General features: G+C 39.5%; 8 protein-coding genes across 10 annotated transcripts; 4 read left to right on the top strand and 4 right to left on the bottom strand.

Annotated features, from left to right (window-relative positions):
• Positions 1–29,967: 29,967 nt before the first annotated feature.
• Positions 29,968–36,131, top strand: nr4a1 (nuclear receptor subfamily 4, group A, member 1). Its single transcript, XM_050065835.1, has 7 exons — positions 29,968–30,100; positions 31,757–32,537; positions 32,641–32,770; positions 32,863–33,026; positions 33,136–33,338; positions 33,443–33,621; positions 34,946–36,131. The coding sequence occupies exons 2-7, from the start codon at positions 31,767–31,769 to the stop codon at positions 35,200–35,202; spliced, it is 1,704 nt and encodes a 567-aa protein (XP_049921792.1). The 5' UTR covers positions 29,968–30,100; positions 31,757–31,766; the 3' UTR covers positions 35,203–36,131.
• Positions 36,132–46,602: 10,471 nt separating this feature from the next.
• On the bottom strand, positions 46,603–49,970 carry zgc:56699 (uncharacterized protein LOC405758 homolog). Of its 2 annotated transcripts, none has more exons than XM_050065017.1 (7): positions 49,827–49,970; positions 48,692–48,807; positions 48,481–48,584; positions 48,230–48,356; positions 48,053–48,136; positions 47,273–47,330; positions 46,603–47,173 (listed from the first exon to the last, which is right to left on the bottom strand). In XM_050065017.1, the coding sequence occupies exons 2-7, from the start codon at positions 48,774–48,776 to the stop codon at positions 47,092–47,094; spliced, it is 540 nt and encodes a 179-aa protein (XP_049920974.1). In that variant the 5' UTR covers positions 48,777–48,807; positions 49,827–49,970; the 3' UTR covers positions 46,603–47,091. The 2 variants fall into 2 exon arrangements, with proteins under 2 accessions (XP_049920974.1, XP_049920975.1); XM_050065018.1 differs by having other exon boundaries at positions 46,603–47,170.
• Positions 49,971–50,944: 974 nt separating this feature from the next.
• On the top strand, positions 50,945–60,831 carry letmd1 (LETM1 domain containing 1). Its single transcript, XM_050064884.1, has 9 exons — positions 50,945–51,086; positions 51,445–51,587; positions 53,230–53,345; positions 54,603–54,685; positions 54,889–55,075; positions 56,755–56,856; positions 56,958–57,110; positions 57,187–57,283; positions 59,180–60,831. The coding sequence occupies exons 1-9, from the start codon at positions 50,971–50,973 to the stop codon at positions 59,254–59,256; spliced, it is 1,074 nt and encodes a 357-aa protein (XP_049920841.1). The 5' UTR covers positions 50,945–50,970; the 3' UTR covers positions 59,257–60,831.
• cd63 (CD63 molecule) lies at positions 60,629–72,216 on the bottom strand. Its single transcript, XM_050064885.1, has 8 exons — positions 72,063–72,216; positions 71,172–71,256; positions 64,659–64,847; positions 64,475–64,549; positions 64,285–64,383; positions 63,939–64,082; positions 62,258–62,341; positions 60,629–61,039 (listed from the first exon to the last, which is right to left on the bottom strand). The coding sequence occupies exons 2-8, from the start codon at positions 71,235–71,237 to the stop codon at positions 60,974–60,976; spliced, it is 723 nt and encodes a 240-aa protein (XP_049920842.1). The 5' UTR covers positions 71,238–71,256; positions 72,063–72,216; the 3' UTR covers positions 60,629–60,973.
• Positions 72,217–79,452: 7,236 nt separating this feature from the next.
• On the top strand, positions 79,453–88,418 carry nemp1 (nuclear envelope integral membrane protein 1). The gene is made up of 9 exons (XM_050065904.1): positions 79,453–79,593; positions 82,097–82,218; positions 82,525–82,741; positions 82,831–82,903; positions 82,992–83,085; positions 83,187–83,301; positions 84,373–84,598; positions 84,962–85,138; positions 87,578–88,418. Exons 1-9 carry the CDS (start codon positions 79,482–79,484, stop codon positions 87,732–87,734), a joined length of 1,293 nt encoding a protein of 430 aa, XP_049921861.1. The 5' UTR covers positions 79,453–79,481; the 3' UTR covers positions 87,735–88,418.
• A 3,667-nt stretch (positions 88,419–92,085) lies between these two features.
• Positions 92,086–101,614, bottom strand: ormdl2 (ORMDL sphingolipid biosynthesis regulator 2). Its single transcript, XM_050065846.1, has 4 exons — positions 101,482–101,614; positions 98,888–99,061; positions 96,605–96,756; positions 92,086–92,789 (listed from the first exon to the last, which is right to left on the bottom strand). Exons 2-4 carry the CDS (start codon positions 99,059–99,061, stop codon positions 92,654–92,656), a joined length of 462 nt encoding a protein of 153 aa, XP_049921803.1. The 5' UTR covers positions 101,482–101,614; the 3' UTR covers positions 92,086–92,653.
• A 7,125-nt stretch (positions 101,615–108,739) lies between these two features.
• On the bottom strand, positions 108,740–110,223 carry LOC126403102 (uncharacterized). Its single transcript, XM_050065559.1, has 4 exons — positions 110,006–110,223; positions 109,518–109,619; positions 109,201–109,374; positions 108,740–109,089 (listed from the first exon to the last, which is right to left on the bottom strand). Exons 1-4 carry the CDS (start codon positions 110,156–110,158, stop codon positions 108,916–108,918), a joined length of 603 nt encoding a protein of 200 aa, XP_049921516.1. The 5' UTR covers positions 110,159–110,223; the 3' UTR covers positions 108,740–108,915.
• Positions 110,224–114,441: 4,218 nt separating this feature from the next.
• pan2 (poly(A) specific ribonuclease subunit PAN2) lies at positions 114,442–134,080 on the top strand. Of its 2 annotated transcripts, none has more exons than XM_050065466.1 (26): positions 114,442–114,525; positions 114,984–115,289; positions 115,399–115,568; positions 115,714–115,834; positions 115,972–116,049; positions 116,136–116,406; positions 116,669–117,014; positions 120,138–120,234; positions 120,471–120,590; positions 120,680–120,799; positions 120,922–121,050; positions 121,604–121,803; positions 122,491–122,639; positions 122,792–122,898; positions 123,040–123,138; positions 123,256–123,344; positions 124,781–124,925; positions 125,045–125,182; positions 125,330–125,389; positions 126,226–126,316; positions 126,400–126,557; positions 126,895–127,038; positions 131,440–131,619; positions 131,766–131,859; positions 132,035–132,238; positions 133,720–134,080. In XM_050065466.1, exons 2-26 carry the CDS (start codon positions 115,002–115,004, stop codon positions 133,752–133,754), a joined length of 3,633 nt encoding a protein of 1,210 aa, XP_049921423.1. In that variant the 5' UTR covers positions 114,442–114,525; positions 114,984–115,001; the 3' UTR covers positions 133,755–134,080. The 2 variants fall into 2 exon arrangements, with proteins under 2 accessions (XP_049921423.1, XP_049921424.1); XM_050065467.1 differs by having other exon boundaries at positions 132,035–132,226; positions 133,720–134,079.
• Positions 134,081–141,077: the final 6,997 nt, after the last annotated feature.

Genomic DNA, 141,077 nt, shown 5'->3' with positions numbered 1-141,077 from the left:
GTGGCCATGTGTTAGAGCCGAGCCCTCTGACTGTTGTGGGCACATTAAGGAGAAGCAGGAGGGGGGTGACAGAAGGGATTGTTATGCAAGCTCGCCGGTGCTTGAAACATGGGTTTAGAGCGAATAGGTTGACTGCATAACAAGGGGATAATTATTCAAGATGATGGTACACTAAAAACAACGTGTGAAAGGGCCATTTAACTGAGACAGAGGGCCTAAACAAGGAGGGTGCTCGGCAATTAACCCAGTGGGTGGTTAGTACAGGGGTCGGATAGTAAATATACTTAAAATGGTGGGGAAGCAGCACAAGAGGCATAATCTGACCTCCAGTCTGCAGTTCACACTCAGACCACTGCAAAACAAATTCACCACTTAGTCTTGAAATCAACAGTGGCGTTTTAGCAGTGGGGTGACATCCCAACATTGGCAGCAGTAGAATTACTTTTTACCTTCTTCAGTGTTACCGTCTCTACATCAACAATGTATAGCAATTCTTATTTTGTTTAAAAAGGCCAGATTACAGCTTTTGTCAGATGAAACCTCCGACTCAAACACAGAAAACTAAAAATGCATGCCCCAAAAATACAATACTGGTGTCTGAAAAGAAAATACAACAGCAAAGAAACCTTTTTCAACACAGTGCATCATTAAAATCAAAGCTGCAACTATTACATGGAAACACAATTCTCTGAACGAACTTATTGTGGTCGTATTTAAAGATATTGAACACTGTGCAAAAAATTGTCAATAAGCAGCGTCACTACAAATGCATCTGTGTCAGACTTATATTTTGAAACAATATTTGTGAAACCACGTTGCTAAGGCACTGCCAAAACCTCACATTTGTAAATAGTTGCTCAGGCAGCGTGTAACTTACCCCGCTTCCTCAGTTACTTCTGCTTTCGTTTGGTGTTGTGATGCCAGCATTACTACACTGGAGTGGAAATGTACATGCCAGTGAGAAGCAGACTGACTGAATGTGGAAAAACTGAGGCATCTTGTTGAAATTGCACTTATTTTTAATCTTTCATAAGACATCTCAGGCTGTTTGTGACCCGTTATGTAAATGCACAACCATTTTTACACTAAACGAGGGAAGAAAATGGATGTGTTGTTATTTATAGGTTGCCGTGCAATGGTTTTGCTAGTCAGGCCCACTTGAGATCAAATTGCTCTGTATGTGGCCCATTAACTCAAATGAGTTTGATATTCAAAAACATCAGGAAACAATGAACAAAAAGCCCCAAACACAATATCTTATGGTCAAATCATCAAATATCTCATCCAGAAACCCCAAATACTGAGTTTACAAAAATGTGAAACCAAAAAAAATTGCCTTTGCTTGATTCATTTTCTAAAGGCATTCTGTTTTTGGGTTGTCCATCTCTACATCTGTACTTCCATACATCCTATTCTTGTGAATAATGTCTCAAAAATACTTTGAGGGGAATTTCTTCAGATTTGGCACAAACGTTGATATGGACTCAAAGATGAACTGACTACATTTTAATGGTCAAAAGTCAAGGTCACTGTGACCTTGTGTCTGTCTTATTTTCATGAACACAATATGTCAAGAGGGCCTTCAGGGAGTTTCCTCAAATTTGGCACAAACACCCACAAAGACTTAACTGTTAAGAATATGGTGGTCAAAGGTCACTGTGACCTCACAAAATGTGTTTGGCCATAACTCAAGAATTCATACACACTATGACAACATCTCTCACAAATGTCTAACAGGATAAGATTATGAAGTGATGACATTTTCAAAAGGTCACCTTCCCTGTGACATCATAAAGTTCTGCCTTTACTCAGCGTCATATCTCAGGAACAGAAGGGGAGACGTTTGGTCAGATACTGAATTGGTGAAACTAATCTTGAAACTGTGCTGACTGTATAGATCTTCTGTGCTGCCGGGGTGAGGATGAGTGTGAAGCATCCATGTTTTCACAGACATGGATGTAAACTGTCCGAGCAACTTGACTGGTTTGCAGAGGCATACAACTGCAAGGCAGTAATTTTAATTTAGCTACTGATTGCAGTTCAAGCGAAGATAAACAAAACGTTTTTTAATGCGTTGAATAAAAAGACAATATCTGGATTTTCCACGGTGTATGTAAACTGTCCACTGTGATTCTGACAATGTTACAGGGGTGTAGTACAGAGGCCAAGTCCCTCCTCTTCTGGTGTTCACAATAGACCTTGTTTAGGAAAAAAAGTATGGTAGTCAATGGCGAGAGATAAATAATATTTTGATCTTGTTTTAATTGTATAATTAGTTACATGTTTTGCAAGACAAGAAAGTTGTAGTTTGTCATAGTACCATTTAGTTAAGTGTAAAACCACTTAGTGAACTACAACTCTCGTCTCGCACAATATACGTCACCTACTTACGTCACCTACAACTTAACTATGTTCATTCATTCATTCATTTTGTCCGTAAACGTATATCCTGTTGGGGGTAGTGGGGGGCTGGGGCCTGTCCCAGTGACATTAGGTGTCTTTGGACTGTGGGAGGAATCCAGAGAACCTGGAAAAAAACCCACACTGACATGGGGAGAATATGCAAACTCATCACAGAGGGGCTCCCCCATCCCGGTGTTCGAAACCCCCCACCCTGTATTAGAACCGGGAGCCCTCTTACTGTGAGGCACCAGCGCTAACCACTGTACCACCGCGCCGCCCTCGACTATGTTCCACTCACAAATGTAACGTTATCTTACCAAGTGTGTTTTATCCAGTGACTCCTGCTCTTTTTATCAGCGGGAAAGCAAAAGGACGAGCAAGACCTGTTTCTCATGTGAGTATGTCCCACTATGAAACACTCAGGCATCTTAGTTTCAGCACTAGAGAAACCTGTGACGTCACTTATGCGAGTTGTGTCTTCCTATGTACCTATTTTCACAGTCATACACTTTAACAGTTTAACTCTGTTGACTTGCAAAATTATCTTTAAAATTGACAAATGCAGTGTGGTAATCCATGCCACAGTTCAAACAGTATCCAAACAGTATCCAAACAGTATCCAAACAGTATCCAAACAGTATCCAAAAAATATTTATCCCTTGCTGTTGACAACTATTTTTTTTTCTTACAAATGAGGTCCCATGGAGGTCCACTGGAAGAGAAGGGAACTCACCTCTCTGTTCTAGATTGGTGGATTACTTTCTGTATAATATTAAAGGACACATATCAAGATCAGGGGGAACGAGGGAAAAAAAGAACTGTCTGACTTTGCAACAAGAAATGTCACTTTACAAAGACACTCTGGTGTAGAGGCCCCTTGACTTCTCCGCCCCCTGGAGCTGTGCCTGGTAGCTCCATGTGGCAATCCATCCACGCTTCATTGCAACTGCATTTCTCACTCATTTTGATCACTGAACTCACCTTCTTGAGACACAGTTAATAAAAAACTGTACCTACTGGTCCGTTCCCTCTTACCGCCTGTCAGTGATGTGAAATGAGCAGCTTTGAGAAGAGGAAGCAGAAGAGCCTGTAGGACTTAGTTGAGACTCTGTGGTGAAACAGCTCAGACCAGCGTGCTCTTTCTCAAGCATGGCGTGCGTCACAGTTACTGACGGGCTGTTAGTGCCTCTGGTCAAATGAATGGATCAGTGCAGATGTTCTTTGGTTGGTTAGAAATAAGGAAGAGGTTTGGTGCTTGTGCTCAACACTTGCAGCATTTTTAAACGCGTGCACTGAAAAGACACCACACAAAACCCACAAATGTTATTCTCATGCAAGAAACAAACCTGTTTGAAGCAGAAATATCAATCACAAAGTTTTGGTGTCATATAACGTGGGTGGCACTTCGTAGTCTGTTGTGTTTGAGAGAAGCTTGAGTCGGCTGTCAAGGCACAGGATGTGGCTGAGAAATGTGCCGGAAATCCACCATATAGATAAGAGACTGCGACGGTTAAAAAAAGACAGCATCATATGCATGTGATTATTTCCATGCCTGTCTGTCACTGTGTGTTTAACAAAGAGACGGAACAGGTAACGTGGCAAAATAAGAACGGGATAAGAACACCAGACGGGACACCTGCCTCGAGAGACGACAGGTGTGGATTTAAGAAGAGTTCAGGGTCAAAAGTCACAAATAAAATCTACCCTAAAAAAGTCCATAAAAGAGTCGGTTAAGCACCAACAAGAGGAAACAAAACTGCCCAGCATGACTTGGATGATTCAGCTTTCACCCACAACAACTACAGTGCCTTTTTTTAATAAATGCAAATTGAAGAACGCTCTTCATAATCTGCATCTGAGATAACGTTCCTGCATTTGGTTTCCCAGCAGCAGCAGTAAGATGATACCTTAAAGGTTATATTGTCTCTTTGTGGCTCTAACAGCCTCTTTCCTGAAGCGGCTGCTCATAATTTCCACACAGCAGCTTGTTAATGGACAGCTCATTTATACAGTCAGAGCCTCTTATTTAAGAGCTGGACAGATGTGTGTTTTATTAGCCCCCCTCGATACAGTCCATAAAAAGTTTTCCAGTAGCTGCACGATCCAGAAACACATTTCAACATATAGTAAGATTCATCACGTTGTATAAATAACAGCTTACATATGAATTAATATATTTAAAGCCCTGAAAACATTTGTTCTCAATCAGCTTCTCGTTATGACTGAGGGAGTCCAACATGAACACACAATCCTCTCCCAGTGTTTTGGATTATTTTACACGAAATACGTATTTATTGTGATTTTTTTTTCAGTGTTATTTTTGCTGGTTTGAAAGGGAAGATCGTCAAATGGAAAAAAGGTGATGTACTTATATATTTCCATGCACGAATCAGAGTTTAGCAGCATTTGAATCAAAATATCTGATGGCAGTCATGTGGTTTGTCTGCACATATTGATGCCATCAGTGAAATCTGATCAGACACCCACACAGTCCTGATGAAGCAGATTAGCTGAGCGTTTGAGTTTAACCATAAGGATGTTTTTCTTTCAAACTTAAACTTTAATTGTTTCTTATGAAGTCGAGCAGTATTATACAGAAATACAAGTTTTCAGGGGCTTTGACATGCATCAATTTACAAAATAAAACCATATGTTATAGTAAGTTATTGGATCAGTTGGCCTTTATTGTTGGAAAAAGTGTATGTTTTTGCATCACATGGCAGCAGAGGAGCATAAAATCTACCACAAAAGGCATTTTTCACAGCAGACAGTTCAACTTTTCACATTAGGAGAAGCGCAGGTGTCACCAATAACACTAACGATGGCTCTGCTCTCCTTAAGTGTTCCAGTGAGAGTAACCATGAGCCAGCATGCACAGCACCAGGACCCTGAAATCAAAGCAGCTAAATGATCCTCCGCAGTCATTCATTCATTATTCAGAGCTGTGCTTTTCCTATTTTGACATGTCAAAACGTCTCCTGTGGAAAAGATGATGATAAATGAAACATTTCTGAGAGGAGCTCATTCAGCAAAGGTTGGACCAGACTGCACTGAAAATTAATTGCAGTGTGCTGGACTCCTGTACTGGAAACTAGAGGTAGAGTTACATCATTAAATATAAGCCTCTGATTTTTTCTTCTTCGAGGTCTAGTTAAAAAATAAACTTAACTTTGGACCAGTTGAAGGTGCTGAATATGACATCCAGAACAGTAATACAGCTGGAAACCACTCTTTATTCCGTGTATCTTCATACAACAGTTTGTATGATATCTAATGAATTAACACCCCTAAAGGTGGTTGGGCATGTCCCTTTATGTACCTAATGTAAAGCTCCATGGTTAGTTTTAGGAAAGTAAAGTTATGTAGGTTAGGGTTAGAAAAAGAATCATGGTTGGATGTCATCACATTATGTACTTAACGTAAGTTACGCAGGTGAGTTGAAGGAAAAGTTAAGCATTGTCACATTGATTACTTAACATTAAGTTAAGTACTTAATGTAAAGTTAAGGGGTTAGGTTTAGGAAAGTAAAGTTAAATAGGTGAGGTTAAGGAAAGTTAAGTTATGTAGCTTAGGTTTAGGAAAAGAATTACGGTTGGGCGTTGTCACGTTTTGCACTTAACGTAAAGTTACATACTTAACATAAAGGTACAATAGTTGGGTTAAAGTAAAGTTATGCAGGTCAGGTTTAGGAAAAGAATCATAGCTGGGTGCCGTCACATTATGTTGGCTTATAATGTAAAGTTACACTGATTAGGTTTAGAAAAGTTAAGTTATGTAGGTTAGGTTAAGAAAAGTTGAGCGTTGTCACACTTTGTACCTAACCTAAGTATGTGATTTTACGTTAAGTGCGTAACGTAACAACGCCAAACTGTGATTCTTTTCCCAAACCTAACCTACATAACTTTACATTAAGATGGCGTACGTAATGTAACGACACCCAATCTATGTAATTTTACTCTCCTAAACCTAATCTACAGAACTTTACTTTAACCCAATTTATGTAACCTTTTTTAAGTATGTAACCTCACATTAAGTACATAACACGATAAGGCCCAATCATAATTTTTTTCCCTAAACATTACCTACATAACTTAACTTTCCTCAGTCTGTGTTACTTTGCTTTCCTAAACCTAACCTCGTAACTTTACGTTAAGTACTTAACAAAGTTACGCAAGTTGGGTTAAAGTAAAATTACATAGGTTAGGTTGAGGAAAAGAATCATGGTTTACGTATTTAATGCAAAGTGGTGTACTTAACGTAATGTGACAATGTGACAATGTTTCTTGAAATAATTTAAAGTTTACTTGGTTTCACATGGGACACGAAGTTGTGCATCTGTCCGACCCATCCTGCCTCCTTATGGGCAATTTAGCTCTTTATACTACTTCCTTCTTTACTCCTTAGCTCATTCATCCTGTGATCACAGCCTTTATGATTACGTGAGTTATATACAAATTACTGACACAACATTATGTGGGTTACAAACAAATTACTGGCTCATGATTACATGGGTTATATATGAATTCTGGTACATTATGTTCCGTAGGTATACATTCAAACAGTGCCTAAGAAAAGCCTGATTTGTTGACGACCTGAAGAGAGAATGAAGTCACGCTTCCTGTGTTTGTTGTAATCCAAACTTCTCTGTTCTTTGTCAAGGTAGCCAGTCTGGCTACACGTGAGTTTTCGTGCTTGTCCCTGTGTTTATCCCACTGGCTAGCTAATCACTGCTGCTCTGGTTACCGCTGATACCACAGTGGCGGAATGGCGTTGTCATGGAAGCGGAACAACCACCTTCTGGTTTCCACCAAAATTCTGTCAAAATATGCAAGTGGCTGCTAGATTGTCTTCACTAACAAGCTAAAAAACCCCACAAAAAACAACTGTAATCTATTGAGTGGCTGGTAAATTTCAGAATCCACCAGCCACACTGGCTGTGGGACAAAAAAGTTCATTTCCAACCCTGCTGTCATCACTGATGCAGTTGTTTGCACTGTTTGTGCTGTTAGCCCAGTAGGCTAAGTTGCCAGCTACCTCCATGTTGACAGCTGTGTGCAGACAATGTCGGCTCATACTCTAAATTACAGTCACACTCTGAATGTCCCGTACAGCTCATCAACGGGACACTCCACCGATTTTACTCATGATCAGTTTACTTGTCATGATGAGTCAGCTTGTAAAAACAGTTGTATGTTGTCCTTTGTGACTCTGAAAGGTGCTTTTTAAATTCTGGGAAAATAACCCAGATGATGTTGTCACAGTTATCTCAAATATGAGACATGTCAAAACTCCAGCAACACTTGTGGTATAAAGAACAACTCACTTGTGTTGTACAGTGACTGTGATGAAGGTGTCACTGTGAAGTAGCTCTTTGTGTCAGAAATCCCCTCTGCTTCATATTTTTAACAGATAGCTGACGTTAAATACTTGAAGGTGGAGGTTGAAAGACACGTTAGGGTCTAACGACAGATGTTGCACAGTGACTTGCATTATAAATTGTAGGATGGCGTTTTGTACTAAAAGTCAGGATATCTTGGGCTTTGCTGCATTAATCTGTTGTAATCTGTCTTTTGTGTGTGTCCCAACCTGGTGAAAGTTGAACACTAAATGGCTGCTATCTCTCTTTAAAGGATTAAGAGGGGAAAGCAATTAAAATTGGGTTTTACTGAATAGATCTTTCATTGTAAAGCACATCTGTTTTTAATTGTTTTGGGGCAAAGGGAAGTTGCTGCAGGATCTGGTAGATTTCAGTCTTGCATATCAGCCGTCATCTTCGTTAACGAAGTTAGTGTAGGACACGAAGGTGAAACAGTTTGCAAAGGCAACACTAACTGAGAAATAAATGTGTTCAGTTACTGTAGCAGCACATCATATCTCTTCATGTGGCCATCTCAAAGTAAGACCTTAAATGACTTCTCCCACCCACCCAACCTCCCACACACACCCACATATATATGTATATCCTGTTTGAGCGAGTGACAGGTGTGAATGTCTGTGTCATTGAATATGCTTTTATTTCCCGTTGCTGCTCATATGTCACATAGTCATGACCATTTAGCTTTACTTCCAACACAGGAAACACAGCAGCTGCATGTGGCTGATCTCAGTGTAAATTTAGGGGTGACTGAATGAATGAATCATTTGTATATTAGTAGGTAGTCATAGGCTTAGTCTTAATACAATACACATGTGACTGTGTTTGGCTTAAATGCTGCATCTGTCTGTCTTTTTTGTCCTGCTTACAAAAGCACCAGCGATACATCAGATGTGGAACAAATCTGGGAGGTTAGATTTGGATTAAACCTAATCATTTGCAGGTTATTTTCTTTGATTTTGGACATCTGAGGCAATTTTCCCCAGGATGTGAAACATGTACGCCCTACACAGTGAGTGAAGTGTGGGTGTACAGATGGTATACGATAGGCCTCAGATTGAATGTTCAGATATTAAATGGGTTCCTCTTTTTCATGATGGTTTTATGATGTTTGAGAACACAAAGTCAGATAAGGAACCACCTGCCAGTCACTTCCACTCTACAACCCAACCATTCACCCACACAGAGAGAAAACAATACTGTAAGTGTTAGATAGCTTATACTTTAAACAACTCTGAGACCAGGGGACTTCAATGTTTTTAAGCGAATGACCCCTTTAGCTGAAACAGTGATGGAGCAGGGACCCTCTACTACATATATTGTATTAAACTGCATCGCACTGGGTGGATGGTCATGTAGAGGGCCACATGGCTTCAGGGCGCAGTCTTGACCTGTAGGATTTGCTTAGGATAGGGATGAAAAATATATCACATTCATGTTGATACAGTCTGTATTTTCAGATAAATATTAATTTTTGAAAAGAAAAAAAATCCAAAACATTAGGGGTCCCAGACCCTCAGTTGAAGACCCAGGTTTCAGACTCAAATGGGGCAGTGATCAGATGTCAGACTAACATTATTACTACCTGTATACATCAGCCGTTTTTGTTAATGATAAATCAATGGTATATTTGTAACTTTTCTTAAATTCCAGACCAGAATTATTCAGACTTTCACAAAATGTATTCGTCATTATCATAATTAAACGATCAAAGAGGCAAATCTCTGCTGCTTATACTTAGGCTACTTAAGATAAACTACGTAATAATATCGTGGACCACTTTCTCTTTCAACTCTCTTTCTGTCACCTTTAAGGGGAGTTCCCTGTACTCATAAGGGGTTTTTTTTGGTAATTATTTTAAATCCTATTACAGTTTTTCTTTTACTTTATTTCTTTTAGTCTGTGTGATTCTATTATATTTATTGCACTGACACATGAATTTCCCTCGGGATTAATAAGTAGTAGTAGTAGTCTTTATTTGTCCCCGTAGGGAAATTGGGTTGCAGCAGGTCACACAAGGCATTTCAGAAATATATAAATAAATAACAATACATCAAATGGTGACCAAACCTTCATCACACATAGAGCACAGTAGTCACATCTCATGTACAGATATAGGAGGAGAAATAGTTTTTAAGCTTTATAAAATAACAGTAATTAATAAAGTAACAGTAACCTGCCCACACACCGACCTACTAACCCAATAATCCCCCTTTCTACCTACCTAATTTTAAATTAGAAATTTTTGAGTAGCTAGTGTTGTAATTTAACCAATTAATGGTAGCTAGCTAATTACCTTAACACTGACTAGCAACTGTCAATTGGCTAAATGATAGCTAGCTAGAGCTAATTACCTAAATACTAACTAGCTACTGCTAATTTACTAAATCATAGCTTGCTTGAGCTAATTACCTAAACACTAACTAGCTACTGCTAATTTACTAAATCATAGCTAGTTAGAGCGAATTACCTAAACACTAACTAGCTACTGCTAATTGGCTAATTGCTAGCTAGTAGAGATAATTACCTAAACACTAACTAGCTACAACTAACTGGCTTAATTCTAACTAGCTAGCATTAAGCCAGTTAGTAGTAGCTAATTACCTAAACACTAACTAGCTACTACTAACTGGCTTAATGCTAGCTAGTTAGAGTTAGTGTTGCCAGATCTCGCGAGACAAATAAGCAACCAGACCTGTGAAAACAAGCCCAAAACAAGCGACTTTTTCTACAGAGCCCCCCTAGGTTCCAGGGAGAGAAAAATAAATAAACTGTGTGCACGGTTTTACAATCCATGGGGATGGATTTTAAACTGTGGGTACAGATTGTCAATATACATCCATGTGGACAGTTAAGTAAACTGTGCGCAGTTTTGCAAAACTGTACCCACAGTACACAGCTTATTAATTTTTCTCCCCCCCGAGCTTCAGAACAATGACCACAAGAGGGAGTTAAACCACCTTTTAACATTATTTAAAGGGCCACTGTGTAAAATGGGTTGAAAACCATTGAAAACAGTGACATCAGTGGTCAAATTCTAGATTGCAGTGCTCACTCGCTCACCCCTCCCGTAGGGTAAATGACGGTGGCCTCATAGGAACAAAAAGCCTTGCACCGACACGAGTTTTTCAGGAGTAGGTCTATCTAGCGACGAGGTGAATGTTTATTTAGAAATCTACATGTTATGATATTGTAATGAATTACTCACGAGCAGGAGACCTGAGTAGTGTTCGGGAAAAAGGCCAGTTTATTTGAGCACTCCAAAAACTCCGGTAACACTCCAGGGGGTCCCAAACTCTGACTCTTCTAGCGTAACAGACACACTCCATACACACATACTCGTTTACAATACCTAGTGGGTACCTCTTATCTGTCGCTCTGCCCCCTCCCCTCTCTGCTCCACCAATCTCCAGCCCGCACACTGACTGACAGCGTAGCCTGTAAACAGAGCTCAGCTGTTTATTTAGCCTAGCAATATCTCCGGACTATAGTAGCTGCAATGGATGACTTTGAACGTGATTTTGAAGAGTTTCTTGTAGCGGACACAGATCCAGAGCCATACCTGTTTGAGCCGGAGCATACAGATGAGGAACTCCATGTGTTTGATGCTGAGCGGGCGAGAAGAGAGGCTGAATCCTCCGCTCCCATTTTGCTGCACAGAATGGGATTCGGTGCTACTATCGTTGGGGAGATATATCATCAGGAGGAAAAGCACCGCAGAGAGTGCATCACAAGGAGTGAAGTTGCGTCTTCTTTTCCTCACAGATGACGGTTCGGGTTCATTCTCTCCTGTTGCGTGGTAAGTGTGGTCCATTCGCAAACTTTATAACTAAAAAAACCTTTCACTACTCTCTATCGATGAACTACTAACACTCTCTGCTGTTTCCTCCTCCTTCTTCCTTCCTTCCGCTGTCTTCGTTGGTTTATTTATACACGCGAAACGCGTTCTCTGGCTGGCTGGATTTTCCGCTCGGTCTGCCGTATATACATGGCGGCGCAAGATGGCGACCTCTCTAAAGCAAGGCCCTTGCTATATGTATATATATATAAAAGCATAATTATAAGGCTACGAAAACCAAATGAATTTTATTTTATAGTGATTATACACTTATATAAACATATTAATGGGTAGAATATTCAGATTCAGATTCAGATTTTACAATAAACCATGCCAAATATTACACACTGGCCCTTTAACATTAGAAAACAGATGGGATATCAAATATAGACTGATGTACCAAGTACATTATATACACAGTAAACCTCTGATAATTAAAATTTGCACACACAAATAAATATCATCCTGAATTCACAAATTTTTTATTTATTATTGCTTTTTATGCACTCATCTTCTGATGTTTTCCTAACCAGAAAAAAAAACAGATTGCCCTGCTCTGCCTCTGATTGGCTAGTACTCGTTGCCATCAGGGTCAGAGCCAATTAGAAGCAGGATGGTGGGAAAAAACTCTGCTGTCTCCTGTGTGTATGGGGAAAGGGGAGGGACAGAGGGAACAGGCAAGACAAACTATGTTTAAATGGCATATTGAAAATATCTGCTTGACAACTTATTATGGAGCTGGGAACAAGCCCAAATAAGCAACTACACTTTAGAAACAAGCCCAAAAAAAACGCGACCCGCGACTACCAATATTTGTAAGCGACTTTACAGAAAAACAAGCCCAAAGTCGCTTATAATAAGCGGACTTGGCAATACTGGTTAGAGTTAATTACCTTAACACTAAGTAGCTAATGCTAATTGGCTTAATGCTAGCTAGCTAGTGCTAATAAGCTAAATACTTGTGCTAATCCAAACGCTAGCATGCATCTCAATTATGGCAGCAACAGTAATGTTAGCTAGATAGCTAATGTTAGCTAATTAGCTAAAAAGTAGGCGAATTTGATTATAGCAGACACCCTTATACATGATTCCGATAATTGTTAGAAAATTGTCAACGTAATGTAAGACAATCAATTCTGTAATATCAATTTCTGGGGTAAAGTCTATTGATAATATGTTATATGTAAAATACTACTACTAAAAGAGTGCGGAGGCCGAAGCAGAAGTTAGCATTGCCCTGGTTTCCTTGTCAAAAAGCCTATGGGATTTTTCAATTGGATTTTAATTGCAGAATATAGGTTCTGTGGCAAACAAACGTTCATAATACTTAGACTACACGTTTTGCTCAGCAAGAAAATCTTCACAGATGAACACCATTTTTATGAAAAAAAAAAATGCATTTAAAAGCTAATGTTAGGCTATAAACGAGAAACATCAAAGCTTCAAAATAAACAAGTATGGTATTTACTGATGAATTTTATGTCATAGAACAAAATGTTAAAGTCTTGTGAGCTTATATGAACCACGGACCTTATTTCAGGCATCTAACAAGAAAACCCATTCAAGGGGTGCCGGTGGCTTAGTGGCAGAGCAGGTGCCCCATGTACAAGGCTGTTGCCGTAGCGGCCCGGGTTCGACTCCAGCCTGTGGGCCTTTGCTGCATGTCACTCCCTCTCTCTCTCCCCCCTTCACACTTGTCTGTCCTATAAATTAAAGGCAAAAAAGCCCCAAAAAATATCTTAAAAAAAAAAGAAAAGAAAACCCATTCAAAAAAAAGCGTTAACTTCACAAGCCGATGTAACTGGGATTCATGAAATGCTAACTAATTTATGGGTTTAGGACTCATGACTGGCCACTCTATAATAAACGAGAGGACATGTGGTCCACAGTAAGTAAATGCCTGACAGAAATAAATTATAAGGATTGAAGATTCCTATTAATTTCCATAGGAAATGTATAAAATGCTTTTTGGTCATTTTTGACCCACTTATGGAGAGCTTAGGTTATAGTAGACAATAAAAAAATATGTAAAAAAACAAAAAAAAGGAGGTAAAAACAAAGAAATACTCTAGATTATGGAAGAAAGAAAGATGAATGAGGGAATTCAAAACATTTTAAAGGGGTAGCTCGAATATGAAATGCTGAAAAGTTTTGTAATTAAAATGTTGCCAAAAAATTCAGGGCAGTTGTTTTTGACCCACCCATGCATCCAAGGGTTAAATGCTGAAATGCTGTTATATAAAACCTCTGACAGCTGTGAGTGTGAGGGAGAAAGTCCTCAAATACAATGGCAGGAAGTGTCATGGGGTTGTATCTTTACACACCGTGTGGCCTCCATTTGAAATCATTTCCCAGAAATTTTAACAGCTAAATATTTTTAAAGAGCCATCACTGTCTTCACTGAAATAAAGCCCCAAAGCTTTAGATGTGTCGTATCTAGAGCAACATGTGGACTGGTAGGCATCCACACGTGGGTAAGAAGAAAGAGAATGGCGACAGTTGCTCCTTCCTGTCTCCAAAGACAGGAAGTGGTGGGGATCACCCTGTTCTGATTGTCTTTTTTTCCTTTCCAGAGGATGCTGAACAAACACAACCACCACGTCCACACTGACTGAATATTACAGCCAACAAGAGAGCACAGCATATTGTCCTCATCTCCCACCACGCAGAGCAAATGAAACCAGCATGCCCGCCTGAAAAGCTCAGGCTGCAGAGCATGAGTGTCTGGACTTCAGGAATGCTGTAAGCTGTGGTGTTTGTCCAAGTCAAGAGGAGAGAGGATGTTGACTCACCGGGGTATTTTCAAGAGCTGGCTCCAGGAAAACAGAGAGGATGGAGCCCAGAGATACTGTACCATGTTCCAAGCAAACTGAAAGTCCCTGTTCTTAGGAAGATGACATTACGCTTTTGTTTGATGACCCACGGAAAGTCTCAAACAGCCCCTCATCCATCATTAAAACCACCTGAATCTGACACAGGGTGTGGTCTATCCATGAAGCTCAATATTATTCATATAGTGTGTGGGTACTCTGTATACAGACAGTTGCTGTTAATTTGATGCAGTTGAAAATATTCACACTTTTTGCCCACACACACTCCACCTCAAAGTCCTTCACTCTCAGTCCAAGAAGGTAGAACTGACTCATCTGCGGTGACAATGAGCCACACACACTCTTCATATTGAAATGAAAATGTTTTGAGTAGGATGGCGATATGCGAATGACGACCATGAAAGGAGACACTCGGCAACTTGTGATATCACGTTGTTAAAACTACCCCAACTGATCAACACTTCTTTTCAAAAACGTAATGGGAGAGGAGGAAGTTTGCGCGTCTGTCTAGTCACTCTGTGGTTTGTTGGCTGCTTGTTCCTCTTCTTTTTGTCTCTATTTGGTTTTACATCACATGATTACTAGAGTACATCTCACAGCATGCTTCTTGTTTTTCCAATCATTTTAGAGCAAAGGTCGTTTCAGTGTTACATTCCAAAAAATCTCTTTTGTGTTAAATCTTTAACACCTATAGACCTGTGATTTTCACAACTCCCCGTTTCATCATTTGGTCTCTTCAGTTTGGTGTGAGAGCAGTTTGTTGGGCTGGATTCAGCACCAAAATAGACACTGACTGTACTCTGCATGCTGATGAGACTGGGGAATTCATTGTGATTTGAAAAGAGACCAAACATAAGCACATTGGGGCAAAGCTATTATCCATTTCCAGCTGAATGGCAGCTGTGGTTGTAACAGCTGACATTTCTCTTCCACCCTCTACAAGTTTCTTCAATCCCTTTCTAATACTGACAAGCCAGGCTTTGTATTGTTTGGGGATTTCAGTTGCATCAGTGCAATCAACCCCGGTGCACACACACAAACTCTTTATAAAGTCCCCCTGCTTACTCTTAAACAACCGGCTCCTGACCTTGAACAGGTCCAGGAAACTTTGAGACAATAACACCGCTATTTCATCCATGGACTGTATCTGGAAAAACAAGAGGAAACTCATTGAAGAAAAAAGTTGAGGATGAAAAGGGGCCAAAGTCAGCCAAGAGCCAATATGTGTGAGTCACTGATGGCGACTGTCCCGGGCCTGGAGACGAATCAAAACAAAAGCACCAGCAGCCCACAAGGGCGGCCGCGCATGCCTGTGAGGAGATAGGGAGTTCCTGGAGGTGTTCAGCGCTGCCTCCAGCATTTCTGGCTTGGCCAAGTGTTTTGCGGCCTCATGTAATCCTTCCTGACTGTTTTTCTGGGAAAACATTCCCAACCCTTGTCCACACCTCTGCCCAGAGACAGCAGCGATGACCGCAAGTACGACGACATTTCCTAAAAACCACGAGACATGAAACTCTGGATAAAAGCATTGGTGTTTCCTGTGACCTCACTGTTCGCTTTAACAATCAGAGTAACAGTTTTTTGAAGAGGTGGATGTAACTAAGTGTTTTTACTCAAGTACTGTACTGTATTTCAACTAGGAATATTGTTCTTTCTACTCCATTACATTTATTTAACAGCTTATTACCAGTTACTTCTCAGATTTTACATGAATAAGCTTATTAAACACATTTTGGTAAATGAAACCAATAATTTCCGATGACTTGTGACCCCATTCAAGAAAGCAGTCTATACTTGTATCTGCTATGTCAGATGTCTATGAGTTAAGCAGATCCACCACAAAGACATTTCCCCTTTAAAATGCACAGATGGTTCCATTTAAATCACTGTTTAAGACCCAAAGAAGTAAAATTATCCAGTATTTCATAAAAAAGCTGATTTATCTTGTCACACTTTGGAAGGAGCTGGATAAAACTTAACTTCCTAGCTGTATAAAAAGTAGTTAAAACTAGCTACAGGCTACATTTATGAGCCAGTTAGCTTAGCTTAGCTTAGCTTAGCGAAAGAACTGGAAGCAGGGAAGCAGCTGTAGAGGTTTTTATTGGATGCTAATAGTTATAACCAACAGAAGACAATCTACAAATGTGTACTATGACCAACAATTATTTCACTATCCACAAACATGTGTTTTTTTTATTTGTATTGTGTAATGTTGTTGTATGATTTGCAAATACACCTTACTCTGTAAACACATATTTTAATTTCACATAAAAAATGTTATAGGTTGCACAAATGTAAACATTTTCACCACAATCCATGAAAAGTCATATTTAAGCATTAGCTTAAGGTTAGCATATGTGTTGTGACAATAGAGTGCTCCAGGGATGACGTTTTTCTGTAAGCCAACATGGAAGTTAGCATCGCACTGGTTACCTTGTCAAAAAGCCTGTGAGATTTTATTATCAGATTTTGGAGTATTGCAGAAAATAAGCTCTGTAGTTCACAAATGAACACCACTTTTATGATTTCTGAAGTGTAAATGTTAACGCCAGAAGTAAAAAGCTAACGTTAGGCTATAAACGGACAACACTACGGTTGCATGACTTAACGTTGCCCTCTCATCAAGGCTGTTAAGCCGTTTTCAGCGTGATGACGTTCTGTATTCTCATTTAGCTGCTTATTAGCAACCCCCTTTTTAAAGTAACATAAAAGCTTCAGAATTCACGAGTGGGGTATTTACTGATGTATTTTATTTCGTAAACTTGTGTGAACCACAGACCTTATTTCAGATAAATAACCAAAAACCCAATCAAAAAACTTGTTGGTTTCATGACGAGGGAACAAGGAGTGCAAAAATGCTAACTCATGTCCGGGTTTTAGGACTCACTCTGTTTCTTGGCTCTGAGCAGTTGCCAGGGGGAACTGCCCATTGGTTCGACATCCCATTGTTCCGACCATATTAAACTCATTGTTCCGAAGTCCGTTCCGAAATCATCATGATGCCCTGTGGTTAAGGTCTGGTTAGGTTTAGGCACAAAAACCACTTGGTTAGGGTCAGGAAAAGATCATGATGTGGGTTAAAATGAAAAAGAAAGTGACAAACACATAAGCCGTGAGCCTGCTCCGCCTCAAGCCGGTCGCGGCGCACCATACACCTGTTGCGAGCCGTTCAGCACCGCGGACAGTCGGACTAATGGGATGTCGAACCAATGGGCTGTCGAACCATTGCCAGGCAACCAGAGGAGACAAGAAGGAAGTTAGCTAACTGACTGTCTGACCAGGAAATATTCAGCACACAACCCCTGTAAAAATGCGAAATGTTGTTTTTAAGCTTCAGTTTTTGTGCGGTTTAAACAAATGAGGCAGAGCCAGGCTAGCTATTCCCCTGTGTTTCTGCTAATAAGATAGGCTAACCGGCTGCTGGCTGACTGCTACATATCTAAGGATGTAAGTAGTAGTGTTTTCTCATATGATCAACTGTAGCTCAACAATCCTCAACTGAAACAACATACTGTGTCCTGAGACTATCAATGCCTCTGCCCCAGTGACACAGACCCAGTGCCGGTGTTTGGCCCAGTGTGTGGCCCAGTGTCCGTGGGCAGTTGCTGAGGGAGGAATGTGAGAGTGGGAAGACTCAAAAAGGGGGGACATTCTTGTGACCTACAAACGGACGACAGAAAAGATTTTGTCCTCTCGAGTTGAAGACAAGCATGAAGACAGAGCTCATTATTCAAACTCTGCTGTGATGAAATGTCTCTGATGACAGGCCAGCCGGGCCTTGCGTCATTTTCACTTTGTGTAATCTTGATGGAAAGTTATTGTTCAACACTGACAGCTACTGTAGCGAGTCTGTCATGAGTTTGTGGAGTTTAAGTTCCATGTCGGTCTATTGATTCTCTCACATTAGTGTCTGTATGGTGTTAACCTCCAATATTTGATAGATGAAGTAATAACAAATCCAAATTTACCCTACAACATCATTGACATCTTACATTATTCAAAGTAACTAATCATTTTAGGGATCTGAGTTGCGGAATGAATACCATATTTTAACATAATCTTCTCACATAAAGTCTAAATTCCGGTTCAAAGCTCATCTTGTACATTGCAGCCATTTCTCACTACTTAGTTTTTAGGCCTATTAGCAGCAACTGGAATATATGTGTTTGTTTTCCTACCTTTGTAAATAGCTAAACTGATTAATTAACCAGTTGTAGTGTTGCTTAATACATTGCTAAAGTTGCTGATGATCTACAGCGATTGATTTTCCAGCCAAAATCAACTGACTGTCACAATGTTTCCTTATAAGACAAGACAGAGTATTTACTGGTAAGTGCAGTGAATGTAAAATTTACAGTGATGAGATTACTCAGTCATGTCAGGATGCTGCCCTCCAGTGGTAAACCAGCTCACAAACAGTGGTTCATATACAGTGTCAGTGGTGTTCAAGTTATTGAGGATGTGCTGTACAAGGGTTAGTGTGCAATAAAGAATATGCATTTAAATAGGAGTAAAAGTAAAGTCTCATATCCAGATATATATATTTAGACAATCAAATAACTGCTGATTTAAATGAAGTAAATGGTCCAATTTTGCCAATTTCAGTCCCATTTTCCCACTGTACATTACCTGAACAATACTAAGCCTTGCGCTTTGTTTGGAGCATTAGTTTTACATTCATGTTTTTTCTTCCACAGGGGTAATTGCGACTTGTCATGGTAGGAAAAGCACAGGTGTTACTAATGACACCAACAACGGCCTCGTTATGTCCCAGTGTGACAGTGAGCCACATTACCAGGACCCTGACACTGAGGCAGCTAAATGGGATTCAGTCCAGTCATTTACACCTGTGCTTCTTTCTACTTTGACATGTTCAACTGTCTTTATAAAAAGGGCTACTTGTCTCATTGTGTCATCTCCACAACCAGTATTAAAACCAAGATTTTACCCATGTCATTTTAAATAAAAGTAAAATGATTGTAAAGCAGTGAAAATATCAACACCTACCTAAAACTGGCTAGAATTTGTTAGTGACTTTTCATAAATGTCCAAATCCTATGGAAAGAAATTAAATGAAGGAATTGATGCTCTGATTTTTTTTTGTCCCTAACATACGGATATGTCAGACAGACACAAAAAAATTTATTGGTTCTTAACTTGTTTGACCTCTGTAAGAGCTTCATTAAAAAAAAGGTCTTTATATATTTGTATTTCAGTATAAACCTGTCAGCTGTACAGACAGGGGTTTATTGTGGTCAGTGATGGAAAGCAGTTAAGTACTGTGCTTATGTACACTTTTGAGGTACTTATACTTTGTGTGAGTATTTTTTATTTCATGCTACTTTGAGTTTCCACTCTTTAGAGATGTCACCTCAGTGTGCCTCAGTCCTGTTTCTCCTATTCCAACTCTTTGTCCCTCCACTTCCACAGTCCCCCTGCATTTCTGCCGTCCATCCACCAGATATCCTCAGACTCACCTGAGTCTCTCATCTACCTGTTCACCTGTTTCCACTCTACCTCATCAGCCATCACCATTCTCATTCACCTGCTCACCTGTTTCCACTCTTCCTCATCAGCCCTGCCTGATATAACCAGCTATTTTCCACTCCTTCCTTGCCTGAACCTGAACTGATCCTCGACTGCTGTTTTGTTGCCTGTGCCTGCCCTGCTCACCTGTTGTTCCCCTCTTAGATATGACAACACATGAGTACAAATCTGAGAATCAGAAGGTTTACTTTTCTTCTTTCCTCTCTAATTGCTCATCCCATGACCTCTCAGATTTATCTGTTGTTGTGACCCTATGGAGAGGGCCTGACTCTCCGAACCAAAAGACTAAATTAACTGACATTATATAAACTATTTAACTAGCTCCAATTCAACCACCCACAGTTCAGCTGTTACTGTCACTAATACATCAGTATTAAAGGTCTGGTGTGTAGGATCTGGTGGTGCAAAAACATAGCTGAGAGACCAAACTGCAGGGAGTTTGTCTTTTTAGAGAAACAAGACTTCAAAGCGATAGATGTTTTGTGTTTGGATTACTGGGATGTTCGAGAAATGGGCTTTCGGTCCAATGGGACATTTTTTGGACGAACGGGTCTCAGAATTTTGGGCCATTGGATCAATGGCACCTGAAAAGTAAAGCACCACAATTCATACATAACCTATGTAATCATGAGCCAGTAATTCCTGTGTAACCCAGGTAATCAGGAAGGTTGCAATCATGTGACAAATGCACTGATGGGAGTGAAGAAGGAAGTAGTTTAAAAAGTGAAAGCCAGTGTATGAGGCAACAGGCAGGACTTTCCCTAGGAGTCTGGTTTTAGTGTAAAACCAAGTGAACTTTGAGTTATTTTAAGGTACATAGTCACCCTGTTTCTTTTCCTAAACCTAACCTATGTAACTTTACTTGCCTTAAACTAACCTACGTAATTTTAAGTTAAATATGTAACTTTACATTAAGCATGTAACATCATTCCTGGAGTGCTAATTCCTCAGATATGACATGGCTCTCTATGGTCTTGCATGCTTCCACTTCTTCTGATTGGGATTTCTTGTTGAATCAGCAGCTCTATTTTTGCAACAAGTCTGCAGTCAAGACCAGAAACAAACTATGTTAACCTTCTGAGTTACACTTGAATGTCATGTTACTGTGTTGGACCACAAGATGGAGCACAGACAACATGTGAAACATCGTCCCAGTTGTGCAAACGTCAGCAGAAGTTGAGAACTCTAACGTGACAACAGACATAAAGGATAATGTGTCACTTGCTGCTGTACTAAAGTGCCTGATGATAAATTGTCTCACAGTTTACAGTCATGTTACTTTTCACAGCTAATTAAAAACACAGTATCTCTGATTATATGCAACAATGAGTGAGACAAAAGGACAGTAAAGGCTTTAGGGAGGACACGTGGAGGAAGATCATATTTTATGTGATAGTATATAGGCTATGAGATCTCTTTACTGTGTGATGTCTGATCTTTTTATTTGAGACTGGAAAGTGGAACCTGATAAGGACACTGGCCACTTAAGCCTCACGGAGAAATGTGAGAGCGACAGAAAAGTGTCTCACATGTTTGGTCAAAAAAAGAGGAAGAGTCACAAGTAAGGCGAGTCATGTTTTCGTCACGGGCACAGCAGCTTCTCCAAATATGTGAATTTCATGGTCTGTACATTCAGATTTTTTGCAATATATTCCATACTGTTGTATTGAAGGAGGCATGTGGATTATCCCTGACAATTCTTCAAAATGCTCTTACATTTCACATGTCTGTTTTACAAATGAAACATAATAGAACAACGTGGTTATGATGCAGTTGGCCAGAGTATAGCTCTAATGTGTTTACTGAAGTGTCAAAACCTCCCTGTGTTAGAGGCATTCACAAAAATGTCTCATCCTACTTATTCTTGTATTCAGATCAGACCAGATCAAAGGATTAAAGATATAATAGATATAATTGTCTCCATTGTAGAAATACAAACCAAAGACATGTTTAATAAAAAACATGAAACATCAACCACTTTGGTTCTTAGACTGAAATGTATTGTCCCCAGATGATTCTACTTACCTAAGTGATACCCTGACTTTTCCTCTAGTACCACCATATGGTTCCCATTTTTAGGTTTTAGTGAAATGTCTCAATAACTATTGGATGAACTGCCTTAAAATCAGTTCAGATAATCATGATCCCCAGATGATATATCCCTAAAGACTTTGGTAACACCCTGAATTTTTCTTTAGCACCTCTGAAGATGTCTATTTGGGCTTCAAGCGAAATGGCTCTACGTCTATTAAGTGGACTGCCATTAAATGCAGAAAAAACATTCATTGTGTCCAGATGATGATCTGACTTTGGTGATACCCTTACTTTTCATTTAGCGCCAATATAAGGTTCACATTTTTTTGTTTTGATTTAATGTCTTAATAACTGTTGGATAAATTGCCTTGAAATTTCACACAGACATTTATTGTCCCCAGAAGATGGACCCTACTTACTTTGGTGATACCCTGACGTTTCCTCTAGCACAATGATAAGCGTGATATTTGTGAGCCTGAGTGAAATATCTCAACAGTTGGATGGATTGTCACGAAATTTGGTACAGAAATTTATTGTATTATGATCCCTGAACTTTTTGTCCAACACTTTGGTTTATGACAAAATAAAACAAATAAGCAATGGCATTTCCATCAGCTTCAGCTCGACTTTGTGTCCAGTTCCTATTATCTGTGAGTGTGACGAACATTTAACCTACAACCCAGTGGACAAAATAATCCGCTAATACCCACCAACATCTGGTTATGTATGAAATGGGCCCAGATCAGCTCCGATCGGCAGTAATGGAAATACAACACCCAGGTGGATGTGCTAATTTTAGCCTGGTTTGCCAGCGCAATGCAGTGGCAAACTGCCACAAAATACCATCCGTCTCCGTCTAAGCAGTGCTCGAACATCATTCCAAATTCAGTTGGCAATGGGTTTGAAATGAAGACAGAATAGAGCGACCCAGAAATTAGTTAGCATTTTATGACATCCAGTTTCCTCGTCTCAAAGTCAGTGGGTTTTTTAAATAGGTTTTTGGTTAAGTACTGGAAATAAGGTCAATGGTTAACACGAGGTTAAGAGACTCAAGCGTTTTTGTTCTACGATGTAAATACATCAGTAAATACCCCACTGATGAATTTTAAAGCTTTTATGTTTCTTAAAAATGGTGGTTGCAAACAAGTGGCTTAATGAGGCAACAGGACATCATCACATCACATCAAGACAGCTTTACAGCTTCTTTGTGGTAGTGATGTTAAGTCATGTGATCATAGATTATAGCCTAATGTTAGCTTTTTACCTCTGGTGATTGCATTAGGGCTTCAAAACTCAAAGTGGTGTTTATTTGTGAAGAATATCTTGTTAAACAAAACATGTAAGTATCGTAAACATTTGTTTGCCATGAGCTTATTTTCTGCAATAATCCAAAATCTAATGGAAAAATCCCATCAGCTTTTTGATGAGGGAACAAGGGCAAAGTTAGCTTCAGTGTTGGCCTACAGGAAAACGTAATTCCTGTATCACTCTATAAGTAAGAGATATTTAAGTAACCATTGTAACATTATTACTTGCCTCAGTGATGCTTTCAACTGTTTACTTATCTGCTTTCTGGCTCATCCATGAAGTCAAACGTGACACACCAGGAAAACAAAAACAAAAAACAAAAAACCCAGAAAGGCATGCTCATCCACTGCAGAGCCTTGCTCATGGTTCTGATGTACTGGCAATGGGAAATAAGTCCATTGCCTATTTTTAGCGGGTTTTCCCTTGTTAAAAGAAATCTGCATACACATGCTGTCTTTGGTGGAAAAAGGGTATAAACATCAACATGTTAGTCATTTTGAGCATGTTAGCATGCTGATGTTAGCATTCAGCTAATCACTGCATCTAAGCACAGCCTCACAGATAAGCCTGAGTGACTTAAGACTGTCAAGCCATATGTCATTGACATTAATCCATACTGCTTGTTAATTTACACTTACTGAGCAGAAAATCAGTAACCTTAATGTCAACCTTGGAAAAACAGCCTTTTAAACACTACTTTGTGAAATTTGTCACTTTTAACTACTGTCATTCTTTAACTGTTGATCAAAATGTTTTTAATTCAACCTTATAATAATGTTTGAGGCTATAGTTTGTCACATTCTTGTATTATCCCATTGAAATGCCATTGTAATCTAAAAGAAGTGGGCAACATATTAGAAATACCTTCAACCCTAACCCTTCAAAACACACCATAGAGTCGAGCATGGTAGTCTTCAGTAAAACTGAACTTTTTAAGCATTTATAACAGGCCTGTTGCACTACATTACATCATACAGGTGTTTCTATATTTCAGAACGCTCTGTGTATAAGAATAAATAAATTTAACATCAAGTGCAGATATAAATAAAACATCCAAGGAAATACATACAGATTCACACACGTACAGAACATGTCTTCATATCATGTTGCAAAGCTCCGAACAATCCACACCCTGCACACCCTATAAAACCATCAATGCGACTGCTTAGCATGAAGACGCCAGTGGGCACAAAGGCATGTTTGAACCCGATCACCTCCTACTGGTGTGCCCGATATTCTGCCCACCAGGAGATGCTGATATTTTGGGTGCAGAATGTGAGCTGCATCAGACTGATCGAGGTGAAGTCTGGCTGAAGATATAATTGCATTAAACCACGTGTTCATGTAGACAAGCGGCTGTGTCTTGCACATACTTTGCATACTGGCTTATCTACTACGTGTGTTAGCCTACTGGCAATTTCCAGTAGGAGGCACACCAGAAAGCTCAAATCTGACACAACTTCCAACTTCACATGATAAAAATGTGACGCTTTAGGAGATTAGTGTACTGTTTATTCATAGATTATGGCAGAAAAAGCAACAGCAGTGCCATCATAGATGTATCTAAGGCCTGTCACTATGGATCTGTACTGGAAACCCCTATTTGTTGCGAACCTGTCCCCTGACCAGTGGGTCATCAATCATGTCATCACCATACTGCTCCTACACTATCCCCACCTTTCATGTGCGTATTGCATCTTGCAGACGAGTAGCTGAGGAGGTGGTCAACCAACGCTCAAAATGGACGCAGGATACATGAAGCAGCCGTCATGCACATGCGAAGGCGTAGTTAAAAGCAAGTATATCTCCGACCTAAAGAGACAGGTGTGACTTTACTAATGTCACATTCACACGGGGTGTTTTCAGACAGTGTAAAGCTGAGATACATGTGAGAGGAAAGCAGAGTGATGGACTTGTTAGGTTACCCACAGGTTTGTTTTTATCCTTTTTTGTATCTAAGATAAATGTTGTCATGTTTCAAACGATTGCACTGATAGATTGCTTTACATCAGATATATCTTCACATTTAATGTCATGTTCATGTGGTGACACATAAACAATTTGACAATCGAAATAGAACAGGAGATATGACACGTCCCCCGGAGAGTGTTCATACTCTGACTTCCTGTGTACAACTAGTAAGTAATGAATGACGCTGCTTAACAGTAGAGGAACTAACCTTAAAAGGGAACAACACCTATTTTCAAAAGTTGTACATGTCATTCCTATGATCTAATACAGTCTAAAAATATTAGCTGACATGAACAACTCTTTCAAATCTAAAAGTCAAAGTCAGAGTGCTAGAACTCATCAAGTATAAAGTGCTGCTCCATAAAAAATGAATTAGAAAGATGTCCTAGATGACACTGAGGGCACCCAGGGGAATATTCTGAGTATGTGGGTACATTTTCTGTTTCAAAACTGAGAACACTACAACAGAGTGAAACTCATTTACGTATAAAAGAAGAAAAATATTCTGTGGGTTCAAAGACTCAGGCTCCCATTCGTTGTCTGGCTTTATACCCCATGACATCACAAGTGAGGCTTACTTCTGGTTTCTGTCTTTAAGAGTAGAGTGTAGAGTAGAGTGGCTCATGTTCACAAGTAGTGGTTGAACTTTTCTAGATCATGAACGTAACATATAAGAATTCTAAATTTGGGTGGTGTCCCCCTTTAATCTCTGTTAACTTCACAATCAGTGAGTGAAGTCAGAAATGTGCACAAGCAGTGGAATCCTCTTAAGTCTGAAAAAAAGATGCAAAGCACAGCTGATAGCATCATCTCTGCCTCATTTACATCCGTATGCAAACTACCAGGGCGCTAACACACAACTGACTCTAACAGCTGAAACTTTTTTTCCGACTGCAGCAGTTGGAGCTTGAGTCCGTCTATCTGATGAAAACACGTTGTTATCAGTGGCAATACAACGCTGATCTCCCTCATGGGTCCCCCCACAGTTCCCCTGGTTACGTGAATGAGATGTTTAGCAGGTGGAATCTCACCAGAAACAAACACAGACCTGTTGTCAGGGTGCAATAAGTTTAGATTGAAGAACTAGAGGATTTCTCCACAATGACAAACATCTTCTCAACTCAAAAATAGCACTCTGAAGGAGCAACAGGTGGTGGGTGGTGCTGTGGCTACACACGTGTTAATACATAACAAGTACAGTGTGTGCGTGTGCATGTGTCTGAGAACAGTTGCGCCTTTACAGACGCACAGATACACTGTAAAATCTATATTACAATTGAACAACAACGGTTATTGTACTGACAACTGTGTCCTTCCGGCAAATAACTTGAACTTGTTCTCTTTCAGATGAATCTGCGCCCAGAGGATGTTGTTGATGTCACAAAATGTGCCCTGTGTCCGGTAACCCAGATCAGATAAGCACTGAAATCAGTTTCTGTGCAGCAGGGAGGCCCAGTCAGTGCTGGCATGACATCACAGATGCCCAGTCATTCATAAAGGGGGAAAAAAACTTCAATGGGAGGGTTATTATTTTCCACTGCAGTCTGCAACCGGAGGCGCTCAAGCCAAAAATGTGTACCATCCAAGAATTTTGTCTGGAAGCCGATGGCAGCCACATAACTCTTGATCTTCTTGCAAGAATGACCTTGAACAGACAGCGAGAGCGAGGATCACTGTGGTGCTCTCTTTATTAAAATATTCAGCATTTTTGTCATCATTATTTCAACTTTATGTGTGTGTGTGTGTGTGTGTGTGTGTGGCCTGCTTCCTCTGTTATTGCACCAGACTGTGAACAGCTTTTTCTATTATGAATGACATTGAGGGGGCAGTAATCATTATTGAGTCTCTGTGGGTTCGAATGGTTTGAGAAAAAAACAACTTCAGGTGCAGAGAGACGTGAATGTCTGGGATCTGCAGAGACTCTGAGTGCAAATAATTGTTGGTTTCTCACACTACTTTAGGAACATATAGGAATAATAGGCACACTATACAACGCTGCAATACACAGCAAATATTACCCTTAAAATGACCTTGAATTAGCACATACGACAGACTCAAATGATCTAATGTTACCAGCTTTAGGAAGATTATTACTATCATGATGAGTACAGTAATTGGATTGGATTGCATTATGTTGTACAGGTGGTATTGTGTCCTCACGGCTGTACGTAGCTGGATTAAATAAACCTGTTGGGCCCCTTTTAATCCTCTTGTTCTTCCCACTCTCTGTGTAATGTGAACAGTACCCAAGGATACTACCTGCTGTGTGGTAATTTGATTAAACATGATTTAATTCAGGAAAATAGGATACAAAAGCACAAGAGTGACTTATATTTTGACAAAAGACCCTCTTTAAGACAGGCCTCCACGATTGAACCCACCTTTAAGGGACAGATCACCCCCCAAAAAAGGAGATATCCACTGTAGTGATGTCTGCCCACTCTCCAATATAATGGAACTAGATGGTGCTTGAAAAACTCAACAGCAATGTGTCTTTCGAGAAACCATGACCCAGTTACTGAAGATAATCCACAGACCTTGTTGTGAGCAGTTTCATGTAGGAACTATTTTCTCTTCATCAGACTGCACCTGCCAACTGTATCACCAACACGTTCTCACTCCGGTTAGTCATGGACTTTCCACATCCAGGTACGATGCGCAAGGTACCCTGTGTGCGTTGGTTGTTGATGTTCTGAGACGCAGTGTCAAGATACACTTCTGTTTTCAGAGGAACTTAAATGTTTATATACAGTCTCTTTCAAAATAAACGCACTACGTCAGTACAACACTGCAAACTGACATTTTTCTTTCCTTCAACAACAAACGCACGTGGTTAGGTTTAGGAAAAAAGAACAGGGTTTGGCTTTAGAATCTTACAGGACGCGAGCACCACTCTCCCGGTGAAAATCGGTATTTGATGCTTTTTTGTTAGCTTTCGTCCTTGCCCCGCTGCGTTTCCCCCTGATGCTGCCTAGCACCATTAATCTATAACTGCAACCAGCCCTGTATCATGCCAACATTCAAGGACGGCTTTTTTCGTCAGTGTCTGAGGATGCAAGTCACAGCCCAAGCACCTGATTTTGACGACTTTGGAGTGAGACTGGGTTGGTATCACTGCGCAGAGGAAAGCGTGCATCTACTGCTAGCTCACCAGTGCATAATCAGTGGGCTGTATTCTGGAGAAGTAAAGCCAGAAGCTAGAAATTTTCTATGGCGTATGCACCAGGTGAGCATTTTCACTGGACTGAATAGGCGCCATCTTGGGGTATCGAGTTCTCACTATACATCTTTAATGGGGATAGTAGTGTTTCTCTCACTTGCCCTGCCTGTGAGTTCCCACTCAGGTCACTGACTTTACATTCTGATGACATCACAGATTTTTAAAATCACTTTTCTCAGCTGAAGGAAAGTTTTACAAATATGGATCAAAAATTCATAATAGAAAGAGTCTTCATTGATCTTGTTTGCAGTTTTACAGTTTTACAAATGCTCTTTTACGTGGGGAAAAATGCTTTTTGGGCTGCAGGAGATTAGCGAGTGGCTACTGGGAAAAAACTGAAAGCAAGGCTGACCTGCTTTCCCAGCACCACTGACCTAGTTACATTACAGCCCAGCTGAGGAGGTCACCTTTAATGTTTACATCTCGCACTGTCACGAGCATGAGCCTCTCGCCCATGAGTAGGTGCTTTCTTCTGTGCTGTGATATGGTTGGCTGTTTTAGTTCGGTAGACAGAAAATTGCGCCTGCACAAAACTGCATGTAACAAGGTCTGTGGAATATCTTGAGTAACTGGGTCATGATTTCTGCAAAGAGACATTGCTGTTGACTTTTTCAAATGTATGTTTTTGGTGCTTTGAGCACCACAAGCTGAGTGTCATCTAGTTCCATTATATTAGAGAGAAGGCAGACATCTCTACAGCAGACATCTCCAACACTCAGCACCTCACACTGAAACAATATAGACAGATAAATGACACTGCATGTGGGAGATATGTATTTTTGATTTTGGGGTTGTACCTTTAATGATGCAGATTTTTAATTGAATCAGCACAAACAGTTCACACATAGTTAACCTGGAGCTGGACTTTTAAAGCCCTGGGATAGTTAACTACTTTACTCATCTCTGACTCTGAAGCAGGTGCAGGTATTTCTGTTATCAGTGATCCACACCAGATAAGATTTTTTAAGTGACGTTTTTAGCCTCATTTATCTGCACTTTTACCATAACCCAACAGGTATTAAAATAGTTTTCCGACTATAAATAGAAAAAAGTCACAGATAGTGTGACTTCCTGTTTATAGATAATAAAGTCATTCTCCAGTTTGTCAGCAGAACTCACTGTATTATACAACAAAGACGCTCATGTGCAAGCTGTCGATGTGTCAGCATCTTTCTGCTGAAAACAAAAAGTTATATTAATCTTACATGAGTTTTATTTAGCTGTGTATGTGTGTGAGCGTGTGTGTGTGTGTGTGTGTGTGTGTGAGTCGGGAGGACAATGCTGCGGTTCTTCGCCATATGCGCGTCAACGGAATCCCAGAGTGCGTCATTAAACGTCTATTCTCTCGAACGCGCGCTGTGATTGGCCACACGCTGGAAATCTCCCCGCCCACCGGCCAGCCTTGTATGGAAACCTTTCTCTGGCGTCATGGGTACAATAACGCGGATCCTATAAAAGTGTTGCGGAGACCTGTGCGCGGACGGACTCGCTCCTCAGCTAGGAGACACTGAAGATGACAGACTGTTGTTTGTGGAGTACAGACAGTTCAAAACACGTGTAGACGGGCCTAACAGGTAAGAAACGTTTATGATTTATTAAAAATACAGTGAACTTAGATGCGGAAATGTGCTGATCAGAGAGCAAAGTGAAGCTGTGTTTACAGGTGTTGAGCTCCAGCATGTGTCAGTATATATGCATAAAGAGAGAAAAAGGCTTTTGCTGTAGAAAAAAAGACACTTTGCACAAATATATTTGTTCATTATTATGCACAAAAACATATTGTATGTGAAATCTTTTTGGCAATAAACCTCATAGTAATTAGATTTATCTTTATTGCCATTGCACAGTCTTAGTACTGAGGCAACGAAATGAAGTGTAGCATCCAGACAGAAATGCAAAAAGCAGTGAAGTGCAGATTAATATACAGAATTAACAGTAATATATAGAATAAACAGTTAGAGGCAGATTTAAATGTGTTACGGTACATACAGTGCAGCATATGCAAAGAAACATTATATTTTGCCATCTATTTGTCTTCTGTCCCAAAATAGAGCTTAATTTATACGTGTATTTGATACATGTATGTAACATGTGCCTCATGTGTTGGCACTGAGCTTGAAATTCAACCCCACTTACTTTACTTTCCAGGCATGAGCAGCTGACCATATTTACAACATAGTAATATATGATACAGAGATTTATGACTTTTGCTATGCTGAGCAGCAGAGCACTTTCTAAGTTTTCTTGTTAAACGGAGGATGCTAATTCATCTGTATGCAGTTTGTCTTGAATGATGCCCAGCTGAATCAGGGCCCCTTCTCCCTCAGGGGACTCCCAAAGTCTTTGGTTCACTGTGTGGTCATTGGTTTATGGTAACGCAAGTTAGGTTAAAATAAAATTTAATGTTACTTTTAAAGTTATTAAATAGCATATGACCACTGCACACTGTGCACAGAGAGGGACAAAACAAGGGCCCAGTTACTCATGTCTGCCCCAACCATCTCTCGCAGCTTAGCTGACTACAGCCTGAAGGTTAAAAATTAAAAGTTAAAGTGTTAAAGGTCCAGTGTGTAAGATTTAGGGGGATTGAGTGGTATCTAGCGGTGAGGATCGCAGATTTAAATCAGCAGAAACTTAGCCGAATTATCCACAGAGGTCTCCTCCTGTTCACAACAAACGACCCGGTGATCTAAACCGGTCAAATCATTGAATAAAGCAGTTTCTTGTTACAGATTGGTGTTTCTCCAATGTTGTTTGGCACATCGCAGACGGGCCGCATTCCCAGCACCTGCTAATGTGTGCTCAGCTATTTTCTCTGGCAACTTAATTTCTGCTCAACTTATTTCTGGTGCTGACATTCAAAAGGTTTTTAGCAGGAGCCAAATTATCCGCAGAGGTCTCTTCCTCTACAAAACAAATGAAACTGTTGATTCAAACCGGTAAAAAATGCCAAATAAAGCAGTTTCAGATTTTTAAAAAATCTGTGTTTTTCCAACACTGCTTGTCATAGAGGGGCTGGGAACTATGGTGGCTGAACCCTATCTAGAGCCAGTGTTTGGTTTGTTCGTTGACTGTAGATACATGGTGGTGCAACATGGTGATCTCTGTAGATGAGGACCTGCTCCCTATCCCAATATATCCCCCTAAATCCTACACACTGAACTTTTAAAGTTGAAAATCTGAAAACCCAGCTTGTTTGGCTCTAACATCTTTGATTACGTCTTTTTCAGTCTTGTAGCCATGACTTGCATACACCCCCAGCATGGCTCTCAGCCCTATGAGAACAGCCTTGGCAGCGCAGAGCTTCAGAGCACAGACTTTATCTCCAAGCTGGCTGCCGATATGAGCAGCCCACGGGACCACCTCTCTGCTCCATCCCTGCCAAGCATCAGCTCCCTGGTGGACACGCACGTGGGCGACTTTGACGCATATTCGTGTCAATTCACTGCTGCCCCTGCCCACGTCACTCCATCGTCAGGCCCAGAGACTCCCTTCAAACTGGATGACCTCCAGGTGTACGGCTGCTACCCTGGAGCGTTCACGCTGAGCTACCCAGATGAGGCTGTGTCCCCTGTTGGATCAGATTATTTTGGCAGCCCAGCATCGACCTCGTCTCCTTCAACCCCCCGGTTCCAGACACAATATGCATCCAACTGGGATTCAGCCTTCGGGCCATACTCACCCAATCCAGGATACTGGGTAGCAGAGGACATGTCAGTGCCACAGGAGCCGTCTTTCTTCACTTTTGGTTCTGTGGAGGATATGTCTCATTTGGGTCAACCACACTTACGAGAGCAGGATCCTTTCACTTTGACCCACCCACACCCGTCTGCGCTGACCTTGATGGAGCAAGCGTGTATACTCGACGGCACCGACCAGCTGGATGGGAGCTTATCACCCAAATTAAAAAGTCCCAGTGGGAATGAGGGGTGCTGTGCTGTATGTGGGGACAACGCCTCCTGTCAGCACTACGGGGTTCGCACCTGTGAGGGATGTAAAGGGTTTTTCAAGGTAAAAAAATCTGATCTGTTTGTGCAGCCAATTAAACAGAAAAATGTGGCATCTGACTGATGGTTTTGTGCCGGTATTTGTAACTCTTCCTTTTATTTCACAGCGCACGGTGCAAAAAAATTCCAAGTATGTCTGCCTCGCCAACAAAGACTGTCCTGTGGACAAGAGGAGGCGGAATCGATGCCAGTTCTGCCGTTTCCAGAAGTGTCTGGCTGTGGGCATGGTGAGGGAAGGTGAGTTCAGTACAAACCCAGATGAATGGTGCAGAATCAGGATGGTGACGCTGAGCTGATAGTTACAGATGACTGTCATTATTTTTGTCCAGTTGTGAGAACAGACAGCCTGAAAGGACGAAGAGGTCGCCTGCCTTCGAAGCCTAAAGTGACCCAGGATGTGACAACCGGTGTGTCTCCAGTGAGCATGATCGCTTCACTAGTGAGGGCCCACATCGACTCAAACCCTGGTGTTGGGAAACTGGATTACTCCAAGGTAAAAAAAAAAAACCCAAAAAATCTGTCATTTTCCTTTTGGAATATCGGATAATCTGATATCTGACTTACAGTAGGCATCTGTTTAAACTTCTTCTTTGTAATTTCAGTACGATGAGACAGAAATCAATCTGAACCAGAAAGAGGACGCCAGTGACATCAAACAGTTCTATGACCTGCTCACATCATCCATGGAAGTCGTCCAGAAGTGGGCGAAGAGCATCCCAGGTTTCTCTGAGTTCTGCTCAGAAGACCAGGAGCTGCTGCTGGAATCTGCGTTTGTTGAACTCTTCATCTTGCGTCTCGCATATCGGTGAGTGCAGCAAAAATTTCATTATGTTTATTGTACAGCTTACGTGTAATTTTCCTGATGCCTTGAATAAAATAAACAAACAATTTTTTTTTGTTCTTTTACAGTTCCAATCCCGATATGGACAAGCTCATCTTCTGCAACGGGGCCGTGCTCCACAAAACACAGTGCGTTCGAGGCTTTGGTGACTGGATTGACTCCATCTTGGAGTTTTCTCACAGCCTCCATCGCATGAAGCTGGACGTGTCTTCCTTCTCTTGTCTCACAGCCCTGGTCATAATCACTGGTAAGAGTCGCAGTCATCCTTTAGAGGAACAATGTGTAAGATTTAGGGGGGGTTTAGTGACATCTAGTAGTGAGGACTGCAGATTGCAACCAGCTGAAACCTCTCCTCTTTAGTATTTCCTCCATGTTTATTGATCAGGAGGTTTTTATCGGAGGCTGAATTAACCGCAGAGGTCTCTTCCTCTCCAAAACAAACAAACCAGGTATTTAAAACCTGCAAAAGCACTGAATAAAGCAGTTTCACATGACTCACTCCTTCATCTGACTCCTTCATCATGGAGGCGCTGCTCACTAAGTAGCTGACACGAAAACATAAAAATGCGAATGGCCCTATCTAGACAGTGTTTGGTTTGTCCATTCTGGGCTTCTGTAGAAACACGGCGTTGTGGCAGGTTGATCTCTTGGACGAGAACCAGCTCCCTGTAGATATAAAAAGCTCATTCTAAGGTAACAAAAACACAAAGATATTATATTATATGCCCTTTCCGTCAATAAATCCTAAATCCTACACACCTTTAACACCATTAAACACATCATCAGAGATATAAGCTTTAACCCAGTCTTTTTTCCCAGCTGAGTTATTTTTACCCAGTGAGGAGGACAGTTTGCAGGAGGAGGTCTCATTGGTGTGAACAATACAATGCAGTTACACAACACAGGATTGACACAACAGGTGTCTGACAGAATGTAAAACGACCTCATGTCCAGTATAGCGCAGAGCACATGTATATCACAGCAGACTAAACATAACCACAATGCAGATTTACATTTAAACCCAAGGAATTGTTCCAATGTAGAAGCATTAGCACTACTTGCAGTGGGTGCATTGACGTAGATTTGGGAGGGTAGCAGGGGACACGTCCCCTCAGTTTTTAGAACATGTGCGTTGTTTCCCTCATTAAGAATATAGACATAACAGAGGACTTTTATTTGGATGTATAAAGACATGTCCACCATACACTGATGCAGGAAAGGCACAAATTGGTGCATAGAAATTCACCAGAAAGCAGGAAATTAAAGGTTTGATGCTCAAATCCCCTGTTTCACATGCACCCCCCCACTGTTGAAACAAAACCTACACTCTTGAGAGTGTGTCCACTTTAGCAGTGTAGTATTACGCTTAATCTAGTTCATGTTGTATTAAGGTTTTCCGAATTCAACCTGGAGTTGTGGCAAAGAGGAAATTATTGGATTAAAACAAGATGAATCCACAGATCTGTCATTTATGGTTTCAGAGTTTGCAGCATTTTTAGTGTGTTTTATTTGGGTGTCAAAATACTGAAGCATCACTCTGACTTTAACATGTATCTTGTTCTGTCCTGCAGACCGACATGGCCTCAAGGAGTCAAAACGCGTGGAGGACTTGCAGAACCAGCTCATCACTTGCCTTAAAGATCACATCTCTGGTTGCGGCTCCAGCTCGTTGCAGCCCAATTATCTGTCCAGACTTCTCGGGAAGCTGCCTGAGCTCAGGACTCTGTGCACTCAAGGCCTACAGCGTATCTTTTACCTAAAATTAGAAGATCTTGTTCCACCGCCACCGATTGTGGAGAAAATCTTCATGGATACGCTTCCATTTTGAGTGTGAGATGGGAGATCTGTGATGTGTAAAATGTGGAGTTGATGTGAGAGCCAAAGAAAACAGACTGACTCATACTTCGGGTAGTGTCAAGTGAAGAAGCAACGAAGAAGAATGTGAAGGGATCATGCAGCTCCAGAGGAAAAGGGCTACGTCTGAATTATAAAGTGAAGTGAATACTCTTCTTAGTTTGTTTTTCCAGGAAATTGTGTACTCTGCAGATGGGCCAGCTCATGGACCAAAAGCTGACTGTTTACATTCAACAAGGTGCCATGAAAGGAAACATTTCTAACGGAGGGAGGTTGATTGCACAAACAATATCTGCGCCATCATTTCAAGGATGTAATGAGCACAATAATTTTGCTTTTTTGTAACAATGTTTTGACTGTAAATTGCACAAAAATATAAGACGAAGCATTATTGTGATACCTTCAGCTCAAGTGTTAAAAATGGTCATTATATTTCTGTTTAGATAAAATCTTTCAGGTGCTCTGTGATGTTCTCAGACAAGCAAATTATTTCACAGAACCACTCAAATACACTTTACAGACCCCGAACTTTCAGTTTGGTGGGTCCACACACACAAATATCTGAAGCATGAGTCCCTCGGTTTGCTTTGTGTCTAATCCCACCATATGTATTTGGTGATAATAAAGTAGGTCAAACCTACAGAATTATTCAGTGGTATCATTCATGTATCATGAATAGACATTGAGCTGAGCAGCTAATATACTGTGTATCACCCAGTACAGTCTTATACACTGGTCTTTTATGTAGATTATTTTGAATCTGTGTTAAACCTGCTGGTGTTGTTGCCACGTGAACTGTATTCTGCAGTCTGGGGGAAATGTAATTTTGTTTGGGTTATTTTTACATACTAAGAAGTTATATTTTACTGCAGCTAAACATGAAATAAAATTTACAACTGCATATTCCAACTGCTTTTGTCGTCTTTAATCAAGATATCTGGAGAAGTATGTTGAAACCTGCAGAGAAGGTTGAGTTATTATTGTATAAAAATCCCTACTTGTCATTACTGTGGACATTATAAAACTGAATTAACAATATTTCTACAGTTTATTCTTCCATTGTATATATCCATTGTGTGTCCTGCTGTGCCAGCACTCTGTACGCCTGAGTCAAGTGTAACTTCTTCTTTTGGCAACAGATCAAAACATACTCCTGAAAAATGTACCCCCGTCCACCTCCCTCCCAGTTATGTGCTGGTCTCTTTTTAGAAACCAGTGGAATTCCCAGTCCGGTCTCAAGTGACTCGGACTACTTCATCATTGTATAGTGCCACACTCTCTCTCGTGTGTGTGTGTGTGCTTGTGTGTGTGTGTGCTTGTGTGTGTGTGTGTGTGTGTGTGTGTGCTTGTGTGTCTGTGGCACACCTTGTATTTCTTAAAGAAAATGTTGCTACAGAGTCAGGGCAATAAAAGATTATTTTTAGTTGGTTAGTAATAGATTACTCAGATGCACCTGTTAGAAGCACGAGGGCGTTCATGATCCACTATAATGATCCAAAATAAGCAAAGTCAGCAGGAGTGCCGAGGCTCGGGATCATGGGTGAAAAGAAAGAAAGATAACAAAGGTTAACCTCATGGTGGCGCTAGAGGAAAGGTCAGAGGATCATCAGAGTCTTTAAGCTTCATCCTCTTGAGGCCATAAATGTATGTAAAAAATTTTAATGGCAATCCATCTAATGGTTGAAGAGATATTTCAGGCTCGACCAAAGAGCTAGGCTAATAAATAGGGTAAAGTATTACATCACCTTACTGCCAGTGTATAAGTACTGGGGTATACGGCGGCTGATAAGTATCAAGAAATTGCAGTGCAGTGCATAAATGTAAAGTAAGCATTTGATGACATTAAAAAAAATAAGTTTATTTTTCAACTGTCAAATGTCCCAGGCAGTGCATATCTTGGTTGCAATTCTTTAATAACCAAATTAATGGATTTAGTTAATGTTATATGTGTTATATGTGCTTAAATTCCCCAAAATATCCCCAGAAAAAAAAAATATATATATTGTATGCAAGTTAATGTGAAAGGAGCTGTAAAGGTAGCGCTGATTCACCTCATACATTTTAACCTGTTCTTATTCCCCCCAATTAAATTGCTGGCCCCCTTGGAGGCCGTTATAACTGTCTTTCAGAGAACATAGCGCATTCATTTTTAAAGGTAGTGGCATTTGGTAGGGATGGACGATAACATCGGCACGGCATCATTTAAAATGAACTATCAGAATTAGCCAACGTGCTTTTCCTTATTTTACGCAATTAATCAAGGTTACATACACTGAGAAGCATTCTGTCTCATGTCTCCATCTGCTGGTGGGCCATCATGATAAAAGTATGCATGCATAATATGATGTTAATGCCACTACAGAAGAGAAAAAAAGCATATATATCGATATTGGTATCGGTTATCTGCCAAACAAGTTGTTTTATATTGGCATACTGAATATCGGCAAAAATCCAATATTGTGCATCCCGAATATTTTGTGAAACTAGACGGCCTAAGACATCCAGTGGTATCAATGCTGCAGACATAGCATGTCAGGAAAAGGGCTAAATATTGTTTCAGATTGAGGTTACATCTTGGCAAGGGGCCAACTGGTGTGGCCACTTTCAAAGTGTTCCTTGAACTCTTACGTCAAGATATCTGAATGAAAATGGGTTCTATGGATACCCCTGAGTCTCCCCTAAACTTGAGAAGGCTTGTTCCCAGTAAATGGTTCCTTACTGTCAATGTACTCCTTCAAACTAAAGCTGTATATTTGTCATTTTAAGGAAAAGGTGAACAAACCTACTTGAAGAACAATGAATCACCTAACACGTATAGATTTGCTATGGAACTCAAAATCTTAACCAGTAAGTGGTCATATTAACAGTAAAAAAACAAGGTATATCAGTGTTTCCTTAACTCTCATATTAACATAATTTTCAACTAGCCTATATACGAGAACAGCATAAAAGAATTCCTTAAATTCAGTTATAGTTTTGGTGTGCCATCCCAAGATGTTCATTGGCCCCATCTAACCACCCTATGAAAAGTTTCTGGGCACGTCACTGTTTATAAATAGTTCATATGTTTGTTTATATGTCGCACACTGAAAATATTTTTGACCCTGTTCTGATTTCACACTGTGTTATTATGAGGTGGTACCAGTATGGATGATATGCATTCAGTGCATTGTGTTTATACTTCTCTGGTGTTCAACTTCATACATGTCATTCTCTCCGACAGCACAGTGGGCCATCAGGAGTCAGTTAGTGCGCGTCCGTCTTTAGCTGTAGTCACATTGTAACGTACACTGTGCTGTGGGCCTACATTACATGTGTGGGTCCATCAGTATGCTTCAGTGTCACCAAGATAAATTCCCGTAGATTTATTGCACTTGGTCCGATGTCATATCAAACACTGAGAATAGACTTTGCTATTGGATTTAGAGGTAACTTACAGCTAAATTATCTGAAGCAGCAGCCAGCTGGTCTCATGCTTCTCTTGAGTTACAGATTCAGAAATTTGTCTGGTGTTGTAACGTAACTCAATATACAAGTTGGAGGACTTGATAACATTTCAAATGAAGGAGTTATGCAACAAGAGCAGTTGGATAAAGCCAACATCACTCTGATTACAGAACATACTGTATGGAGGTGATGGTACCCTGATAAGGATAAGATGGGTAGAGCAGCTCTCTTATGATCATGCCTCAGTGGAAACTGGGGAAAGCGAGAGCAACTTGGATGCAGCTTGTCTGTGTGGAGTTTGAAATGCCAGTGATAATAGAGGATCACAAGCTTCAGACAGAGTTACAGGATTAGAGGGCAGCTACAGAGACTAAACTGCCGACCGCACATTGTGCAGGTCTCTTATGTCTGTGAGAATATGAGAATGTCACATTTATAAAGGAAGATCAGCCGAGAGGCTTCGGTTTCACTGCGTGCCCGAGACTTGTTTGCAGAGTATCCAGCAACCAGCATGAGCGTGATGAGTCTTATAAGGGTCACATCTCAATGAGAACAGAAAAGCTATATTAAGTCTATATGAACCGTGATCTTAAAGAGAGTGAACTATCCGTAAAAGCAGCACTTATCTAAATTCACACTGAAATATAATTTCAGGTTAAAGGTCCAGGGTGTGGGATTTAGTCGACACATTCTTACTCCGACCTCGTCACACATCGACGCATAGTCATGGACTTTCCACGTCAACCTGGATGCGTTAGTTGTTGACGTTCTAGGACACAATAGCTGTGTTCGAAACCGTCCACTCACTCACTCACTCACTCACTCACTATTCCCTATTTGGTGTTTACTATATAGTGCACTACATGGGGAACGACTGAACGAGATTTCGGACACTAACTGAAATTTTCTGAATGTCGTTGCGTCAGTAGCTGCACCGCATACTCCTGTGACACCAGTGGACGCGCCAAGCAACATGTAAACAAACCGGGCGCTTTGAGGATGATCAAACTGTATGGTGGTTGTACTTTTTGTCAATAAATTGTTGAAATGTCAATGGTGTGGACGTTTGGTTTTGTCAGCTACGGTTGTGTGTCTGCATCGTGAGCTGCAATAGCCCACGATAGTGCACGAGCTACAAGCTACCTGGCTCGTGTGAGCTAAGTGGCTATTGTTAGCTCGTGAGCTAACGTTACCGGCTAGCATCCTATTCGTTTCTTTTCTCTTTGCGGTTCTTCTTCTTCTTCTCCTCTGGCAAAAGACGACCGCATTGCATTGTGGTATGCGGGAGTAAAATGTAGGGTACATCGTTTGTTCACTCACATTTGCTGTGCATTGTGGGTATTTTATAGTCCACTATGTAGTGAATGAAATTAACCGCGGAGAATTCGAACAACACTACAAAATGGCGAACACAATAGTGCACTATATCCGTGATAGGGAGCGATTTCGAACACAGCTAATGTCAAATTCAGCTTGTTTCATGCATTGTGTTTCCAAATTCACTTCGGTTTTCAAAGGAAATGTGTAGTTTGCATATAGTCCTTTTTGAAATTAAGTTACTACGAGGGTACAACACCGCAAATTGATATTTTTTTCCCTTCAACAACGAATGCATGTAGTTAGGTTGAGAAAGAAATAACAGGGTTTGGCTTGACATTCATATGGGAAGCGAACACAGGCCTCCCAGGTGAAAGTTGCCAAACTCCCACCCACCCTTCTTTTCGCCCCCTTAGCTTATGTTGTTGTCCTGGCCGTGTTTCACCCCGACACCGCCAGGCACCATTACACAGTTTTGGTAACCGGCCCAGTATCAAACTGATGTAAAATGACTGCTTTTTCTTTGGTGTCTGACACCAGAAGTCACCACCCAAGTGCCGGTATTTGACAACTTTGGAATGAGACTGGGTTGATTCACTGGCATCTGTTGGTGAGGTTGCAGAACTGAAACTTCTCCAGTGCAAGCATTTGGTTTGTCAATTTTGGGCTCCTGTAGAAACAACTTGGTGGATGGACCATGTATCCAGTTCTCTTCATACATCAATGGAAAAGACTCGCTCTGTATGTAGATATAAACAGCTCATTCTAAGTCAACAAAAACACAGTGATTCTTAGATTCAGGTGATTATAAACTAATGATGAATAGCCTAATCCACTTCTGCCAAATGATGCCCCTAAATCGTACACACTGGACATTAAAAAGGCAAAGGTGTCCAGAATGATGTCGGTTTAGTAAACATTTAATCTAATTACATTTCTAGGAGAAGTAAACAAGCACAAGTCACTACAGTAATACTTTAAAACCAAACTGAAACACATTTTTAATTGATCTATTACTCATTAGAATTATCTTGTTTAATTGTGATGTTAATCTGGTATTTTCAGTATATTTATTGTATCTGTTTTAACAAGACTAAGAGTCATGCTAGCAGCTCTTTGTGGCTGTACTTAGCCTGCTTGTAAGCACAGCAACGCTTGGAGCTAAATGCTAACATCAAGATGCTAACGTACTTAGAATGACAATGCTAACAAACTTAACTAAAAAGTTAAACATGCTTAAAATTATACCAGCTAGAAAGTAAACATTGTCAGCATTGTCATTTTAAGCATGATAGCATGTTGATATTAGCATTTAACTCAACGCTGTGCTTTCAGGTAAGCTAAGTGTAGCCACACAGGGCTGCTAGCATGGCTTCAGACTCTTGTTAAAATAGATAACAATAACAACCAAAATACCACACAAACATCAGAACAATGTTAATTTAGTATTTTAACAATGTTCACTGTTTTAGTTTGGCGTGTTAGCATGCTAACGTGCCAGTAACATTAGCATGCCAATTAGCATTAAACACCTGAAGCTGATGTCATTACTTTGGCAAGAATTTGGTCATAAACCAAAGTATATTTTGACCTGCTGATGGAGCTAGATGAGACCTAGAAACTTTTAATCACCAAAGTGATTAAAATTCTTCCTGAAGGGGGCATGAATGGCTGAACTGAATTTAGTTCCATCCATCCAATAGTTATGGAGTCACTTAAAATCACAAATGATAACCTCATGGCGACACGGGAAAAAGTCAGGAGATCACCAAAGTCAGTGGGATTCATCCTCTGAGGAGGTCATGAATGTTTTCCCAATTTTTATAGCAATCCATCCAGTAGTTGTTGAGAGGTTTCACTCTGGACCAACCCTGACACATACACTTAGAACCAGTAAAGACAAAATACATTGAAATACTGAAATAGAAGAGGGGATTAAGTCTCGATGGTGACTGACAGTATGCAGTTTGTGTCTGCTCCAGCAGACTTACAGCACTTCTCCCTCCGACAGTGTCTTGTGCTGAACACTCAGTCTGGAACAGGATGTACTGAGGCTATTTAGTTTCATTTTATGCTGCTGGTTGGAAGCCGTGCAGATATGGATTCAGTATTAGATTTCTAGCCAAAAAGGAGAAAAGGGTTTTAATCAATGATGATTTATTACTGATCAATAGCCACAGCAACATTAATCTAAATGAAGACAGTTTGGTCTCACATCTTGAAAGGAAATACAGTCTATTACACTGGACAAAGACCAAATACATTTTTGTTATAGATTAGAGTGACATTTAATTAAGTTTATATGTATGACATAGACATTGCCAGCAGTGAGTGTCTAAAATGTTTAAAATCGTATATATGTATGTGTTTTTATGTTGCCTTGTGTTTGTTTGATACCATGTCTTAAAGACCTTTTGTTGTAAATCAAAAAAGCATCTCCCAAAATAGATTCTCAGAAGGAAATATCAGCAATAAACACCCACAGTAGAATTTGGAGAACATCTGAGCAGCTATTTATATATCTGGCTCAGGGCCATTTTTCTAAAACTTGTGTTGCAGATCGTCATCAGTTCTGCTGGTTTCTCGTAGATGCGGCCCACAATGAATTATGGGTTCTGCTGAGCACCACTTAACGTCACCAACTGTGGTTCAAGGGGGACACAACATGACATTTAAACCTCATCGGTGACAAGGTCAAGAGTTCAAAACTAGCACGAGCTTCTCCGTGTCACTCAGCATATAGGTAGTAAGAGATATAAGGTACACCTTCAAGGAGGCAGCACGCGAGGGTCATGCGTGGCCTCCTGAGATCCAGCAATTCACAGATGACACTGTGGCCATTGTTTCAAACACCATCAGTGTAGTCCATTTGAGTCCTGATGCACCATGTAAAGCACATCCTGGGCTTTCTAGTGATGTAACACACATGGGGGTGTGGCCAACACAACACATCTTCTGTCTTTGCAATAAACACATTTTATAACAGTTATTTATAAAGATAGTTTCTGTTCTCTATTCAAATGTTAATTTATTTATGATAGCCTTATATTATTGTAGCAAGCTGGTGTTTTTGCTGATAAGAGAGCAGCAGAAAGATAATATCTGAATCAATAAGTGTTCTTTAATTAACCATAGCACACCTACTTGCTCAATTTTCTGATATCTACACAGGTGGGAGGTCACAAACTGTGTGTGCAACTTAACTTAACTTATGTCTTTTATTACAACATTAACCGTAACCCATTACAACCATTGTGAAATGCATGAGCATTAATCACTGCATGATATGTAACGTGAGTGATTTAGTACACATTTAAACACAGTGTCCTTTGGCTAATGGCTCTAAACACATTGTCTCACAGCATGCTGAGAAACTTTACGCATTTAGCCCCCAACACACCACATTATAGTGGGTAACACATTTTAACACGTCCTGTGTCGTTGACTTGCTTCTTCTCATTGTCATCCATTTTCTATACGTCAGAAAACAGAGCATGGAGAAGGCAAAGAAGATTATTGGGGAAGAGTGAGACATAGATTATTTGTCTTGTAAACACACACATACATGCACACACACTATGTATAACCAGTTAAAAACATGCACAGTACCTTAAGTATTACATTTCTTAAAAGTGAATTTAACTTTGTGGAAAAGATTAAGCGGATATTCACAACAAGAGACATGTTATGAAAAATAAAAAACATTATGTTGGATCTTTCTTACATCCAAATCACTTTACATAACTTACTTACTACAACCACCACTACTTCCTAATAAACAACTTAATTAAAACCTTTGTTCTTGCGTGTCTCAGGAGGGTAGACCAGAGGTCCTGCACGTATTCTGCTCTGAGTAGTCGTATCTCATCCTTACAGATGGTGACAAGGCAGCACAGAGGCCCGTCTGAACACTTCTAATAATAGCCCCAACTAAAATAGACAGTCATCACATGAAATCAATAATGCCACTTAGATATGACAGAGTGCTCTGGCTGGCCGGCCTCCTTATCCCGACACCCGTCACACTTAGGTCACTCCTGCAGCTTCCACCTGGAGACACTAATGTCAACTTCCCACTGCTGGAATGTAACTTATCACATTTAGTCAAGTACTGTACTTAAGCACAAATTTGAGGTACTTGTACGACACGTTCTACATATGCTAAGGTACATTTCAGAGGGAAATATTATTACCTCATTACAGTTATCTGACAGCTTTAGTTACTTATAGAAGAACTTATAGAATTTGATATCATGAATTAAACTAGATTTAGTTTAATTTGAAAAAATGAGAACTGACAGAAAATTTCAGTTGTTTTAATCATTTCAGTCATTTTTCATGCAAACACATGTCACCGCTCCAGCTTCACAATTATGAAGATTTGCTGCGTTTCCATTTTTAAATTTATTTTTTAATAATTTTGAGGCGTGGAATGTTGGTTAAACAAAATTTGAAGCTGTCACTTTGGTCTTTGGGTAATTGTGATGGCATTTCTCACTATTTTTTGGAGTTTTCACAAACCAAACAATCAATTAATTAACAGAGAAAACAATCAGCTGATTAATCCATAATGAAAATAATCATTAGTCGCTGTCCGACACAAAATAGTTCAAAATAAGCTCAACCTCATTTAGACTACAACAATAAAATCCTGCTTTTACATTAATGCATGAGTATTAATATTAATTATATAATATACAACAGTATAACAGCCACAGGAGACTGTTTTCTGCATAGTGAGCACTTTTAGTTCTGATACTACATTTTACCGTGTACTATTAGTACTTAGGTAAAAGATCTGGATACTTTCTTTACCACCGCACCTTCCTAATGTCTTACTTCAAGTATGAAGAGTGCTTTTATTATAAATATTTGATACCCATAGGAGCTACTTGAATCAAAAGCTTGTGTTGTGCTTGTGTTGATGAGTGCTGCCACCCAGTGGTCATGAAGTGACATTAGTATGTTTAAACAGTTACATAAAGTGCTGCAGACTAACTGACTACAGTCTATTATAATTTATTATAAAGAAATATATATGTACACTAAACCAGATATTAAGATATCCAGTGTTGGATAGTAGTGAACTACATGTATTTAAACTAGTAGTTGCTTGCTGGTAGTTCAACTACACCTATTTGCACTGTGATTCACGTTGATAATTCCTTTTTTGACATTTTTTCTGTACTTTACTATTGATACTAAAACCAATTGCCATAAAAGAGGATGAATGTTTTTTTTTATTCTACCATTGCTTTTCTACTGTAATTGAACCCCCTTTGAATATTTGGCTTAAATTTTGAATCTTAAGTGGTAAAACCAAACTTAAATATATTTGGTGTCAGTTTGTCATAAAGACTGATTATAACCATTTGTAAACAAAGGTTCAGAGAAGCTGTTGCATGCTATTTTAGAAGTTACCTGGCTTACTCAAGAATCCTGCTTGGTGCAGCTTTGTCAGTCAAATGACCTGCTTGGTCAACTGCAAAACTATACAATATGCACTGTATTATTATGCACTTTTTGCATACTTCTTGTTCTATTTCCTTATATTTCTTTATGTCTATGTAGTAAAAGAGCAATTGCTGGCAAGTAGACTGAAAAAACTGTCTTCTCTGATTTGAGGTATAGTGACAAATTCAGGCCAAACCAAGTGTAATTTTCAAGAAGGAAAGGTCAACATGGGCTCAAATTGAAGCTTATCAACTTGGGAAGTTTTCTATGTATAAGTGAAGCAGTGATAGTAAACACAAAGTGATGAAAAATAATAATTTTTGATGAGAATTTGTCAGTCACTTTTGTTTTTTGGGGGATGTGTGTGATATTTTGCCAGAAATATGTCCCAAAGGGGAGAGATGGGGCTGCTCGTTATAAACTCTTGATGGTCCAAGGTAAAGGCCAACAGGAAACAATGACAAAAGGTAGCAGACAACATCATGAGGGCGGGACCTGGCCTACATGCAGTGCCCTAATTTCTGTCTGAGGATGAATAAAGTATGCTCAATCAGAGACTCTAGTTTCTGAAGCCAGGTGTCTAACCGATGGACATTTCATACAAAACCAAAGCTGACATTCCTGCGCTTTCCCATGATGAACGTAGGAGTATTTTCATTTTTTGGGTTATATGACCTGTCACCAAGTGGGCACTATTTGCAATAAACCCAGTTGAGTGGCTTTTTTAAATTGGCATTTGACTTTAAATATTTGGTTGTATTTTGTGTCACATGAATATTATCAATTTGATTTTTTCCCCAGGTAGTTGGAGCTACTTTTTTTAAGACCTTCAGTTGATCAAAATACAGTATATTCCTCACTATGGTAGCTTTACTGTAGTTCAACTTCTTTCACTGCTAAATAATTAGTATCTTGGAAAGCCATGCTTTCAAAGTAGCTTCCAACTTTATTTTTTATTGTGTGCATATGTAGCATCTGTACCAGTTTTTTTTTAATGTGTTTTCTGTTTTCTGATTTCTTTATCCTTTATATTTTGTAATATTGTCAATGAGGCTCAAGGGAAAACATAGTCCCATCCTAAATTACTGCAAAACTGCGATTGTTTTCAAGCTGTGCACATTACATTACTTACCGTTTTCATAACTAACCACAGAAATTATTTGAAACGAACAACTTTAATAAAATGAGGACACAATATTCAACCTGTGCCATTTGTCATTGTAACCGCAGGTAATCCAAGGCAATACAGAAGAAAAACAAACTGGAGGCACTCATGCGTATATGCCACTCAACAGGAAATTTTCCACGCAAGACATTTTTTACTTGTCTTAATAGGAAAAGCACATTAATGAAATTAATGATGGCTGAATTCCACTCCTTTCACTCCTACTGGAACACGTCAACATGTCTGCTGTGACAAAGGTCTACTGTCACCATACTCTGAATTTAGGGTACTTGCCACATCAGATGACTAAAAATAAGATTGCTGCAACTGGATCCAAAATATGAATAAAATTTAGAAATAGTTGTGCAAATTAAAAACTTCAAGTGGCAAAGAACAAATTTAAAACAAAACATCCATGCAAACACACATACAATGAGCCTAAATCACACTATGTTGGCATGCATAAGAATTCTTTATAGCTTATATTTCCATGGACCATGGGAAGCTGTTGGGGGTTCTAAAACTTGGACCAAGGTTGTTGGTGGGCCTCGTCTCCATCCTGCTGAGAGAACAAGATAAAACAAGAGTTAATTAAAGAGCAAAGAAAAAATGCACCAAGAGAGCCAAGAGCTGAAGCCGACTGGGTGGAGCAGAATACTACCTTTGAGTCAGGGCTGTGTTTACACCCCACACAAACGGAGCAGCAGCATCATCAGCCTCTGCAAGAGAAAACGCTTTGTCACCTTTACAGACAAATTCAGTGTGTTCAAAGAAAGAACATTGTGAACATAAAGCTTTAGATCAGTGGTTCTCTCTTCAGGAGCCTAAAAAAATTTCATGTACCCTCCACCCCACAACTATCGATCGATCAATAATTAAAAACCAGGAAAGCAACTACTGAAAAAAGATGCATGTTGACTTTTAGTAAAATAAAAGTCAGCGTGATTCCAGCAAACTTGTTTATGTTCCGTACATAAATCATATTCACTCAACTGTGTTTCACTGCATATTTTTCCCCGGTCATCCTTGCCCCACCTGCAGTGGCTCTATGCTCCTCCAGGGGTCCCACCCCACAGTTTGAGAACCACTGCTTTAGTTAGTGTGCATTAAATATTAAATTAGCAAGCGCTGGTTGTTTATGAAAAAGAAAGACATTTTGTGAAACACACTTGTGGTGCTGAGAGTAAACCGATCTATTTGTGAATTGGCCGGTGTGGCTGCAGGTTGTTGTTCCAACCAAGCAGGAGCACATGTGAAACAACAAATCAACTGTGTGAAGTCAGTTCAGTTGATTGAGTGAGTCGAATCAGCTTGGTTGCAACAAAAACCTGCCGCCACACCAGCCTTGACACAGATCAGATTGAGACCTCTGGCTTAGCATAAAGACTGCAAACAGCTTGAACTGTAAAAGTGTACAAACAGATGTGGTTATCAATAATACCTTTGTCCCAGTCTTCGGTCGTATCCGGGTTTACCCAGGTACTGACCGGGACCTGCAATTTACAGTATCCATTTGTGCTTCCATCTGTAAACAGAGCATAATTCAACTCAGAAACACTGTCACCACATGTTGACTCTGCAGGGCAAATTCACAGACAGCGTCAAGTGATAATCTCACCATCTTCAGTGTCCAGAGATATTCTGTCCTCACAGGTTTCAGTGTGGTATGTCAGCTCGTGCTTGGGGACCAGGTGGCGAGCATTAAAAGGGCAGGTTCTTAGCTCACTGGCCAGTTTCGGATGATTCTACATTAGCAAGAGAGAGAAAACAAAAATCAGTTCAACTATACATGATACACGTGTTCCTGCACTCTACAATTATTTTCTACACCTGCTGGTGTTTGTTGCTATGAACAAGAACTCGACTCACCTTCCTGCACTTAAGAAGATGGTAGGGGAAGCGGCAGGCCCGGATCTGGTGGTTCTTGTCAAAAGGACACTGCAAAAGTTTGTCTGGGTCACAGTTTCTTTCATCTATCAAATCAGAGAGGAACAAATTAATACATTTCATTTATCAATATTTACTAAAACAGCAGACAACATAAAGCAGTGAAAATGTGGATGAATATTTTGAGTATTACCCGTTTCCTCTGCCAGCTGTGCTCTCCCCTCCGAAGCAGTCCTGCATGGACCGCTTGTGGTTCCAAATCTAATGGAGGTTGCCATCTCTTTGTGGGATTTCCTGAGGTCACACCAACTGGGGAGATCACAGAGGCAATGCAAGTTAACATGAAGTGCTAAAAGACAATGAGGACAACATTTAGAAGCAAATACTGACAAGGTTGCTAGAAGCACATGCAGCATTCAAACGCTGCAGAACCATGGCAACCAATCAGATCATTAGTGTGCAGGATTCTCTGGAACAGGTGTGCTGAAATAGCTGTCACCTGAAAGTGCTTTGAATATTAAACCAAAAACACCTGAGCACACCTGGCTTTAGACTTCAATGCAAAAAAATAAATACATAAATAAAAATCAGGATCATTGGGTCTACTTAGTAGCAGGTATGGGCTACTTACTTCTACAGGGTTTTTTTAAATGGTGGCTTTAGAGGGAGGTTTAAGAAATTAGATAAAGATCTACTGGTATGAGTGTTTTGTGCTTTCTGGCCTGAGAGTGAAGTATTAGTCGCCAGGAGGAAGATGACGCCATCTTAAGTTAGCAGCCATGTATTCGTATCTTCAGGCCAAATACGCCTTGTGGAGAAAGCGTCGACGCCACTGGCTTTGATTTAAATTAGCACTATGTTACTTTTACTCTTAAACAGGGTCCACCACATCACAGGTTTGCAGTAAAGGTTAGTGGTTAAGCAGTCAGCCATTTGGTGCTGCTAACTTTAAACTTCACTTGAATAGTTTTAAGACCAATAATTGAGTTTAAAACGCAGGATAAAGTTAAAGACTGTTAACGTGTAGCAAAAGGCAGCTTATCTAGAAACAAACCCTGAGCTTTAATCAAATCATCGTCAAACATTTTGGCATTTAAACTGGGCGTGCAGAAAGTTGGCTCGTCGCCAAGTTTGCTAGCAAAAAGTTACGATGTTCCCTATTGAAACAAGTCACTCTTATCACGTGAACTGAGATTTACCAGGGAGAAAAAACTTCTTTATATAAGCTAAAACACTACGGTTATTATTTATGAAGTTGTCAGCAAGCGTTTTAGTTACAGTCTGTTAAAAAAATATGGGGTTTACACCCCCCCCCCAAAAAAAATCACCTTTTATGATCCTTTGTTTCTTGGCTTCTTTCCACCAGCGGCTAACGCGAGACTAATCGATAGCTTCGTGGCTCCGCCCCGAATTTACTTAAGCAAACATCGCGAGGTCACATGACTTCCGGTTCGAGCAAAACAAGCGTCCATTTGAAAAAAAAAAAAAAAAAACATCTATGGAACTAACTGAAGCTTTATTCCAGTTAACCTGAAAGTCATTACTTTACTAATATCTGAAGATGTGAAATAAATCAGAGAGTATATTTTGTATGTAACGAAGAACTCAGTAATTCAAGAGTCTTGAATAATTTACTCAAGTAAAAGTAGCAATATTAATTACAAGTAAAATTTAATTTTGTACACAGCAGACTTTTTTTTAAAATGTATTTTATTTAGCACAATGGAAATATACAGACCGAGTCAAGGAATAGATGTACAAAAACAAGATTAGAGTTTAGATTAGAGTTTAGTAGCAATGGTGGAAATGATGTTATACGACACAATCAAATACAAAAAAGAGAGAGTGGGCTCTTGCATGTGATTCAGACTGCCACCTTGGAAATACTGTATACCTGTTTTCAAAGATAAATGATAAAAAAAAAAGATTATTAGTAATTTTGAAATGGTGCTGTTTGCTGTATATGTCCTTGAAATGTTTTTATTTATCTTAAACATGTTTTTTTCTGTACAAGCTATAACATCTATTGATATACTTTAAAAACTAATCAATTACATTATCAATTTCTTACTGTTTTCTTATATTTTTGTCAGATATGCAATGATGATTGCTGGGTAATATGTATGGTGATGTTATCCAATGACAAGTCTCTACTTGTGTCAAGAGAATACATGCATGACAGTGTGCACTAGGGGCTGTCGTATCGTCTTTATGCCCCTATGCTGCTGGCATTAACAGTATCTGAAATATTTGCATTCAGGTTGTCCATAAAATAATATATCATTGTAAGTAAATTATGGTATATTATCAATTTTTAGAGACCGCCAGTTGTGAAGTTCAGGCCAAAACACATCTGTATGGACATTCAAAGTAAAAATAGGTGGTCGCACAGCAGACATTACGGTATTAGTGAACGGCTTTTGTCTATGAGCGTCATTACGGTAACTGACGCGGAACTCCACCGCATCAAACATGGCGCTGTCCTGCCCCAGGTTGTGCAGCGGTTTGTCTTTGACCCGACTGTGTGGTTTCAGGACGAACAGAATAACATATGGACTTTACTCTCCGTATGTGTCCTCACAGTCCAGGTATGTTTTAAAATCTTTGGGTTCATTCGTCCGCCATTTGTGGCTTTGTTTTTATAGCATCTCACTTGAGCCGTTGCTAACTTGCTCGCCGCAGTCCAGAATATTCTCAACCGTTTCTAACTGATAAGAAACATTTAATCAGATGTGTCATGATGTGAAGACAGCTTTACACTTTATTATTTAATTATGGTAGTTTGTAACGTCACAGGTACACGTCTGACATAAAAGTACCTGAGATTTTTGTCTTTAATACACCCAAACACCTGACCATGGAGGTGTGGAGATGATTTCCGGTTTGTAATTCATTTTAATGCCTGATGTTTTAGTTGGATATAATTTACCTATGTCTACTCTGCAGGTTACCGCTGTGCAGACACTACTCATCGTCCAAAGTCAGACGAGGTATTGGTCGATATATCCAAAGGCTAAATACCAAATATGAAGTTTTCCTCAAAAGGCGGTTTCCTCGCTTTTACCAGCTTTATCACACATTTGTGGAAGGTAAGATCAGAATCAGAATCAGAAATACTTTATTGATCCCCGAGGGGAAATTATTTATGTTACAGGTGCTCCTTGCAAGAGAGGAAAGATACGTGAAAATATAAGAAATTTAAACAATAGTATTAACAAATATATAGTTAAATAAACAGGAATTATTAACAAACATAAACGTAAAGAAATATATATATATATACATATATATATTGTAAACTGAACAAGATTATTTACACAAACAGAATATATACAGTCAGGGTGAATGGGGTTATTGCACAAGTTAAATTAAATTATTGCAGTGTGTGGAAAAAGTCTCAGGGCCACTCAGAGGGAGGAGTTGTACAGTTTGATGGCCACAGGCAGGAATGATTTCCTGTGGCGCTCAGTGGTACATCTTGGTGGTATGAGTCTCCCACTGAAAGTACTTGATCAACTGTTAATTCACCTCTGACATCTTCAATACTGTATTACTAACTTTATATACTGTAGATGCTTTTTGCAGGTGTTAAAGCTGTTCACAACAGTAACCAAAGGTCAAAAGGAGTCAGTGTATCAGTGGAGGAATGGATGTCAGGCTGTAGAAACATGAGCACAACGTCAAATTTGAAATTCACACTCTTGTACATTGGAGTTTTATTTCTATCTTTCTATTTCTACAACTCTTATATAGGTGTAACATTGCACCATATGTTTCTTCCTTGTTTTGTTTGCATTTCAGGTGTGGTCTGAGTGTTGCATCACCATTCATTCTCTGTCTGTCTAATACTTCACTGTATACAGATAGAATGACAGTTACACCTCTCATATCTTATAGAGATTCAGACTCCTAGTATCATAGACAAAATCAGTTATCATGGTCTTTATACTGTATACTTTATACTGCTATACTGTAACACTTCACTTCATAATTACACAGGACAAGGTGGCTGTAGCTCAGGAGGTGGTTGGTGGTTTGCTTCCTGCCTCTTCTGTGTACATGTCACATGTGTCCTTGAGCAAGACACTGAACCTGATTTGCTGCTGATAGCCAGGTCAGCACCATGCATGGCAGCTACATCGCAATCAGTTTAGTATAGTCCATTTCTATCTATAGTTATATTATGCCTCTGTGCAGGCAACAGCTGTGGCTGACATTATGTTTGCAGGTTGTCCATATTTCTGTACGTCCGTCCCATCCTTGTGAACAAGATATCTCAAGGCAGTCTCAGGGGAATTTCTTCAAGTTCGGCACACATGTCCACTTGGACTCAACAATGAACTGATTGGTGTTTGGTGTTCATAGGTGAAAGGTCAAGGCCAGTGTGACCTTGTCTGTCTTATTCTTGTGAACACGATATCTCAAAAATGCCTTGAGGGAATTTTTTTTATTTTGGCACAGAGGTTGACTTGAACTCCAGGATGAAGTCAATACCTTCATGACCTATGACCACCAAACACTAATCAGATCATCGATGAATCTCAGGGCACATTTGTGCCGAATTTGAAGAAGTTCCCTTGAAGTGATTTTGGTGGTCAATGGTCAAAGTCAATTTGACCTGGCATCTGTCTCTTTCTCATGAACAATATAATATAAGAGAAACTTGACAAGTGCGTGAGGCAGTAATTCTAGTTGTCATAAACATAACATTTTATCATTAAATCATTCCAGGATTCAAGCTACTGTTCCGAGATGCCAATGAGGTGCGGAGGATAAAAACAAAGATGTTCTCTGACGGAGTGCAGGTCAAGGATTTGCCCTACAGGGAGATGGAGAAGCTCAGGCAGGTGGGTGTCCTCCACCACCATTAGTCACATTTTTTTTTTGTCTTTCTTGTAAAAACAACTTAGTTTCCAAGGATTTGCTTCAGTGTGCTCATGAAAATACAACAACCAATCACAGCATTACAGTCCAGACACACAAGCAGAGATAAAAACACATGATACATAAACCTTATGAAACATTACATACATCAGTAGATGTTTAAGAGAGGCTGTCAACAGTCCAAGAGGAAAATCTGATGCAAAATCAGGTACTTTAAATCTCAGTTTTAGTATTTTGCTTTTCTGAAGTGCTGGTGCAGAACTGGAGCCATTTAGTAATTGGATGGTGCTGCAGTACATGCTGTTGAGGAAACAGGATGTCTTGGTATTGATGGCCCTGAGGGGAGAGTTACTAAAAGGGGATTGGCAGGGTGTGTAGAGTCCATTGGGGTGAACTTGCAGCTCATGATTTTTAAGGAGGATGAAACAACACTGTTTGCCTACTTCCTCTGCTAAACTGTGGAGTTGTCATACCACACAGATACAGAAACGTTAGAATTCTTTCTATCGCAGCTCTCTAAAACTGCAATGTCCCCTTGCTGGACACCCCATACTGTTTGAGCTGGTGTAGGCAAAATAGTCTAATTTAGAATACAATATATTGTCAATTTTAAAACCAGATATTGAGTCAAAGAATTGTGATATAAGACTCAGCGAGATGTTAAGGTGGCTAGAAATGCTTTAGATTATTGATCACGTTTGTTCACATTTTTCAAAAAAGGTGAGACTGTAACTTTAGAAGATATGTGCAGAAATGTTTTACTGTATTAGGAATACATTTTTGTAATGAAGGAGGACTGTGGCTTTTGACTAATCTTTTATGGAATTGCATGAAGAAGGGATCACTTTACGCTTCATGTACCAACAATTCTTTCAGTGTACTGTACGTACAGTGTGCAAAAGTGAGTACGACAATAAAGGAATACTTCACATACAAAATGACCCGTGCCTTTTATCTAAAACCGTACTATTTAAAACTGAACTGAAAGTGAAAGTTATCGATGCTCTCTTCAAGGCCAGACTCCAGTACTAAGGGTTTTTAGTGAAAACGCATGATTGGAAGATCAGATGTCTGAGGTTAAGCAGCAGATTTCACAGTAGGAAAGAATCTAAGGATTGTATGAGCAGTGTTTTCATTAAATACTTTGCCTTTAGTTGTTTAATTTCAGCTCTGTAGTGTTATGTTAGAGCTGTTTTACTAACTTTTCATTTGTGTTGCAGTTTCGCAGAGACATGATCAAAGCCGTTCCACTGGTGATGATATCCATCCCTCCCTTTGCCAACTACCTGGTTTTTGTCTTGATGTGAGTTGCTTTGAAAAATCATTTCCGCTGGCATCTTTTGATTCTTATTCAGCGAAGCACTCTGAAATGATTGATAGTAATATTCATTTATATCCCTCTTAATATTACTACAGTGCCTTGGATCTTCCTTCCTGTCTCGTCCCTGTTGATTCATATTTCACCATTCCTCCATGTTTCCCTCCTCTCTGTGCTATCACCGCCAGGTACTTTTTCCCCCGCCAGGTCCTAGTCCCTTATTTCTGGACTCCAAAGCAGCAGGTGGAGTTTCAGAGATTGTACCATTCCTACAGGGCGCAGCACCACTGGCCGGTGCTCAAAGGGCTCGAGAACACGAGCCAAAAGGTCAAAGACGGCCAGCTACAGGGTCGCCTGAAGGACCTGTGTGCTAAAGTAAGTGAAAACATCAGAAATGTCTTGTGATAGGAATACTGTGTTATGATGAGAATATGTGACATGGTGCAGAATAGATCATATGATATGCATAATTAGAAAGCATAAATGAATGCATTCCCTTTTCATAAGGTGACCAAAATTAATAAATATTATTAATTACCTGACAGACACCAAGGGTCTCATTTATTAACTCTGTTTTGTGATTAAACCATGCATATACTCTTTACAAGTAATTTCAAGCATTCAAAACCCCACTTACCTAAAAGCACGTTAGTATCATTGGCAAAATGTACTTAAAGTATCAAAAGTTAAAGAGCTCGTTCTGCAGAAAAATGCCCCATTGACTGATATATTAATATATATGTTACATTATTAGATTGTCATTTTTAGCATTTTACTGTTGTGGGACAGTTTCAGCTACTTTATATACAGATGTTAGGTGACTTAATTTAATGGTTCCCAACCATGTGATTGGCCTCTCCCAAGGGCCAGATGATATATCTGAGGGGTTGTGAGATGATCGATGGAAGGACAAAGAAAATTAACAAAGTTTTATTCTTTGGACTTTTTCTAATATTTGCTTTTTTGTGTTATATTGAACATTTAACTCCAACAACACACGCACACCATCATCTGCTGAGCAACCTTTAACTCTCAACATTTAAATGCAATATACTATATTTTTAAGAGCAGTACACAGGTTTCAAGTGCAAAATCCATCCTTTTTATTCAGTTCAGTTTAGGACTAGATGTTACAATTCCTGATGCACATACTTGAGACTACAAGTGGGTGAAATAGTGCCGTCTGGGGGTCAGAGTGGGAGGCAAAGGGTTAGATGGATAGAAAGGTAGGAAAGAGCAAAGGTAGATAGAAAAGTAAGAAGTAGTTTCATATTTATTGAATGAGTGGTTGTTGTCTGTCTTTGGTTTGTCTTATTACTTGCATTAATTGAATTGACCAGGAGTAGCACTCCTAATTTTGTTGTACTTGTTCAATGAAAATAAAGGCTTTCCATTCTTTTCTATTCTATATTTTTTCCTTTGGCCCTTAAACAGCTTTTCAAACTGCCTGTAAAGTTTAGAAGAGAAATTTCTCTTAGTTGTGAATGCAAACAACTCATAGATTTGAAATGTGACAGGGGACCAGAACCAGACATGAATTATGTTTTATAAACTCATCATCATCATAATTTTTTAATGTTAAATCTTTATCTGAAAAGTAATTAATAGCTATAGCTGCCCGTAAACTGTAGTGTAGTACTGTACAATATTTGTTTTTGAAATGTAGTGTAGTAGAAATGCACAATTAAAGAGCAAATAATTTTAAATTGAATTTGAGTAAAATCTTTGAGTAAGTGTACTTAGTTACTTTTCACCACTGTAACATGGTCGACATATCTGAACTGACTGATTGATCCAAGTGCAGTTTAATAATATTGTTAACTAGAAAGATTTTAAATTATATTTCACAAAAATACACAATATATCTCAAATTATTGAAGACTAAATGGCCAAATATCCTTTGTTAGGTAATCAGATTTTGTCCCTCATTTAAAGTAACTAACTCTGAAACACACATATTTCTCCATGATTGCACATATAAGTAAAACAGCAGATTAAAACTAAATCCATTATTGCATGAAAGAGGGATAAACTGAGTTTTTGTGCATTTTCAGGTACAAAGTGGATCAAACCCCAAAGTGTCTGAAATCCTCGCTGTTCGCAATCTGTTCTCTGGACCTCCTCTGGGTATAAAGAGGATGAGTGTGAATCAGATGGTCAGTTGTCCGCTCACTCATTCATTTTACATGAAACACAAAATTCTTGGTGAACCTGAACACCACTAGAATATCTCTCCTCTGTCTTCACGGCCAATCAGAGAAACATCAGCCCGCTGCTCTTTCTGACGCCGCGCCTTCCGGGTTTCCTGGTTGGCCGGCGGCTGAACAGCCACGCCCTGGAGCTGCTCCAGCTGGACCGGGCCCTCAGCAGGCTGGGCCCTCACCAGCTGAGTGAGTCAGAGCTCAGACAGGTCAGTGACACTTCATACTCACCGGCCAAAAATAATTTACAGCATGAACACTTACATCGTTCTTTTCTTTTTTCAGGCTTGTTACATCAGGGGGCTCTATTCTCACAGTCTGGGCATCAACCAGTGCCGTGAGTGGTTGTCCCAGTGGCTTCAGGTGTCCTCCTCACTCAAAGGTATTAACATTTGGATGTGTGGTATTTTGCAATCTCAACCTAATCCTGTTGACATTTCTGTTTCAATAAAGAAGGAATAGTTCAAAATGATTTACTGTCTGCCGAGAGTAAGATGAGAAGTTAACACTGTCATGTGCGTACTGTAAATATAAAGTTACAGCCAGCAGCTTTTCTTAGCACAAAGAAACAGGAAAACAGCTGGCCTGGTTCTACCTAATGGTAATAAAGTCAGCCTGCCTGCACCTCTAAGGCCCCTTTGTCACTGGACAAAAAAAAACACTAACACCCACGAATATGTTTTTTCATTTATTTTTTTTTAAAATTTAATTGGAAAGGGAATAATCGGTATTCATTCCTGGGACAAATGACTTTGCAGTGTCATGGTTAATAATCGGCTCATGCTCCATTAGGCAGCGATGAAAATACTATATCTGGTTAGGTGCATTCATTTTTGCCCATTTTCTGACCTGATGCAACGACTTAAATAAAAAACCATCCGTCTCCGTACAAGCAGCGCTCAAACATAGTTAAAAATCAGTCTGCACTGAGTTTAAAAGAGAGACTGAATAAGTAACAGATATTAAAAAAGAAGTAACCACTGTAACATTTTAACTAGCCTCCATGCTACTTTCTGTTGTTTACTAAGGCTGTTTTCCGGTGTGTCTGAATGTCAAAGGTGACACCAAGAAAATGTAACAGGAAGGCATATTCATCTCCTGCAGAGTCGTGTAAAAGGTTTTGGGGTCTCATTTATAAAATAATGCATAGGATCCATACTAAAAATGTACGTACAAACAAAAGCCAAAAATGGTCAGAGGCCAAAAATATATTTGACAGTTTCTACAATCAGGCTTCCACCTAACCATCTGCATCACCAATTTCCCTCTCCAATATGTTCGCAAGCATGGGTCAAAGTTTTTCCCATCAAGTCTGTTTTTATAAATCACAAATTTTGCTTGGGAAGTGGCGTACGCCTCTTTCAGGCCTTGATTTGTGCGTACGCTATGTTTATAAATGAGACCCTTGGTCTGCTGGTAGTGGGAAAGGACTCTATTGCGTTTTTTTAGCGCGTCTTCCTGTGTTTAAATCCTGCATATATGCACATATTTAAGCGGAAAAAGGTTATAAAACTTACTAATTACCACATCATGTCTCGTGTTTCAAATACAATTTGCTGTTTTAAGAGGATTTTTGTGTAGCTGTTTTCCCCTATTTCCAGTCTTTATGCTAGCTTTAACTCTATATTGCAAATGAGTATGCCACCAATTTAGCTTTGTACTTCTACCAAGTTGTCAGACTCACGGTTTGAAAAAAAAGAGGGTCTGAATCGATGCTGCGGAACCAGAGATATCGTCTTATTTATTCCATGCATTCTTTTTTCCTTGTCAGTACCTGGTGCCTGCATTACCCACAATGCAGCTGTACTCTTCAAACCCATCCAATGCTGACTTAAAATAGTACTTCACCCCCCAAATATTATTTATATATTAAGTTCTCATCCTGTTTTTTTGAATTTGTAAAGACTTTGTTGCCTCTAGTGAACAAAGAATCCAGAAACTGAGAAAATTCCTGATTAATTGGAGTAAAGGAGCGCCACGTTTAACAGCAGAACTAAATCAAAACATCTGTTCACAAACTCTCACACAACTCATGCTGTATAATCCAAGTTTCATTTTTTCCAGTCATATGCTCAGTACTTCCCAAACACGTGCGTTTTCCCTAAACCTTACTATTTAAGACACTTCTGCTTACAGTCTCATTCACAGATGAGTAATGCGCCTTCTCTTTTTATATGAAAGTGTTTTCAGCTGTTCCTTTAATCCTAACTTTAAACATGTCTTTTCTAGTCTAAAATTAAACTCTATTTTAATGTCTCTCTTGTTTAATTTTCTGCAGACTCAGAGGTGTCACTGCTTTTGCACAGCATGGTCTTTCTCTCTGCAAACTACCCCAACAGTGCCAGCCGACACTGACAGGAAGCCTGAAGCAAGCTGATTTTGCGATTATGTTCTCTTACGTGCACTTGGCAGCACAACTTCCTAAAAGTTGTCAACATCTCCTTTTTGCAGAGGGGGAAAAGAGATTTGAAGTGTTCTTGGCAAGATTATGAGATTTAAGAAGGAAAAAAATGTCTTAGGCCCAACAGTCAAAGCAGAACCACAAAGTACATACCCAGATAATAGGATTTAGTTTTTTGAAAATAGGATGAATCTATCGTGTCTTTATCAGAGGAGTGGTATGTGGTATGGAATTATACTTCATGAATTAGCACAATACGACAAGTGTACTTTCACCTGAAAATCTTCCTTATTGGAGTTCTTATGTAATTCAGACTGTCACGAGGGACTTAAATTGATTTTGATGCACTGAATGAACTATATGACGCAGTGATGTTGAGGTAACACGATTACCTGTCGCTGTGTTTCAAGCTTGTTACCACTGTTAAGCTCAAGATTCTCATTTGTTTACTTCTCTGTTAGCACATCATTACACAGCCTCAAAGACGTGCAGGGAAACAAAGAGGACATTATTTCATAAAAGGTCAGCCACATTTGTTCTGTTAATTATTCACTTGTGTAATGGTAAAGGTGTTCGGATTCATTCCACATAAAAACACAGATACGGTCACTTGTACGTGGGCGTGTGAAAGGTTTACACACGTTCACATCAAGCACATCGTTCTGTAGCTTCTCATATATTTACCTCGCTTTATGCTCTGCTATTTTTTTTTTTTTTACAATACCACTGGTCAAATTGGAATTTCGTGGCAACAGTCTTGAGGGAAGGAAATACTTTGGTTACACAAAGGGTCCCCTGAAAGGAAAAAATATTAATTAAAGCCTGCTTATATTGTTTGCTACTGCAAAGACATTCATCATGTTTGTGATGTGAGAAACTGAACTACTTCTTGTAGATTAATATCCTTTCTGATGTGCAGCACAGCATTTGCAGGCTGTCTGAAAAGAGTCATGATGGCACTTTAATTTATTGTTTACTTGATGTTTTCTGGCTTTGGAGGCTTCAGACCACCAAATGCAGCACTGAATGTCACTCGAGCAGAACAAAGAGGAAGCTGTGCTGGTGTTAGGTGTTGAAAAATGTACAACAGGAACTGACATTTACTTCCTGTGCCTTTTGCAAAGACAGGCGCAACACTCCAGAAATACTCTTAAAAGTTATTTTCTTTTCAAGATTTTCTTTTTTAATATATGATATTATTTGCTCGACAGGTTTTGAATATTGTGCCAATATTATACACATTGTACTGGAACTGTGTCTGAAATAAATACCTTCAATGGAACATCTATTTTCCCTGTTTTCATTTACATGTAAAGCAAATTCAGATGTAATTTAAAGAGTCTTTAATAAAAACAGAAGCTGGGAACCAGCAAAACATAAAAACAGATCTTAAGTCTCTTAAACATGAGTAAAGTAAAAGATGTTAGAATCCCTCAAAACCAGCAAGAACATATGCTGAAGATAAAGTGGACAGGAATCATTTCTATAATGGCCTATGCACATACAGTGATGAAGCAGAGATATTAACCTATGAAAATATAATCCAAAATCAATACAAGTGAAAATACATTGTTCTGTGCATTAAATCTGAAGTATAAGATGAATGTATTAAAAGTTTCCAAACCAAGCTCCTAATAAGGGCGAACTGAACTACTCAGGTGTGCAGCTGGATCACATGACTTCGTAGCCGCTGCGGATGCCTCTCATCAACAAGCAGGCGAACACAATGCCCAAAATCTGAAAGGAAAACAATCACATACAAGAAGGAGAGGATGCTGACATCAGATATTTATAAGATACTAACAGATCTGTAGTGGCACTCTTACAAGCAAGATAAAAACACCAGATGTGAAAATAAAAATGTATTCCAATTAATTAAATTTATAAAGAAATGAGTTAAAGATACAGTTGGTAACTTTTATGAAAATAACTTGCTGAAATTGTCACTACACAGAAGTACATGAGACAGATAGAATGTGAAAAAAATAATTTCCCTCCTTGTAGTGCTTCTCAGGCATTTGCTGGAGTCCACTGTGGCTGCAAGAGTCTCTAACGCAGCTGTCAATCATGTCAATCAAATATGAATCAGGTTTCTGTTTCTGCCTTGCCTATTTCTTGCCTCAAATATTTTCACGTTTTGTTTTAGTGTACTGTTCAGCTGAAAAATAAGATGAGTTTGTGACCCAGCCGCCATGTTGAAAACAGTCGAGCTAAAACGATGTACCCCCCCCTATGGCTGAAAGAACTTTCTCATCTTACCACTGAACAGAACAGTAAAATATGGTTATGAAAACATTTGAGAAAGATGAGAAAATAGGCAGTAACAGAATCTGAGTTTATATATTCGATTGGCGCTGCCAAGTGTGAGAGTCTGACCGCAGTTCACGAGCAGTGATGGACGTGACTGACGGCTGCTTTGAGGCCTTTGCTCACGGAATCCATTACTGTTTGTTTGAAAGACACCGACATTATCAACTCCTCCATCTTGTCTTTTTTCTGATTCTATTTGATCGGCTAAACACTATGAACTCAGCATGACAGAGTGAAATCGGTACGTGTGCATGTGGGGGGCGAACTGCTTCATACCCTGACTACCTTGTTCCAAACCACTTCCCCTCTGCTGCCTTCCCCCTCTTTAAAATGACTGAAGGTGGTGAGTTTTGGTGCAACGATATAAAAGCCCCTTAACAGGAGGCAAAGGAACATGATTTATGTTTTACATATTCTCTGCCTCGTACTACTGAGTGGATGTAATGACTGTTTCAGCAAATATGACAAATAGTTATTTTATAAAAGTTACCAACTGTATCTTTAAATGACAAAATGAATACAAAAACACATTTAAATAAAAATCATCCTTGCAGGTAAACTTTGGTAGTAAAAATGAACTGGTTAGGAATTCTGCACTGAGTCATGTCTGGTTATAGTAATGTCTGTTTTGTTTATGTTACGTACCTGCAGGAATGCGATGATAAGAGCTGCGACTATCACCCACAGGATGTTTTTCTTCAGTAAAGCCTCAAAAGCATCGTGACATCCCTACAACAACAACACAAACAATAGCAAAATAAGTTGTTAGATCCAATATGGAGATTTCACTGGTTGAGTTGTTATCTGAGAAACCCGTTGCCTCGGGGTATAACGTTGACTTCTGAACGGTTGAGGTTTGTTGACTCTGGTGTTACGTCCTTGTTGTTTAAAGCCCCACACCCCAATGTGTGTGCCTATCTGGCACAGAGAGCACCATTATAATCCTACTGGAGTCTTGTTTCTGTCTAATGTTTACTTTCTGTCTAGCTCCTGTTTGGTCTCAACTATTAGCTCTGCAGCTCTGATGCTTGACCTTTTCCAGCAACAGGTCCTCATCTTTGCCAACTGTTTGGTGCTGAACGTGTTGTTGACGACGGGTTTATTGGGATTTATTTTTCAATGCATAACCTCTTTCTCTTCACACTCGAGCCTGACCAATAAACTGGCTGATGTATCGATGAGCGCAGATATACTCATTAAATGTCTGTTGATAACTAAAAAGAACCCAAAATACCAAAGATAAATTTCAGGGAAGTTAGAAACAGTGGTCTTCACGCAGAAAGCAATATAGGAACACATCCCTAGTATTTTTGTTTGTATCCACATTTTTTTCTTATTTTGTTAATACCCATTTATTTATTGGATTCACCACTGTTTCCTTCATTTTGCTCTTCTCTCCACGGTAAGGGAAAATTTTTACAAGTGGTCTAGAGCACTCTTACTGAGATTAGAGAAAAACAGCCCACACATTGTTTGTCAACATATAAGTACATTTACAAATTTGAGATGCTTTCACTATACTTGACTATTTTATTCTCATGCCACTTTCTACTTCTACTCAACAACAAAACACGGCAAACAATAATTTGATAACTTTAGTTTTTAGTTACGTTACAAATTAGGATTTTTGACAAAAAAAAAACTCCCACATGAACAAGTGCGGCTGAAACAATTAGTCGATTAAGTGAAATATTTTTTGGCAGTGTAACGAGAAGCTCAAGCCTTCCATGTATCCACTGTCACCATAGCAACATAGGTCGCACTTTTGACACAGGCGCAAGTTCCGGCGCATATTGTGACGTCGGCTGCCTAAAACTCCGTTTATCTCAGTTTACATGCAAACGCGCAACCGGAGTTTTCCAAAATCTCCACTCTGGCCGGAGTTTTTAGAAAGACTCGTTTTCAGAGGAGAAATCTCCGTTTGCATGTAAACGAAGGGCACAAACAAAGGAAGATGTCTCCGTTTATCAAAATCACCGTGTACGTGTAAACGGCCTCTTATTTTTTCTCTTAATAGAAAATTAACAAAATGTTTCTGCATGAGGACCAATGTTGCAATCAAATTGTTTGTCATTGATAGTTTTTCCATGATAGGAGTGACTAGTTTTTCATCTCTAAAATGTCCTGCACAAATCTTTAAATATGTAAAAAATACAGATTCTTTTAAGTCCTAAAATATCCATATCAGCTGTGCTCAGTAATTTGTTTTATTTAACGCATGTATGTATGTAACCCAGTGTTTCTGTTCCTGTTGTTCCTACAGCCGAATCAGGGCTGTGATAAGTTCGTGCTGATGCAAACATTTCCTTCTACAGTCACAGTTTACCTTCTGGTGCACTTTGGCGGAGTCTGTCATGGCCCCGACTCCACACTTTGGAGTGACTTTGATGCAGCACGAGTCAGGCACAGTCTTTCCATCAGGGCCGAAGTTCCTCCAGTCAGAGGAACTGTTCCCACCACAGCATTTCAGCTGGAAGTGAGTCAAATGAAAAACACTTGAAATGGACATGCCAGCAAAGTACAGTAAAAGGATCTAACTTGTGTCAACAGTCGGGGCAAAGAAAAACATCATGTCATGTCATGCAGCACAGACCAGCAGGATGCAGCAGTGTTATGTGAAGGTGTTGTCAGGCTGAGTAAACAGTGAGTAGGAGAATTTACACTGAACTCACATCCTCTTGCATTTTGTCCACACTCTTTTTGAATTCAGCCGTGCCGTTCTTGTAACTGTTGATCATGTCAGTGAGACTGTCCTCAACCACAGCTGAGAGCTAGATGGGAGACACAACAAAGACGTTAAATAAAACCTCCTGCAGGGTCTCATAGACTTTAACAAAGGAAACAGTGGAGGTGTACACTCACTTTGTTCCTGAAGACGTATCCAGCGATTGCTGCTGCAATCTCAACAAGAATGACCAGAAAGAGGAGGATGGCGAACTGAGGGAAACAAAAAGATATTTAAGTGCCTTACATGAACTTAATTTTTCAAATGGCTTAGTTAACTCAACCTTTTTGTTGTTAACAGATACCACACTATGCAAATTACCGTCGTGACCATACAGTAGTTCTCCTTCCAGGCGCCACAGCAGCCGAAGAAAGCGATGAAGAAAATCACCACGCCAACTGCGATGAGAACAATGGGGGCTCCTGAGGCTGACACATCACGGATCTTGATGGTGTTGTGCAGACCCATTTGCACTAGGATTCCCACAACAATCAGTGCTAGGCCACATAACTGCAGGAAGGAAAGGAGAGGAGGGTTAGTTTACGGTAGAGATGTTCAAATACTTTTTTTTTCCACACATGAAGCTACTTCTTAGTTTATTAGTAAATTCCATGACATCAGATCAGTGCTCAAACTAGAGTAATCACTGATACCTGCATCCAGCATTTTAAGGTGGTATCAGAGGCATTTTTGATACTGCTTTCAGTACTAGAAGAACTCTAGTTTAAGGTGGAATTTTTCGGATTATATCTGCTCATTTTTATGTAATGCAAGCATGTGTCTTTAGTTTGAGCCTTCAGCTTATCTGGTTACAAAACAGAAGAGAGGCTGAAATAATTGAGTTTTATAAGGCCTAATGCCTTATAAATGCCTAATATTGAAATTGAACCACTATTAAATATTTACCATAAAGTTTTAAATGTTATTCATTACATTTAAATATGATATACAGTGATCTGCATTCATATGCATGGTTTAGCCATTTTAAAAAACTGATTTTTTTTTCATGTCTAGGTTAGTTGTTTTTTTTTATCCAAAAGGATTTTTTGATACTTTTATTTTTTTGTATGAACATAGAAAAGGAAAGAGGTGGAACAGTAAAGCACTGTCAGTGAAGAGAGAGAAAAGGAAGCAGAGGTAAAGTTCATAATGCGCATAAAGGGTTCAGGAAGTAAAGTAAAAAGTTCTATCAAGAATGGATGATTATAACAATCCCATTTCTCCCAAAAAAGGTAAGTGAAAAATTAGATTTAAGGCTCAGAATCTCTGAGACCAAATGCCTCAGTATTTTCCAAAAAGGCCTAAATAATGGTCTGCCAAAACCGATCCACCCTCCCCCCAGCAGGTGATAAGGACATTTTTTTTTTAATAATGTCAGTGTCTGAATTAAATTGATTTCACTTTTAAAATCCAAAACTGACCAATCAAATTTCTGTTTAACTTAAGTCCTGTTTGAGTCTACAGCCATGCTGGTGGCTCTGTGAGGCTTTACTAAGCTTTATTCTAACCCCCAGGACATGCACACATATTCACAGTGACAATGCTAACGTGCTGATGTGTTATGTATATAATGTTTACCATGTTTTATGAGTTAGCATGCTAACATTTGATAAGTAGCACTAAAGAGCAAGTTGATCCCAGCCCATGGGAATGCCATTACTTTTGCAGGTTAACAGTATTGGGTGGGGGATCAACAAAGTCAGTAGGATACATCTTCTGGGGACCATGAATGTCTGTAAATTCATGATAATCCATCTGGTGGTCCGATTAAGTCTAGACCAAAATGGTGGACTGACTCACAGACCACCCTTGCCATCCATAGAGCCAAGTTGTCAACTGGAAATGTTAAAGGCGAGAAATAAAAACACATAAGTGTAGATGGATGGATCTCAAAGTAAAATATTCAAATTTCATGAGGGGTATTTAAACTTGAACATTATGTATTTAATCATGAGCACAGGTAACAGTTAGATGTCGACTTGCTTGTAAGGTTCAAACTTTTCTTTGCTTCTCTGTGAACACCTCACTTTAACTAAATGATTAAGCACTAATTGTAAACAGTTGAAAGGAAGTTGCAACAGTCTTGAGTTCCCTTATGCAGATGATGTGAAATGATCAGATGATAAAATGTAATATTCATGTGTCACTGCTTTAGGTGGGGTTGACAGAGCACTCAATTGGATCTTTTACAAACACTGTGAGGGTGGACTATTTAACCGTGATCAGCTGGGATAATCCCGCTCTAAAGTAAACAGCACAGTAAGCTTCACGTCCTTCACTCTGACTGCAGGCTGTACATTCAGGGTAGACACAACTGTGATGGAATCAATTTGAGGACAGGAAGGGATTTAACCACAACAGCTGAAACAATCAGTCAATTAAATATGTATTTTATAGTTCTATGACCAAACAATTAATCAAGAAAATAACAGGCAGATTAATTGATTCGGAAAATAATAAAAAGTTGCAGCCCTATCAACCGCTCAACTCTACCGCGACTCCTCTGTGTGTATTTATTTTATTTTATTGGACATTAAACAGACCTTCAAGTCTGCAGCAGAAAAACTAAACAACGAACTCAAGGCTTTCAAAACTCTCCTTAATATGCAGAACTGTAAAAAGAGCCAAAGGGCTTTTTGTACATATTTGTACATAAATGCTGACAGGTTATGAACATGTCCTTAAACAGCAGTCTACATGATGACACATTAATGAGGGTGAATGGATGAGGTCATTAGTCAAGTGATACATGGAAACAGCATGAGGAGTGGAAAATACTGACCACAAGAAAACATATTATGGAAAATCAAATGACTCTGACCGTGAACTTGTCTCATTGTTCGTGACATCACTATAATGTTGCAATAAGCAGAACATACTGATAAACAGAGTGTCAACTGATGCTTCTTTTCATTATTGTTAGGAAATGATTGCATTATTATTTTCTTGATTGATCGATTAGAGGATAATTGTCCAAATACTGTGAGAAAAGTACTCTTCACAGTTTCATGGAGCTTAAATTGACTTATTCAACCGTCTTACCATCAGTCCGAAACACAGAATATTAACTTTACTGTCATATAAGAAAACTAAGAAAAGAACCAAATATTCACATTTGAGGGGATTTTTTTTTGTTGCTGTTGACTTTTTTGCTTTGAAATATTAATAATAATAATACATAAAGGCTTCATTAAGTATATTCTGTGACAAGTAAAAGTCCTGCATTCAAAATTTTACTCTAGTAAAAGTACAAAAGTATTGGCATAAATATATATTTAAAGTACCAAAACTAAAAGAACTTATTAGGCAGAATGACCCATATCAGAATAATGTATATCATATTGGATTATATTTAGTAATGTATTAAAGGAGAGCAACACCTAAATTAAGAATTCCAATATCTTATTTCAATGGCCTAGGAATGTTCAATCAATATTGTAAACATGAGCAACTCTCTCAAAGCCAGAAACCACACACATAAGTCTCGAACTTCTGATGTTATCTTTTATACAGTCTGGAGCTGCTCCATAAACAATGAATGGGAGCCTGATTTTATGGACCCACACAATGGTTGCTTTCATTTTTATACCCCGATGAGCTTGACTCTATTGTAGTGTTCTAGGTACTGAAACAGAAAAAAACCCCTACACACTCAGAAAATTCCCCTGGGTGCTCTCAGTGTCATCTAGAACATATTTCACTGTCTGTTGTCTGGGGAGCAGCTCCAGACATGTTTGAGTTTTGGAATTTGGGAGAGTTGTTTGTGTTAACTAATATTTTTTTTACGGTCTTAGACCATAACAATAACATGCATACATTGTAAAAATGGGTAGTTCCTCTTTAACAAATAAGTTATTTCAGCTAGTTAACAAATAATCAAAAGATTATTATTATATATATAAGTTATATATATAAGATTATAACCCTAATAATGCTTTTATGGCTGTTTATGAGCCAGACTGACTGAATTTATTGACCTTTTTATCACTCGCACTTTACATGTCCCAAAGCAAAAACAAACACATCCTGACAGGAAGTAGAACAGGATAGAGACATCAATTCAGCTCAGGGTTATTAACTGTATTAACTCTCAGTCCGTTCTCTTTAGTAGCTTTTTATCAACATTAAAAAGCAGTGGCGCCGAGTTGTTGTAAACATATGAACAAAAGCACCAGGGTTGACAACGCCCAGCCAAACTGGTCTTACTACAAATTTAAAGTAAAATTAACAGAGGGATAAAAACTGTGTGTTTACACTGGAAGTCTGTCAGTAGTCTTATTTATGTGAGGTGACTGTCAGCCCAGTTGGTTGTGTGTTATCCATATTAAGCCCTTGTTGCAGCCGAGGCCCTCTCCTTTGTGGCAACACCAATGTAAATATTTGAGCGTGAGTCAAATAAGAGGCTAATGGCTGAAGTAGGAAAATAAAAAGGAGTGAAGAGGGCAGGCAAACAGAGTGATGACAAAGACAGAACAGAAAAAAAGAAGAATGGAATAGAATAAAATGACTAGAAGACATCTTATGATGGGATCGCTCCGCCCATGATACAGCAATCCGCTACTTAAAACATATGTGGGTCAGGGGTGTAAAGTGCCAAGGTAAATTCCCCCTCTCTAATTCAAGATGGGCTGATTTTTGTCGGCAGGATAATGTCGCAACAGTGCAAGATGCAGTCACAAAACTTTACAGATGTGTAGTAAAGATCACAAAGAAGGCTGAGTTTGAAGTTGGGTGCGGTTCAAACAAGTAGTGGGACAGGAAGCAGGAAAAGGACCAGTGCCCCCCATCTTACGGCCCTGGCCCACATTTGTTTTAAATCACAGATTGCTGTGTTGCAGCTTGAGTGATCCCATTGCAAAATGGCCTCTGGTTTACATATTAACAACAGTGTTTTAATATATTATTATTCATTATCTGTTTATATACGTGCTTCCACTTACAGATGCTCGACAAATACATCAATAAACTCTTATATCTGCTTACAACTAGAGTACAGTGAGTAAAAAACGTGTGTTAAATTACTACATACTGCTATTTTTTTGTATTACTGTAATAAACTGGACTGTTGGACAAAAGAAGACATGTCAAGACGTCACCCTGGCATCTTTTTTTTTTTCCCCCCCACCATTTTACAGACTAATATAATTGAAAAATAAGAATAAATCAGTAAGGCAACATGTTGCTTTGACCCCTCACTTAAGGAAGCCATAAATGTTTTCTAGTACACTATAATGTAGTTGTAAGGACCTTTTTATGAGTTTACTAAAGAACAGCATTTGTCAACGATTTTAAGTTCTCCTGTAATGACATATATTGTATTATTACAACTGTTTTTTAATCTATTCTTATTCATTATCTGTTTAGACACGAGCCATAAGATTATGGCTATTTGGTTATTCTCTACATTAGTCTATAAAATGTTGGAAAATGTCTTGTTTTCTCCAACCAACAGTCTAAAGATTTTCAGTAAATTACAACAGGCAAAAACAACCGTGAAAATAACTTGGTTGCAAAGCTGCAGCTCTAAAAATGTGTGCGGAGTAGAGCGAATAAATTAGTGTTGCACGGTATACCGGTACTAAAATAGTACCGCGGTACTAGAGTATTCCAAACGGTACTATACTGCATTTGGAAAATACCGGTACTTTGAAATTGATTCAATTCATTAATTTAGTTAATTTATTTTACTCATTTATGCACACAAACGCCTTTCTTGTTCCTATTGGAGCACAGATTGCGCAAGTGGTGTGTATGACAACACCTGTATCAACATTCGCAGCTGGCGCACGTGAAAAAAGGCAAGAGAAAGTCTGAATCGCAAAGGGAGACAACACGAGGCAACACAAACTTGGTGGAACATTTGAGTTACCAAACCGTGATGTCCGTACCGAGGTACTTACCGAACCATGATTTTTTTGGTACCGTTACACCCCTACTATTTATTGTTCTAAAGGTTTGTATCCAAAAGGACTTTTCCTTAGGAAAAGTACCGAAGAGTATCGAAAAGTATCGAAATTCATATTGGTATTGGTACCGAAACAAAGATTTTGGTATCGTGACAACACTAGAATAAATACAGGCTTGTCATTCTGTACTTCCTCCTGTCCTGTGTGAGGTGGTTATCAGAGTTTCACTTGGTGCGACAGAGTTCACTGTGTTAAGCTGTCAGTGGCGTTGTGTCAGTAAAGGAGGGAACGGAAAAATAAAACTGTCACATGATGCTGTTACACTTTGAAATCTGGTCATAAGATTCACATTCCGTCATCACCACCTCTCGCTCCAAAGCTCTCTGACACACAATGAGGAGACTGCAAACAGGTGACATCCAGGAAGCGTTCAGGTTAATCCAGGATACCTGAGAAGAATGTCCTTCTGTTCGTGTTCCACCGTATTTTCATACATGCTAAGCAAACACGTATTAAACAAACACATGGGCCAGTGAGCAGGTGTTCAGGAGGGATAAATCAAGAGGAGATGTCACAGGTTGTGTGTTTGCTCATCAGTTGATTTTACAGATGATTATATTACTGTTATGATAACTGTGTGTTGGGATAAGCAGACCAGAGTTCATGCTCACAGTCACGGGTGCTGGCAAAAAGGAGAAATGCCACATAACTAGTCCATATTTCAGGCTGCCAAAAAGATAGGCTGACTTATCTTTATAACTCTAATCACACTGGATGACATTAGTTCCTGTTTGCTCCCTTGTCGCTTTCACTTTTTGCCACCAAGAGCTCCCTTCTCTTCGCAGTATCATTATATTTAGAGCCATCTGCATCTACTTTGCTACCTTTTCATCTTAAACATTTAAAGAGGAGGTTAGCTGCTACTCACCCAGAAAAGGAAGTTGAAAAAGAAGAGCAGGAACTTGATACATTTCATGCCCCCCTCAACACCCATGGCTGAGCTTATCTGGTTCCTGGATTAAAACAATGTAAACACACGTTGTTAGATTCACTGTTGTTTTAAGGCAGACTAAATGAACATTGCATCAGATGTAATATGAGCAGCAGCATCAGCAGTGTGGAAAATATGAGTCATTTGATTTAACTATAAAAAAGAGCCTTGAACCGTGAACTGGACAGCCATGATAAACTTTTGTTCAGACATTTTAGTTTCAGTTATATACATATTTCTGTGGACCACACATGTATCCGTTGTTTGAATGAAATAATTACACCCAAGGCGAATGGCACACAACCATAGCATAATTAAAAAGACAAATCAAAGTGGAGAACCACCAGCTACTTTCTTTAAACATTAAACAGACCCTAACAGAAGGGCAGGGTTATACTTTAAATACTAGAAAAATCAGTTAAAGCCTTTAAAACACATCGTTAGTACCCTGAGGGGGCCAACAGTCCTGTTTTGAGGAGGAAGCAGGGTCCCGTCCGGCCCTGCCCCGGACCGTTAATCACCGCTAATAGTTAGCAACAACATCTGCATTGTCCCGGACCTCCTAACGTTAATTACATCAACAAGTGCGACTTAAACTTATTGAATTTGTTAGAGTTTTACAACTTAGTTAGTCCTACGCAAACACAGACACATGGAAACGTTTCCTCCACACATGTGCAACTGGAAAAAAAACCTCTTTTTGACAACTTTCTTTGTGACGACCGTTAAACGGCTAATTTAAACACTCCGTTCCAAAGCTGTTAGCTTAAAACACGGTTAGCATTAACGGATAAAAGTTCGGTATTTCGGCGGTATTTTCAGGTTTACCTTTGAAGAGAAGTCTTTAAGGTCCTGCGATGAGAGGCGAAGACGACTGTGTGTTGAAATTGTGGACTAACTTGTGCTGTTATAGTCCCTCCTACCTAGACTCCTTCACTTCCCACCTCCTCCTCCTCCACTTCACGACTTCTCCTTTTATCCACCACAACTTTATGATGCTGCCTTCAGGGTCTCCTCGTTAAACACAGAACTCTTACCTGGCTGTTAATGAAGGTAGTAGTCAAAAGAAGTTACTCGCAGTATTCAGAGCTTTAACTGAAGTAAAAGTAGCAACAGTTGATTTCTTTATTCTTATTTAACGTTTATTTAACCAAGAAGTCCCGTTGAGATCGAAATCTCTCTTACAAGAGATACCTGGCCAAGGTAGCAGCCAATCAAAACACATTAAAATGCAATAAATACAACATATGATACAAAAATCCACAATAAAACAACGAGTCATCAAACATAGCGGCCTTAAAGAAAAACAAGCACATGTCTCTGTCACCACATTCCTTATGGTGGCCTTAAGATCTTTTTGAACATTGTTCCATGTCTAAGGTGCAGAGTAGGAGGATGCAGGTTTCCGCAGATCTGTTAAAACCCACATTAAAGAGCAACCACTTAGAGGAGCGTAGGTGGTAACCACCAGAGCTGACATATAAAAGGGTGCAGCGGTAGACAGGAAGTTTGCCCAAAATTGCTTTATGGATAAAAAATATAGTAGTGATGTTGTCTGCGAGTGGTCAATGATGGCCAACCCACCAAATCATAAAGAATGATGAGTAAGTGACGTTGCATTTGTGATAAAACATAGAGATGCAAGGTACACTGAATCATGGCTAAGTAAAATGGAGGAGGTTGCATGCATACACAATATGTCACCGTAATCAATGACTGACAAACAAAGTAGCTTCCACAAGTTTTTTTCTTAGCAGTGAAAGTAAAACAAGACTTATTTCTAATTAAAAGCCAATCTTCACTTTAAGCTTCCTAACTAGAGTAGCAATATGTACATTATGTGCTGCTCTTAAATACAGTTTTGAGGCAGTTGTTACTCCACTACATCTGTTTAAAAGCTTAAGTCACCAGTTTCTTTGCTGATCGAGATTATTAAAAAGCACAATTTAAACAACGAACAAATTATGATGTGTTATTGTCAGTTGCTGTATAGATTATTACAGATTCATCCCCTTTTCTATCATTGAGTAAACTGACAACCCCTGACTAAGTTACATATTGTATCGATATTTCATATTATATCAATGCATAACAAGAACAGCAGATAATCTGTATAACAAACCCATTTAGTGAACACAATAACTGCAGGAAGTTTGTGTGAAACAAGCAATTTGATTGAGTTTTGAGCAGATATTTCCACATCAAATAAGAGTCCCTGTTATTTTTAGGAACTTTCTATACAATTCTATGGCTAAGGCTGTTATAAGGCTATAACAAAACTTATTTTTACACTTTTTACACTCAAATCAAGAAGGCCTCATGGACCCTAGGAAAGATTTGGTGATCTCTGGTCCAGGCATGAAACCAGTCGATTAAACTACCCAGCAGTGTATCAAAAGTAAAAGTATTTATTGTGCAGAATGGCCTATTTCATAATAATGTATATTATTGTGTTATAATTATTTATGCATTAATGTGGGCAAGTGACTCAAAATTTTACTTAAGTACAGTACTTGAGTAAATGTATTCAGTCACGTTACACCGCTGGTGCTGTAAGAGGTGTTCAGATCTTTTATTTAAGTAAAAATAGGTTTATAGAATGTAAAAACAACAACAACAACAACAACAACAACAAAACTCCATTAACTGCTGAATAATGTTAATAATAATGCTAATGTTCAATGGAAATGTATTAATGCCTCACAGATCAGTTATTAGCCTTTGATAAGACACATTCTGGTTGCCAGATTTTAAAAAATCTCATTGTGAAATATGTTAATTGCATTATTCCCACGTATTTCCACTCCCATGTGTCCCAGAACAGAGACCCTATTAATGGTGTGACATTCACAGGAAGTGAAACACTGTGTCAGAGGCTGGTAAGAAACATAATTTCTCAAATATTTCCTCTTTTACACACTGAGCAACATCCTCTGACTGCTGAATAACTCTCCTTGAGCAATATGTTCACCAGAAGCAATGACACCCAGCCTCTGGTAAAAAAAAAAAAAAACAGGAACCATTTTACAGCTTTACATTGACAGTGTGCTTCACTTCAAAGACAGAAATCATATGGACAAAGTAAGCAACACGATGTATGGTAAGTTAAGGTGTGGACAAAGTGAACTTGTTGGTCAAAGTTATGGTCATGTGGTGAAAGTCACAAGCTGTTTTTGAGTACTATGGACGAATTCATTATCCAAAGTTCACATTTTTATGGTGTGACCACCAACATTTCATTTTCATCAAATTTAGACATGTTTATATGAATAAATATGACATTCTTGATGACATGCTCTGTAATATCAGTGGGTACCTCTGAGTCACACTGTATATTTTCTCTCACATTAATGCTGATAACGTGAGTGCAGTGGACCAAATTCTTGGCCTCAGTTGGTTCCACTGTACTCTATACGCTCATTGTACCACAACCGTATCAAAAAGCAAACACCTGCGTGACCCACATCCCTGAGCAGACCTTAATGGACTGATAATATCAGCTTACTGTAAAAACTTCACATGCTCAGGAACTGAATTTGAAACAACATTTTCATTTGAGTAGTTTATGAAGCAGTTAGGAACAAGTATAAGGGTTGTGGTTGGGCACTTAGTTGACTCATATGTGGCAGAAGGGTTCAGTTCAATCCTCCTGTAAGCTGTCGGACCACAATTATAACGCAGCTAAAATGCAGAGTCATGTGGTTAAGCCATTTGTACACCACACACATCATGTGGGCCTGTTCTTCAGTGGTTCAGTGTATAACAAGACTAAAGTCTACAGCCATGATCGCAGCTCTGTGAGGCTATAGTCTGCTCAGGCATATAAAGCTGACTTTGACTACATGTTACTGTTAGCATGCTAACACGACCACAATGGCATTAGGCTACTACAATACTGGAGCTGTATTCACAAAGCTTCATAGTACAAAGAGGTGCTCCCAGTGATGAACTTCTAAGAAAATTCTAAGAATTGTAATGTTTGTGGTCGATCTCATTAGTGATACACACACATTTCCCACCCAACACAATAATGCTATGACGCCAGAAATAAAATGAACATAACACTAAGATCTATGGAAAAATGCAACAGTGCAACAGTGATGACTTAGATTGGTCTTGACCTTCCAAACACACTTTCACAGTTTCATATTGTGATGCAGTTAATTACATTTCCACTGGGTGTCCACACCTTGCAGGCTCACAACAAGCCTTGTCTGTGACAACCAATCACATCTGTAAAAAGAACATATACCTAGCAAAAGGGTCAACCACACCTCCTCAATAAGGTAAAAGTTTAAGTTATTTTTTCTCAGATTCCAGCTGCTGTGAGAGGCAGCAAAACATCCTTTCATTTTATAGTTACAGTTTACGAATAAAACTCTGCATGGCGTGAACAGTGGTTACATGAGCCTCAAAACCAGCCACAACTCAGCCCTGAGCAGAGTGACCGTCCTCTATTGACCAATCAGACTGCAGTGTTCACAGCTCCACCTTTTAGTACCAGATCTGTGTGCTAGGTACCCCAACAGAGGGGGGACCAAAAATAGGGATGGTGCGGAACGGTTCCATTGGTACCATCCACAACTTTTCACAGTGGAGACGAAAAGAAAAGTACCAAAATTAACTAAACTGTACGGTACTGCTCGGTGGAAACAGGGCTTTACTGTCCCTTCCGTGCTCAAAGTTGCTCTGAGAACTTTCCTAAATCATTCCTAAACTAGGACTCCTTACTAATTTTTTTAGGCTAAGTTAGGAGTTCTCTGAGAGTTTTCTCAGAATGTTTGTGAACACAGACCCTGATGTTTAAAAGTCATCCTCTGTAGACCATGAACGTCTATACAAAATGTCACGTCAGTCCATCCTTGTTGAGTGTGGCTTGGTGTACAGTTTATTTGAGCTACCTTTAAAAACATACTTATGTTCATTGGCAATGTGCACACGGTATCAGTAGTAAGGTAGTGGTAGTTCAGGTTACCAAGAAGGAAGTAGGTATACTTTCCTATATTCCAATGCCTTTTTGGCTGAGAGGTGTTTGCTGTAAACAGCCAGAAAAGAGGGGAGGGGAACACCCCATATACCTGCATACACCCTCCAATACACCACTGAGCGTCTGCCTGTTTGTTTCACTGTAAATACAGCATGTCTGGGCATGCATGGAGAGTTATTTGCAACTCTGGCATCCTATGTATGCATATGTTGTGTCTTTGCTTTGCTTTTTTTTTTAAATAAATTCTATATGTCAGTGGGTGTATTAGGGTTGTGCACTGTAGTTGTCTTGTTTGTCTTTAAAGCTTTCAGTGTCTCACATTGATGGAATATCATCTGATTGTCCACAAGAGGGTATCACAGAGTCCAGACAGTGTCTGATCCTCTCTTGTGCCCCTTTTCCACAGTCATGGGATGGCTTGGCTTGGTTTGGCCCATCAGCCCAGCACAGCAGGGATTTGCATTGCCATTACAACAGGGCTACATTCTTAAAGGTGTGTCTTTAACTGATGACGGCTTGTCCTGAGTGATGATGTTCAAAAGCAGCAGGCTGATCCACATCTAAAGTTCCCTGTTATTTTTGCTGTATGTGTTTTTCCATCGCACAGCACGGCAGGTGAATAAAGTTTACCTGTTGGAGGTGAGCTGTTTGCAGAGGTGCTGTAAGAGCCTGTTGTCTGCAGCTCTAAATCTAACTTTGCACATATGATCATGGGAAGAATCCTTTAAATTCTTGTTTTAATACTGTGGCTGCCTGTAGATGCCAGTTTACCAGTTTGTTTAAAAAAAAAAGACTAAAAATGGGTATTTAAGTCATTTTTTACATGTGAAACTAAGAAAGATGTAAGAAAACTGCCAAATATGAAGATATACCTAATTTAATTCTTACCATAGAACATATAAAATTTGTCACAGGCTCTAAGCTCTAATGCACCAGTGTGTTTTTGTAGGACAAATCCAGTGGTAATCTTTTAAGTGAAGCCTATCCTTAAGCAGCCTCCATATCTCTCCTCATATTTACTTACTCCACCAATGTCAAACTACAGATGCTCATGTTTGTACTAAAGGTACACAGTTTGGCAGAGTTTCCATCCGGGCTGCACTAAAATAAGCTCCTAATAAGCTACAAAAAACCTAACCACAGTCAGATTACAATATTTCAAACACAGAATAATGGACACTTGATTTACTGTAATGGACACATGCAGAGGTTTTAATATTTTAGAGTAAATTATGTGTTTTTACTTTGGTAATAAGTTTTATTTGTGGTTAACAACCTCATAGTAGGGCACACAATACACATTTTCATACTTTACCATTGGGTTTTAACAAAGAACATGTACGTATATAAGTACCATTTTGAGGTTCTTGTAGTTTACTTGAGTATTTCCATCTTCTGCGACTTCATAGGCTACTTCTCCCCCACATCTCAGAGGGAAATATTGTACTTTTCACTCCATTACATTGATTTGACAGCTTTAGTTACTTTGCATATTAAGATTATTAAGACAGAATATATGACATCTTATTATAGATTGATCTTTCCAGTAGTGTATAAAGTAAATAAAATTAGCTCCACCTCGACTTGATGCAACATTAAAATGATGAACACATTAAAGGGGAACTATGCCCATTTTGTAAATTCATACATGTTATTTCTGTGGTCTGACTCTCAAAAATATTAATAAACGTGAATACTAGAGGGCTAAAACTCAAATTTGTGATGTCAGAAAGGAAGTTTAGAGCCGCACCACAGATAATGAATGGTGAAACGTGTTCTCGATGACTGAGGACACTACAACAGAATAAAGCTCATGTGGGTATAAAAAGGAAAACAAACATTCTGTGGGTCCATAAAATCAGGCTCACATTCATTGTCTATGGAACAGCTGCAGACTTTGGCAGTATGACGGTGGTTTTCAAACTTTTATTGCCCAAGTCACATCAAAGGTCAAGCCAAAATCTCAAGGCACACCTGTGTTTATATCTGTGCCCAACAGCCTCTATAACATGTGTAATCACTCTTACCACAACATAAGACAATAAAAAAAGAAAATAAGATACGTAACTTTTGTGATACTGTCTACTGACAGTTTTCTTTCTCTGTTCTTTTGGTGATAAGTTGTCGCTGGTGCTTTGTTGTAATTTGCTCTGTGCAACACTGCCATCCATTGTCCCTCTCACGGCTTTTTCCTTTCAATTGCTATCATCCCTCACACTGGCTGCCAATCAGGGCTTTTGATGTGTCACACACTTGTAATTCCCCCATGCGAACGGCAACAAATAGATTCCCCTGTAAAGGTTTTTAAATTAAAATCACATAATTTGGGTGGAGTTTGCCTCTTTATTAGGAAATGGATGCGCACAACATACTGATACAGTCAATTGAAAATTCACTCATAACTTTTTTGTATAGGCCTGGTTGAATATATCAATAATCATGTGTGGTTATCACAAAATTCCACAGCTCACCTGGATTGGCAACAGGGCACACCATTTGAGAACCACTATGACATCACAAGTTTGAGACTTAGCTCTGTGGTTTCTGGCTTTAGAGGAGAGCTCATGTTCACAAATATTTATTGAACTTTCCCAGGCCATGGAAATAACATATTGGTACTTATAATTTAGGTGGTGCTCCCCTTTAATGCGTTAATAAATATAATCCAATAATATGATATACACTATTCTGATAAGGGCCATTCTGCCTAATGAGTACTTTTACTGTTGGTATTAAAAATATATATTTATTTCAACACTTTTGTACTTTAACTTAGGTAACATTTTGAATGCAGGATTTCTACTCTGTGGTATTGCTGCTTTTACTATAGTAGAATATCTAAGTACTTAGTCCACCACTAGTTGTAGCCAGTAACACGACTGTAGAAACATCACTCCACCCAACTGTGCAATAATTAGTATTTAAAGAAATCCCAAAAGTAAATTTAAATGTTTTTAAAGCCTTCACTACATTGACAGGTATGTACTGTAGTTTTAGGGAAGCATGTTTTAGCTTTATTTAGTTTATTTGACAAATAAACCCGTCACAATTTGTGTTATTTTATCAAAACATAGCGTAACAATTCATCTGGCTAAAAGTGTAACCCAACTGTACGCCTGGAGAGACGTTGAACGCACACTGACGATGACGACATCCAGTGTGACTCTGTGATTGGCTGGATGGCCTGTAACTCAACCGAGCTGTCAGAGGCGGAAGGGGCGGGGCTAAGCATTAGAGGAGGGAGATATGGTGTTATCATCATGGCGGGATGCATGAAAATGATAAACGATTTCACCTCTATAAGTGTTAAATTAACGGCTATCACGGTGCTGCTTATCTGTTTACCTCAAACCTCAGGGCTCCAGGATACGGGTAAGAAGCAGTGTTAGTCAGCAATTACAGAAACAACAATTATTTGATACAAACAAGTATCATTGCTTGCGGCTAACTCATGTTAGCTTGTGTTTGGTGTTTTCTGATGAAGTGAAACTGTACAGAAGTTATTTGAGCTAAGTCTTGCTGTCAGCCCGGTCACTGCGGACTGTCCTCTGATTCTGTCTATGTACAAGGCAGGACTTTAATTTAATTTAATTATTTACTTAGATGTATTTTTCCTGAGAACAAAAATCTAAACTTTGCTCGAGCCCTGCCCCACCCTCAGGTTATTTTTATCATGCTAATTATAAAACCTATGCGTCACTAACAGAAACCTGTTTCATATGTGCAGCAACATAAACGATATTCAGGGAGTGAGTACAATAATGTAAACACCTAAACACCTAAACATTTCTACTCTGTTCAAATACTATATCTGTTAAGCTTATGATATGCATTTATGTATTAGTTTAAGCTTAATATAGTATGTTATTGGGACTGTAAGTCAACAAATGATCAAGCTAAAAATACATGTAAGGTAATATTAAAAAAAACAAGAATAAGTAATAAAATGAACAGTAAACATATACAGTAGGTAAATCCTTAAACAAAATAAATAAATGTTACATGTGGAAGAAGTATGAGTGTACATGGTCCTACCCCTTTTTTATAACTTAAAAATAATGCACAATATGTTTATCATATATACACATACATAATTGCTGAAATGTTAACTATAATAAGAGTAATAATAATATTTTATTTGTGGAGCACTGATTTAAACAAGGTTACACAGTGCATGCAAATAAGACAATAATAAGATAACTGTAAAAAAAAAAAAAAAAGTTGAGAACTAAGAAAATATTGTGTACAGAGGCAAAAAGAGAGCAAAAGGAAATAAATCACAAAAGTACAAATCAGGCATTAAAGGGAAAGTATTCCATTAAAAATATGTTTTAAGCAATGCAATGCCTTGATGGCAAAAGCCTGGTCACCTCTAGTTACCAGCCTCGATCTAGGGACGACTAGTAAGGGGAGGTTTGAAGATCTCAGGTCACGACTCTGAGCATTGGTAGTCAGAAGGTCAGCTATATAACTGTTGAGCTTTAAAAGTTATTAAAAAAAACTTAAAATCAATTCTGAAGTTAACTGGCAGCAGTGGAGGGAGGCGAGTATTGGGGTGATATGTGACCTACAATTTGTCCCAGTTAAGATATGAGATGCAGCATTCTGCACTAGCTGAAGCTGAGCTACTGAAGATTTACTGAGGCATGTAAACAAGTGCATTACAGTAGTCGAGGCGCAAGAATACAAAAGCATGATTAAGTCTTTCTAGGTCAGGAAAAGACTCAGCTGATTTAATTTTGATAATATTTCTTAGGTGGAAGTAGCAGGATTTAATGGTTCGTGTACAGTATACCTTAGCCCATAGAAATACCTTTACCTTAGTGATAGTAACATATAACTTAAATAGTTACCTTAATGTTTGTCCTGTTAAAACACACATACTCATTGTGCAGATGCCCATTCGGCATGTCCCAACACACAACGAGTATAATATCCAAGCTGCTGTGAAATGTTACGTATGTGCACTTACAAAACGTTTCCTAACCAGGGACAGGGACAACGTACGCACAGAAATATAAACAGACATTCAGCTCTGACAAGACAAGATAAGATAAACCTTTATTGATCCTCAGCAGGGAAATTTGGTTTCTATTGCACCACAAGAAGAGCAATATTACAGATAAAAAGTATTAAAAGATGTAGGCCCATATAAAACTGAAATAAGAATAGATTAAAAAACTGACTACAAACTATACAAGAGCATATGTAGACAAAAATTACAAGGTAAACAGACAGTTTGATTAATAGAAGCAGAGTCAGTCAAGTCTGTGTTAAAAGTGTACACCAGACTGATGACTGATTGTAGTGGCCTTCTGGGTATCAAAATAAGCCACAAATGACCTGTCGGCACAGTTAATTTAGTCTGATGTGAATGACAGGAGATGTAATCCAGTTTAAAACGTTCACTGAAGAAGTTCAAATTACACTGACTCACACAGTGGAAAAACTATCTGCTCCCGTGCCTAATGCAGCTCTCTGCTCAGCTAAACTGTACTTGAGATCAATCACTCAATTGAAAGGGGCATCATGATCAACATTCAGTATAGATGTATTTGTCTTTGCACATTGTCACACATGATCTATGATTTAATGTCTGAAACTGAATTTTGCACGATTTTTAATGAACATATTCACACATAGTGTCTCTTACACTGATGATTAAGTAGTCACACTTAGTGTTTGTGTGTATTAGAGCAGTAATATGAATGAAATATAGAATATGGTGCAAACAGGAATATAAAACAGAACGGACATCTTTTAAATTTGTTGTCCATGTCACAGGTTTCTTTTAAAGTAAACAGGCCAATTTACTGTTTAAAGTAACGTGATGCAATCTCAGTATTACATGCATGTTGCTGCTTATCAAACGCAGGTAACACACATCCAGTAACTGATCTCCAGGATGGTGGGGAGTACGTCATGTCAGGGTCCAACAGGTTCTGTTACAAAAACACTGTGGTGCCAACTTGGAAGCAAACATGGACAAGAATTCAGGTAAGTTACATGAATGGTGCTCAGCCAAATCCAGAAGTGTTAAAGTTTGTATTTAATGCACTTTCTTATAAAATAATTAAATAATGTTTCTGAAAGAGTGCAGGTAACAAAAAGTTCTGTGGTTCTTGGCAATGAATTCAATGTGGTGTAAAGTGTAAATATGTTGTGATCCATGACATCAAGAAAAAAGAAGCCTCTGCATGAAATATGTCAGGGATATAGTGTCAGCGGTTATTAACAAAGGTTATATCTTAAAGCAGTTCCTTACTGTGAATTGGGTCCGTAATAACTGAAGGTTTCTGACAGGTCAAAGTTTGGAGTTCAAACGTGTTCAAGGTGGCAACTGTGGAGGGTGAGGAGGAGCTGCAGGAGCTGGATCGCTTCAGTGTCTGGGGCTGGTTTCAGAGCTTGTTACGTGAGCGGCACAATGAAACAACTATTAACATCAATTTATTCAGCAAGAAGACGTGCTTCAAGATCGATCCTGCTGACAAAACAAAGTACACTGTCAAGCACCTTCGTAGTAAGTGGGGAAACAAATGATTACCGTTAGTTTTCTGGTTATATTGAAAGATATGACACGGTCAACACAATGTTCTTTTTTCCTTGCAGAGTTTGATATCTATCTGTTTTTGGTATTCCTCGCTGGGGCGTTGTTGTTCATCTTTGCAGGATCACTCAGCAGGTAATTTTTCTTACTCAAAAAAGGTTCCATTGTTAGGATTTAACAGGGTCATCATATGTTATTAACTATTTTTTCTTCTTAAATGAAGGAGTCAGCTTTTTTTCTACTCAGCTGGGATGAGCACAGGCATGATCGCCTCTCTCATCATCATCGTTTTCATTTTGGCACGCTTTTTGCCAAAGGTAAGGAATTTCATTGCCCTCAAATATCCATAATTTTATGAGTGAAATCACTTTGGCGTCATACTTAATTAATGTTCCCCTTGTTTTTGCTGTTGCCACAGAAAAGCCCTTTTTATGCGTTGATTGTTGGCGGCTGGTCGTTTTCTGTGTACGCCATCCAGCTTGTCTTTAGGAACCTCGGCGTGATTCTGCGAGAACACTGGAATGTGGTGCTAGGTACAGACCCTTCATTAACAATGTGACTTTTTGGTGTTTGAAACATTAAACCAAAGCAAGACTCTTGATGTAGCATATTTAAAAGCTATTTTTTGGACCACTAAGCATAAAAGTTATGCACCCGCTTTATTTGTAACGTTTAGAATAATCCTTTTAAGAGAATATACCATTTACATAACACGTGTTACCTTGAATCCGTGAAGACTGCTTTGTCTTTCTTGCATGTCCCCACAGTGACTGTAGAATCCAAAAAAGGCGAACATCCTTAATGAATTTAAGTTAACATGGCTGCATTTAACAGCAAAACCAAATAAAAACATCCGTATACAAACACTCACACAACTCACACCGTTTAATCCAGGTCTCATTGATTCAGCCGTATCCTCAGTACTTCTCAAACACATGCATTTCCGCTTAAACATTACGATTTAAAACACATCAGTACAACAGTCGTATGAGTAGGACGCATGAACATGCGTTTGAACACTGCTCAAATGGAGCTCATGGGCATGTCATGTCCAGGCACGCAACTAGGTGCCACCTGTAGGCAGAAGTGTTTTAAATAGTAAGGTTTCAAGTTGTGCGAGAGTTGTAAACAGACGTTTTGATGTAGATTTTCTGTTGTTAAATGTGGATCCCTGTGACTTCAGCTCATGGAGAATGCTCGCCTTTTGTGGATTCTCTGATCACTGCAGACGCATACGAGAAAAATAGAGTTTTCTTCATGAATTCAAGGTAACATGCATGCATGAGTCATTGATAGACAAATGATCATTTTGTGGGTGAGGTATTCTTTAAAGTGTCTGTTAAGTCTCTATTAAGACACAGATTTGTCTCCTGCCCTTGTTTTCTGTTTGTAATACTCAACTATATGGTGAAAAATGCTGCTTAAATCTACATACAGTACACCATCTGCTCCACATTGAACCTTGTGATTTGAATGACCAACAGACAAAATACAGTACATGTTTTATTGGCTGCATGTCAGGGAAAAAACATGTAAAACTGTAAATAATTTTTGGGTTAATTCTACTTTAACACTTTGTAAGTCAGTATGTCTGTTTTTGTCAGGTTACGTAGGAGTGGTGGGATTCATCACTTTTGCCGTGTGTTACCGTTACGGTCCTCTGGAGGATGAGAAGAGCATTACCATCTTGTCATGGACGCTGCAGCTGTTTGGCCTCCTCCTGATTTATTTGGGGATTCAAATTCAGCAAGTTGCCTTTGCCATCATCGTGGCAGCTCTGTTCTCCAAACACCTGGAGTACCCAGTCTCTCTGGCCGTTGCTGCGTGGAGGTGAGTGTTCACAGTGCTGACAGAAGGTGGCGTAAGAGTACAGTTACAGATAAAACAGAAAAGCCACTTCGAAAAAGCTCATACGGTGTTCCTGTTTTATCATGCTTGTAATGTAGCTCTGTGGTTGTAAACAAGATTGACACATGTTAATTACCGAGAACATTTGTGTTTTTGAGTCTGCAGGAAATAATTTAATAATCTCTGCTGTAGTTTAAGAGTCATTGGTTCTTTTGAAAGTCTTTAATAATTTCTGCTTATTTCTACCTTTTATATTTATCCAACTTGACATTGCTTGAACTACTGAAGCATCATTTTTTATAATTTGGATTTTTTTTTTTATTGAGCATTTGCTGTGTTGTGCAGGAGAATCAAACGGTATATTCGCTGGAAGCCGGAGCCACGGCGACTGCTGACTGAGGAGGAGTATCAGAAAGAGGCGGAGGAAGAGACTCGGCGTGCTCTGGATGAGCTGAGGAAGTACTGCAACAGCCCAGAGTTCAGCCCGTGGAAGGCAGTGTCCAGGCTTCAGTCTCCGAAAAGGTCTCTTTCATATATATATAAAATTTATATAAGACATGATGTAAGCTCAGCCCCCTCTTTGGTTTAACAAAAATAGGAAGACACTCTTGATTTACACACTAACTGACATTTTGCTCTGGCTAATAACTCATAAGAGTATAACCATGAAGAGATCAAGTTACTGTGATTCATTACCGGGCCTTTCAAAAGTATTCCTCCCCCACTTTGGGAGTTTTCATGTTTTAACATGTAACACTGAATCATAGTAGATTTAGTGTGGCTTTTATGACAGTCATCAACAGAGAAAGATTAGAAGTGCAGGTTTTGCCAAAATACTGACTCACCAAATGTTGGACCTTCCGGAAACACTACAGGTGTATCCATTCTACATTAAGTTAAAACCCCGACTACACACAGGCCATCTCCATTAACTTACTATGTGACCTCTGAAACCAAAATGCTGACCCACAGGTGATTTAGCTGTGTATTTTGTATTTGTTCATGTAGGGATGTGTTTCCATCACAAAATCTACTTTAATTCAATATTTTTAGATTGTGAAACATGAAAATCTCCAAGGGGGTGAACACAACACAGATTTAGGTATCACAATGAACAGATTTTAGTTTTTCATGCTTTTATATTACTTTGAGGTTTAATCCAATGGACGTTGGTGCTGTGAACATTAGTTTAATTATTACTGATGTGATTTTGCCTGTGTTTTTACAAATTACAAATCATTACAGGAATAATTTCTAATAATTATCATGTCCCCCAGCGTTGTGTGAGCATCCTCTGATTATCCCATAATTGAATTTCTGGTAGCATCAGAAGGTTTATAGACCAGAGTAGTTGGCTTTAAAGGGAAACGTCTTTATTTTTGAACCTGGACTGTTATTTCCCATGTTTTTCTGTCTAAGAGACTAATGGGAACTCCAGGTTTTGAAATTGGTCCATTATTGAGAAAGAACGCTGCAGCTGCAGCAGCAGAACAAGCTGCAGTGTAATCCATGGGGGCAATTTTGCACTGTCAGTGTACATCCACAAGTTGTGCTTGTTTTTGCCACTGACAGGCTCAGATTGTTATTACAAGTGAAAATACCCTACAGAGAAATTAATGTTTTTCTACATCATTTGCTGGTCTGTTTGTTATTGTGACCAAGTCTCGCTCAAGGAGAAGTCTCTCGTTCTGAAATCTCAGACTTTTCCACATCGTCAAAATCAGCTAAGTTTTCAGCCACAATGTAACACAGAAAATCTTTTAGATGACACTAAGCTGTGCTTTATGTACTCTAACACAACAAACTTCTCAGCACTCCTCTCTCCAAGTCTCACTAACTTTTACATCCTTGTTTTTCCTGCAGGAAGAACGAGCCTTTCCTTGAGCGAGTCTTGGTCATAATACCAGAAATGCCAGCTAAAGGCAAAAACAAATGTTCAGTTTCTCTGAAGAGTTCTTTCCATAATTTTGTCAGACACTTATAATCTGAGTTGGTCGGTGGCAAAAACAAACACTTTTAGTGGATGTAAATTAACAATGCATAATTATCCATAGGGACAATATTCCCACCTGTTCAGCTGCTGCAGCTGCAGTTCGGCTGCAGCGTTCTCTCTCAGTACTGGACTAATTTCAAAAACTGTCGTTCCCATTAGTCAAAATACAGAAGTTACTCTTTAAGGGGTAATCTGTCAAGGCAGTTCAGCTTTATTTGTAGAGTAAATTTCATACACCAGGGCAATTTAAAGTGCTTTACAGAGCAATAAAATCTAAAACATAATGAAGACTACAGATTTACAATAAAAGAGTGAAGAGAAGAAGATATAAAAGCTTGAATTCATTACAGAATGATAAACAATTTAAAAAAAATCACCATTAAAAAAGCAAAATTGCAGACAAGAGGTGTAAAGATAAAAAGTCAATGATTTAGAATTAAGGTTAAAAATAACTTTGCAGTCATTACAGGGTGAAGTAGGCAGTGTAAAAAAAAAAGGAATCTTTTTAGCTTTAACTTAAAAGTGTTGAGAGTCGGTGCTTCTCTAACATCATCCTGGAGGTTATTACAGGTTTGTGCTGCATGATAACAAAACACTGCTTTGCTATGTTTTGTTCTAGCTGCCACTGAAAAACAAGAACTAGTGCAAATGATGAGGGATTGCTTGGTACTTAAAGTATTTATGCTTCATAAGTATTGATTGATAAGGTGATTTCACCTAATTTGAGTAGAGGTAATAATTGGTGTTTTTTTTTTTGACAGTGATTAACTGTCTCTAGCAAGCAGTGATTTGAGGTATATGAATCTGAATCTAACCAAAATACAAAATAACACACACTGAAGTGATGCCAAATGTCACCCTTAAGTTGTAAATATAGGTGTATGTGTAGTATGTAGGTAGATACAGTACGTGGTTTATATTCTGTGTAACCCTGATGTTGTTGCTGATCTTGTGATTTCAATCCACAGGTTTGCTGATTTCGTCGAAGGATCTCCTCACTTGATGTCAAATGAGGTGTCTGTCCACGCGCAGGAATACGGCTTAGGAGGATCTTTTTTTGAGGACGAATTTTTTGACACAGACGACGAGGAAGACGATCTTAAGCCTATGATGAAACCGGAGTGAGACGCCACTGTGTTCAGAGACTTATAAAGACAGAGACAGTTAGAGCCTTTCAGAAAGGTAGGCAGAGATCAGCTCTCCGTGGCTTCTGTACAGACGTCCGGACTGATTTGTGAGCGATCACTGTGGAGGCTGGATTGAGACAAAAACATGAATTGTGGTTTCAGTCACAAGAGGCACCACAAGGAAAAGTGACTGACAGTCACAGACAGAACGATGTGGTCAGATTTGTTATGAGCATAAAAAAAAAGACAAAGAAATGTAGTTTCAAAGACTGTGCACTAAAGCCAGATCTCCTCTTTTTCTAGGGAACAAAGGCTTCTGTTAAACTTGAGGTTACAAATGTTGATACTCTGTGATCGGGACCTTTTTTGGAGGTCAAAACAGTGAACTTTTTACTGTGTGATAGTAGTTTGTGTTGTCTTTAGCTTAGAAAAGGTTTTTACGTTTGGAAAACATTGTGTTCACAGCTGTTAGCCTCTAATGAGAGCATCCAGATTACATGAGCATTATGGTCTCACCTCTCAGAACAGCAGCATGATGAGGCCGCAGGTATTGTTCTAGCTTTCAGCTCGGGGAGGAAAAGTTTGGTCAAGTTTGTATTTCGCAGTTTTTTCATTTTAAAGGACATAAGTGTTAGGAAGTGTCCCCAAAGTATTTTGAATAAAAAATATATTTGAACTGTGACGAGCCTGCTGCCTAATGACTACTTTTTACTTTAAATACTCTGAGTACAGGGGCAGCAGGATCCACCAAAGACCCCATGATACAATATCACAATATTTAAGTCAAGATTTTACTGCGATTTTAAAGGTTTTTGCGATATGCTAAGTCTACCTCAGTTAACTTTTAAAACTTTGCTTTTATCTAATAGATAAAGTTCTTGGTCTGTTCATCTCACTTCAGTCAGTGTCATCGCGGCCCCTGGTAGGTTCAACCCGACCAGATTGGTCTCAGGAGAGGAGCCAGACGAAAGTATGCACACTGGCCCTCCAGACCTAGGCGTGGCGCTAACAATGCCACCCCATAAAATACACAGTTACCAAAAAAACAACCCTATTTAATTAAATTTTGCTGCTGATACTTGCATTATTTTACTTAGAGGTACTGCTACTTTTACTTTCGTGAGAGATTTGAATACTACCTCTTTCACTACAAGATTTCTTTATTGATTTTCTGAAGGATAATTTAAGATATCTGGAGTTTTACTGTATTCCTTTTTGCATCTATGGCTGCAACTTCTTGTTGCCATTTTCTGTCAATCATTTACTCTACAAAACAACAACATCTTTGTCAAAAAAACTGCTGAATGCACAAAGATAATCAGTGTACAGTGGTATAAAACATAATCATAGCATTGATAGGCTGAAGAACTGCAAATATGGGGCACATGTTTGACAAATTAATTTACTGCCAATGCTGTTTCTGGTAAATGTCTTAATATCTGATCAACTAATCTCCTCAGAGCAGCAGAGACAGAGACTTTGTCCTAATTAAATGATGTGTGAGAGGAAGATGAGGATGAATTTGTAGAATTTCCACTTAACAAATGGCAGAGGGCTGAACTGTGTCAAACACGGCACTTGCAGATGCTGCATTTGATTATAACCGATGCGGAAAACAGTTTGAATCTGCATATTGGGGAAATGAATCACTCAAGGTCAGTCTGATGAATGACACCTTTGTTTTTCCCTCCCGTTATCTAGATTCCCAAATGAAACGTCATTTTACTTGAACCCCCTCCTCTTCTTTTCATAAGAATTCGCAGGAATTTCTTGCATCTGCAGCAAGGAAGAAATTTCTGACCTTTCTCATTTCTGCAATTTCACTCTGATATCTCCTTTGGCACATCTTTCCATGTAACTCTAATGTGAAAGTCAAAACTAAGTGATGACTGGCACACACTCCCATTGCGTGCGCCATTAAATGTCTGGCCAGTTTTAAAGTCACAGCATATATCTGCCACCTCTCATTAAGGCTCCCTGAGTTCACGTTGAAATGAAAGCGAAAGCGGGGAAAAAACCTGCAGTGGATGACCAAAATTTGCTTTTCAAGCGAGATAGTGTTATCTTAAATCAGGTAGCTTTCAGTATATGTTGCAGAGAAAAAACATTGTGTTCATCCTTTCTGTCCTGCTCTCTAACGTCAGTGAGCCATATCTGATGACATTTAGCCCATCTGCATGCCATCGCTGACTTCTTTACTGTAATGTGACCGTCCTCACAGCATCTGAAGGCAGGGAACACCCCAGTAACAGTGTTGCAAATGATTACACTCGATTACACAACATCTATGAAACAGCTGATAACGCTCGCATGATTTGCATGCATCCTGGGATCACGTTGGCACACAGTAATCATATTCACATGCAGCTGCATTTCCTGTGACTTACTTCCCTAAAAAATGCATCACCAACAGGGAAACCTCACTACAATGCAAACATGATCATATTGCATGCGTATGAGGGGGGAATCCCTCGCATATACGGGCATATTGCACACGCTGTGACAGCCCCTTTATGATGGCTTCATGTAAAGTGTCTGGAGTTTCCCAAAACGTATAACTAGCCCACAATCGATCAATGGATTTTTATAAACCTACACATACAAAGGAATTAGCTGTTTATCTGCAGTCCTGATTCTAAAAAAGCTGGGACGCTGTGTAAAACGTACATAAAAAAACAAAAAGCAACTATTTTCAAATCCTTTTTGACATACAGTGAGAAAATAAGTATTCAACATGTCAGTTCTTTTTCATTAAACGTCGAATGCAGCTATTCACAGTAAATTTAGACCACATCTCAATAAACCTACACAGATAGAGAAATCGTAAAAAAAAATTGCAGTTACAGCTTAGATCCATGTCTGTGAAAACATGAATGCTTCACACACACCACAAAATATCTATACAATCAGCACAGTTTCAAGGTGGACGCCCAAGATTAGTATCTCCTATTCAGTATGTGACCAAATGTCGTTCTCCCTCTGTTCCTGAATCATGATGTTGAATAATGGCCAGAATTTATTTTTTTGCAGAACAAAATTATATCACAGTGAAGTTGACCTTTTGACATAAAATGTCATCACAGTGACACACAGTCACAGTGACCTTTGACCTTTGACCCTTGACCACCAAAATCTAATTAGCTCTTTGGTTAGTGGACTCTGGTTCCAAATTTGAGGAAATTCCCCCAAGGCCTTCTTGAGGTGTCACGTTCATGAGAATGAGGCAGATGCAAGGTCACAGTGACTTTTGACCACCACAATCTAATCAGTTCATCATTGAGGTCAAGTGAACGTTTGTGCCAAATTTGATAAAATTCCCTCAAAGTGTTCTTGAGATATTGCATTTGAAAGTATGAGACAGATGGGATTACAGTGACCTTTGCCCACCAATATCTAATTAGTTCACTGCTGAGTGAAAGTGGATGTTTGTCCCAAATTTGAAGAGATTTCCTGAAGGTGTTCTTGAGATTTCCCCCGTTAAAGTTTTTTTTTTGGGGGGGAGGGGGGGGGGGTTCCTTATCCGCTGCCAGACAATTTGTTGAGGTGTAGCTACAGTCTATGAGCCAGATCCATCCCTTGCTGCCCCACAGTGCTACCCTCTCATCCAAATATGGTCACTTCTGGCTCTAAAAAACCAAGATGGTGACGGCTGATGCCAACTCAATGGGTGACGTCCCTAGCTACATCCATTATTTATGTAGTCTGTGGTGCAGACATACTGCATGGACAACCTGAAAGCATACTGCCTCAGTCCACAGCTATCCCCGGCGTAGAGGCGTAAAAATTGCGTGCAATAAAGTGGAATGAGAGGAAAAAAGTATTGAACATGCAACATTTATTTGATACTTGGAGAAGCCTTTGTTTGCAACACCAGCTTCAAGACGCTTGCTGTATGACGAAACTAATCTCTCAGTGTTAATTTGGGATTTTGACCCGATCTTCCACACAGCTCGTCTTTAAAGCATTTTCAAATGGTTTTGGTAAGTCTGAATGTTAATGTTGAGAAAGAAATTTCACTTTGAAAAACTTCAACAGGAGGTGTCCTCAGTTCTCAGATGCTTACTGAGTGTCGTTAAAAGAAAAGGTGATGTAACACTGGTAAATTTGCCCCTGTCCCAATTTATTTGAAGCGTGTTTGATGAGTTTTTATCATTAACTATTTTATCTTTGTAGTGTATACAATTGAATATAGATTGAAAAGTATTTACAAATTATTGCATTTTCATTTTTAAAAGCATCTCAACTTTAAGACAACCAAGTGTGCACAGCGTGTAGCTCTCACTGCTCATTTTTATGAGTGAAAAAAAAAAACCCCACAGCTTTTACAGAACACGTAAGTAACATAAATATGTGTGTGATAGCAAGACTGCAGTGTTTATTGTAGGCGTGCAAATGCATGCTGCATGTAAATCCTTCATAGTAAATCAAGACAAAAAGCATGAAAGTAAAGGGAAACTTGCAATTGTCATTCAGAACATGAACCACACTGCCACAATGAATTCATTCAGATTTATGGCAACAACTAGAAACAGTTTTACAGACGTGCAGCCAGTGCAGTTTGTAACAGAAATGAACAGGAACGAATAAAAGTCACATTTGAAAGCAGTGCAGTTCAAATTTGCTCTTTCTTTAAGCAAAAGTGTAGCTTTTTGACAAACGTACATCAGGAATGTCAGTAAAGGAATAAAATTACTTTCATAAAACAGCAGCAGTGCACTTACATATTTTTTTCCAGGCTGCAACAGGCAGCACACACTGCAGCTTTTAGAAATCGTGCCACACGTTCTGTACAGTAAAGACAAATCAGTCCAACTGGTTCTCTTCTCTTCAACCTCCAAACATAAAATCATTCAACAGAAACAGAAAACTAGAAGTCCAGTGTTGGTGGTTTAAAATCCAGTGTTCAAGTCAGTTCTGTCAGTATTTGTTGATCCCAAATATCCGTACTCCGTGAAACTGAGGCAACTTTGGGAGGAGGACGCTGAGGAGGGAGCTCGTATTGATTAGGAAATGTGTGGCATCGTATTTTGTGTAGAAACTGGCAAGAATGTACCTGCAGAGAGAGAGAGAGAGAGAGAGAATAAGGTGAATGTAGCATCGACACGTCAGGATCAACATTATCACAAAAAACTTTGTACAACAAAAATTCGTAATTTAAAAGTGAAAATACACTCCACAACTAATCATACAAGTGTGATAAAGGTTTAAGTTTTTCAGTTCTCTGAATTCAAGTTTAAAAAATTGCAGCAGGCTGCAAACGGGTATCAGATTCTTAAATGTAATGCTTTTCAAGATTTTTTCATGATAATTTTTAACCAAATTTAAGACAGATTTTTGGACAAATAATGTTTTTCTTATCCAAAAATTACATGTAAATATAAAGCTAAGTAGTATATGTGCTGATTTCACAAACAGGGTTTAGCTTAAACCAGGAGCAGGCCTTAATATGGACTAGTTAAATAATCACATTTGAGTGGCTTTCATTAACACTAATCATTAAATTTGGCTTAGATAGTGGAGTCCCAGAGTAAGGTGTGTAAGACTTAATGAGAACACCTGGGTTAAGCCTCATTATCTTAAATACGGGCACATGTTGTAGGTCTCATGGTGCCCATAAAAACACCATTACTGGTGTGAATCTTGAGACCAAACAATGCCAGAGGCAAAAAGAAATGTGTTCAGAAAACTGAGTGAGTAGGAAAAAAACACTACTAAAACATATAGTGTCAAACCATTCAGTAACTGAAAGACCATGCTGCTGCTACTGAGCAAAACAAAAGCAAATTAAAATGTAACCACAAGGACAGTGCAACAACTTCAGGTGAGACATCCTCATAATATTTTTTTAATATTGCTTATACTGAGTGATATCTGCCTTTGTAAACTCTGTGGAAGAACCTTAAACTGGCTTTAAACAGAGAATGCAGAAACAAGAAGAGAGCAATTTCTCATCCGTCTGAACCGCTGCAACGTGAAAGCATCATCATAAAGGTAATTCAGTAAATAAGTCCTATCAACAAGTACTCGTCTGACTGACCTCTGTGTTGCATGTTGGTCTTCATTTAGATATTCCAAGTAGTCCATGCTCTCTCACAAACATTGTTAAGCACAAGTTAAACCTGCCTCCTCGGAGGATCCTAGATTAGCTCTGACCCTCCCTCTTGCAACCGCGCTTAGTTTAATCCAGAACAGGCTAAACCTACGACTATTTTAAGATAGGTCTGTGCAAGTCTCTTTAAGTTAAGAGAGCTTAAGTGAGCGTTTTAGTCCGACACTAGGCTTAAACCTTGTCTATGAAACTGGCCCTTTATGTGGTCCTGTGCAGAGGTAGGTTTTACGCGGGAATATGGTTGTTAGAGTGAGTTAGATTAATCTACTTTTTGCCAACAGGTAAGTACAAGTATAAGGTAAAAATGTAGAATTATGTTCAAGGGTAGGTTTAAAGATTTCATTCAGAAGAGATGTGGACTTTTCATACAGAGGAGCTGGACTCATTTTGACAAAAGGAAATTAAAAGATGGATAAATGATAAGAAAAGATGTGAAAAGATAAAATGTTTGTGTCAATGAAGTCCTTACAAATTCAAACTAAGGCCTAATATTTGCCTGTTTGTTCTTTGTTCAGTGAAATAATATTAATGAATGTTATTCCCGACATTTTTGCCTATTAATGCATTTTACAGCATCTTGTTTCCAGCCTTTCAACACTGCACTGAGACCACTGCTTAATGTCAATGTCATTCATCTGTGCCATTGGTGAAGGCCATTTGCTTTCATCCTCTTGTTTCTATTGTTTACCAGAAACCATTTGTCAGTCAAATCAGTCATCAATCATCAACACCTGTTACACCCGTTACCTGTGGACAATGACATCATACATTTGCCTGTGTAGTAACCCCTTGCCTACATTCATTTATTAATACAAATTCTGCACTATAAAATCTGGACTCTGCCTGTGTTTGTATACGAGTGAAACCAGTGAGTGGGATTTAATTTACCCAGCCAATACAAATTGTTTTCAGTGTCCTACTAATGGTGCCCTGCAGAGTTGTCTTGGAAACAAACACGTTTTGTTTACATCCGTTGTTACTCACCAAAATGCAATGTGTGTATTCTTATGAGATTTAACTAACATGATGAAAGCAGCAAACTTGCACCTTAAGTTTTCTTAAAAGTTTGAAACTTGCTGGCACATTACTGCCACCTGTAGGTCAGTGGAGTAGTGTGAAACCATTTGTGTACTGCGCTGCCTGTGTGCACGTGTCCTCGTATGCATGCATGAGACATACAAAAAGGGGATCCACTCCACCTACAGTAAAAACACAGCGCTCAAAAAAGCTACTACAGGTTGAAAACTCCACAGGTCACCTTTACGTGCATCAATGTAAATACAGCCTTTTAATTCCAAAAGTCTGAGTGATCCGTTTCTGGTGCTCTGTTAGCGCGCTGTAGATAAACCATAAGTTGATGATGATTCAGGCCTTCAATCTGGTCCTATGTCTTCAGTAAAAAGTCTGCAGATTAAATGACCCTCCTCAGGTAAAAACATAATAAAGGATGTACAGACAGTGAATTGTTTAAATGACTAACTAGCATATTTATTCCACTCAGCAGTTTGACAAGGTGAGACAGAATCAACTGTACTCCAGCAAAACTAAAGGCTGCTTTTTATTTCGATGGCAGACTGCATGAGGTTAATGTCGTTATCCACCCATGTCCGGGAGGGTCAGCATGGACCCCTATGTGGACGTCCACATGTAGCCCATTTTTGTGACTGCGTAAACTGTACACATAGCAAATGCGCCAATTTTTTTCATTATATAAATTATTAATATCACAAATACAAATTAAACTTTAGGTAGACTACTTGAATAATAAAATCAATTGCTTTTTGATTTGAGAATGAAAACTAATAAATTGCAACATATTTTATTGCAATACTCAGCATATCACAACACGTTAGTAAAATTGTATCATGACTTAAGTATCATGATAATATCCTATCATGCGGCCTCTGGTGATTCCCAGGCCTGATAAAAATGTATTAATGTGCTCATGTTTAGCAGGTATAATGTTTACTATATTCACCATCTTGATTTAGTGTGTTGTTAGCATGCTAACATTTGCTAATTATTATTAATCACAAAGTGCAGCCGAAGCTGATGGGAATATCATTTGTTTGCAGGTATTTGATGTCACCTTTGGGGAAGATGAATGTCTGAGCTAAATTTCTTGGCAACCAACCAACAGTTGTCCAGATATTTCATTAAGAACCTCAAACATAAACCTCATGGTGGCACTAAAGGAAAAGTCAGGGGATCACCAAAGCCATTAGGATTTATCCTCTGGGGAACAATGTTTCATGTCAATCCATCCAAAGTTTACGTATTTAAGACCCCTTTAAAGGATTCTTGTTTTGAAATGAGTCAGCTGGAAACTTTAATTGGCCAGAGACAGCTTTTCCAACCAAGTCATGAAAATAACATAAGCTACAGCTGATTAAATGCTGATAACAGCTGTCAATACAGCCAACAACATCAGTGGTTGCTAACTAGAAATGAGAGGCTGATTTTATCTACCACTATCTGAAAACAAGGACCCACTGTTTTTGAAAAATTACGAAGAATTTCTAGACAATCTCTCATAACAAATGATGCGTGCGACAACAGAAAGCTTGACAGGCTCATTTGCCTAAAATTGTTCCCAGGTGTTCTCAAAAGGCCAAATTATTCCCAACATCCTGAATGACTGAGTCAAACACATTCCCGCTAACTCATCACATATTTGACTACATGCTGATTTGACCACCATAATGAAAGAGAAACCGCAAACTGTCCCGCTCTGCAGAGGACTTTTCAAACATACTCACAGAACAATTGGGGAGATAGTGAGGAATTTGCGTGACGATGTAAACTGGACACCGTAGTCCATCTGTTCCCAGTGTGTGAGTAGGCGGGCTTTGCCTTGGTCTGGTGTCTCAAAGGGAGTGCCCTTCACTGTGTGTAGAAACAGGTACATCACCTACAGGGGACAAAACACACAGAGGAGATACACAACCACTGTTAGACACAAACACAGATAGGTTTCCCTCCAGGTCACACTTTTCAAGAAGTGATACTCAGACATACTCAGACTCAGTACATACAATTGAATCATTAGCTGTCTCACAGAGGACATTTACCAAACATAATCATAACAACTGTGTGAATATGCCTCATTCATGTGCAGGCCTGCCACATATTTAATAATTCACAGATGCAGCTGTGGCAATTTAAACTGTTTAAAATGTTTGATGGTTAAGTGGTTTCATAGTGAAGTGGGAAAATGTAACAAAATTAAAGTTGTTTAGGTTAAACAGGACTGTAATATTATGTATTACAGTTTTACTGTATAAAAATAAATAAAGGAGAGCAACAAAATTCTCTTTCACAGTGTATGTAATCTTAACACAATGATATCAGTAATAATATTTTGTGTTACAGTAGATTTTCTGGATAATCAGAACATCTTGATATATGCTTTTTGCTGAGAGTCAACAAGATTAATACTGCTCTCATATGTCCATTAAATACGAAGCTGGAGTCAGATGATGGTTCGCTTAGCATTGCTGCTCTGTCTAACGGCCCTGACACACCAAGCCACATTCTTTATTCAAGATTTTTTTGGGCCCTATTGCCTTTATTTGTAAGGACAAATACAGTAGAAATGGGGAGAGAGGGGGGATGACATGCAGTAAAGAGCCATGGCAAGCACACAACCACTGCACATGGGATGCCCGCTCCACCAGGTAAGCTAGTGGGCACCTCACCGAGCCACATTCTTGCAGTGTGTCCCACTTGTTAGCACTAGTCGGCCCTTGTTGGCTTTTGTCGCTTTGTACAAATTACGGTCACCAGCTGCTTTGGAGAGTTATCTCCTCTCACCCAGATGCAGAACGTACATGCTATTTGACTGTTAGCTGTAGTCATTGCAGTGTGTTCAAGTTCAACTTCTTGGCCGAGACACAGGTGACATGAAACTATGCAACAGTACAGAAACTACCCAGCGAAGAAATATTCCGACACATAACCCCCCTGTATTTACAGCTCTATTTATCGACCTGCCCAAAGCCTTTGATACTGTTGGCCATCTTAATTTAAAACAGAGGTGGATTAGTATTGGTATATCTGACCAGGCTGTGGGCTGGTTTCTGAATTCTCTCTCAGATAGGCTTCAGTGTGTTCAATTTGTTAGGCACACCTCTAACTGGCTCAACGCTTGTAATAGTGTACCCCAGGGTTCAGTGTTAGGTCTGCAGTTATTTCCGATTTATATTAATAGTTTTGGTGAAATTGTGGTTGGTGCAAATTTTAATTTTTCTGTCTGACACAGTAATATATTGGCCGGCTCATTCGTCACAGAGGCTGTGGCTGAACTGCAGGCTGTCTTTAATGATATCCAGATTCAGCTTTCACAACATAAGCTGGTTTCAAATGCTGATAAAATTTAAGTAATGTATTTCTTAAATGCAAGGAAGAAGCCTGTGAACACTCCTGATGTTATTACTGCTCAGGGAAAGATGTTTTTGCCCTGCTGTCTTGACCAGGTCTCCCTTGTAAAAGAGATCGTTGATCTCAGTGGGACTTACCTGGTTTAATATCGGTTCCATAAATAAATAAAATTTAAAAAACTGAAACAGACATTTTTTACATTTAAACAAATGAGATGTAACGTGTTAATCAACCTGCTTTAAAGGTCTTGGTAGGTAGTTATATTTTAACCTCTGGACTGATCCATGCTAGCTGCACACACAGTAAAATGCCGATCAATGTGAACGTCTATGCAAGTCCATCAAAATTATACACACATACTACAGTGTCACATTTAACAGACAGATGTGAAGATCTTGTCCTCCAACTCTCAGTAGATAATTAATAAGTGTATTTCCAAAAATGTTGAACTATTCCTTTAACATGTGGCAGTCCTGATTATATCCCACAATGGTCTAATACATTCAGACATATTACAGAGGATAAATACCACAGTATAGGCTAAATCTCTGCCAGTATTGTCCCATGGTGAGTATCATATTGTCAATCCCTTAAAATAAAGTATGTATGTTTCAGATGTGTAATAAATACATGATTGCTATATATCTCTGTCTTTAACTGACCAGGTTGTGGATGACGTTGGTGAGGGTCCAGACGAGCGGCACAGTGAAGAAAGGAATGCTGAGCAAGACGATGTGCAACACGACGGTCAGCAGCAGGTAGGTGAGCCATATTCCTCTGCTGTTCATCACCCGCGTGTTGGGGTTCACCTCGCTGTGAGCCACGCCCACATTCATCTTCAAGAGAGACAAAGAGAGACAAAATTTAAGAGTTCAGGATGCTGAAAACAAGTCTCTGTTATTAAGGCTGTCACATCCTAGTTGGTTGGTTGGTTGATATGCTCTTATCAGACCTAATTCTCACTGGTTGCACAATCACTGGTGTTACTTTAAAAAAGCTGTGTGTCCACTGAAGTGTTTCTTGTTTTACGAGACACCCACAGACCTTTTATTCCCTTGTGACTCCAGATATCCAGCTTTTCAAACACGATGTTAGCAAACAGGGTAAATCTTATACCCTAAGTATGACAGCCTGAGACATATGGTAAAATTGCTACTGGGACCCCCTCAAAAATGAGATGATACATCTCAAGGGGTTTATTCTAAGAAATAAATTTTAATACTAGTGATGAGGTTTATCTCCTGAAATTAAAGTATTAAAATCAACATTTCTTACTTAATTTCAACTATGCAGAACTCTTTGCTTATGGGACACACATTTCATACCATCACCTAACAATACAGATGTGGCAGTGCAACATTTACAATGCTTACATCACAGCGCAGTTCAATTTCATGTTTTTTAGTGTAAGTAATTTCTATGCACTTTTTTTAAAATGGATGGATGTCATCAAATGTGTAGCTCCGTCATCTCTGCTTTTTTCCCATTGTCCAATTGGATGATTTGAGAGACGGGCCTTCTGTGGTGGTCACAACAAGTTCACAATTAGCTAACAATGGAGGAAAAACGGGTGGTGCTCAGTCGTTTGGCAGGATCAGTGGACTCCCTGTAGTCCCTAGACTCCTCCTGATAGTATTCATTTTTGTCATGCTAGGCCCAATGATAGACAGCAGGTTGTCAAACTGCCCCATCATCCTAAAATATGCCTGGAAACAGCCATCATGGAGGCAAAGCTCCTGGACCAGCTGGTGGTACTCCCTGTGATCCATCCTCTTTTTTAGGGTCTCCTGTACCCACACAGATCTCCGTTTATCTGCTGACAGCCTCTCACCCTCAACCAGAGCTACAGCAAGTCCCCTCTGCCTCAACATTTTAGTGACTAGCTACTAATTACTGTGAAATAAATAAATACACAGTAGATTGGGTGGTTGCCTGGCAACAATAAAAAAGCACAGCAAGCATTTTTTTAGTAGTGGCATTCAATTTAAAGAACAAAAGAGTGGTGCCTTGCGTTTTGCAACCTGTAAAACACTTTGTGTGTGATCAGGGCCTTAACGAATTCTTACCAAGAGAAGGTTCAGCTAGTTGCAATCTGTAGTCCTCACTGCAAGATGCCACTAAATCCCCCTAAACCATACACGCTGGACCTTTAACTAGTTCTCTCTGTAGTTTTCTGTGAATTAAGCTGTTTTATTTTTGCAAATTGATAAGACCAACTGTGTTACATTTGTGTGGAGCTAGGGCTGAAACAATCGTTTCATTAATCCAGTGGTTCTTAAATGGTGTGCCGTGGGATTTTGTGATAACCACACATTACTCCAATATTCAAATGGGCCTATATTAACATCATGCCTTTTTAACTGACTGAATCAGTATGTTGTGCACATCCATTTTACTAATAAAGAGGCAAATTCTACTTAAAAACTTTTGTGACTGTTGTCACATGGGAATTAAAAGTGTGTGACACATCACATTATTTTACATTATCTCACATTATTTCCAGTTTAAATAGATGCGTTATTTGTGCTTTGAGGTAATTTTAAAAAGTTTAAAATGAATTCTTGAATCCTCAATCAAAAATTTTGAAAAGCACTGCGTTAATCGATAAGCTAATCAACAGAAAACTGATCATCATTTCTATAATCGTTCAATTGGTCAAACATTTACTTGTTCAGTTTATGTAAAAATGTGCCTATTTTATATCCGTGTACATTACTATTCTGGGGTTTGGCATCTTGTAAGAGTCAGTATTTGTGGTGTAAATGATTAATCGACAAAAATAAAACCATATATTGAACTGAATTTCAACTCTGGTGTTAAGACTCCGCCCGACTTAAGTGTTCAGGGTGACTAAACCTGCGCTTCCTCTCGGGACTCCCTCATCACTCAGCTAGCCGCAACATTCACACACTAACCGGCGCTAAAAACATTAATGAAACACTAATATGGTTAAATTCGTACTTATTAAGCGAGATTATAACAGTAACCGTTCACTCAAAGCCCACACAGTTTAACTTTCAGCCTAACAGTTAGCTTTAACTGCGGTAACGTTCGCATGCTAGCTAACAGTTGAGCTGCTATCCACAGGTTGACATGCTAACGTCAGTTCAAAGTTACGTTAATCGGAATGTAACGGCTCCTGACTACACGTTAACACAGACGGGGTTGATAGGTCGTGTCAAATCGTGATAAATCAGCCCGACCTTTGCGTCATTTCGAGGTTTAAAACTTCACATTTCAACGGAGCCAACTTTACCTTCCTGTGTTGTCGTAGCTCACCAGGAAATTCCTTGTTTTTTCTTTAACCCCGCCCTCCTTAGGTTTGGGCTGGTTCCTCTGCAGCGGCGGACAGCTGTCGAAACTCCAGCCGGTGTCCTCCTGTCCCCTCCGGCCGCAGGTGCACAGGTGAGGGGGAGACACTATGTAGGTTTTAGCGAAGAGCAAGTGACCTCCAAGAAATTCCCTGGACCCCCCTAAGAAAATGCGAGCATTAGTGTAATATCATATCACTGTTAATTCCCATATAACTCCTAAATGTCAGGTCAATATCAGGATACACAGGGATGAGTGTTGACTTTTGAGGTTTCACTCTGCAGCCTACTGCTTTCACAAAACTTTCAGTTCAGCTTTTCAGCTTGTTTGTCACCATTAAGGCTTTATTCAGTGGTGCACTGTGTGGGCTGCTCAAGTATTGTGTTATAAGCAGTGGTGGGAGCTCTATTACTTGAGTAAAAAGTAAAACCACAGTGTAAAAACACTGTTAGAAGCAGAAGTGCTGCATTCAAAATGTTATTTAAAGGGTTAGTTCAGATTTTTTTTTAATGTAGGGTTGCATAGGATACTTACTTATAATAGTCAGTGTATTAAATACAGTAGATTTGAGTTGGTATGCCCCCAGTTTGGAGAAGCAGGCTGGAGCTAAGCAAATGTCCTGCTGTGGCGGGTCCAGCAACAAAATGTATTTTAGCCACCTAAAAAAAAAAAATCTTTATCACTTTAGGTGTATGCTATAAGAGTATTTTCATTGCTTTACCTTTCCATCAGGCTGCACATTCTGACGTGAAGCTGTTAACGGCTTCAGTTTCCTGTCTACCAGACTCCATTGAGAAAAATGGCTATTTTAGCTCACTGAACACAGCAGCTGCTGATCTACTGCTGCTTCAATCAGTTAATTAGTTTGGGTTATTGTGTGATTTTAGTGAACCAGAACTAACCCTTTTATACACCAAAATCACACAATAATGCAAACAAAATAACAGATTGAGGCAGCAGTAGGCCAGAAGCTCCTGTGTTCAGTGATGTTAAATCACTATTTTTCTCAATGGAGTCTGGCTGTAAGGACAGCAGTATTATGGCTTTATTTTCCCATCGGACATTACTGTGTCATTAAGGTACAGCAGTGAAAATACTCTAAATATAAAGTACAGTACTTGAGTAAATGTAGGATACTTATTCCACCACTGAATTTGAGGTACTTGTACTTTACTTGAGTATTTCCACTTCATGCCAGCTTATACTTGTAGTCCACTACTTCTCAGAGGCGAATATTATACTTTTTCTCCACTACGTTCGTCTGACAGCTTCATTTACTTTACAGATGACACTCCAAATATGGCAATTTTGTACTTTTCTGACTGGATTAAATGTTAATTTTATATGTTTAGGAAAATTCTTCCACTTATTAAGCAAAACAAACCCTATAAAAACCGTCTAGGATCAGTTGGAAAGTGCATCATCACGAAGCTGAAAATGAGGCTGCTTTTCTGACACCACAAAAGCTTTTAGAGATCTGTGATACTCACGTGACAGCCATGTCACTAACTCATGATGAGCTTATAGAATATAATGCATTGCTGTAAATTAAACTACCCAACAGTAAATAAAGAAGTTAAAGTTCATGCAGCAGTAATATTAATTAAAAAAACATCAGATATAACAGGAGTACACTGACTGGGAATATTTTACTGCACGACTACTTTTGGTTTTGATTCATGAAATCAATTTTGCTTATAATACTAACATGCTTTTACTAAGGTAAGGTTTTGAATGTGGGACTTACACTTATTTTCACAGGTTATTTTCACAGTGTGGTTTTAGTTCTTCGTCAGCCCAAACATCGGTGAACTGGTGGCTGGTAAAAAAGTGGTTTGACACATGTGGTTGAAAATACTTAAGGGACATGTGTGGTGATATTCTGTAGTTTTTGTTTTCATATGTTCTACTAACAAGTAGTGTCAAAGCCTGATCTAGCTTCCCTTTGTACCACAGAGCTCTATTGTTCTCCAAAGACTGTTTAAAACCACATCAGTGGACCACTCTGTTGCACTGCATCACATGTTTACATATGACATGTCATAACAGTGTGCATGGGCACCAAAAAGCACCAAATCTACATGAAAAAAAAATCTACAAGAAAACAGACCCAAATCAAATCCAGTTTGAGGAACTTTCGCTTAACTGTACCCAGCTGTTACAGGAAATTACTGAGCACTTCAAAATGAAGCTGTGATTTTGTGTACCATTGTTAAAGATTTATGTCTTTCGTGGGAATCCCTGGTCATGGGGCTATGTGCTACAGACCAGCTGTGTCTTGAGGCACCCAGGTTTCACTTGAGTATTTGCACTCCTAAAATATAATATCAACTAAGGTGAATCCTGCATTATTGGCAAGCCCTGTGTAGTAGAGGGATCTGTGTCAAAATCTAGTTTAAGGAGCATCAATATATTTAGTTTATACTGTGCACACATATTCCTAAATAAAGTCAAATATGTCAAATTAAATTACCACAAACTGAGAGAAATTAAGAATCATCCAAGCACCACTGGTACTTGTGCTGGTTGCACTGGATTTAAAAAGCAGCTTGAAGCAGTTAGCAGCTAACTCAAAAATAGCAGCGACCGAAAATGTTCACAATTTGGGAAGACAGTGAGGTCCGGTAGCTCCTTACCCACCTAGCAGAGAAGGAGATCAACTGCCATATAACAGGGTCAATAAATGATTGTTATTGCTAGTAACGCTATTGTTATTTTTTAGGAAGCGCTACTGACACATGTGTTGTGTGTCACACAAGGGGAAGGTGCTGTTGTGTTACACATCATGCCCCTAACGCCCCTTTTGCTTCCAGGATGCCGGCTCGCTAACTAAAATCACACAACCTATGATCGTTCTTTAAATAAAGGTATATTTAGCTATCACCTACAGGACATTTGAGGGACGTGCTGGTGGTGGTGGGAGCTCCTTGGACTGGATTTGGCTCTGACATGTCAAGGCATGGACACAGGACCTCTGGAAGGTGTCCTTTGGTTTCTGGCACTAGGGCGTTAGCTTAAGGTCTTTTGAGTCCTGTGAGTTGTGAGGTGGGGTAACAGCACGTCCCACAGATGTTTGATCAGATTGGGATCTGGGGAATTTGGAGGCCAGGTCAACACCTTGAGCTCTTTGTCACATTCCTCGGACCATTCCTGAGCAGTTTTTGTGGTGTGGCATGGCGCATTATCCTGCTGGGGGGCCACTGCTGCTGGGGAGCACCGTTGCCATAATGGGGGTGCCTGGTCTGCACTGGTGTTTAAATGGATGGAGCGTGTCAGGTGGCATCCACATGAATGTCAGAGCCCAAGGTTTCCCAACTGAACATTGCACTGTAACAAGATGATCAATGTTGTTCACTTCACCTGTCAGTGGTTTTAATGTTTTGGCTGATTGGTGTACATTAAATTAGGGATGGTCATTATGGATCAACTCTACTATCACAGTGGGCTATTTTTAAACTCATATTAATTTCTATTTTTATTTTGTTAGATAATATTGATATAATCATGCTGTATCACGTTTTCTTGGAACTTAATTGAGGAAGTAACCAGATGGGAATGTTTGTTTTTGTTGGTTTAGCAGGTGAAATAAGTACCTGAAAAATCAAGGTCACACTGACAATGCAACCTTGTTAAACCAGTATTTCCACAAAGCAGACCTGCTCATTCATTTTCAACATGGCCTGATAGAAACCCAGATATTAATGTATACTGTATACACTGCAGACTGTTAACACCTCATCCCGTCAACTGAATGTCTTGTGCACCAGTTTTTCACCCTGTGTGGCTAAAAACCACAAATCTAATCAATCTACACTTGAACATCACAGTTCATAGTTAATATAGCAAAAGTATGGAATCAAAATGCTGCTGTGTAGATCGTTGTTGTGGAACTCATGAACAAGAATGATGCTGGATGATGAGAAAACTTATCCTAAAGTACAACTAGACTGTTTTTTTCTAGAATAAAAGTTGGAGTACTGAACTGAACTGAGGTTTAAGTTTGTGCAGTGACTGCAGAAAACAGTATATTCAAGCATAATTTTATTTATGACACAAGAGATGTTATGGACGGGGAAAAATGAGTCATGCACAGGAGGCAGGGGAATGAAAACAAAAACACACAGGCTGTTACCGGCACGCTCAGCAGTTCCCTCCCCCGTAACACAAGCGCTGTGTAAAGAAATTAAATAAGGAAGTGACCTCATGGATGAACCACAGATTACATGTGCGGGACATCCTGAGGAACTTAGGTTTGCTGAGTTATTTATTAAGACACTTTTTTAATGGATATTTTATATTTTTATGCATATATTCATTAAAAAACACTGATGGTGTTTTATAATGTACACACATTACAACCAGTAGCATTCTAAGTTTAATCAATTTATGGTGAATTATTCAAAAGCTGTATTTTTTTTTTTACATAATTTATGACATCATAACAGGTTTGCTGCCAGGATGGTTTTGACTTGGCTTTGCCTCTGTGTTTTGTGCTTACACAAACACATTTAGAGGAAATAAAGGAAAAGTACTGCAAAAGTCAAGAACATAACAGTAGAACAGATGATGACAATTAAGTATGAAAAAGATACTATTAATATACTAAAACAAATACAGGTGTTTTAGAATGACAGCTGTGCAGGATGTACTTGGAAGCATTTCCATTTTACTCCACTACATTTATTTGACAGCTTTAGTTATGCTGTGGATTCAGATTATTGATACAAAATATAAATCAACTTAGAAATTATGATGTAGTATTATAAGTTATGCCACTCAGCAGTGAATTAAGTACTAAAGAAATTACGGAATGTAACATTAAAGTGATGAACATATGAATCCATCCATCCATTTTCATCTGTGGGTTGTGGGAGCAGCACGCTGAGCAGAGTACTTCCCAGGCCAGATGAGATATGTAATCCCCAGCGTGTTCTGGGTCCCTGGGGCCTCCTACCAGTTGGACGTGCTTGGACAACCTCTTAATGGGATGTGCCCAGGAGGCATCCTGATCAGATGCCCGGACCACCTCAACTTGTCCCTTTTGACACAAAGGAGCTGCGGCTCAACTCCGAGCTCCTTCCAGATATCTGAGCTCCTCACCCTATTCTGAGGCTGAGCCCATCCACTCCACAGAGGAAACTCATTTTGCCATTTGTATCCGCGATCTCAGTCTTTTCTCATTCACTACCCAGAGCTCATGACCATAGGTGAGGGTTGGGACGTAGATGGACCAGTAAATCAAGAGCTTTACCTTCTGGCACAGCTCCCTCTTCACCGTGATGGTCAGGCGTATTGCCCGGAGAAGTTTCAGTTGGTTGCAATCTGCAATCTTCACCACTAGAGGCCACTAAATCCTACACACTGCTTCTTTAAGTAAGATTTTAAATGCAGAGCTTTTACCGGTAGCAGTTTTTTTACACTGTGGTGGTGCATCAGAATACTTCCTGGACCACTGCTTACTGTAACCTGTTGATCATCCTGCTTGCATCATCCTCACACAAATGTACAGTAACACTACCCTGCACATCACTGTTCATGCTCACAACAAAAATCGACTCTGACCTAAAGATGGACAAACAGATAAATGATGTAGTGGGAAAGAGCTTCTTCCAGCTCAGGAGGCTGTCCAAGGTTAAATCTTTTCTATCATGTTCTGTTTTTGAAACTGTAAAGCATGCTTTATGACATCCCGCCTTGACTACTGTAATGCCTTCTATGTTGGTGTTAGCCAGGCCTCCATCTCTCGCTTACAGTTAGTCCAGAACGCCGCTGCTTGTCTGCCAACAGGTACACGTAAGCAAGAGCACATTAGCCCTGTACTTGCCTCCCTCCATTGGCTTCCTGTGCACTATAGGATTGATTTCAAAATTATGCTGTTTGCTTTCAAGTGTCTTAACGGCTTGGCACCCATCTACCTCTCCTCCGATCAGCTTCTCCTGGCCGTCCCTAAATCCAGGCTGAAGCTCAGGGGAAACCGGGCTTTCGCAGTGGCAGCCCCAAAGCTTTGGAACGAGCTGCCTCTGCATGTTAGTCAAGCCCCCACTCTGCAGGTGTTTAAATCACGCCTCAAGACACATTTTTATTCTTTGGCTTTTTCAAGCACAGCTTGAGTGATTGGTGTTCTTCATGTGACACTGTGTATGTTTTTTATTTATGAGTTGTGATTGTGAGTTGTTACCTGTTTTTTCTTTTACTTGTAAAGCACTTTGGTCTCAGCTCTGTTGTTTTAAATGTGCTATATAAATAAATTGGTATGGTATGGTATGGTACAACATATTGAACCCTCCTCATGTAGGTTGCCATATACCTTTATTCTGATGCATTTACTTCATGATGACTGCCAAAAATCATTATCAAATGTAGGACAGCTTGTTTTTCATAACAGTGAGCAATACAGCCTCACACTGCACCTTGCTACATGCCTACATTGATACTGCTCTTTCCTTCTGTTTGTGCAACTTACTTGAACATGTCATTATTCACTTACCTTTCTTGTAAGTACTTTGGAAAGTCTGTGTTTAGATCAGGTGCTAAATACGTTATTTGTGCTGTGACAGGTGCGCTGACGCTCTTCCTGCAGATCTAAGCGGTAGACTTTGGAGTTTTTACCTTCAAAGACAGGATGAAAGGTTGAATGAATTCTGGATATTGAGTCACTCTGATAATAAACTTCCTTGTTGAGCGACTCAATACCTTTACGGTGAGCTCACTGCTACTTCATCTTCCCCTTTAAACATGACGCCTTCCTGTTTTTTTTTGTTTTTTTTGCATTGAATTACTACTCGCACATTCACATTGCATCATCAGAGTGTGTGAGGGAACTGAAGTGTGCAGTATAATAGACACACTGACTGGGAGGAAGTATGCAGGAAGTTGTGGATGTCCAGAGAGCGGCAGGAGTGTTTTAGGAAAGCACAGCTTCCTTCTAATATCAACACATTTGTCTGGTTGTTGTTTCGGAAATTCATTCACAGAAAAGTGCAGTTATTACCTAACGTTGCTTAATGAGGCTTTGTTTATCATGACTGTTTTCAGTGGAAGGAACAAGCCAGTGACATCATTTATGAACCTCAACACATGATGATGAAAGTCAAGTGGTTTGATATGAATATTTTATTGATTCTGCATAAAAAATTACATAGAAATAACAATTGATTCCAATAAATATCAATAAATAAATGCAATAAATATGATTAGTATAAATATGTTAGATAATAATCCCATTGGAAATACAGACCCATGTGTACATGGGAGAAACAAGAGTGAAAACACTGTTGTCGATGCATCATCAGCCACAGAGAGCTGTACAAGAGACTTTGATCAATGTGATCACATAGAGGATGCTTGTACGATTTACAGCTGCACATCAGCAAACATTTCACGCTCTACATTTCTGAGCCACAATGTCTGTGTGATGAGCCGGATCTCCAACAGCAAAGACACGAGCGGCAAGGATGGAGAAGGAGAAGAGTCTGTCCATGGTGTACTGGCACAGATAAATCTCCTTCCAGTGACCTTTGGGCCATGTCTCCTCTTTATTGGTGCTGGACTCCTGTAGAAACGGAAAACAACAGTAAACTTGTGTCAAGTTTTATCTGATAAATGCTGCACACACTTTTCTTTTTTTTTTTTTTGCAACATTCATTCAGGCGACCGAGCTTACCTTCTGGTGATGTATCTCTGCTGTGGACTTCACACAGGAGCTCATGTCTTTGTGCAGTTTGTGTATCGGCAGCTCCACTTCTTTGACAAATTTGGAGCAGCTTTCAAATCCAGCGACCCTCTCCACTGCAGACATGTAGCTGGTCAGGACGTTGAGCATCTTGCCAAGACATGTCTGAGGACAGAGGAAGTGAAAGACAATTAGGAACTAGTTCTTTTATAATGTAAATTGAAGTCTTTTGTAGTTTTCCCTATTCAGTTCTCCTATCACTGCCACAGCAGGCATGTAATGACATTAATTTGATTGTTTATGCTCACCGCAGGTTGCTGTTTGAGAGTCTCGGGGTCACACATGTCTTTTGTCTCCATCCAACCAAGGGTGGTGGTGAAGTTTAGTACATCTTTGGATCCATTTCGTGCCTAAAAAACAATTTGAGGAAAACATGCTCAGTAACAGTGTCGCATTATGTTAAATAAAAGACATTAAGCAGTGAATGCAAGATAAGAAAAAGAGAAAATTTAAAGGCAATATAGCTCAATAAATACATTTGATTTAGGAAAGATGGTAGTTTCAAGTGAGTAAAATCTGCCCAGTCAACACTTCTTACTTTAAATTTTTTTGTTACTAATAAATTGCTGTTAATAAACACTTCAATATGTGTTACAGACATGCATTATAGTAATATAAAGCACAATTTGAGTGCCCTAACTTTTTCTCTAGGTGTTGTATGGAAAAGTTGTTAACATTATTTTGGGTGTAATCTCCATTAATAATTTCAAATAGTAAATAATTAATAAAAACGTACCTTTATTGATACAGATCTGGCGATGTCATTGAGCTCCAGAGAGCTGCTCGGCACAGCCCCGCATGCATCATGCAGAGGGTGTCCGGTCGGAGCGCAGGATGCAGCCCCTAGGAGCACCAAAACAGCAGCAAAAGTCGCGAAACAAAAATCCATGGTGTTGTTTTCTGTGTTAGGTGAGCTGTGTCCGGTCAGTGTGTGTCCTGCTGTGAGCTCGTCCCTGGGACTGGTGTGAGTGTTGAGTGGCGTGGAGTCCTTTTAAATGTCGTTCATGCGCGGCAGACCGAACCTGTGACTCAGCAGGGTTTTCCTCTGGGCATCCCTCAACCCTCAGGTGAGTTCATGACGAGTGCATATCAATGTTATCACAGTCAAGCAGACTGGGCGTGATGAGGTCAGTCATTACATCATATTAGGTAATTGTCGGTTAACACTGACAAAAAGAGAAGAAAATGACCACAGTGGAAGAAGTACTCATGTTTCCTTAAGCAGGAATATCACATTATTATAACAATAAGTTTCATTATCAGAGTATAACAAGTGAAATACACATCATGCAGAGTGACTTTTACAGTATGATGAAATATACATACATTTTTAATGACGGAAACATGTAAAAGTATTTGAATATGAATGTTTTAGATACTTTATTAGTGGTATAGTTCTGCATCATATCATACAAGTCTATCACATGACTTCATATTCCAAAAAACAGTGCAATATTTCCCTCTGAAATGTAGTGGCGGTGTAAAATATCAAAAATCTGAAATATTCAAGTGAAGTACAAACAGTGTTGAGGAGTAATTCGTTAAATGTAATGGAGTAACGTGATTAAATTACAAAATAAATGTGATCTATTACAGTTACTGAGGAAAAATATGATTAAATTAAAAATATTGGTGATGAAGAAGGGGATACAAACAAATATTTTCTTTTCAGTAAATGCCTTACATGTAGAATATAACAATTTATAATCTCCATTATATTAAATAAAACTTTTAATAAAAGTTTGTCACTGTTTTTAGCTTTATTGCACACTTTAAAACGTTTGCAAGAAAAGTAATCAAAAGTAATCAATTAGTTTCATTGCTTTAAAGAAGTAATTAAAATAGCTACATTACTTATTACATTTCTTTTTTTTTGAGCATTTTGCCTTTATAGATAGGATAGTCAAGTGTGAAAGGGGGAGAGAGAGAGAGAGAGGGGATGACATGCAGCAAAGGGCCACAGGCTGGATTCGAACCCGGCCTTGCCGCCTGCTCTGCCACTAAGCCACCGACGCCCCGACTTATTACATTTCTAACAGGGTAACTTGTAATCTGTAACTTGTTGATTTTAAAAGTTCTCAACACTCAGTAAAAGTATGTCAAAACTGTACTAAAGAGCAGTACTTGAGTAAATGTACTCAGTTACTTTCTAACACTGACAAAGACAGTGCTCCTCTGTTGTAATCACAATATTTAAAGTTGAACTTAAATTGCTGTCAGGCTAAAAACAAGGTTATTTATTCTGGTGTAACATATCTTTTTAATTTAATATTTTCCCTGTTTTCCCTTTATCAATGGGGCTGCTTTAAAGACTCATATATTCTTATCTCAGATTATTTAAAGTCATACCGTAATACAACTGACTGTGTGTGACAGACGAGCGTGACACACTAATTAACCTACATGTGTTCTAATCAAGTTTCACATCTATGGCGTCGTCGAGGAAGTGAGATTAACCTTTACGTTTCAGGGCGATAATGAGCTGAATTCTCCTTACAGATTGGACAAACTTTCCATTTGTGTCTGTGATCTGCCCCTCTTCTCTACCAGAGAAAAACCTCTGCCTTCAACTGAATTTTTTTTTTCAAAGAAAAGAAATGATGATGGGAAGGCGTAACATATTTTAGAGCTTCCTTAATCTTTCCCATTGATGTTTTAGTGGCCTGTGACTAACTCATTTTGCACACTAAACAATTTGAGCAAACAAATTAAGGAAGCAGACTTGTTTGTCATTTATATATTTATTTAAAATGTTTTTGAGGTTGGGAACAGTCAACAAGCTGCTGCTCATTTACTTATATGGGAAAATCTCTTAAATTTTGTGCATCAATTGTCGTGACCACAAAGGTATAGGTGATTTTTGTACTGATAAGAGGGGGCTCATTTATAAACATGGCGTACGCACAAAACAAGGCCTGAATAAGGCGTACTTCTCTTTCCGCACAAAATTCATGATCTGATGGGAGAAACTTTGACCCATGCTTATGAACATTTTGGATATGGGAAACTGGCGATGCCGATGGAGAGGTGGAAGCCTGATTGTAGAAATTGTAGAATATTTTTTGTCCCACACCATTTTTGGCTTTTGTCCGTACATAAAGTTTTAGTCTAGATTCTAGGCACTGTTTTATGAATGAGACCCCAGGGCTGGATTCATCTGGTAGGGGGTTGTGGGGCAAAATTGAGCTGTGGGCCCCTATTAACCCCTCCTTCACATGGCCCTCTGTGTTGCCTTTAATTACTCACATGGCAGACTCACACTATCACCAGATTAAAGTGTCAATGTTGGACAATTCTGCAAAGTCCTGGGGCCAGATGCATATGTAGATTCACGACTAAAACTGTGTGTACAAAGACAGAAATACGCATACGCATTCTTTTCAACAGATTTATAAAGCCTGATTCTGTGACTCTGGGTGCATGTGCACGAGCCTCATCACGTACCTGCTCCACCACTCCTTGGATCTGTCAGTGAGAAATATGGCAAGAAAGCATGAGGGTTGTGTCACATTGGTGAGGTTCTCCAAGAGGTGCCAGAGCAGCTGTCATTATGAATGGCAGTGGATACTTGTAGCATCTGTACCACTAATGGTGGGAGGCCCAGGGGCAGACCCAGGACATGCTGAAGGGACTACATGTCTCACTTGGCAAGGTGATTGCGCAAGGTGCACACATGCTCACTACACATCCTTCCTCTATGAATACCAGTTGTGTGGGATAAGGTGTACACATGGTTTTTGTGTGTATCTGGCCCAGTTCTGCTTCTTTATGTCCACTGCCAACACTTTTAAAATTCTCTCTTTCTCTAATATCTGCAAATGGCGACTCAGGTATGGTTGAGGTTACAGGGAGAGATCAGTGCTATGTCAGATAAAATTGCCTATAGGCTCGGTATGATTAGGGTTAGGCAATGAAAGCACTTACTTGATTGAGGTTAGGGAAGGTATTGTGGTTACAGTTAATAAAAACGTGAATGTTTATTGCAGATGACAAGAATCAAACTCATATCTTCTGTGTTAAAGTCAGATGTTCACGTGCTAAATGTCCATTCACCACCTCAACCTCCTCACCTTCACTTCCTGCCTCACTACAAAGGGAGCACCTTGTTCTGTGTTAGCACAGAATGTATAGACATATACTGTGAGGCACAGAATGATCAAATATGCATGTAATTCCTAACTTATGGGCTGCAGGTGATGTGACAAATTCCTTATGTTTTGCCCAATGATATAGGGAACACTACTCTGCCCCAGGTTTGTTTTGTGCAAGTTAGTTTGTGGTATTGATTAGAAGGAATAAAACATGCACTGTGTAAGCACAGTTTTAATTTAAATAACAAAGGTTTTAAAACAAGACTGTGACACAGGGCCCCTCCATTAAGCCGTTATCATTTCAGTTTATTTGACGCTTTCGTGGTGGTTTCATGCCCAAATATTTTCTCAGTCAATCAATACTGTTACAATTTCCTAAAGCCTATACGGTATATAAATAGGATTTAAAAAATCTTTGGTATTTTTGCTTGAAAACTGACTTAAATACCAAATAGTTGGTGATTAATCATCTTTTGATTAACTAATCGATTAACTGATTAATTGTTTCGACTCTACAAATTTGCTTTTCTTCAAATTAACAAATCACCAGTGGTGGAAGAAGTACTCATACCTTTACCACGGTATAAAAGTACTCAATAACGCTTTCTTAGTACAGAGTAGATAGATACACAGACAGACAGACAGACAGATAGATAGATAGATAGATAGACAGATAGATAGATAGCATACTCTGTAGGAGTAATAATATATATATATATAATGTCTCAGTATATACAATATAAAGAATAACATGTACATGTAAGCAGAACTTTAATGTTGTCAGGGTGGAGTTAATTTTAACAACTTTATATTTTTATCTGTAACAATATATATCCTACAAATTGCTCACGTTTTAATCATAAAATATTAAACTGAAAATTAACCAGCACCTAATACTGTCAGAAATCATAAAAAAATATCTTCCCTCTGAACATTAGTGCAGTACAATTACAGATAGTTATAAATATAAATAAAGTACCAAAAATTTGTACTTAAATAGTCTGCTGCGCTTGAGTAAACCTATTGAGTTACACCGGTTACACTTAGAAACACTGGAATTCTTGAACGCACCCTGTGTGCCCCGGAAGTGATTTGTCTTTAGTGTATGTTATTGTTGTGAATGAAGCGAGCATGGACTCTGCAGTGAATCACATGATAAGAAGAGGTCGGTGCAAACTTTATAGTGACATTTCAGTGTTTCTGAAACACACACTCTTCATTAATACATATATTTTGGGTGCAGAAACGGAAACAATGTGCACTGCAGCCAAAATACTGTCTGGCCGGTGAATGCTAATGTTAGCTAGCGTTAAATGAGCTAAGCGCAATTAGCTGATCAAATACGAAAGATGATATACTGCAGCTGTGACCGATGAAACTTGAGCTTAACTGTCTGCTCACATTTTACCAATGAATGCTAAACTTTGGCTTTACATGCTGTTGTTAACAATTAGCCGCAGTCAGCTAAAAGGTTAGCTTCCGGGGTTAGCTACTGATAGCAAAGCTAATGCCAACATGAAAGTTAGCTTGAAGACATAATGTAATAAAAGTAAATTAAAAATTGAGATATATTTATTAGCTGTGGTGGTCTTATTGTTGACAGACGTTGTGATTCCTCTGCAGGTTGATTTAACTGTACTCATGATGAACTTTGACGGTCTCGACCCTGGGATGGGTGAGTACCCACCCAGCCTCCACGGGACTCTGGAGGCGGGGATGGAGCCCTCTATGGACCCCCATCTCAACCCCAGCTTGCTGCAGGGTGTGGAGCTCGACCCAGAGGGCCTGGCAGTGACAGTGCCCGAGCCCGTGCACCTCATGGAGGGGATGTTTTCAGAGCTCCACAGTGCAGTTTCAGAAGTTGGCATCCCAGTAACTGCAACACATTTTGATCTCCAGGAGGAAATGCTCTGGATGGGAAACCACAGAGTAAGAGCCTGGATTATGATGGAGTATAGACTGCTTCTGAAACATATGCAGGTTGCTTCCAGTATATTGAAAATGCCAAATACTTAATTACTTTTATTATCCTGTGTAGGGCCATGTAACCTCGTTCTTCGGACCTACAATGGGCCGCCACTCTTCTTTCCAAGCACATCCAGCAGATGACATCCGACACATTCAGAGTTTGGAAACAGGCGTCCTGTTCCTGTCCAAGTGTAACCTCAAGTGCCACACTCGTGGGGGGCTTGTTATGTTTGATTACCCGTAAGTGTCACAAAGTACTGACTGGGACAAATGTCCTTGTGCTGAGATTGATTGCTGACAAATTGCAGCTGTAACATTATTTATTCTTTCATGAAATTTAATGATTCAAATCTATGATTATTGATAATATCTGTGTGTGTTCCAGGATGGAGGAAGGAGCTGATATGCACAGTCTCCTCATGACTGATAACAACACTTTGCTCATGGGTGGATTACAAAACTATGCCGTTGAACTTGACTTGAATACTGTGCAAGAAACTCAAAAGGTGAGAGATTATCAAGACTCAAATCCATTTATACACGCAGCACAGGACCACATGACATAATCTGACAAATGATATAAGAATAATATGCCTAAAAGGGAGTGATTGACTGTATCCTTTCTTGTCACGTGTAATTGTAGTTCAATGTTGAGATACCTGGAGTGGCGATAATGCGCCAAACTGGCCGTTTCTTCTTCTGTGGGCACACTTCTGGCAAGGTAAGGACGACTTGATCAAATCACTTTGTGTAGAATGTTTTTTGTGGTTTACGCAACACTCACCTTTACCCTCCGTTTAAACACAGATAACTCTTCGGGACTTGCGCACTTTCAAGACAGAGCACGAGTTTGATGCGTTCTCTGGCAGCCTCTCAGATTTTGACGTTCATGGAAACCTTCTGGCTGCGTGCGGCTTCTCCAGCCGAGGACTGAATGGGTTGGCCTGTGACCGTTTCCTCATGGTGTATGATCTCCGTATGATGCGAGCTGTAACGCCACTTCAGGTGCATGTGGACCCCCTCTTCCTGCGCTTCATTCCGACCTACACGTCACGTCTGGCGATCATCTCACAGACAGGTATCATTTAAGAGTTTTGTCAATGAATGTGACACATGCTTTTCATCATAATAACATCAAGATTTATATTGTTGCCTCACACTTACACACCTAAGTGACTACAGTGGAAGTGTTGACTGAATAGTTGTAAATTATTGTCTAAGCTGCACGTACCAGCATTCAGTAACATTTCCACCTTACTCAGGCCATTGAGTGAAAATGTTCCTGAATACCAGCACATGCAGCTTCGAAATAATACCCGACTTCCTGTTTCTTTGTCCAGGTCAGTGCCAGTTCTGTGAGCCCACTGGTCTCGCCAATGTGGCGGACATTTTTCACGTCAACACCGTCGGCCAGCTGCTCATGAGTTTTGACGTATCGTCCAGCAAACAAGCCTTGGCCTTTGGGGACTCTGGGGGATGTGTGCACCTGTGGTCTGACGCCCCAGAAGTTACATTTAATGACTACTCCAGAGAGACAGAGTTTGCGCTGCCTTGTCTTGTGGACACGCTGCCTCAGCTGGACTGGAACCACGACCTGCTGCCCCTCTCGCTCATCCCCATGCCGCTCACCAGTACGGAGCAACTTCTGTCGGACTGGCCTGCTGCTCTGGTTACACCCAGCCCAAGGTAACAACTTGATGTTTATTGCCTAATTATTTTAACATTCACTCCATCTTGAAGCTGTTCAGAATGACAAACACATTTGATTTCTGATGTGGTCAGACAACACGTCATAAGAACCAGTTCTGAGAGGGAAAAATGTAATTAAAGTATTGCAGTAGAAGTAGTGTTTGGTTCCTCTGACTGATATTATTATATATGGCATCATTAGATTATTAATACTGAAGCATCAGTGTTAGAGCAGCATGTTACTGTTGTAGCAGGTGTGCAGTTAAGTTGGTCGTATTCGCTCTTTTTGTTGAGATGGTTTTAGAACAACCCCGGCACACCGGCTCGTCCAAATTACTGGGCTGCCCTCTGTCATTTGGTTTAAATCCAAAACACTCCCACACAGGGGCCATGGCATTTGGTTTAGGAACAAGTTCTATGTCTTTCTCTTAGCTCAACTCTCTGTTTTCTTCTCCGCCTCGTCTCCCCCTCACAAGATCGCACTGTGTGTGTGTGTGTGTGTGTGTGTGTAGCCCATATCCCCACCTCCCCCACAGAGACAAAGACACTCGATGACAAGAGCTTTCCCTCCATTCATTACGCTAATGAACCAACTCACCTGGCTGCCAGACGATGCACGGAAGTGAACGCTCTTGTCGTCCAGTCTCTTTGGTGGAGAGAGACGAGGAAAACAACCACGCATGAATATGGCAATTAATCCCTTTTTAATTTACCGTGCAATTAACCGACTTGCATATCGCGACAGGCCTAATTATGATTCCCAGTCCCGCCCGCTCCCGTGGACTTTTTTCCCATCCCGTCCCAATCACGTGAAGAATAGTGAAACTGATTCCCAATCACGTGAACCGTGGGACTCCCGAAAAAATGTCAGCCTCTAATCATGACATCTATTAATAGGTGATTGATCATGTTAGAAAATATAAAGGGATGCGATCTGCCTAAGTTGTTAATAACTTAAAGAAGCATTGTGTGAAATAGTCCACCTTCCACCTTCTGTCCCCTTTCTGTCACTCTTTCCCTCTCTCTCAAACACATACACACACACCTTGGAGAGCACAGCATCACTCGTCTCTGTCTCTGGTCCTGACAATTGTGCTATTATAATATATAAAGTTGGCGGTTGCTGAACTTCTGGATGGTTGATTAATGCATATTTTTTTTCTTATATCCTTTTCTGATGCTACTAAATATGACAGCTCATTTGGTGTTCACTTCCTGTAGAAGCACCTCCACTTATTAACTGTTGGGAGCTTTTTCTTAAGTTTAAAATCTGGTGTTCGGCCCTCTTTCAATTTTCATTTGACCATAAATGATTTAAATCTCTCACCTCTTCCTCTTTTGCTTACTGTTCTTTGGATTTCTTTTTCTTCTACTACCTCTATTTACGGGGCGTCTGTGCTCTTTCGGATCAACTGGCACACGCTTTCAACTTAAGATAACACTGGGATTCGTCATTATAAGAACACAGGTGCAAACAATTCTGAGGTTTAAGAACACGTCATAAATCTGACATAGAATTTTCTTAGAACCTTTCTTTAGAGCTAGTTAAAGAAAAAATTAGGAAGATATTGGCGAATGAGACCAATTGAGTTTATTCCTCTGTGCCATCGAGCTCCATCATTGTCCAAGAACTTTTAATTACACGTCAGTGAGCCACACTGTTGCACTGTTTGATATGTTCCTTCAGTATGATGAACATGGACACTGTAGTTTATTTTGAGTCCACCCAACATGCACCTTCCTACTGCTGGAAATACTCATCAGTACCACAAATCTGCAGCTGAAAATTGTTCCCAGCAAATACACTATTTACTCACAGCTGTTTTTAGGAAATGATTAAGTCCTTGTTAAAAATGAAACTATATGTTTGTGCCCCAGTTTGAATGCTTTTACGTCTTCAGTAGGAAGCAGTAGGCTTGGGACTCTGTGCCACAGACAAGATAGGGAAGTTGGAAAGTATTTAGGGACTAATGCATTGTGGGTTTTGGTCTTTCCATGAAATTTGATGACAATAGCAGAAATAAAGAATATCAGCTGCTTTATCTTTAAACTGATGATGTGATTTCACATAATGAAACCAAAACAGTAAAATGGGATTCATATTCTCACTGCACACCATTAAAATATTTTAGGCCCAGTGAGAAATGTATTTATTTCTCTTTACTGCACTCACTGTTGGCTAATTCTCTTGAATTCTCTTGGCCAATTTGGCCCAAATATGAATGTCGACTGCTCCTAACATAGCAAATGATCTAAAAAGTATCTCCATATCTGATTGTGCTGTCTAACACAATCAGATGATGCTTAGCAGTTTTTGAGAGTCTCCATAGGTTTGCCAGTTTATAATGTACCACAGTCCTGCAATAAATCCTCCCTTCATGAAGGCTGTAAGTCTCAGTTTAGGTTGAAACCATTGTAGATAACTGTTGCTTCAACTTTTTGGTCATTTGCAGGCTGTAGTTTGTGGTGCTGTTGAATTTCATTGCATCCAGAGGGTTTTCTAATATGGGGTTCCCCTCATTGATGTGAATGGTGCGGACAAAACATTACAAACACCTCTCAGTATCAGTAAAGGCAGCATGGCTGTTGTATTAAACGGCATATGTTTAAGCTGGGTGTACCTAATAAACTGGCAACTGAGTTTCACTTACAGCATTTGGCTAGCATTTCCCATTCTCTTTAAGGTTTACAATGCAAGGTGTTCCTAAAACTCAATGTATAGACTGATACAACTTCCTCTCACATATCATCTTTGACCGACTAGAAATGTGTGATGGTGTGTTTATCTGCAGAGACTCTGCTCTGTGCTTGGATTTTCTTCTCATTGTGCTTTGTGTGGGACCTTCCTGAGCACAACGTGCAGGTAAGGTGGGGACTTTCTACAAAGGTAGCCACCAGGTGCCAGACCGTAAGCAGCACACGTCTTAGAGGAAGCTGCGAAAATTGCGGAGACAGTGCCAAAAAACCCAGACAGCAAGGCAAAAGCCAACCAGACACAACTTGGCTTTGCTTTTACTTTTACCTTGTCTGGTGATGTTGTTGAACAATAGCCAACAATTACTGCAAAATATGTCTCCAACTCCTTCCATTATCACGTACAAACACTGTTCTTTCCAACAGACGAGCTCCACCCGTGGACCCTGAAATCCTGCGCACCATGAAGACTGTTGGCTTCATCGGTTATGCAGCAAATCCTCGTACCCGCCCTCGAAACCAGGCATGTCAGGAAACATACACTGTAGATCTTACACTGCTCTACAGCAGCCTTGTGTTGCTGTAAAAGCTGTCAAAACACTGAATAGTTAAAACACATATGTTGTTAATAGCTTCATTATTATTAGTGTCATTTTCACTATATTCAGAAGTGGAAAACAAACATTTTTTGTTGTGTCCAGCTTCACATTCATGCACACATTTCAACGATAAGAAATCTATTTTCTGTGTTGGTTTCAGGTTCCTTACAAACTTAAAGACGTGGAGCTGGATTATGATAATTACAACCAGGTCCCTGAGTCTCCAATCGGACGTGATGAAGAGCCGCACCTCTACATGGTGCCCAAAAAGTACAGAAAGGTTGGATTTATTTTATTATGTTTTGCTAGTTTATTTTTATTTTGCTGCTGCGGTGTATGAAAATAAGTTTTGATTTTGTGCTGCATCAGGTCACAATTAAATACTCTAAACTTGGACTGGAGGACTTCGACTTCAAACATTACAACAAAACCTTGTTTGCTGGCCTGGAGCCTCACATCCCCAATGCCTACTGCAACTGCATGATCCAGGTAAGACACAAGGACGGTTTTCTGTAAAATTAATTTTATTCTTCAGAGATTATATAAAAGTTGTTGTCTTGACACATGCAGAGTGCATTTATTGTTCTCTTGTTTCTCTGTTGGCATTATAGGTGTTATATTTTCTGGAGCCAATCCGCTGTCTAGTGCAGAATCATTTGTGCCAGAAGGAGTTTTGCTTGGCCTGTGAGCTCGGCTTCCTCTTCCACATGTTGGATTTGTCACGTGGAGATCCATGTCAGGTAGCTGTTTGTTCTTGTTTATCTAAATAACTTTAGGCTCTTGGTCCACGTTGTGTTGGAGTTAAGGATGGGATGATATCTAATTTTATCACAGGTTGCCATAAAAAACACAAGAAATTGATCGTGATGAATTTGCATCATTTGAATAATCGTGAATATTGTGTAAAGCAGCATCCAAGGAGACTTCTGGGCAACCAACAATAAAAGAGATTAATCAAGCATTGGCATATTTCATATTTAAAGATAGGATGACATTTGAAATACACTGTTTGAATGTTTGTTTTTCACTAAAAAGAATGCTTACTAAACATGGATGTCTGTCCTATCTGTGATGCAGTAAAATATTTGATCCATAACAAAATGAATGTAAGGTAAAGTGATTCCAGTATGTTTTAATGTCATTTGAAGAGTTTTAAGCATATTTGAATCACAATTATTTTGGCCAGAATCATCGTGACATGAAATTTTCATATGGTCCCATGCTCAGTTGCAACTACACATTGCCTTCCATGTAGATTTCCTAATCCAACCTCTCCTGTCTCCTCTTTTCAAGGCCAGTAACTTCCTGCGAGCATTTCGCACCATCCCTGAAGCCTCAGCGCTCGGTCTGATCCTCGCAGACTCAGATGAACAGACAGGAAAGGCCAGACTCGGCCGCTTGATCCAGAGCTGGAACCGCTTCATCCTCACTCAGCTCCACCAGGAGACACAGGAGCAGGAGGGCCCGCAGGCATACAGAGGAGCCAGCAGCAGGTCAGAGCAGCCAACAGACATAAAAACAGCATTTGACATGTCGTCTCCAGGGTCTGGAGGGATGAATCTTTGTAGAAAGAGTAGGGCAGTGTTGACAAATCTTTTCCATTGAAAGTAGTAGGGGTTTAAGCATGTTTACGTTGCATAAATTACATGTAACGTTATTATTTTTCTTACTAACCATTGGTTTAAGTCACTGCATCTCACGACAGAAGAGCGCAGTTGAATTTCAGCCGATTTTCTCCAAAATATTCTCACACTGCTGATTTATCCCTTAGTACATATTCATCATCGTTCCTCTTGGCTGCTTGTCATCTGCCTGCCGCTATTTGATGGTGACACAGACTTCCAAAATAAAAGTGAGGTTATGGACCGATGTTTGATGACACTGGTCATTGATGACTACTGCATGTTGCAGGAGGAGGGGGGGGGGGCGCTGTGGTAGAGGAGCCTTGGACTGCGATTACTTAGAGCACCATTCACGAGAATGAACAATGTATTTCTCGCCTTTTTCCTGTTGGTATGAATAAATCATCAAATTTGTTGCTGGTTGCTTTTTGAAAATAAAATCACTAAGAGAGTCTGAAAAGTCACAAAATCGAACGAGAAGGTAGCCAAGTTGGCAACACTGGTTTAGGGAAGATATTAAGCACTTCTTTGTTTGTGTTGTGCTTATGATTGATACAGTTCTCTGGGTTCCTCTGGTGAGTCTGCCATCGGAAAACTGTTTGGAACTGAAGTTGAGAACAGCAGTTTGTGTCGCTGTGGCAAAGAGACGGTGCGCTCCTCCCTCACGCTGCTCTTCACCATGCATTACCCTGAACAGAACTCTCAAGGTGAGTTTAAAGTTCACACTGCTGTGCATGGAGTGTCTGTCAAGTACCAAAGCTCTGAGAGACAAATGTTTGGATAAACCGTGGCAGATAAAAGACTGTGAAGTAGTTAATGTATTCATTGATAATATCCTCATTTCACTTTGACTCATCAGAAAAGATAATTAAGGAATACGACTTTGCTGAAATCTTGAAGAAAAGCATCTGTCTGGAGCAGAGCACTCAGGCATGGTGTGAAAACTGTGAGAAGTATCAGCCCACAGTGAGTTACAGCTCCCATTCACACACATCAGCAGCTCATATTCACACACACACACACACACACACACACACACACACACACACACACACATACATAAGTAGTCTGATTCCACTCTGTGAAACTATCTGTGTGGCTCTTTAGGTGCAGACACGCAACATCCGCTGTCTCCCAGATGTTTTGGTCATAAACTGTGAGGTGAACAGCGCTAAAGAGGCCGAGTTCTGGAAAGTCCAGGCGGAGGTAAATTAATCATTTTGCTTTTATTTCCCTCCTGGAAGTTTTCAAACACACTTTGAAGAATATTTCATGACCTGCCTGTTGTTAGTTACATAAACTGATTTGGGGTTTTCTTCACAGTATGCTTTCAATAAGGCCATGCAGAAGGAAGCGATGGAGCCTGCAAAACCTAAAGAACCCCCGCCCATGCCCACTGAGTGGTGCTTGGAGTAAGAACCCCTTTTAATATCAAATATATAGAGTTGCATTGTTGCAACTCTCCACTTTTCCAGTATTGTTTGTTTGTTTACAGTCATTTTATCCTCTCTAAACATGGGCTGCTGGTCCACCACTGCCTTAGGGTGCTTTCAGACCTAGAGTTGTCTTTCTTTGGTCTGAATCAGGGACTAATTTTGTCACAAAGTTGCATAATTGCCTAGAGTTGGTTCGTGTTCTCACGGCAGCATTTACAAGCGGACCAGATCAAATGCCTTGTGCGAGAAAGCTGCTCTTGATTGGTCAGAGTTTCCATGTGGGAAAAATCCAGGAAGTAAAGCAAACGTTGAAGAAGAGTACACTTGCAAGATAAATGTGACACTTTCTAATGTCACAATGGAGGGACAACTACGCAGGTTGATTTTAGCGCTGCTCATCGTGGACTATATTGCTGTCATTGTTCATTTTAGTCAAACCATACAGTTTGAAAACGAGGCGCGGCTCCAACTAGAAAACAATGTTTTGATGCATTGGATGTGCTGAATGTGCATATTAAGGCAGTACAGGAGGAGGTGCACATTAATAATCCTCCAGGACTGTAACATGCTCATGTTTAACCCAAACAATGTGTCATGTGACTGCACTTGCTTCAGATCCAGGTCGGAACACATTCTCACCACAAATGAACCACACTAGAGTTTGTTTGTAACCGGACTGAGACCACCTCTTCAAGAAGGTCTCGGTCTGGTTGTTTTGGTGCGCACCTGAGTGTGATTGCTGTGTTCACACCTGCCCAAACGAACCGCACTTAGGTACCTTACCTAGAGTAAGTTCAGATTTACCAAAGCCACTCAGTAACAGAAACAAACTACAGATCGAGGTGGTGGACCAGCAGCTTCCATGTTCAGCGAGGTGAAATAACTGTTTTTGTCGGTGGAGTTTGGCTTTGAAGAGAGCATAGATAAGATTCGTCGCTGTTGAGTTCCCCTTCAGGAAGAACTGTCTGTTTGGGAAGTGCTGAGCATACCACTGGAAAATGAGACTTGGTTATACTGCATGAGTTGTGTAATTGCGAGAATTTGCAAATTTATGCTTTGATATAGTTTTGCTGTTGTTAAACATGGACCCCTATGACTTTAATTCATCAGAAGTATTCTCAGTTTTTGGATTCTTTGTTCATGGCATGTGTATGCATATTTATATTTTTCACAAATTCATTGTAACATGGGGTCACTAATTGATATAGAAATGATTGTTAGGGGGGTGAAGTATTCCTTTAATATTCTAGAACTGTCACGCTTGGCAAAAATTGATTTAAACACTTACCACATAATCAGTTTAGTTCACGATTAATTTTCCGTCTTTCAACTAACTTGTTTCAACTCCACAGATTACATAATTTGCATCAGTTGAATGTGTCTCAACACCACTTTACTGTATATCTTTGTAGTGGGGAGGACATATGCAACATGGAGGGCTTCACCTTTGACACGCGGGCGGAGGACCTGCGACACGTCTGGATCCCTCTCACTCTCAAGATGTCCATCAGCAAAAGTCAGGGACTGGAGATCAGCAGCTTGTCTGAAGGAGAGGAGGTGAGGGAGGAACATTTTCAACTGATTTCTGGATTAAAACGCTGATTTTGATTCTTTATTTTGGCCTGTGTGTCAAGATTTACATAAAACTAATGACTCTTTATATCGTCTCTTATCAGTTAAGTGCTGCTGAAGAGGCGGAAGGTGTTTCCCTCTATGATTTGGTGGTCACGGTGCCCCACATCCTGGATGCTCGCACAGGTGGAAACTTGGTTGCACACATCAAAGTGGGAGAGACCTACCATCAAAGGAAAGAGGTGAGTGCAGCTTAGAATAGAAATATGGTCTGAGAGAGAGAGAGAGAGAGAGAGAGAGAGAGACTTCCTTCTGCAGTGCTCAGACAAAGTGTAGTTAATGTTTTATACTCTGTGTTTGAAAACTGACATTTAAAATGTTTGTTTCAGGGAGTCACACATCAGCAGTGGTACCTCTTCAATGATTTCTTAATCGAGCCAATTGATAAGGTAAGTATTTGACCATATTTAAAGAGGACGTTTTGTGCTTTTTCTTATTTTCTGCAATATATATTAAGTTCCAATGTCAGATGTTCATATCAAACTTGGCTTTCAAATGATGAGGTAAACGTATGTAATAGTAATCCCTGTGAGCAAAACCTCAGGCTTCAGTCTGAATACCCTGTTTCCTGTTTTGTCTTGTGACAGATTTCGTACGTATGGTTGTCTGTTCCAGGCATGCTACTGCAGATGTTTACATTGTACACTGCTACATGTAGCTACATGCTAACATCAGGGAAGCGTGTAATCATGGCTGCTGATGTTGTTAATGTCTCCCCAATTCGAAACCGTTTTCCTGCTGGAACACGTGTGGTTGTGTTTAGCAGCCTTCTTGGTGATTTTCAATGGGAGAAAGTGAAGCTGTACACAGTCACACCCCAGATGCAAGTACACTGCTACATGTAGCTATAAGCTAATGTCAGGAAAACCGGTAATCTTGGTTGCCAGTTAAGTTCAGAGGCTTTGGTGATTTTTCATGATAGAAAGTGCCACTATTTACTGCTTCAGCCATTCCCCAGCAGCAAGGATGGTGCTCCTAGATACAGAAGATGTGGAAACGCTGACCAATCCGCCTTGGCTTTTTGGCAGGGGTGTATCAGGAGGGACAGAGAGTGAATACAGGTGCTCCAGCACAGACAGTGTGAGCACAGTAAAGTGATTACTGGACAATTGAAGCAAGTAAACGTGTTCTAGGAGAAACCTTAAATACAAGTATGAACCTGAAAATGTGCATAATTAAATATCATGTTTGTAGACATAAGAATATTATGTGTTGTTTGTTAAAGACTGAAGCTGCTCAGTTTGATGTGAGCTGGAAAGTGCCAGGCATTCTGTATTACGCCAAGAGGAACTACCACACCAAATACGACCTCCGCAGTAAGTTTAAGGACGTTTAATCTGGAGACTTTAATCGTAGGTTTGTATTTATGTACCTGCTCATACTTTGCTGCTTGTCTTAGTTAAAAATCCCATAGATGCCAGCGTGCTGCTGACAGAGGCCTCGTTGGCTCGGAAGCAGAGGAAAAGTCACGCCACTTTCATCCCCCTCATGGTCAGCGAGATGCCGCAGGCCGGTGACTTGGTGGGGCTGGATGCTGAGTTTGTCACACTCAACCAGGTGAGTGTGGATTATTATGACACTGTCTGTTTGCCTCAGTCTGTCTCACAGGATGTTTACATGCACACAAGAAATCAGATGTCTCCTGTAAACCAGATCATAGTTTTGAAACAGGTTTTGCTGACTTTAACTCTGTTAGAAGATGCTGCTTCCTGTTGTTCAGCAGGCGCAAACATATTCAGACTTCTAGAAGCTACTTTGTGAAGATGTGAGCTTACTTGTCCTTTACTCAGCGTGGAATGCACGGAATAAAAAAGTGATATCTGTGGTTCTGCTCAGTCGATTTCATTTCATTTTGATCATTTTTTAATTGTCCATCATGACTGTGTGATTGCAGGAAGAGGCAGAGCTTCGCAGTGACGGCACCAAGTCGACCATCAAGCCCAGTCAGATGTCTGTGGCCAGGATCACCTGTGTGAGGGGTCAGGGGCCCAACGAGGGGGTGCCCTTCATCGATGACTACATCTCAACTCAGGAGCAGGTGGGAGCAAAAATCCATCATTGACATTACCTTTAAAGGAAGTGTTAAATGTTGAGGAAACAGGATACACTTGACTAAACTATTACACAGCGATGACACTGTTTCTCGTCATGTCCTCCATCATGTTGTCTTTGCTGTCATTAAACACTGTGTCATTTAGTCAGTGTTGATAATACACTCATACACATACAGGGTAATCTGTTACAAGTTCATTCAAGAAGAACATATATGGTCAGCCTGCAGTGAGGTTTTTTTTTTTTTTTTTTTAAGATATTTTTTGGGGCTTTTTAGCCTTTAATGTATAGGACAGACAAGCGTGGGGAGAGAGAGAGGGAGTGACATGCAGCAAAGGGCCACAGGCTGGAGTCGAACCTGGGCCGTTGCAGCAAGAGCCTGCTCTACCACTAAGCCACTGACGCCCCGGTCAGCCTGCAGTGAGTTCAATCAAATCTGGAAATTTATGAAATGAGTAGCACCTCATTTATGGCAGACACAAATGAGCAGAGAGGTTGACCTGTGTTCAGTTAATGATGCAGAAGCAGTAGACACATGTCCTGGGGCCTCATTTATAAGAAAGTGCTTAGGATTCATACTAAAAGTTGACGTGCGCCCAAAAGCTGAAAATGGCGTGCGCCAAAAAATAATCTGATTTATAAAACCGTGCGCACGCACACTTGCACGCAATGTTCTCTTTATAAATCACAGACCTCCTGGAGTTGTGCGCACCCAGATCCGCCTCATATTCCGTCCTCTACACGCCCTAGTTCAACCATAAATAGTCATGCAAATCACCTCTTGAATGCGATCTGCATATAAATAAGCCGGCATGCGAGTGTTCTCTCGTGAGTCACGGCGACAGGTGTGAGAAACGAACCAAAAAACGGAATTTTCCGAGACTGAGCTAGAGACCCTTTAACGAGAGGTGGAGGACTGAAGAAAGATTTTATTTGGTGGCCACAGCAGCGGGATCACTAATAAACGAAAGCGAAAAAAAGTGGCAACACATCAATGCTGCTGATGCTGTCAGCTGTGGGTGTGGGACTGCACGGACAGTGACAGAGAAAAAAAAAAAGTGGTCTGATCCAAAGGTAGACCAAATATTTCTACTCCTTTACCAACATGTAGTTAATGTGTTGCTTTTAAATTTGAGGATGTTTGACATTGATGTGCGACATAAAGAATCACATTTATTAAAGGTGGAAGCAAAAAGGAGTATGTACCAGTGCCATCTTGAGCAATTACGCATGAGAGTCACCGCAGTATTTATATGTTTATGGCAATTAGTCTGATCAGACACCCGGCCTGAATTACAGCATGAACCATTGGTATCCCGGTCCCAAAATACAACGTGTAATTTGAAATACAGTTCAAAGATGAAAGTGTAATAGGCGAACATGTTTCTTCATGCCAGTTTTGTCATGAACAACACATGTCTAAGTAGGGCTGATGAAATGAGTGTAACAGTTGTGCTTAATGGCTGTATTTCGAGACATGATAAATGCACTGGAAATATTTAGCTAAATAAATAAATATATTCCATGCAGTCGCGCCGTCCTCTCCCCCTCCTGCGCTCACAGAGTGGACAGTGAGACGTTAGTGGCAGTGCAGATTAAGTATGTATTTAGAAAGAATTTCAATTCAGGATTTGAGTTGGATTTTACAACGTTTTTTATGAAACAATTATCACTCACTCCAAGCGCAAAATAAGGCTGCTGGATTTAATTTCAATGATAACGTGGATCTAAGATGGATATAGCGTGACATTAAATTTGTGTGAGACATCAATAAAAATCTGACTCCACTTCTCCACCTCGCCATCTGCGTCGCCACTTCCCGGTGTCTTCCAAAATGTGCGCATGCATGACTCAGAGTTTGCTTACAGGTGCGCACATTGTCCCGCCAAGTTTATTTTTATAAATCACAACCTTTGCGTGGGAAGTGGCGTACGCCACTTTCAAGCCCTGTTTTGTGCGTAAGCAAGCTTTATAAATGAGGCCCCTGATCTTTTATTGTGCTCAGATCATGATCATTGATCCCTTGTTTGCCCAGTTAGGCTGGATACTTTCTGCTGACTTGACTGAAAAATCTTTAGTCATTATTCATGATGAAAGCTGCAAAGTCAAACATTAAAGCCCTGCATCCATCAAAGTGTTTTTTTCGCAGCTGAAAATGCTCAACTCAACTCAACTCAACTCAACTCAACTCAACTCAACTCAACTTTATTTATATAGCCCTTTAAAACAGCCACAGCTGAAACAAAGTGCTGTACATAAATAGACAAAGCAACACAGGGACATAAAACAGTTAACAGGAAATACATACTAAAATAATTGTTTTATTGTTTTTAAAACAATTTAAAAACGTTTGTACTTTGGAGCAAAGGAGCAGCAGATCAGCTGACCTGAGGCACCGAGCAGGAGCGTAGGGGTGAAGAAGCTCAGAGAGGTAAGGTGGGGCCAGACCATTTAAAGATTTAAAAACTAATAAAAGAATCTTACAATGGACTCTAAAGTGCACAGGTAGCCAGTGGAGGGAGGCCAGGATGGGAGTTTTATGCTCCCTCTTACGTACTCCAGTTAACAGGCGCGCAGCTGCGTTTTGCACCAACTGGAGACGTGCGAGGGAGGACTGGCTGACTCCAAAATAAAGTGCATTACAGTAATCCAGCCAAGATGTAATAAAGGCATGGATTACTGTTTCAAAGTGCTGTTGTGCAAGGAAAGGTTTCACCTTAGCCAGCTGTCTAATTTGAAAAAAGCTGGACTTCACTACAGAGCTAATTTGCTGATCCAATTTAAAATCACTGTCCATCTTAAAACCCAAGTTTGAGACTGTTGGCTTTAAAAAAACCTGCCAAAGGGCCCAAGGCAACAGGGGGGGTTCACAAAGGCCACTGGGACCAAACACCATCCCTTCTGTTTTTTCTCATTAAAATTTAAACACCTAAGGAAACACCCAACACCCATAAAGTATTGTAAACAAAATTATTTTACAATATAGAACAACTCATCACTACAGCCTCAGTAAGGAAACACCCAACTGGGAGCATAAGAGAATGCTTTTTCAGCTGAGACGCTTTGGTAGCGTCTGGTTGCTATGATTCGGATACCTGCGGAAGTAAACATGTTGGTATAAGGTTGAGTACTTGCTTTCCTCTACTGGGACTGAACTTCTGAAGTGACGGTGACGAGCGCAATGTTTTTACCCAAAGTTGAACATTTTTTAACTCTATGCGCTTAGAAAAATAACGCCCAACTTGCAGTGCTCAGCACAGAATTTACACTCAGCGCTTCATCATGCTGCAGGTGTTTGTAGCGCTGTGTACAGACCAGAAATTAACTTTTTGACTAAAGCCAAGGTGACTGGTAGATGAAAAAAATCCACCAGCCAAGTATATTTTCTTACAAGCCAAAATAATAAATTTCCTGTTTGTTTCATTTGTTTCAGTATATTTTCAATGAGATAAAGTATTGTAAGCAAAATTATTTTACAATATAGAACAACATCACTACAGCCTCAGCATGTGCTTAAGTTCCCTCTGGTAAGCAGCAGGGTTGGAAATTGGCATCAGCGCCCAGTCAAATACTGGTAAAATATGCAAACGGCTGCTTGATTTGCTTGATTTGCTTCACTTGCCAGCTGAAAACAATAGTGATCCATGGAGTGGCTGCTAGATTTTGCTATCCACCGGTTGCAGTAGCAGGTAAACAAAAAAAGTTCATTTCAAACCCTGGTAAGCAGTGATGCAGTGTATATTTGTAGGGCTTTTATTGTGAAAGAAAAAGGGGAGCGACAGCATGGGAGGCAATTAAGAGCTCACTGTCTTGGTTCAGACTATGGGCTCCCTGTGTTATGATTTCATTACCTTTATAAGTATAGGCGCACTGCTAGAACTGTGGCAAGTGATTTTTTAGCAGATCAGCAAAACTATGAGTGCTTGAGATGGTTAGTTTCACGGCACCATTTAGACGCATGGAAGTCTGTGTGTGTGTGTGTGTGTGTGTGTGCGTGTGTGTGTGTGTGTGTGTGTGTCTGTGCCTGACACAGACAGCACAGGAGCAGCAGAGCAGTGGGCCCCTAAATGATACCAAAATGCAGCAGAGACTCGCAGCATAGTGTTTTTTATTACACAACAATTTTTAACCTGCCAGTGTGGCGGATAGCCTTTCAAGATTTACTCGCCAAATGGAAAATCTACCTGCATTTGGCGCTTGGCGGATGTTAATTTCAGACCTGGTAAAGATGCGTTGCTCCAATTGCAAAGCATTAAAAAATGCTGCCTCAGATAAAATACTTTGACGGACACGGCCCCTAACCTTGAAGAACAATGGTGCTTTTTCGAACTTAATCCTGTGAAACTGCTGCTCATGCTTCACCTCTTCTGAATGTTTGTTCTTCCAGGTCGTCGACTATCTGACACAGTATTCCGGCATCAAACCAGGAGACCTGGATGCAAAGATTTCTTCAAAGCATCTGACCACACTGAAGTCCACTTACCTAAAGCTGCGCTTCCTCATCGACACTGGAGTTCGCTTTGTTGGTCACGGTCTGCAGAAGGACTTTCGGGTTATTAATTTACTGGTACGTCATTTCTCAACCTGAAGTCAGATTTGTTTTGTAGATGGATAATTAAAGTTCACAGTTGACTGTGTAGTGCGTGGGCGTGCACATTTAAAAGCAGTGTAAGGGAAACACAGGTGACTTTACTGTTTCTTTGTTGTTTTTAGGTTCTGAAAGACCAAGTCATCGACACTGTCTACCTGTTCCATTTACCGCGTAAGAGGATGATTTCTCTGAGATTCCTTGCCTGGTACTTTCTAGGTAAGTTAAAGTGGCTGTAATCAATTTTTTTTTTTAATGTCCGCACCTGCAACAGCCATGGTAGGAGGCATTATGTTTTTTGGTTGTCTGTCCAAGATCCCCGATTGAGAGTCAGCTGTAAGAATCATCATGACTCATCATTCCTGACTGTCCTTTTTCTCTTTGCGGCTCCCAGACCTCAACATCCAGGGGGAAACCCACGACAGTATAGAGGATGCACGCACCGCTCTGCAGCTTTACAGAAAGTACCTGGAGCTGAGTCGCGGAGGGGGCAACGACGAAGTGAGGAAGATCCTGAAGGGACTTTACGAAAAAGGTCGCCAGCTGGACTGGAAAGTCCCGGAATCGGACACAGGAGATGGTCAAGGTAGCCCAAAAAGTACGACGTAATGCTGCATTAGATGCAGGCTAATGATGTAATCATGTGTTTAGAGCAGAGCGGGGATACTCAACGTGCTTTGCCCGGGGTCCACTTTTGCAAAATGACAGGAGGCCAGTGGCCAGTTGATAAACATACACTAATAATAATTATCATGGCGCTCAGTGGTAAGAGCGGGCGTCCCATGCAAAAAGGCATTGTCCTTGCTGCATTGGCCTTGGGTTCAAATTCAGCTTGCAGCCCTTTGCTGCATGTCAACCCCTTCCTCTCCCCTTTTACTTTTAAATCTGTCCCGTCAAATAAAGGCAAAAGTCAAAAATATTCTTCAGTATATATATTAGGGCTGCACCCAACTAAGAATTTTCCCCGTCGACCAGTAGTCGTCATTTAGGGCCATTAGTTGACTAGTCGCCCACATGTTTACCATATTAATGCAATTATGAAATGATATATTTTGGGCGGGGCAACACAATGGTTTGAGTTGAAGGTGTGAGAAAGAATAGTGTCAGTAACATTGTTAACACTGTGCTACATTACAGAGAAATACAAAACCGTACTAATGAACCTTCATTAATATAGGCCTATATTTTATCTACAAGTGCACGTCACACACTGAGCGAGCCGCCTGTTAATGACGCTGTGGGCTAATGGGCATGTAGCTACTTCCATGTTTCAGATGATACGTCATGTTTGTAGTCGACCAATGAAGATGAGTTTACATATCACCTTGGGTTCGTCCTTCACCTTCTCAAAATGATCCCACACTTTGGATTTCCTGCCCGACATGTTATTAACTAGCCTGTGGAATAACTGCAGGTACCAGCCCTGGAAATTAACCTGACGAGGATACTTCCTGTGTCTGTCCTTTCAAATTAAATTCCCACATGGTCCAGTCATATAGGTTTTGATGTATTTTGACAAGGCTCAGCTCCTAATAGAGTTTCATGTTTGTTTTGTGACTAAGTGACCAATGAAATTTTGTCAACTAATGACCTTTCTGGTCGACTAACATTTGGTCGAATATTAGGGGGCAGCCCTAATATATAATTAATTGTTGTCAACCTTTTGATGTTTGCCATTCTCACTCATCTTTGCCAAGAGGTAAATCCAGTCAGAGCCAGTCACAGGTCAGGTGGTCACCAGGGGTGTTTCTAGGATTTAGGACATTCAGGTTTCAGCCTCTGTAAGGGGTCGGGGAATACCCTCCTACCCTCCTACCACTTTTTTTTTTTTTTAAACAAGCTCTATTTTCATGGGGTTTTTTATGTACTCTGGCACCTTACTCACATTTAAAGTACCAAAAAAACATCCAAGTGTGAATCTTTTTTTTGTCATTGTTACTTACAAAATGGGCCACCCAGCACCCTATCTTGGAGCCATATTTGGCCCCAGTGTTGTAAGTTGAGTATCACTGGAGTAGAGGCTTTACAGGAAACTGAAACTGTCTGAGTGGATTGAAAGCACTCTCCTTCCTTCAACAGGTGCTGCTGTGTTTCCCTCTGTGATGGGCCTGTGAGCTGCACCCTGACACCTCCCCGCCGGAGAGTCTCGACTGACATCTGCTTTAGTCCGTGTCATATTTTGTACTCATTTGCATTTCAATTTGCATTGTGTACAGTCAGTGTATATGGAGGTCTTTGTTGCCTGTACAGTCCACTTCATCATGGTGACCAAACAGTTTTAATCATGTCAAAATTTGTACTTTTTGTCCAGGAGAGGTTTTCAGAAAAAGGAAATTTGTATTTTATGATTTTGGAGGTTTTTAAAAAAAGAAAATAAAATAAAAAACACAACAACAAAACCCATGCTTTTTTGGTGCATGTAAATAAATAAATGTATCATGAGCACTAAAAGATGCATTGTGTTTAAAACCAGGAAGTTACATTATTAGCATGAGCATTCTGAGAAGTCTGTTCAAATTGAACAATGTATTTTGAACGTCTGTTTCACATCATTCTGAGAAACGTTTTGTGTTATGAATCCTCAGGTACAGATTTGCCTGCTGATTTTCCTGAAAGGTTTGATAACATTTACTGGCAGTGGGCCGTTTCCAAGGCATTAGCATATAAAACACAGACACCCACAGTACAAAGACATAATTTTATTTGCAAATGATTTGGTTTCATCATTTAGTTCAAATGTAGGAAGTTAATGCCACTTCTTTCTTTATTTGGTTATTTTTTCTACATCAGAATTATTTCAACATAGGTTGACAGTTTACAGGGTGTAACAGTATTTATAAGGTCTAACATATCAGAACAATACAACATGGAAATATGCAGAAAAATAAATAAAACACTTAAAATAATTAATGTAAATATCAGCATATCAAAATAAAACTAAACACGGGTTATATAAACAGTAAATGGAAACCAAAATGAGGGCTGGATTCAAAATCACACCGAAAATTAAAGTGAAAAGTTTAAATCACAGACGGATCTAGCTGCATGAATTTTATCATGGCAACTCATAATGTGACTCAGTAGCGTGTATGGCCCCTGTGTGCCTGTATGCACTCCCTAGTGTCCTGGGGGATCTCCTCCCAGATCTGGATCAGGGTATCCGTGAGCTCCGGGACAGTTTGTGGCGGTACTTGGCGGCGTCAGACGCACTGATATGTAACATTCCATAGGTGCTCGATTGGATTTACGTCAGAGGAACGAGAGGGCCAGTCAATGGTATCAATGCCTTCGTTATCCAGGGACTGCCTACTAGGGATGCTGCGATCCGGATCGCGGATCGAAAATATGCTGCGATCCAGACAAAAAACATGGATCGGATCGGATCGCACTGCAGGGGAAAAGTGCGATACTAGCACTCCATTCCACAAATCCGCTCCAGCTTTTCCATCCAGCACTTAATTGTAACACACAAAGAAGAGAGGAGAGTGGGAGGGGGAGGTCACGTGATAACAACGACCGGGTGAAAAACAGCGTGGATAGTTGAAAAAAATGTCAGTGGTGTGGCTTCCTTCTGAAAAGCGAAAAAGACTGGACTTCTCATCTCGGGAAGTATGTTATTCTCATTTTGAGTAATAGGAGCTGATCAAGCCTTTTCTATTATTCCACATTACAAAATAAGTACTAAATAAAGTGAACCTATTGGTCAGAACAGAGAGCTAGAAATATGCGCTGGTATTGGATCGGTACTAGGGCTGTGGTATCGGTATCGGATCGAAAGTGAAAAAGTTGGATCGCAGCATCCCTACTGCCTACACACTCTGGCCACATGAGGCTGGGCATTGTCCTTCACCAGGAGTTACCCAGGGCCCCCTGCACCAGGAGTTACCCAGGGCCCCCTGCACCAGGAGGAACCCAGGGCCCACTGCACCAGCTTAAGGTCTCTGAGGAGTTCATCCTGGTATCTAACAGCAGCCAGGGTACCGTTGGCTATGACACGGAGGTCTGTGCGACCCTCCAAGGATATGCCTCCCCAGACCATAACTGACCCACCACCAAACCGTTCATGCTGGATGATGTTACAGGCAGCATAACATTCACCACCTCTTTCACACCTGTCACATGTGCCCAGTGTGAACCTGCTTTCACATGTGAAGAGAACGGAGCACCAGTAGTGGTCTGGTGTTCTCTGGTGAATGCTAATCAAGCTGCACGGTGCTGGGCTGTGAGCACAGGTCTGACTAGAGGATGCTGGGTCCTCATGCCACCCTCATGGAGTCTGTTTCTGACAGTGTGGTCAGAAACATGCACACCAGTAGCCTGTTGGAGGTCATTTTGTAGGGCTCTGGCAGTGCTCCTCCTGTTCCTCCTCACACAAAGGAGCAGATACCAGGTCTGTTGGGTTGATGCCCTTCTGCGGCTCTCAATCAGCTCTCCTGGTGTAACGGCCGGTCTCCTGGTATCTCCTCCATGCTCTTCAGACTGTGCTGGGTGACACAGCAAACCTTCTTGCGATCGCACGTATGGATGTGCCATCCTGGAGGAGCTGGGCTACCTGTGCAACCTTATTGGGCTGCAGGTACCGCCTTATGCTACCAGTAGTGACAAGGACACTAGCAGAACACAAAGCTAGAGAAGGATCAGTCAGGAAGGATAAGGACAGATCAACTGTCTGTGGACACCACATGTAAAACCATTCCCTTTTTGGAGGTTGTCTTTCTTTGCCTCTCCATTGCACCTGTTGACACTTTTATTTGCAGCAAAGCAACTGAATCTGATTCACAATCACTTGTGCTTCTTAAATGGACAGATTGATATCCCTGAACTGACTTGGTGTTGGACTGTGACCATTAAGTGTTAATTTTTTTGAGCAGTGTACATTTTAGAATTGTTAACCACTAAGCATAGGTGAAATCCTTTTTAAGCCATTTTGACAATTTCAGTTTTGCATCTTTCACAATGTGAGAACGTATTACTGTTAAAGTGAATAACCCTCTCAGGTGAATAACTAACACTTTGGATTTAAATCGTTGTTGCACACTAAAAGTAGATATTTTATAATAACTTGGCTCCCATTTTCATTAACCAGAGCCTCTTGTGAGGATTATAAATCATGAAAATATCTCTTGCATCTATTGTTTACTATCAAGCGATGCAGAGTTACTGGAAATGATTTTCATACATTTGTATTCAGTGTGTCCAGAATCATTTGGATCTCGGGGGCAATCGTCTATCCAGCCGCGAATTCCCCTCCTGGTTCTGATGAACTTGATGTGCTTTCCGTTCGCAGCAGCTCTTGTGAAGAAACTTCCTCCTCAGCATTTTGCATCTTTGATGAATTTTTGCATCAGAAATGTCAGATGTCACTTTGTGTTATTCAGTTTCATTTCTGACCTACTGTGCATGCGGACATGTTGCAACATGCATTCAGAACTGATCAGATTGCTGATATATCTGTACAAAGGAATGTGAAAGTTCATGTTTTTAAGCATCCCCACAGCTGTGAAACACAGGTGAAGAACCACCCAAACTCTGTTTTAAGTAAATGTTGATTGCACAATGTAATGGCTGTAGAACAATGACACTGTTGATGTTTAGATTGGTTTTGTATTAGCCTCAGTTTCACTATGCAATTCTGTTTGCCACCGGGTATGATCTCCCAGGAAGATGAAGGCTTGATTTATGGCACAAAGGAAGTGCATCAACCACTGTGTAACCAAATCAGGAGGACAGTGTGTTTGTTTTCCCAGACAGCTGTCAAGTCCCCAGGTCATGGATGTCTAAAGAGAACTGTACAACGTTCACGGCAAGGCCTTGTTCATTCCTATGAGGCCAAAGTTCAACTTCCCGGATTGACTACATAAATCTTCCGCATCGTTGGGCCCTTATAGTAAGCACAGTAGCGACTTTTGTGAGCCACTGTTAGTTTGTAGGAAAAGTCTTTTTGGGCCCCACGGCATCATGTGACAGACCTGGCAGTTGTGATTCCACTGTTAGGCCACTACAAAAATTGACCTCAAAGCCTGGCACTTCCTTGTGGTCTGGGAACAGTGGCCAAACCGTGGATTCCCAACTTCTAGGTCCATCACATGATGCCATTTGGCCCAAAAAGACTCCATAGAATTACATCACGAAAGACATGTTTGTAAATTAGAGGATCCATTTCTTTGAACGTCACATCCCCCACCTGAAATGACTTGTTTCACTATCAGGATTTGATTCATTCAGTTCTCTCAAGTGCTATATCGCCGGCAACTGGACTTGTTTGAGTTTCTTGAAGACCTTTCGCCTTTCATCTTCAGTTCAGGTCAGTTCTTCAGAACTGACGTAGCTTCTTGGATGAAAGGCGAAAGGTCTTCAAGAAACTCAAACAAGTCCAGTTGCCGGCGATAGAGCACTAAAGATTACCATGACCTGGATGACTGAATCTTCACCGACATCAATTCAGTTCAATACATTTTAAGTCTTGAAGAGCCGAGTAACTAAATGAGTTTATTCCCCATTTAAGTTAGCGGTGGGCTAAACCAGAGGTTGGCTGTTCAGCTGGCAAAAGTCTCAAGTGCGCTTGCTCTATGGGCCCTTCGAGAAAGAAGATCGGGGTAATGTTATACCCTGGAAGTCCAACTTTTTTGGCTTCATGTGCCACTGAGCAACTTTCATAGGAAAGAGCAAGGCCCCGGCTGCAATGCTATATCCATAGACTGTATGAATAATGGAAGTAGCTGCCGTGAAGGTTTGCAGACTCTGTTTTGAATCCTCGAGTTCAGCATTTCAGCTGCCATCTTGGTTTTTTGGAGCCAGAAGTGACCACATTTGGACGAGAGGGTGGAGGGATGGATCTGACTCTTAAGACTGTGGCGACGCCTCACAGACAGCCTGTCACTCAAGCATGTTCTTTAATTTCATTTGGCCATCAAGATTACGTGTTGGAAAAAAAACAAAACAAGCATGTTTATTAATCTCAAAGAGGCATTATTGATTGTTTAAAGACATTTATAATTTCCATTCGTTTTCTCATCTCATGTTCTGCACACAGAGTACAAGCTGCTGCCCAATTCATTCATACCTATGTCCTTATTAAAGTTGTTAAATAATGTCAGATGAAGCCAGAATTGGCCCTGGATTATTTTGATTTGCATTTTTGTGCAGATATGTTTAGTGCTTGATGTTATTTATTTTGGTGTAAAATGTTGATTTGTTTATGTGATATGTGGCGTGTTGTATTTTTATGGGTGCAGTATGGGTGTTGAGCCCAAGACAAATTTGCCACTTTGTGGGACAATAAAGTCAGTCTTGATCTTGATCTTGGTCTCAGTGCAACGCTCTGTCAGGCAGATTTATTTCTATTTCATGATACTTAATTTTTCTAGTCTACTCCATTTCTGAGAGAAATACTTTTACTTTACTCCACTACATTTATTTGACAGCAATAGTCATTAGTTACTTTTCAGATGACGTCACATGATGGACTACTGGACCAAACTGTATATAAAAATACATAAAATTACCTCTGCATTAACCAGCTACATCTGTAAAATACTGCTCATTCATTATCATTAACAATTATGTCATATTTAATAATCAGTTTGGGGACCTATTTGTTTTCATGAGTACTTTTACTTTTGATAACTAAACACTTCTGCCCTTTTGACTGGATTATGAATGCAGTACGTTTTTTTGTAACAGTACAGGTAAACAAACATCATTACAACATGTATTATTGAAACTGTAACTTATGTAAAAGATCTGAGTAGTTCTTCCACCACAAACCACCCTCTCAAACATCATGTTTTAATATTTTCTAAAGGTAATGGTGCCCTCTGCTGGTTGAACAGCGGTTGTGCACATGAGTTTAATGTTCACTAACAAAGTTCTGCATTATAGAATTACGACTCTATTTAAAGATACATTTTTTATGTCTGTGTTGTGACATTTTTATGATATTTTTTCCAACATACAGTACTATGACGTTTTTATGATATTTTTTGAACAACATACTATACTATGACTTTTTATGAAATTTTTAACGACATATTATACTATGACATTTTTATGAAATTTTTAACAACATACTACACTATGACGTTTTTATGAAATTTTCAACGACATACTATACTATAACGTTTTTATGAAATTTTCAACGACATACTATACTATGACATTTTTATGAATTTTTTAACGACACACTACACCATGATATTTTTATGAAATTTTTATTTAAATTTTTACTATACTATACTATGACGTTTTTATGAAATTTTTAAGGACATACTATACTATGACGTTTTTATGAAATTTTTAAGGACATACTATACTATGACATTTTTATGAAATTTTTAAGGACATACTATACTATGACGTTTTTATGAAATTTTTAACAACATACTATACTATGACATTTTTATGAAATTTTTTCCAACACACTACACCATGAAATTTTTATGAATTTTTTTATTTAAATTTTTACTATACTATACTATGACGTTTTTATGAAATTTTTAACGACATACTATACTATGACGTTTTTATGAAATTTTTAACGACATACTATGACATTTTTATGATTTTTTTCCCGACATACTATACTATGACATTTTATGATATTTTTAACGACATACTATACTATGATGTTTTTATGAAAATTTAACGATATACTATACTATGACGTTTTTATGAAATTTTTAACGACATACTATACTATGACGTTTTTATGATATTTTTAACGACATACTATACTATGACGTTTTTATGAAATTTTTAACAACATACTATACTATGACGTTTTTATGAAATTTTTAACGACATACTATAATATGACGTTTTTATGATATTTTTAACAACATACTATACTATGACATTTTTCTGAAATTTTCAACGACATACTATAACATTTTTATGAAATTTTTAACGACATACTATACTATGACGTTTTTATGAAATTTTTAACAACATACTATACTATGACGTTTTTATGAAATTTTTAACGACATACCATACTATGATGTTTTTATGAAATTTTTAACGACATACTATACTATGACGTTTTTATGAAATTTTCAACGACATACTATACTATGACATTTATATGATGTTTTTTTCCGACATACTATACTATGACGTTTTTATGAAATTTTTAACGAAATACTATACTATGACATTTTTTATATTTTTTTCCGACATATTGTACTATGATGTTTTTATGAAATTTTTAAGGACATACTATAGTATGACGTTTTTATGATTTTTTTTCTGACATACTATACTATGACGTTTTTATGAAATTTTTAACAACATACTATACTATGACGTTTTTATGAAATTTTTAACGACATACCATACTATGACGTTTTTATGAAATTTTTAACGACATACTATACTATGACGTTTTTATGAAATTTTCAACGACATACTATACTATGACATTTATATGATGTTTTTTC

Source organism: Epinephelus moara, chromosome 16 (assembly GCF_006386435.1).
Source record: "Epinephelus moara isolate mb chromosome 16, YSFRI_EMoa_1.0, whole genome shotgun sequence".
Classification (NCBI taxonomy): Eukaryota; Metazoa; Chordata; class Actinopteri; order Perciformes; family Serranidae; genus Epinephelus; species Epinephelus moara.
The sequence above is the reverse complement of the archived record's forward strand: the minus strand, read 5'-3'. Positions and strand labels throughout refer to the sequence as shown.

Excerpts from the sequence above, each read along its gene's own strand:
- nr4a1 (XM_050065835.1), top strand. The coding sequence starts at position 31,767 with ATGACTTGCATACACCCCCAGCATGGCTCTCAGCCCTATGAGAACAGC. Across the intron at positions 32,538-32,640 it reads GATGTAAAGGGTTTTTCAAG|CGCACGGTGCAAAAAAATTC; the intron begins GTAAAAAAATCT and ends TTTATTTCACAG. Across the intron at positions 33,339-33,442 it reads ATCTTGCGTCTCGCATATCG|TTCCAATCCCGATATGGACA; the intron begins GTGAGTGCAGCA and ends GTTCTTTTACAG.
- zgc:56699 (XM_050065017.1), bottom strand. The coding sequence starts at position 48,776 with ATGGCAACCTCCATTAGATTTGGAACCACAAGCGGTCCATGCAGGACT. Across the intron at positions 48,585-48,691 it reads ACAGCTGGCAGAGGAAACGG|ATGAAAGAAACTGTGACCCA; the intron begins GTAATACTCAAA and ends CTGATTTGATAG. Across the intron at positions 48,137-48,229 it reads ATCTCTGGACACTGAAGATG|ATGGAAGCACAAATGGATAC; the intron begins GTGAGATTATCA and ends CTCTGTTTACAG.
- letmd1 (XM_050064884.1), top strand. The coding sequence starts at position 50,971 with ATGGCGCTGTCCTGCCCCAGGTTGTGCAGCGGTTTGTCTTTGACCCGA. Across the intron at positions 53,346-54,602 it reads AGATGGAGAAGCTCAGGCAG|TTTCGCAGAGACATGATCAA; the intron begins GTGGGTGTCCTC and ends TTTGTGTTGCAG. Across the intron at positions 57,111-57,186 it reads GTGAGTCAGAGCTCAGACAG|GCTTGTTACATCAGGGGGCT; the intron begins GTCAGTGACACT and ends TTCTTTTTTCAG.
- cd63 (XM_050064885.1), bottom strand. The coding sequence starts at position 71,237 with ATGGGTGTTGAGGGGGGCATGAAATGTATCAAGTTCCTGCTCTTCTTT. Across the intron at positions 64,384-64,474 it reads GATACGTCTTCAGGAACAAA|CTCTCAGCTGTGGTTGAGGA; the intron begins GTGAGTGTACAC and ends TCTCCCATCTAG. Across the intron at positions 61,040-62,257 it reads TTATCATCGCATTCCTGCAG|ATTTTGGGCATTGTGTTCGC; the intron begins GTACGTAACATA and ends TTTTCCTTTCAG.
- nemp1 (XM_050065904.1), top strand. The coding sequence starts at position 79,482 with ATGGCGGGATGCATGAAAATGATAAACGATTTCACCTCTATAAGTGTT. Across the intron at positions 82,742-82,830 it reads CACTGTCAAGCACCTTCGTA|AGTTTGATATCTATCTGTTT; the intron begins GTAAGTGGGGAA and ends TTTTCCTTGCAG. Across the intron at positions 85,139-87,577 it reads AGGCTTCAGTCTCCGAAAAG|GTTTGCTGATTTCGTCGAAG; the intron begins GTCTCTTTCATA and ends TTCAATCCACAG.
- ormdl2 (XM_050065846.1), bottom strand. The coding sequence starts at position 99,061 with ATGAATGTGGGCGTGGCTCACAGCGAGGTGAACCCCAACACGCGGGTG. Across the intron at positions 96,757-98,887 it reads CCAACGTCATCCACAACCTG|GTGATGTACCTGTTTCTACA; the intron begins GTCAGTTAAAGA and ends TGTCCCCTGTAG. Across the intron at positions 92,790-96,604 it reads ACTATCTCCCCAATTGTTCT|GTACATTCTTGCCAGTTTCT; the intron begins GTGAGTATGTTT and ends CTCTCTCTGCAG.
- LOC126403102 (XM_050065559.1), bottom strand. The coding sequence starts at position 110,158 with ATGGATTTTTGTTTCGCGACTTTTGCTGCTGTTTTGGTGCTCCTAGGG. Across the intron at positions 109,375-109,517 it reads CTCTCAAACAGCAACCTGCG|ACATGTCTTGGCAAGATGCT; the intron begins GTGAGCATAAAC and ends CTCTGTCCTCAG. Across the intron at positions 109,090-109,200 it reads CAGAGATACATCACCAGAAG|GAGTCCAGCACCAATAAAGA; the intron begins GTAAGCTCGGTC and ends CCGTTTCTACAG.
- pan2 (XM_050065466.1), top strand. The coding sequence starts at position 115,002 with ATGATGAACTTTGACGGTCTCGACCCTGGGATGGGTGAGTACCCACCC. Across the intron at positions 121,804-122,490 it reads TACAGAGGAGCCAGCAGCAG|TTCTCTGGGTTCCTCTGGTG; the intron begins GTCAGAGCAGCC and ends TGATTGATACAG. Across the intron at positions 122,899-123,039 it reads GTGAGAAGTATCAGCCCACA|GTGCAGACACGCAACATCCG; the intron begins GTGAGTTACAGC and ends GTGGCTCTTTAG.